This window comes from Xyrauchen texanus, chromosome 35 (genome assembly GCF_025860055.1).
Source record: "Xyrauchen texanus isolate HMW12.3.18 chromosome 35, RBS_HiC_50CHRs, whole genome shotgun sequence".
Taxonomy (NCBI): Eukaryota; Metazoa; Chordata; class Actinopteri; order Cypriniformes; family Catostomidae; genus Xyrauchen; species Xyrauchen texanus.
The window spans coordinates 9,259,248-9,385,625 of record NC_068310.1 but is presented as its reverse complement, the minus strand read 5'-3'; the positions used below and the strand labels follow the sequence as shown (position 1 = coordinate 9,385,625).

Below are 126,378 nucleotides of genomic sequence, written 5' to 3'. Positions count from 1 at the left end.
TTCGTTCGGTCTCTGCACATGATGTTGTGTCATACAATTCCTGGTGCCCACACACCGCTACCCACCGCCAGGTAATAATCTAACAATTAGTAATAATCTGGTTGGATTGACTTTGTATGTAATCACGGCACACGAAATGCTAGTGGTCTAAAGCACATAACTGTTAATCAGAAGGTTGCTGGTTCGATCTCCACAGCCACCACCATTGTGTCCTTGAGCAAGACAGTTAACTCCAGGTTGCTCTGGGGGGATTGTCCCTGTAATAAGGGCTCTGTAAGTCTCTTTGGATAAAAGCGTCTGCCAAATGCATAAATGTAAATGTAAAATAACTTCTTATATTACAAACTTATGTGTTTAAATAAACTGAAATCTTCTCAGTGAAAGCCTACTGAAGGGGATTACAGATTTAAAGCAATTTTAATATTATCTTAAAAAGAATATTGCAGTTAGTACAGTTAACTTGTAATTCACAAATACAGAAGCACATTAACATAAATTAAATTTTTGGGGCAGCTATGCCCATCTAATCTCCTCCAGCCAAATTCCTTTTGAAGACCCTTCTGACATTTTTTTCTGTTCCCTGAAGAACCCAGCTACACCCCATAGCCCCAAAATTCCAGCACGCCTGACAACACCACAGGGCAGCAGCAGGCAAAGGCCTAAAACATCTGCCCAACAGTAAACCTCATGTTAACCTCACACTTTTCACAGATTAAGACAGTTACACTTTGAGAGAAAAAAATAAAATAATTTACTCATCCTCATTTGTTCCAAATCCACAAAAGTAATTTTTCTTAAGGGCATGCTGCACTCTTTTCCATATAATGAAGCCACATCCACATTAATCTGCTTTCATTTGAAAACTCTGTTTTCAGTTTCCTAACACCATTATTTTCCATGCGGTAATGGAGCTGTTCAAGTCAGACTGATCTCACAGTGAAATCTAAAACTGAATATTGACTTTTCTTTATCTAAAATTTCAGTCTGTGCTTACCGAAATGCAAAACACTGCCCCCAGTGTTGTTGGGCATATGGCCACATGTGACCATATTCTGGTTGAAACGTCCTCAGAGGGGTGCCAAATGCAAGTTGTGAAGTAAGTTGTTTTTAGCTGTACAGGCTGTAGTACAGTGAAGAGGAATGCATATTTCATTAACTGTACCCCCAACACAAACCTAAACCAAACCATCAATTGAGAAAAACTATTTAATGTTTGAGGGAAAAAATCCAACCTCCGAATCAAATCAAATTTGATTACTTCCTGGTTTCAACGCAGTGTCTGAATCTGGGTCTCACACGCTGCTAATGCAATGTGCTTCTGGTCACACCACTAGGGAAGTTAAACATGCTGGAGCTGATGCAAACATGTCTGAGAGGAGATGGTGCTTACAGTGAGTCGGCATAACAGGAACTCTCAGAAACAACTTGCCGACTTGTATTCATGTTGCTCAGGTTGTAGACCAAAAACACAGAAGAAAATATAAACAAATTGAGCAATGGGTTCCCACTGAATTTTCCTATGGGTTTTTTTTTTTTTTTTTATAGTTTTGGATAATTACTTATTTTCTACTATTTTCTACAACATATACACAGTCAAATATACCCCAAACATGAATTTTTTTAAAAAGGATGTTGTTAACAAGATAAGGACTACAACAGGCTTCCGATTCGTCAGGCACATACACGCACATGCTTGTGGTAGTTGTAGTCCTTATTTAGCAAGTCGTTAGCAACATTCATTATTTAAAGGGTTAGTTCATCCAAAAATTCTCTCATAATTTACTCACACTCATGCCATCCCAGTGTATGACTTTATTCTGCTGAATATAAATTAAGATTTTTAGAAGAATATCTCAACTCTGTAGGTCTAAACAATGCAATTGAATGGTGACCAGGAATCAGAAGGTCCAAAAAGGACCTATAGGCAGCATAAAAGTAATCCATAAGACTCCAGTGATTTAATCCATGTCTTCAGAAGCGACATGATAGGTGTGGGTGAGAAACATGTCAATATTTGTACTTTTTTACTATAAAACTCCACATTTGAACAGCCTTGACCAGTAGATGGCTGAATGTGAAACTGAAAGTCACTTCCACACCAGGATGATAAAGTGAAAGTGAAAGTGTAGCTGTACAGTTAAAAAAATATGTCTGTTTCTCACCCACACCTAACACATTGCTTCAGATTTTGCTGGATTTAACCACTTGAATTGTGTGGATTACTTTAATGCTGCCTTTATGTCTCTTTTGGAGCTTCAAATATATGGTCACCATTTATTTGCATTGTAAGGAACTACAGAGCTGAAATATTCATCTAAAAATCTTTGTTTGTGTTTTGCAGAAGAAAGAATGTCATGCACATCTGGGATGGCATGAGGGAGAGTAAACGATGAGAATTATATGAATTATACCTTTAAAAACACTGTAGCTTTATAATTTATGTTTGAGGTATGACTGTGTGTAGTTTATTTTGTGGAACAAAATGTCCAATAGCTTCAAGTTATGTTTACCACAAGCCTTATTTTACTCATATAGTTAAAACCCCCATTAAAAACCCCATAGAAAATTCCAGAGGGAACCCATAGCAAATTAGCCTTGTTCACATACAAATTTAAGTCACAGCTGAAAAGCTCTATGGAGAGCGTTTTCGAAATGCTCCACTTACAGTGGAGGAAAACATGTTGTGTTTCCATGTTTTATGGGGACTTTCCATAGACATAATGGTTTTTATACTGTACAAACTTTATATTCTATCCCCTAAACCTAACCCTACCCCTAAACCTAACCCTTACAGAAAACATTCTGCATTTTTACATTTTCAAAAAACATAATTTAGTATGATTTATAAGCTGTTTTCCTCATGGGGACCGACAAAATGTCCCCACAAGGTCAAAAATTTCGGGTTTTACTATCCTTATGGGGACATTTGGTCCCCACAAAGTGATAAATACACGCTCACACACACACACACACACACACACACACACACACACACACAGATGTATGATATATTTTAAAATAAGGGAAGTCAGAAACTCATAATTAAGTGATAATAAAAAGTGACATGAAAGTGACATGAAACTATTTTTTGCAAATAATTTTCCACTCTTGCTTGTTTAAGGGTTACACCACATTCTCCTAGTCCCTTAAATGGCATAAGGAAACAGTGTTCAAGTTTACATGACATATCAGAATGCCACATTCTGCAAAAACCCTGGAATAACATTTTCGTCAATGCTGTATGTGGAAAGGAGTGTCCAGAATGTTCAGCAAAAATGCACTTTTGGTGTTTCACAGACGAAGGGGAAAAAATTCATAGGGATCTTTAATTATATGGGGTTGAGTAAATAATCACAAAAATTTCCTTTTGGGTGAACAATTCCTTTAATATTATAATAAAATTATCCAGCTTGCAGAGGAACCTGCAAGTTTTTGAAGCATGAACTGGAATTATATGTTAATTAGGTAATCATAAGATGGATCAGATCTTGTTGACAATGTGCAAAAAAATTGTGAGACTAATGGAGACAGAGGTCCTTGCCCCTGACCTGACCCAAAAACCTCCATCTGGCTCCTCACAAGGCATCTGGGAATCTTCTCCTCTTTTCTTGAGTGACATTGACAAGCAGTTTCCGTAACACTCAAGCTTAATCTGCAGATAATTGCTATCTCTCCAAAACTAACACAGCAACACCTCACAGCCAGCTATAATGGATTGTGCAAGTTTACAAAGAGGGAAACTATCTCTTTTTCTCCCTCTCATTCTCTGGGCTGAAGTTGTAGTCAATTGTAGTGTGAAGCTTGTGTCTCAGGGTGAGTGTTTGCATTGTTGAGCCAAAGAATCAGGTTATAAGGCCACAGAAAGGGGAGTTTGAGACTATCGGAAGGGAGGGGGGCACCCTTCTACAGGTGATGAGGATTAGCTGAAGCCAGAGGCCCCTTCGAAACCAAATACAGATCTGTCAGTCTAATCCCCACAAATAGAAAACAGAGCTCCCTCAGCTCTCCCCTCTCTCTGGCACATAACATACCCCACCACATCTGCCCTTTGCCAAACACTGCTTGCCCTCTTCCTGTTAATGGGACCCTAGAGAAGCATCCCTAAGGGGGAAGTGACTGATTGGCCCTGGCAGGAATGGAGTGCTCTGCTCAACCTCACAGAGTGATGAGATAAAGGATGTGGGAGGGCATTTTCATTAGCGATGAGGACTGTCCAGCCCCTCTCCAGAGTCTTGGGCTATGTTCGGAACAGAGTAATAGAGGACTCAGGAGACCTAATACATTTGCTCATATACAACCGAGCCCACAGCAAGGAATACCTTATAACACAATCCAATGTACTCGACTTGACCTTCCATTCCAGTATGATGAATGAATGTATTAACTCTATCAGTTGCAATTTTAAACTCACATTTGATCAAATATCTTATTTGACAAATTAATTGGTTAGACTGCTGAGGGGCTGCTGTCAAAAATCAAACATGGTACTACTGTAAATAAGGTCTGTTGTGTATTGTTTCATTACTATTTTTAAAGCATAGGCAGTTTACTGTGTAAACTTGACCGACTTCAGTAAGTTAATATTCCCAGCCTGATCTAAGTATTTTAATCTGTATGTAACATTGAATCGTATATTTTTTGTGTGATTGGATAAAAGCTGAAACGTATGTGGACATATGGACAGCATGTAAAATTATTCCAAATGTATCTCAATGTGAATCGGCCCACTGGGAAATTTCCCGGTATGCCAGGTTACCAATCCAGCCCTGGTAGGGATGATAGGGACATGTCCCTGTCAACTTTCAGAAAATCGAAAATGTCCCGACTAGCATTTGGGTAATTTTATCACATAGAAAATAATTTAACTATAAAAATGCAATGAAATGACTATTAAACATTCTCAGTGTCATTATTCATGTGTAATTATTGTCAGACGTCTTCTGAAGTGGCTCATAAAAGGTGTTGTCACATGGCACCTGTTACTTTTCTCAGCGCTGTTCAGGATGTACCAATCGCAGTCATTTGTGATTACTGTGTAAAGGCCTTTTTAATCATTCTCTGGGGATTACACTGGAAGATTTCCAGTTGTATTTTAGGGCCAATCCATTAAACTAATAGATTTGGGGGCCTGGGTAGCTCAGCGAGTATTGACACCGATTACCACCCCTGGAGTCGTGAGTTTGAATCCAGGGTGTGCTGAGTGACTCCAGCCAGGTCTCCTAAGCAACCAAATTGGGTCGGTTGATAGGGAGGGTATTGTCACATGGGGTAACCTCCTTGTGGTCGAGATTAGTGGTTCTCAATCTCAATAAGGTGTGTGGTAAATTGTGCATGGATAGCAGAGTGTAGCATGAGTCTCCACATGCTGTGAGTCTCCGCTGTGTCATGCACAATGAGCCACGTGATAAAATGCACGGATTGACAGTCTCAGAAGCGGAGATAACTGAGACTTGTCCTCCCCACCCGGATTGAGGTGAGTAACCGTGCCACCACGAGGACCTACTAAGTAGTGGGAATTGGGCATTCCAAATTGGGGAGAAAAGGGGATAAAAAAAAAAACACCCAAACTTATAGATTTAAACAAGCTTTGTATGCGGCCCAATGGAAAACTGCTTTTGCAGGCGTTAAGCACCCTCGCGAGGAAGACACCTTAGAATTTTAGGGACTGTGCCAGGTAAGGGGGTGGATTAGAGGTGCAGGATTTTAAAATGCTTGTATAACTACACAGACAAATGATTGTCATTCCAAATAAAGGATTTAGTGGTGCCCCACGTTTTTCTGTTGTGTTTCTTTTATATCTTACAAAAGATAGATGGGAACTCCTTCTTCTATCATCCCAGGGTGATACCTCGGTTGAGAAAATGTCAAGAGTACATGTCTGCAAATTCTAGACAAACTGTGACTACTTTGAAGATGCTAAAATATAACACAGTTTTGATTATTTTGGATTTTGTTTAGTCATAATATTATTCTCATAGTTCCATTTATGTTTTTCCATAGTTTTGATGACTTATTCTATTATTCTAAAACGTAAAGTGTAAGGTGTATGTAAACTACTGACGTATACCGTTGAAGTCAGGAGTTTACATACACTTTTTTAACCACTCCACAGATTTCAACTTAGCAAACTACAGTTTTGGCAAGTCGTTTAGTTATTTGTGCATGACATAAGTCATTTTTCCAACAATTGTTTACAGACAGATTGTTTCACATTTAATTGACTATATCACAATTCCAGTGGGTCAGAAGTTTACATACACTAAGTTTACTTTTAAGCAGCTTGAAAAATTTCAGAAAATGATGTCAAGCCTTTAGGCAATTAGCCAATTGGAGGTGTACATGTGAATGTATTTTAAGGCCTACCTTCAAACTCAGTGCCTCTTTTTTTGACATCATAGTAAAATCAAAAGAAAGCCAAGAAAATTGTGGATCTTCACAAGTCTGTTTCATCCTTGGGAGAAATTTCCAAAGACCTGAAGTTACCACGTTCATTTTTACAAACAATATAACTGAATTATAAAAACCATGGGACCATGCAGCCATCACATTGCTCGGGAAGGAGATGCATTCTGTCTCCTAGAAATGAACATAGTTTGGTACAAAAGTGCAAATCAATCCCAGAACAACAGCAAAGGACCTTGTGAAGATGCTGGAGGAAACAGGTAGACAAGTATCTATATCCACAGTAAAACAAGTCCTATATCGACATAACATGAAAGGGTGCTCAGCAAGGAAGAAGCCACTGCTCCAAAACCACCATAAAAAAGCCAGACTAAAATTTGCAAGTGCACATGGGGACAAAGGTCTTTTTGGAGAAATGTCATCTGGTCTGATGAAACAGAAATTGAGCTGTTTGGCCATAATTACCATCATTATGTTTGGAGGAAAAAGGGTGAGGCTTGCAATCTGAAAAACCCCATCCCAACCGTGAAGCATGGGGATTGCAGCTTCATGTTGTGGGGGTGCTTTGTTGAAGGATGGACTGTTGAACTTCACAAAATAGATGGCATCATGACGAAGGAAAATTCTGTGGATATATTGAAGCAATATCTCAAGACATCAGCCAGGAAGTTAAAGCTTGGTCACAAATGGGACTTCCAAATGTAAAATTACCAAAGTTGTGACAAAACGGCTTAAGGACAACAAAGTGGAGTGGCCATCACAAAGCCCTGACCTCAATTTGATAAGACAATTTGTGGGCAGAACTGAAAAAGAATGTACGAGCAAGGAGGCCTTCAATCCTGACTCAGTTACACCAGTTCTGTCTGGAGGTATGTTTCAAGTTTCAGTAACTTATTGTGAGAAGCTTGTGGAAGGCTACCCAAAACATTTGACCAAAGTTAAACAATTTAAAGGCAATGCTACCACATACTAACAATGTGTATGTAAACTATTGTCACACTGGGAATGTGATGAAAGAAATAAAAGCTGAAATAAAAAATGATCTCTACTATTATTCTGACATTTCACATTCTTAAAAATAAAATTGTGATCCAAACTGACCTAATACAGGAAAAGTTTTCTATGATTAAATGTCAGGAATTGTGAAAAACGGAGTTTAAATGTATTTGGCCAAGGTGTATGTAAACTTCTGACTTCAACTTTATGTATATATTGTGCCTATAGATGCTATACTTCCTTGCATTCTTAATATCAACATTTATAAAAAGAATTCCTCCTTGCAATATGTCCCTACCAGCTTTCATACAAAACCTCATAGCATAAATACATGTTAAGTTCTGAGAGAAATTTCAGATCAGAGAGCTAATGCAAGAACATACAAACAAATGAGAGAAAACAAGAATCTCTCAACTCTTTCAAACAGCTGTTTGAGTGGCCATCTTGCACAAATATGTAAAACACATTGCAGAAATGCAATACTAAACTCCTTTCTTTGCCTCTAAGATACCCAACAGAAAGAGATCTAGAGCAGATATTTCTCCTTTTTTTTCTTACCCTTTTTCACAGCTGTGCCTCATATGTTCGTGCGGCCTCTCACAGTGTCAGCTTTGCTATCACTCAGCCCCACCTGGCTGCCAGTGTTTTAACAGCCTGCCATGATGCAGAGTTCAAGCACACAGGGCGTCCCGAAAATGTAGACAGGACGCAACGAGTGTAGGAATGAGCGCCTCCACCTCCATGCCCCAGTTGACCCTTCCCTAATCTTCACTGCTTCATTTGAGTGTCAGCTTACTCTGAAAAAGTTTTACTGTATCCTTCACAGGGCTGTCCCACTGTTTCCCATGCCGTAGCCTTCAAAAAGCCGTCCCCCGCCTTGAACCAGACAACATGCGAAATAAATATTACCCTGACCCATGTCTCCAGTTCTTGGTGCCAGATTCAAACGGAGAGAGTGAAAAGAGAAAACAAGGGAGTGAAGCTTTTGAAGACTTTTGAGTCTGAGGTGGTGTGGAATGCATAAGAAAGTGTCAATTGTTTTAGACTAGCACATCTTTTGATTTCAGTCCAGCCTGCAGGAGCTGGGATGTTTGTGACTAAGCAGACACGTTTAAGAGACAGTGGAGAAAGAATAAAGAATGATAGTTATATGTCTCACTATATATATATATATACACATAAATTATAATAAGTGCCCAACATAGATGGGAGCTCCTTCAATACTGTTTAAAAAGCATCCCAGGGTGATATCTCAAGAAGTGGGTTGAGAAAATGTCAAAAGTACAGTTCTGCAAATTCTAGGCAAAGGATGACTACTTTGAAGATGTCCGGTAGCCCTGGTTGTGACAACAGTTTTTATTGGAGTTTGTTTAGTCGCAACATAATTTCCATAGTTCTATTTATGTTATTCCATAGTTCTGATGACTTTACTATTATTCTAAAATGTGAAAAAAATCATTATATATATAGTACAGAATTCCGTACAGTTACAGTTTTACTGTTGTGAGTCTTTTTGACTGGTTCTTAAAAGCTAATTCATACATTAATCAGACTACACATGTCACACTCAGTTTACATGCACAGTTATAATCGAGGTACATTGAGATTCTGCGTGGCCAAGCTACAATCTTTGTTTGTCTGTCCAAGTATATATGACACGATGCATATCGACATTGAATATTTGAAGGAAGGTTGTCAAATACACCAGGTTAAATATACTTTGCACGTCATCTCTATGCTTCGGAGCACACCCAAAACTACATGACCAATAGAGGACAACAGGGCCCACCCACTATTTCAGACATATTTTTACCATAATTGTTTTTTAAAAGAGTTCTAAGCCATGAAATAAGCCAACCAGCTACAAGCTGATTCACAACATTTCAAAGTTTTGTCTTCAAACAAATCGACTGTGTACTCTAATTAAAAACAATGGAAAAATATTAAACAATCAAAGTTGTTAAATATATATAGAAGTTAAAAAATTCAAGATATTTACACACATTTATAAGTAGTTTGAGAGAATAGGGAAACCCACTTGATTCACTGTGTGTCATGGGAGTGGGCGGAAACTGCAGCGCTCTTTTGCCACCGTTTCTTTCATATTATCTAGGTTGATTAGTTTGACTTCGCAAAAATCTGACTTAAATGCTTACACAACATTTGAAAATGATGACTTATTGTTTTAAGCCTGTAAGATTGTATAATACATAACATAGACAACTGTGGTCCCAATCGTCCCAATCAGTGAACGTCAGCATTGCCGAATAGAAGCAAAATGGTGAGATTTGCCCAGAGGAACGTATTTGAATTGGGTCAGAGAGAGGAGCGGACTGTCTCACCTAGCCTTCATAATACCAGTCACACTATTCAAATGCGATTCTAAATTTCAGACACTGCCAGAAATAAAGATCATCGCAAAGGCTATTAATCGGCCATCGGTGAGCATGTCACACTAAACATTGGCGCTGGCTCTGGGACGGTCGAGGCTACTGGCGCTGGCTCTGGGACGGTCGAGGCAACTGGCACTGGCTCTGGGATGGTCGAGGCAACTGACGCTGGCTCTGGGACGGTCGAGGCAACTGGCACTGGCTCTGGGATGGTCGAGGCAACTGTCGCTGGCTCTGGGACGGTCGAGGCTACAGGCGTTGTCTTACTGACGTTCAAGGCTTCAGGCACTGGCTCACTGACGTTCGAGGCTACAGGCACTGGCTCACTGATGTTCGAGGCTACAGGTGCTGGCTCACTGACGTTCAGGGCTGCAGGCATTGGCTTGTTGGCCATGGTATGCATGAGCTCTGGTTTGCTGGACACAGAGGGCAGAGCCACGGGAGGTTCTGGGGATGGAGCCGTGGAAGGCGGAGGCTGGGGAGCAGAAGCCTTCCCTCTTCTCCTCCTCCTCCGGGCGGGCGAGGTTGACAACGCTGTCGTGGGCTCAGGCTCACTGACCGTGGATGGCGTGGGCTCTGGCTCGCTGACCGTGGCTGGCGTGGGCCCTGGCTCGCTGACCGTGGCAGGCGTTGGCTCTGGCTCACTGAGCCGACAACGGGGAATCATGACAATGTCAAGCAAAGAGGCACTGAGTTTAAAGGTAGGTCTTTAAATAAATCCACAGGCACACCTCCAATTCAGTACACCCATATCAGAAGCTAATTGTCTAATTGTCTAAAAGCTTGACATAATTTTCTGAAATTTTCCAAGCTGCTTAAAGGTACAGTTAACTTAGTGTATGTAAACTTCTGATCCGCTGGAATTCTGATATAGTCAATTAAAAGTGAAACAATCTGTCTATAAACAATTGTTGGAAAAATGACTCATGTCACGCATAAAGTAGATGTCCTAAACAAATTGACAAAACTGTTGTTTGCTAATATTTAATCTGTGGAGTGGTTAAAAAATGTGTTTGAATGACTTCACCCTAAGTGTATGTAAACTTCTGACTTCAACTGTATACTGTATATAGGTTTGGTCTTGGTGAACTAGATCTACATACAATTCCCTTTTAAGCAAATGTAGACAGGTGTTGCTGGAGAGGAGGAGGATTTCAGAGAAGAAAAAAAAACTCCTTTTGGTGCACTGCAGTGAAACTGGCTTATCTGCAAACAACTGTGCAATTTAAATGTTAAACAAACAGAAAGTATTCAAGTTGACTGGCTAACGGGTTACATGTTCAAAGAAACTATCAGCTTGTGTCATGTAAAGATTCATGACTGAACTTTTAATAATTTAGTCAACTCAAAACAAGTATTGTATTGATTGCGTAAGCATTTGTTTCCACTAATCCTCAAATTGCCTTTTAAGTCCATGCATAAACATTAATGCATTGTTGTGTGCTCTTCCCATCTCCATTGCGTAAATGCCTGGCTTTTGTGTCTATTCCTTACTAATAAAAGTTTATTTTCATTAGGGTGAGTGAGGGTGTGAGAGAGAGAGAGAGAGAGAGAGAGAGAGAGAGAGAGAGATTGTGCTCTAAAGAGAGTCACTGGGAGATCTCAGGGTGCTGTTCTGCTCAACTTCCCCTGGTCAAAAGCCTCTCAGTGTGGCTATCAAGGCTGGCAAATCAGCCAGTGCCCGCTGTTTACTGTTCCGGTCACAAGGGCAACCAGAGCTGGAACAAAGGGGGGTCTGTTCCTATTGTCCTGCCCCAGAATGACAACCCCTCTGTTGGGCAGAGTGTGGAACTTGGGGGCCCTGGTTCCTACCTACAGGGACAGTTTTACATAAAACCATGTCACTCCCTTTTAAGTCCCCAATCAATGCAGAACAGCAGCCGTTCACTGATCCTATCGGAGGGGGCCTGAAAACAGTGTTACATGGTACAGACTACTTCTAAAAGTTATAAAGAATATTCAGTGCATGCGAACGCACTGTTAATGGATGGATTAACATCAGTTTATTTTCCTTGGACATCAAACAAGTTAGGATATTCTTAAATGAGAAATTATCACAATAAGGAGCAAAAAGCAAAGTGTGGCTTCCTCTATATTCATCATCCCAAATTCTAAATCAAAACAGCTGGAAATCTGGGACTGCTGTTTCACATATGGGACTGGCCCATTCCCCTGGTGCTCAATCCACATTAATGGGTATAGCTGACACCTGTGTTCCAGGCAAAGCTTTTTACTGAAATAACATGTATTTGTTCTATGAAAAAAGATGATTATACAGATAGTCTGGGGGTTAGATGTTACAAGGTAACAAATCAAAGGCCCAGGTGAGATTCAGAAGAGTCACAATAAACTGGAGTGTTTAAGAGGTGCTGAACTGTAATGAGCATGTAGGATTAGACTCATACAACAGCTGTCCACCATCTGATTCCCTACATCTGGCTAGTTCAGTAATTTATACCCAAAAGAAAGAAAAATCACAACAGAGGACTCTGTAGTATATTCATTGTTTCTGTTTTAAGATTTATCAAAAGTCAACAGAATATGAAATGTGAAATGTTGCTTTATATTAAATTCTTCCAAGAGCTATTTTAATCTATACATTAAACGTATAGCTATATAATCGCACAGTCAGTTTGTCATCAACTGTCATTTTTTTTCTATTTTATTTCTCCTAAAGGATTTTAGGACACAACATATATGGGTGTTTCTTCAACTTAGGGCAATTTCATGTCTGTACACCCTAAAGTTGTCATTACTTAAAATATCAAATTGTCTTAATTTAGTATCACTTGAAATGTAAAGATCTGGGCTCATAACTCAAAATATTGAAATTATTTATCTTAAAAATCAATAGTCTTAAAAAAAATTCATATTCATAGTACAAATTTTAGACTATTAGAAATACCCACTATTCACTGCACTTGAATTATTTAATTATGTTTCCTTGGTCAGGGGGAACATCTTGGGTTACTTAACTATAACCCCTGTTCCCTGATAATAGCGGATCGAGATGCTGTGGTGATGTAGCGCTTTGGGAACATCTTTAGGAGTGACCAGCTATGAATATGTGTGCAACACATCAATGAAATTGACTAGAATTTATAGCCTCTGCTGGTGACAATCGTCAGGTATTTTGTCTGAAGAGCAGTCCTGGGGCATCCTCAGTGCGGCAATGAAGTGCAGCATCTCGTTCCACTTTTATCAGGGAACAGAGATTACAGTTAAGTAACCCGAGGCGTTCCCTATCAAAAAGCTACACTTTTATGCTGTGCTGATTTAGCGCTTTGGGAATGAGAATACCCACGCCGCCGCACTTTGGGTGTCCGGACCCCTTACGGTTGTGTAGTTGTGCTCACAAGAGCGCGAGAGGTCTCAGACATGAGCTTGTGATGTTGGTTCAAGGACGTAGGAGCCAAACTATAGAATCTTATAAATGTATGCGGAAAGGACCAGCCCACCGCATTACAAACATGTTGCAGTGGACACCTCTGGCCAAGCTTTAGAGGAATGACCCCTCTGGTAGAATGAGCCCTGATACCTACTGGCGAAGCTTGACCACACGCCTCATAGGCCAGGGCAATAGCATTCCTCACCCAGTGTGACATAGTTTGCTTGGTGGTGGCCGCCCCTTTGTTATGGCCCCTATGACAAACAAATAATTGCCCTGACTTACGCCACTGGCTAGTGTGGTGAACATAAGTCTGAAGGGCACGGACTGGACACAGTCTGTGAAATCTTTCCTGCTCCGCCGTTGTAAAAGGGTGCAGTATTGCTTTAGCCATTCCTGGGACAAAATCTAAGCAGGTGGCAAGACAGGCAGAGCCTGCAGATTCCCAATTCTTTTTAGAGAAGTAATCGCCATAAGAAAAACCATTTTGAGAGTCAGAAGTTTATCAGACGCTGACTCTAGAGGTTCAAAGGGGGTCTCAACCAGACCCTCAAGGACTATTGTTAAGTCCCATGAAGGGATCCTGGTCCTAGCAGGAGGTCTCAAACACATGGCTCCATGAACGAAGCGAGCGAGCAGGGGATGTTAGCCCAACGGCTTCCCGTCAATCAAGGCGTAGCAAGCCGAGAGAGCGGCCACATAAACCCTGAGAGTGGCAGGGCATGTGCCTGCTAATAATTTTTCCTGCAGAAAGTCCAGAACTGAAGCAATCTGGAAGTTAACTGGATCTGCATTATGTGAACTGCACCATTTTTCAAAGACCCCATTCATTGGCATAACTTCTTCTAGTAGAAGGAGCCCTAGCACTTAGAATGGTCTTGATAACTTCAGGTGAAAGCCCAGTGTCCCTCAGTTGGTACCATTCAGGGGCCAAACATGAAGGTTCCACAGCTCGGGCTGGGGATGAAATATTGTCCCCTGTGCCTGAGACAGAAGGTCCCTCCTGACCGGAATCGCCCAAGGCGAGCTGTCGAGTAGAGACATTATCTCCGAGAACCATACCCTGTTCGGCCAACGTGGTGCTATCAGATAGAGGCAGGACCCTTGCTGGCGAACTCTGGCCAAGACTCCCGGGAGCAGAGAAACCGGAGGAAACGCATACAGGCACATTCTGGGCCATGTATGTGCCATCGCGTCCAGACCCATGGGGGGCTGGGTGACTCAGAGAGAAGTAGAGGGGACATTGTCTGTTGGGAGGGGAAGAGGTCCACTTCTGCTCTGTGAAATCTCAACCAGATTTGTTCCACTACCTCGGGGTGGAGTTTCCACTCCCCCGTCAGTATTTTCTGTCTGAACAGTAAATCTGCTCCCACATTCAGTCATACAGGGATATAAACTGCCCTGATTGACAGGAGCTTGCACTGGGTCCAAAGGAGAATCTGCCATGCCAGTCTGTTTAGCTGGCGTGAACGTAGTTCTCCTTGATGGTTTATGTATGAGACTACCGCTGTGTTGTCCACCCACACCAAGACATGGCAGCCTCTGGAGGAAGTATTTCAGGGCCAGAAATACAGCCGTCAACTCAAGACAGTTGATGTAACAATCGAGCTGACGACCCTCCCATTCCCCTTGAGCTGGACGACCACTTAAGACCACTCCCCAGCCTGTCAGGGAGGAGTCTGTCATTAGCAACCTGCGATGGCAAGACGCACTTGTGAGGAACCGGGTCTGAACCACATAGAAAGGGTACTTAGCATGTGGCGTGTAACCATTATCAGCCTTAGGGGACTGGCCCTTGGATGAAATCCCCTGGCTTTGAGCCACAACTGAAACGGTCTCATGTGCAGAAGGCCCAAAGGGATCACCGAGGACGCAGATGCCATTAGACCTAGTATTCGTTGATACTGACGAACAGTGCAACCTTGGCCTAGCCTGACTTTGCTCAGGGTGTTCTGAATGGACACTATTGTAGCGGGAGACAATTGTGCCCGCATTGTGATCGAATTCCATACGATGCCCAGATAGGTAGTTTTCTGAGTGGGAGAGAGGACGCTTTTCTTGGAGTTGAGCCTAAACCCCAGAGAAACCAGATGAGCTAAGACGATATCCCTGTGCTGTAATGCCAGTTCTTGTGACTGTGCTAGTATCAGCCAGTCATCTATGTAATTCAGAATGCGGATGCGCCGGAGTCGCAAAGGAGCCCGTGCTGTATCCATGCATTCCATGAATGTGTGGGGTGATAAGGCTAGACCGAATGGAAGAACCTGATATTGGAAAGCTTCGCCCCTGAAAGCGAACCTCAGGAACTTCCTGTGTTGTGGCAGACTTTCTATATGAAAGTGCGCATCATGAGATCGATCGTGACTAACCAATCGTGATGTTGGATTTGAGACATGACTGTCTTGACGGTTAGCATCTTGAACTTGAACGCCCTCTGAGCGATTCAAGCCTTGAAGGTCTAAAATCGGACGCAACCCTCCATCCTTCTTGAGGCCCAGGATGTATCACTGTAGTAACCTGACTCTCTCTCTGGAAGGGGAACATGTTCTATGGCCCCTTTGACCAAGAGATTTGCAGTTCTTCCCACAGTAGACATGCTTGTTCCGGTTTCACGGTAGTGGGAACCATGCCGTTGAAACACGGAGGACGGCGAACATATTAAATTCTGAAGTCTTTTTCTAATGTTCTTAGGGCCCTCATAGAAACACCACGCTGCCAGGTTCTATGAGATGGTTTTTGCCCTTTTTTAAAAAAAATCAGACACTTCCTGTTGAGGGGATGTCGAGTGTCACACATCCTGGGCTACGGCAGGAAGCAACGGAACACCCAACATTTAGCTGGAAACCGCTAACTCACGAAAAGCCAGAGGCAGCGGGAATGGAGCGGTTTCGTGGGGGTAACGGGAGGGTATAGGTGGATGTTTCACAAAACCCGTCCCAAGGGGGGCTACCCCCAAGACTGGGCGCAAGACCTTCAGGGCTTTCTCTTCTTAGAGATGATGGTCCAGAGGTCTTGCTTTGGGGGCTGCTGAGGGCGACGAGCTGGTCCCCAGTCTCTGTTTTTGAGCCTCCCTTCTAAAAGGCAGCACCAGCCTGACCTGCTGCCTGATAAGCTTTTCCCACAAGCGTGGAGGTGGTCCTGTCTGGCTTTGTGGGGAGAGTGGGTCTCTTAAGAGATGATGTCGAGCCAGGCAAGAGATAACCCGCAAGTGTCTATTCTACCGGCGGCATCGTGGAACACCCTCGTGTCTCAGCACCCACAATAGTCAAATATGTTGACATCGAGGGCACAAAGACACAGGAAGTATAAGGATTCCTCCATGAACGAGGAAGCTCGTTATGGAGGTCATCGAAGAAAGGAAGGGACTGATATAGCGTTATTTTTATTTTCTTATTTTATTTATTTACTTTTTTTGGCCACCAGACAGAAATCTGTCTTCTAGTTTAGAGCGTTTGGGGGTCTCTTGTTCGAGTAGCCAGTCTAACTGTAGCCTGGCCACAGCCCGAGTAACCACCTTGAGTAATTCCTCAGCCACTTTGTTATTGTGTGTGGAATGTTCAGAGGTGGGTAGCTCAAAGTCCGCAGACTCAAGAGGTTCAGCATCCCCCTCGTGAACCGAAGAGGCGCCAAAGCGCGCTTCAGGCTAACAAGAAGACCAGCTGGATCTGGGGAGAGAGCAAGCGATAGGGACGGACCTGTCTCTCACTCCTCAACCAGACCCATGCGAGAGCCCCACGATCAAAGAGTGGGCGCTGGCTCTTGAGTAAGCGAGATGAGTGTGAAGCATTTTGACTGAAACAGATCGCAATGCTCGCACCCGCCCCGCCCTAACGTAAGAGCAGCATGCTCTTCCCCCGAACACATAAAACACACACTGCTTGCTTTGCTTCACACTCATTCTTAGAAAGGAGAAAAGGTTTTCTGCACACTGCCTAACAAATTCTAACTCCTAACAGAGGAAAATCAAGTTCTGACAGCTTGAGAAGCACAACACACACAGAGTGGTCTGAAGACAAAAGACCTGACGATGCACCTGTGACGCATCTATTTATAGCCCTGCTACAGGTGAATCCTGATAATGTCACCAGCAGAGGCTATACATTCTAGTCAATTTCATTGACGTGTTGCACACATATTTACAGCTGGTCACTCCTTAGATGTTCCCAAAGTGATAAATTAGCGCAGCATCAAAGTGTAGCTTTTTGATAGGGAACATATGGGGGCATTTAAAAAGTAGTTATTTAGAATTCATAGAGGTTTTAGCTTTTTTGTTATTTATGTTGTTTTGTTGCAAATAGTTGTTTTGCGTGTTGTCACCAAGATTGATCAGCATCTCACTTGGTTAAGTTGGACCCTGTTAACACTATATCAGTTTGTCTTGTATGTGCAAGTGAAGTACAGGTATATCTATTTCTGTGGAGAATTAAACTGACCAAGAGTCAGTAATCATCTTAATTTTACACTGTACAATTGTTTGATTTAAAATCGAAGAAATTCAATTAAAATTATTAAGAACAGTAGCAAATCTGAGTTAGGTCTACTTGCATTTAATTAATTCAACTTATATAGGTATGTTTATTCTGTTTGACACCAAGTTAATTGAACTTAAATTCTCAAGTTTTGGGAGATTCAAACAAATTACTGAACAAATTATTGCAGTGAATTTAGGGTTTTCAGTGTAGGGGTTGATTTAAAAAAAAATTACTAACATATTTCATCTTTTGTTTCTCTTCTTTTTGTTATATGAAAATCACATTAAACTGACTTTGAAAGTTTTTTACCAGGCTTTTGTCATTTATTTAGGGATTTTTTTCAAAACCATTTATGTTTAGATTTGACTTGCTTGTTTTAGCCTTGTCTCAGATAACACTGTTAACATTAAACTATGAAAATCCATTAAAAAATTTTTTAAATTATTATTATTATAAAACTACAATAATCTACACAAAGAGTGAAATAAACATAAACCATAAAAAGAAAAGTAGAAAATTCAGTATGTATGACTGTCCCATAGTTGTGGCATAATTTCCAACACATCAAACACTTTTGCCCCTAATAAAGTTTTTTTTTCTAAAACTTTACAAACAATATAAACTTTTTTTTTTTAAAGTCAACAAAAGTGTCAGCGACGACTATGCTTGAGATGAAATTTTAGACAAGTGATGATTGAAGAAAATAGAAAAATAAAGGTAAATATCACTTAAGAGCAGAATTACTGGGTGCAATTTCCAAACAAACTGTAATTATGCCAAATTATGCAAATAGTGTGAAATAATTTAATTGTGTGAATTTAGAATACATTAAATGTTAGCTATGAAATTAGCCAGAAAGAAGTTGGCCTTTATATATATAAAAAAAAGATTAAAAAAAAAAAAAAAAAAGTCATTTCCATCAGTGTCATTTTTTTCTTTTGGAGATGTGCTGGAAATTGCACTGTGATGAGAATCTTCTCTGAGTTTGCTGTCTGAACAAAATACACTGCTGTACATTGTTAGCAGACAGAAAAAAAAAACAGTGATATTGTTTCAATGATACTTTAGAAGTCCACAGAGCAAAAGAAGTTAAAGTAACACCCATAAATAAACGTAATATAACATAACTGAGAGCTTCGTTAAGTAAGCATCCTGAGCAATGAAAGAGCACCATCTAAGCAAACTATATTTACCTCTGGACATCTAATCTGTCTGATTTTTAATTTTTAATTTTTTTATTGACACCAGTCAAGTCTGTTTTACAAGATCTGTTTCCATTTTTTAGAATAAGATCAAGCAGTATAGACATGTGTCTTTGTAAGTCATGTTCCCTCCTTGCTTCTCAGAGATTCCGATTGTAATCTGTATACCCTCAGGTAAGATCTCTATCTAATAACAACAGTATAATTCACTCTCCTTGACATGTTGTAGCCTAATATGGTTTTTACTCAGCCAAACGCATTTCAGAGCAATGTTGTTGCTGCAGGTGGATTTCTGAAAACGGGAATCCAGACCCATCATTAGTGACAATCATCTGCTGAGATAACCCGACGCCTCCGCCGTTATCAGTCGCCTTCTCATACCTCCCACTCTGTTCGAGCGCTTTGTTAGCGGAGTTTACGCGTCTGCGCTTCGCTCCTCCCTCCTCTTCTGTACTCGGAACACGCATCGGTCTCTGCAGGTTGCGCGCTCCAGAAAAACGCATGGGATTGGTTTAAAACAGACGCAACAAGTTACAAGTAAGACCATGTCTCTTTTAAAGAGAGAAAGTTCTCTGGTTGCCGAAATGCGGGAATAAAATAACTGACCAGCGATAACGTTTCAATCAGAGTGTCACCTATTTGGATTGGCTCATTTATTTCTCTGAGACTCCGTGCGCAAAACTGAATCATGGTTTCGTTGCTGGATTTAAGTGCTCTTGTTCTGCTGCTCGTATGGGGATACTGCGTCCTGGCAGACATGGTCTTTACGAATTTTACACTTGATAACGAGGTCCACTCTAGTTTCATCCACCGGCGCTTAAAGAGCCAGGAGCGACGGGAGATGCAGCGGGAGATCCTGTCCATCCTCGGGTTACCGCACCGGCCGCGGCCGCACATCCACGGCAAACACAACGCCGCGCCGATGTTCATGCTGGATCTGTACAATGCCATGTCCACTGAGGGAGACGAGGAGGGCTTCTCGTACCCGTACAAACCCGTTTTCACCACTCAGGGACCGCCAATCGCGACGCTACAGGACAACAACTTCTTGAACGACGCGGACATGGTCATGAGTTTCGTTAATTTAGGTAAGATCCCAGCGCACAACCCCGCGAGCGCACACTGACACACTTGTCCTTCTTAAATGTGAAATAGGCTATCATGACGTGAACTGCTTATCTTTTTGACCATGAATTGAAATAAAAGCACTTTTAGATACAACTTGTTGGCATTTAAACCAATTAACGAGATGGTTCCTCTTTTGCCTCTTCATGTTTTGGGCATTGACAGGAAAGACCAGGGCACAGAAGTGAGATAATAACATGGCTGAGTGAATAATAACAGGCCACAGAATGGGGATTTTTATCCACCCAGAGAGTCCTAGATATTTTATTTGTTCCTGGGCCAAATATCTTGCATAGTTCTCAACTACATTGTTTGTTTGATATTGTTAAGCCACTTATCTGCGCAAAGCCGTAACCTTGGCGTGATTTCCAAGCCACTAATGCCAGTGAACACAAACCTATATTTGCAATGTGTGTTTTTGGGCAGTGATAATAAAGCGCTGTCGCATTCCCAAGCGTCTGCTGTCTCATGGCCAGCTGGATCCTCCGCTTATGTTCAGGGGCTCGTGGTTGGCTGCAGGAATGATATCAGCTGACAGAGGCACAAGTGTTTTGCTAAGTGCAAAGTAGGCTGTCTCATGACTCGTTTGCTCAACTGTATAGCGAAGAAGATTATGGGACAGTTCACGCAGTGCTGCGTTCAAAAGCTGCCAGACAGAGGACCCAATAATGTACTTTGGTAATTGTAGTTTCTGCCTAAATGTATTGTTAAGTTATTGCTGCTAACACAGTAATATTTAAAAAAAAATAAAAAATAATTACTACTAATAATAATAATGAATGTATTAATTATTGTGACTTTTAGAATCTTCCTTTCTTTATTATTATTATTATTATTATTAATGGCTAATATTAAAGGAATAGTTTACCTCAAAATGAAAATACTCATCATTTACTTAACAAAGATTTTTAGAAAAATATCTCAGCTCTGTAGGTCCATACAATGTAAGTGAATGGTGACCAGAACTTTAAAGTTCCATAAAGCACATACATGCAGCATAAAAAAATCCATACTACTCCAGTGGTTTAATCCATATCTTCAGAAGTGATATGATAGGTGTGAGTGAGAAACAGATTCATAATTAAGTCCTTTTTTTTAGTGTTTAATTACCAAGAGTCACATTTTTTAGACTCCTTTTCAAGAAAAAAATAACTTTTAAAAGCACATCTCGAGACACCTGCATTCTAATATGTTTTGTGCAGGGGAAAATATTTTGCACAAGCCTGCATTCAGTCTGGCTGCCCCCTACCCTTTTTAAAAGTTTAATGTTGAAAGTTCGAGTGGCCATCTTTAAAATGCAACAAAATTACATGACAGCGCAACACCACAACCAAATGTTGGATGAGTACTTAGAACAACAATTAAAAAACAACACAGATAAAATGAATCAAATTATCTTGTGTGGACATTGTCATGTTCACTGTTGTCTTTTGTTTTTGTGCTTTTATGTTGAAGTTTAGTTTAGTTCCTGTTTCCTGTTTGGTTTTTGTAGTCCTTTTGTAGTTTATTTTTATGATTGGTTTTCCCCTGATTATTTCTCCTTCCCTGATTGTTTTCCCCAGGTGTCCCTCATTCCCTTGTTTGTTCCTTTCTGCATTTAAACCCTGGTTCTTTGTTCAGTCATTGTCGATCGTTAATGTTAATGTTAATGTTAATGTTAATGTTACCGTTAATGTTACCTTTGCCCTCCGTGGATGTTTCCCCAACCTGTGTTCTGGATGTTTTTTCGTGTTTATGTTTTGTTCTCCCTTCATGGATGTTTTGTTTGTACCAGTCATTAGTCTTGATTATTTTTTCAATAAAGCTGCACCTAGATCCCCACTCCTCGTCTGCCTTTTCCTGCGTTCGTAACATTTAAGTTGCTAAATGACATCGAACTTTACCTCCAAAGAGTGACATCGATGACATTGCCTAACTTGGCTTGGCTGAATGTTTCATAAGCACCTGGCTTGTCTTATCAGTGAGTCTGTTAGTTTCCTCATTAAATTGTCATCATCTGCACGCAAGCACAACACTGCCATGCAAATTGTGATTTATTGCTTGATAAGAGCAGTTATGTTGTTAAGGGTGTGATTTGTATTGCTGTTTATTGGCAAAATGGGTCCATGGGTGGATGCAATGGTTGAGCGATTATCGGAATTATTTTTAAGGTATATAAAAGCCATGTTAGATAATAGTTTAAATGTGGTTAGACTGTTTATAAACCCCAGTTATTAGTTTGGTGATTACGATTAATTGATTTATGTAAGGATGTTACCAGAAATTTTAGTTTGGGGCAGACCAAATTAAAGTTAAAAAAATGTGTCATTGAAAAACCCTAATTGATACCCATATATTCCTCAATACTACGGCCCTGGATTTATGGTATTTCTGTGTATGCTACATTCAATGTTGAAGGCATCACAACGCCAGAGGCTATAATACAGTTTTTATTATTGTGTTATAAAACATCTTTATTTCCATCAATTTAATTTGTTATTCTGCTGAAAGAGTGACAGAGATTTTACAAACTTCCAGAGTTTGAAAAATGAATATGCGTGTGTGTGTGAGTGTGTTTGTGTGTACTTGAGTGTATGACTACAGGGTGGGAGGTGACAGTGTTTCATATTCTGCAATGTGTAATTATCCAGAGGACTGCTGTATTCTGCCTATTTTGGACATGCACTGACACAGATGGATTTGACCACAAAGGCTTGCAGAATCAAGGGCCTCTCTCTCTCTCTCTCTCTCTCTCTCTGTCTCTCTCTCTCTCTCTCTTTCTGCTTAGCTTTTTCTCTCTTCCTGAGGAGAGACACCAGCTTTAAATCAAACAACCTGCTGTAGCCTGCTCTATTCAACCAAACCCCCTCTGCTGAATCTGCCAGAGAACACCTTTTATTTTAAAAACAAAGTCAACAGAGACTTTGCCCTTTAGATTGCTAAATAAAGAATGTGCAGATATGTACGTTTCATTTATTTTTCATCAGTTACATAGTTGTTCATTTAGACAATTGTTTTAATCGGTTGCACAGGTTGACTTCCAAATCAGATATCATTATAGCTTGTGGGCAAGTTTTACTCTACATGTGAGCGATATCAAAATATTAATATATTACAGCTGAGGATAACTACAAAAAAAATTATGTTAACTATAGAAATGTATTAAGATATTATTGCTATATGACTTCTCGCCCTGGAAAACACTATTTAAAAATTCCCTCATAGTTCCAGGTTTTCCATGCCTGTGGGAACCCTGTAAATAGCAATGTTTCAGTCTAATATTTTCTTCAGGTAACTTTCTGAAAGAAAGGAAAGACAACATGCATTAATTGAATGCATCTTGCTCATGTGCCCTTATATCAGATTATCCATGTCATGGCTGGGCTAAAACAAATGTTTGTCTCTCTGATTTCACTTCAATGCCTAAAACTCGTTCTATCAATCTTATTGAATCTTTCGAAAACATAAGGATTCATTCGCTGCCATTTGGGGAAAGAGTCAAGTCAAGTCAAGTCATTTTTATTTGAATAGCGCTTTTCACAACACACGTATTTTCAAAGCAGCTTTACAGAAAATCATGCATTAGCAGAAAATGAAACTGTAATATCTATAAAGTCTTAGAGTCATCATTGTGTGTGATTAAATGTAAATTGTGTATAAAGGTATCCCATGTCTTATGGTTGGAGTTGGCATCAGTTCATCCTCTGAAGTCCATCGTAATAGATTGAAGTGATGTCTGGCTGGCACCGGCTGCATTTAGTCATCATCACTCAGAGACACATGGCAGTGGAGGCTGACACCAAGCAGGAATGGAGTTGGATCTGGCCAGCTCTGGTATCCTAGGGATATGAATCCCGCGTTTGACACAGGAAACAAATAGAATAATATTAACGCTGATGCCATAACATTTTTTGCAGAGTTATAGATCATGATAAATGTTTTTGGTTCTGGCAGACCAAACCAAAGCAGCCTAATTGTGAGTTGATGGATAAATTAGATGTAATCCTGGCTAAATAGATGAGTCTTAAACTACATTTAAACTGAGTGAGTGTGTCTGTGTCCCAAACAGTGTTACAGAGACTATATTCCATAGTTTAGGTGCCAAATAGGAAAGGATCTACCTCCTTTTGTGGATTTTGATATTCTAGGAACTATGAACAGGCCAGAATTGTACGATTGTAATGAACATGATGGAATATAGCATGGTAGAAGGTCACTTAAGTACTGTGGAGCTAGTCCATTCAAAGATTTGTACATACAGTAGTTAATATGATCATATTACTTGGTTCTAGTCAGCACTCTGGCTGCTGCATTTTGAACCAATTGAAATGTATTTATGGAACTTGCAGGACATCCTCTTAGTAATACAATAGAGTAATCTAGTCTTGAGGTTATGAAAACATTAATTCGTTTTTCGGCATCAGCAATAGAGAGCATGTGTTGTAACTTAGCAGTATTTCTGAGGTGGAAGAATGCTGTTCTACAAACATTGGTAATTTGATTTTAAATTGACAGATTGTATCAAATATACCAGCACTAAGATCTAAAAGCACTATAAGAGAAATGCAGCCGCTATCAGATGATAAGAGCAAGTCATTTGTAACTCTGATAAATGCTGTCTCTGTATGGGATGGGGCCTAAATCCTGACTGAAATTGTTAATATATACTATTTCTTATATACTAAAGCCCTGCAGAGGATAGTGAGGACAGCTGAGAAGATCATCGGGGTCTCTCTTCCCTCCATCAAAGACATTTACAAAAAACACTGTATCCGCAAAGCAACCAGCATTGTGAACAACCCCACACACCCCTCACACAAACTCTTTACCCTCCTGCCTTCTGGCAAGAGGTACCGAAGCATTCGGGCCGTCACGGCCAGACTGTGTAACAGCTTCTTCCCCCAAGCCATCAGACTCCTCAATACTCAGAGACTGGTTTGACACACAAACACACACACACACACACACACACACACACACACACACACACACACACACACACACACACACACACACACACACACACACACACACACACACGTTGGTCTACCTATCATTATGAGGACTTTCCATAGACATAATGACTTTTATACTGTATAATCTATAGATTCTATCCTCTAAACCTAACCTTACCCCTAAACCTAACCCTCACAGAAAACCTTCTGCATTTTTACATTTTCAATAAAACATTGTTTAGTATGATTTTTTAGCGATTTGAATTATGGGGACACTAGAAATGTCCTCATAAATCACATTTATAGCATAATACCCTTGTAATTACTAATTTGTAACTTACAAAATTGTCCTCAGTAAATCACAAAACACGACACACGCACACACACACACACACACACACACACACACACACACACACACACACACACACACACACACACACACACACACACACTTGTTGTGTTTCCATGTTTTATGGGGACTTTCCATAGACATAATGGTTTTTATACTGTACAAACTTTATATTCTATCCCCTAAACTTAACTCTACCCCTAAACCTAACCCTCACAGAAAACGTTCTGCATTTTTACCTTTTCAAAAAACATAATTTTGTATGATTTATAAGCTGTTTTCCTCATGGGGACCGACAAAATGTCCCCACAAGGTCAAAAAGTTCGGGTTTTACTATCCTTATGGGGACATTTGGTCCCCACAAAGTGATAAATACACGCTCACACACACACACACACACACACACACACACACACACACACACACACACACACACACACACACACACACACACGTGTCTGAGTTGCACTGTCTGCTACCTCAATAACTGCTATGTGCATAGAACACTATCTCATAGTATGTTATGTTTAAGTTTTTAGAAACTGTCATCTTTTTGCACTACTGTGTACTGGTCGGTGCTGCACTGTCTATTGTCCTGTTCATTGTCAAAAATTTCTTGTACTGAACTTTTTGCACGTTTGCACGTGCACTTTATATAGGTATATAGGTATATATATATGTATTTTATATAGGTATTTTATTTAGTTGTGTACTCTCATGTGGTTCTATGTTTGTCCTATGTTTGTCCTATGTTGTTTTATGTAGCACCATGGTCCTGGAGGAACGTTGTCTCGTTTCGCTGTGTACTGTACTAACTGTATATGGTTGAAACGACAATAAAAACCACTTGACTTGACTTCTGTGTAGAAATGAACATAGTGTGTTTCTTCAAGCGTGTCTTTTTGACTAACTGAATTAGTCACTCGAGACGTCTTACATGTCACCCGCCTGTTGCGGGTAGATGAGCAAAATTACTCATGCATGAAATACATTTGAACGAGGAGTTTGTAAACTGGATTGAGCCTCGGGTGCTCTATCACAACCTCGGAGCAAATAAAAAATAACGAACATTCATAAAATCACTCGTAGAAAATGCTCTTAACATCTAAGATCAACAGTTATTGGGAAACGAGGCCCAGAACTCTATGAATGTGCATATCTTGAAGAAGCGCTTTCAACAGAGCTCACTACACACACATCAAATTAGACGTGCATCTGCAGCTGTTCTTTCTTCTGTTCTTCAAAATATAATCACGTTTCGTCAAACACACATCTTTGTGTCTAATTTCTTGTAATATATCACTCCGAGAAGTCTTACAGGTCGCCTTCCACAGTGGCTGGTACATCAGCAAAATACTGAAAAATCCACATTTGGCGGGTGTTAATTTCAAACCTTGTTCACCAGGAGTAGCTATATGAAAAATTCGGAAAGAAAGGAAATCAAAACTGTCATTGACTTCAAGCTTTGCAATTGCACCCACACTTTCTGTTGGAAAATTATCTCTAGAAAGCATTAAACGTTCATGTGTTCGTGTAAATGGAATTAGATGGGCAAGGAGGAGGCGAGAACTGGCTTGACAATATAAATAATAGTTTAATAAGAAACTTAAACAAAAGACACAAACACACACATGATGGACATGCCCGTAAACTATCTCTCTCTCTCTCTCTCTCTCGCACCATCTTCCGCAGTCGGCCTTTATCCCTCTCGGAGGCTTGATTAGCCTGATAAGTGTCGAATTTGTTTTTAAAACATTTATGTAAAATATGTATAGAAGTTCATCTTTTCAGAGCAAAAATAAATATTTATAAAAAAAATGAACCTCTATTTATTTTTGTACAGTGGCTTGACTCAACTTGGCTTGAAACTCATCAGGACTTCACTTGACTTGCTTGAGGTGAGTCACTGACTTTATTTGTCTGCACTGCACTTGAGACTTGACTCGAGACTTGATGGTTAAGACTTAAGACTTACTTGTGACTTGAAAATGTGTGACTTGCTCCCACGTCTAGATTCAACAAGTAATGTGACTTAATAATTTACTCATAAGCCATAGTGGCTTCGCCAGTGGCTACAATTTCATGCTATGGAAAGGTTACTCTGTTTTAAATTTTTAACATAGATTAAATTCAACTTTGATAAAAACTGACTAAACAATCAGCGTTTTTGAATGAAAGCACCCCCTAAAGTACCTAGCTTAAAATAGACTTCCAAGGTACTGTAATGTCACTTCCATATCTAATGAACTATAATACTATAGATTCTAGTTAGCTTTCAAGAACATTTTCTTTTAAATTGAGTTATGAGATGAAAAAATGAAAAATAAATGCTCCAAAGATCAGTCATGAAACTCTTCAGTGCACAAGCTTATATGTCTGTCTAACATGTAATCTGTGTGCCAATAGGCTCATATAGTCTATGGCCCAAACTCATTTGTCTAACATTTAAATTGCCTCGTTATTTTCAGGCATGCCGGTTTCACTGCAATGCACTATGAACTTTTTTCTCTGAGAGCCTCCTCCTCCCCAGCCCTACAGGTCTAGTTTTGCTTCAGGGGGTTGTATGTATGTCTACATGTGCATCAGCTGCATTCTTTTTTATGTAAATATCATGACTCATCTGGTCCATCAGATAAACCATAACCAAACCAGCGCTAACCAGCTTTATGTTGGTCCATGCTGGTCTTCTAAGCATTGTGCCTCCATATACTGCCTGTAAGGGTGGCATTTATCAGCCTTCAAACACAGCCAGTGCATTTAGATGAAGCAGCTGAAGTGTTTTTTTTTTATGAATGATGTGGAGAAAGTTTACCTCTTACACCTCCCATTTTATTCATTTGCACTCTTTCCTTCTGAATGAAGCTGGGTGGCATTCACCCCCTCTAAAATATTATGACAACAGTTCTGGGTCTGATTTCACAGATATTCATCTAAAGTGCAGTGGGGAGGTCTGCTGAATGACAGGCTCTAAAGAAGCTTTGTTAGACATGGCTGGACCCTTTTTATTCTTACAAAAGTTTCATAAGCCTGAGGCCCAATTTACGACAGATATGTGGGTGTCTCGCTGCTCCAAGAGTATTACTCTTTTTGTATATACAGTGAAGTGCATTTCAGTTCCAACGCACAGGTGTGACTCACTCAAATTGTTTGTAGTAGCACTGGAGGCAAAGGCTTTGTACTTGGATAGCTTTCAGTGTTTTATAGAGCCAGCTGTTTCTGAGGTATGCAACTTGAACGTTTTTAAATAATGTTCTGTCTATTGTGGTGTCAGTCGAGTTCCAAAGAAGGCCTGTGCTGTGTTAAATTTATTGATAATAGTGATGTTTCTAAGTGCTGCATGTAGAAGGGGTGGGACTCTGATTTCTTTGGACCCCAGGGCATAGGACATTTTGTCTCTGAGTCACCTTAGTAAAAATCCCAGCTGTGTAAATATCTTACGGCATGTATGTAAAATGTAAATGCAACACGCTGCACGCAACACGAGTCAATGCTGCGGAGGGCGTGTGAACACTCCAGGGAGCTAGAACATGCTTTTCATAGTGTGAAATGCCGAATGATAGGATTCATTCGGAAAAGAGTATGCTAGACGGTCATCTACCATTCAGCTAAAATCATATAAAGAAGTTAAAGAGATAGTTTTACAAAAAATGAAAGGATTTTTTAGCATGGCAATCGTGAAAAGAAGATCAGATATTAATAAGGTCTTTAATTGAGTCTGTCACACCACTTTGCTGCTCATTCTTTTCAATCAAGTGTTACATTTTTTGGTTGTCCACATCCAAGCATATCAGGACACAATACAGGTATGTCAAAAGGGAGAACTATAATTCTTACCAACACAATATTCTCTCTCTCACTTCTGAGGATTCTGTCTGTCTTTTCACCTTATGTGGAAGCTGAGCTGCTGAAATCCAGGGGAATGATGGCATCAGAGATGAAGATTGTGCAGGAAATGGGTGGGAGAGAATATAAGGAGGGGGTTCTGATTGGAAATATGGGACAGCGTGAAAGAGGGACCTGCTGTGTCATACCTATTCCATACTTTTCTCTTGGTTTCCCTGCATATTCTAGGATAAATGGCAAACAGGCCAAGGCATACTTCCTAAGTTGTGACAGCCCATATTCTCGGCTTCAATTCAAGTGTGACTGAATGTGCAAACACTTTATTTTTTTTATAAGTGGTCACTGGACAACCAGCACTTTATTGTAATTACACAACATATAGAATATAAAGCATTGAGCTCTGTTCCAAAACCTAATGAGCTACCTCATTGTCTACTGCCTAAATATCGAAGGCAGCTTCCTAAATGATTTGCGATCACCTCACAATGGCACAATATTAAAATATAACCGTCACAACGGCATGATATTATAATAAGCAAGGAAAAGCATAGCACACACAAATATTGCTAAAAATATATATTTTTTCCCCATAATGAATGTAATATATAGTGGAGACCGGGGCTACTTGTCACACTGAGAACTTGTCGCAATTGCTATATCTCAGTAATGATGAGATTTGTTGTTAAAGTCCAGTTGTACAAATTTCTTTCAAATAATTTTTGTGAAGTCAAACCTCCAAAGTAAATTTTCACTAACGTCACGTTTTTTTATAGCTCTTGGTTAAAAATAATCCAACTGCACTGGTTAGGTTCAACTGTATTATGAAGGCAGATTTTTAATGAGTTTTAATGGTGTCACATGCATTTTAAATGTCAGAAATGCATACAATTGATACATTTCAATTAGGGCTGTTGATTAAATGTGTTAATGTAGTACGATTAATTATATTACAAAAAACAACACTTTAAAAAATGAATGCAATAAATCATGCCCCCTGACATGCACCTAAATTCAGAATGAATGTACGGATTTTCCGAGAAGGGTATAGCTGCAGACATTGCTCCAAAAAAGGGCGGTCACTACAAACCACCATTGAAGAAATAGGGAGCCTCCTACCTAACCCTTTCTCTAACCTTAAAGCTACACTATTTCACTTTTAGCCCTCTAGTGGTTAAAAAATAAAACCAGAAGAATTTGTTTTTGGTAATGATGCAAGTTGTGCTTCGGCTCTGCTCCTCTGCATGGATGGTTCGAGGCACCGGTGTACACATGGATACAGGACATCTTATCAGAGCGAATGGACAAATAAATAATGAAAGAAAGGAAAAGACGGATACCTGACAGCATGTCATCTGAGCAGGTAAGTGCCATATATTATGCTGTTGTTTTGAATCATTGGAAACATTGATGTTTTGAAATTAAGTGACGTTACAAAAGTTAGGCAACGTTCAATTACATTAGACACAACAATTGCTAGTCTGATAAGATTAAAAGTTGTAAAGTTTTTATAACTGCAGGATATTCTAGCCAAATAGACCAAGGTAGTAACTAATTTATAGATTGTCATTGTTACCATCCAGTGGTCAACATCATTTCAAGACTCACATGTCCTTGGCAAGCCTAGGACTAAAGGATTTAATGGCGATGGTGCGAATGATGCATGTATGCAATTTCCTGTGAAATTAATAACATTTTGTTATTTTTTAAGAAAAAAGTTACATAGTGTAGCTTTAACTGTGAGTGGAAGTAATGCCTCATTTTGGAGCGTGAACAACCCTCTTTTGGAGTAACCTTACCCCCTTTGGAGTAACACTGCCCTCTTTTGGGGATTCCGCCCCAATTTGGAGATCTCTGGCCAAGCTATACCTACTTGGATTTTCGTACCATATGAGCAATTCAAGCTTGAAGCACATCTGTTTTTATGAGCCGTGTCAATAGGTGGCAGCGCACCTCAACCAAACTCACAAGCAGCACAGACACAGCCACAGAATGAGAACCAATAACCAACAGGTGAGCAAAGCACAACAGAATAGGAATCTTGAGACATGATGTACAATGTTTCCACTACTTTTAACTTGACACAGCATCCTAAAAATGATGGTCAAGAACGCATATGCTACTTTGAGAATTGACTAATTAATGCAAAACAGTTTGCTGTCAACTGTAGGCTTGTTCAATAATATGAAGACAAAACAAAGAATATATTGATTTCTTAAGCCACATCTGTAACAATAATGCAATTTACTTCAAACTCCATTCCATTGTAACATGCCAAACTTACCCCATATCGTGTGACAACATGCTCCTTGTTTAAGGCTGGTTTAAGAGGTTTACAGTCCTCGCTTCAGAGTACTCCTATTATGCCTTTGAATTTTTTTTCTAGGTAGGCAGCTCACAGTTGCTTTTGCCTGTAGTGTCTCAAAAGCAATTTAACAGTTTATTCAGTCAAGAAAAAGATTGGATCTAATGAGACTCTCATCCATAATGAATTACACTACCTCTCTCTGTTAGCGCTCAGACTTCCACCAGTTTGAGAAGAAGATGGAGAGGGGTGAAATGCTTACCTGCGCTCAAACACTTTCCACACATTGCTCGACCCATGCTTAGAGTTCCATTGGGTGAGGACAATACCTTCCACGAGAAAGAGACATCATTACCCCATCCACTTTTATGGGGCTGTTTTCCATCTCTCAACCTTGCTAATTCGTTTTTGAGCATGTTAGTCACAGCTTGCTCTCATGCAATCCTCTGGTGATTATGCAAGTGGAACAACGACAGATAAAGAAAGAGAGGGAGAGAGACATAAGTACCACACTTGTGCTGGGGATTCATAGCTATTAAGCCTCTAATTGATCCCTGCTCGTGTAATAGTTCACAGTTACATCAGTTTCTGGTGGAATGGCCTCGTAAACACAAACACAGCTCCTGGCACCATGAGCCACAAATCTGAACACTGTGAGTAAAGGTGAATGCATTCACATGTTTTGGCATTAATACTTAGCAGATGTTTAGAGAAAAAGAACAAACAAATATCACTTATAGGTTTTAGGGGGATAGTTCATCCGAAAATGAAACTTCTCTCATCATTTACTCACTCTCATGCCATCAGATGTGTAGGACTTTTTTTATTCTGCTGGTCACAAATGAAGATTTTCAGAAAATATGTAAACTCTGTAGGGCCATACAATGCAAGTGATGAACTGGTTGAACTATTCCTTTAAAGGCATCCAAAAATGTCACCTACTCCCTCCCGCTGCTCGAATCAAGCATGCTTTTTCAATTAGTTTGTTTTTTAACCCAAAAGAAGTTTTCAAGAAACACATGAAGTAGCCCATAAAACTCGTAGTGTGGAATGAAGAACATATTTTCTCTGAAAATCGGCACTGACTACTTCAACAAACATTAAAGTGCCAGTCACCATTCACTTCTATTGAATAGAAAATAGAATCTGACATTCTGCTAGACTATGGTTCTCAATCTGTAGTACCACTGAAGGTACACACAACACATTCAATTTACAACACTAATAAAAGAATATCTTTATTTTATCAATATTTCTTTATGTTGGCTTGTTGAAGATTCTAACACTAATTCTAACCAAAATTTCAACACTAACTCCTCCTGGAGCTTTCAAGCTAATCAAAAATCTAAAACTTGTTTGAACTTTCAAACAAGGCTTTGCCAAGCCAACATAAAAGTTTGTCTACCTAATTACAGTAGTTTAAATTGGTATTAAAATGTTTCCATTATTTTATTTAAATGTATTATTTATATGCAATTATAATATAGCTTAATTGAATGTAAGGCACATCTAAGAATGTAATGTTGCTTGGGGTGACAACACCGGTTGCAACAGCTCAAGGACGGCTCTGCTTGTGACCAAACGTAATGACATCATGACACAAGAAACAATGAGGTTTGGTTTTATTGATATGTATTGGGCTCTGTATACATTAGTTTGGCAGATGATTTGATTTAATTTGAGAGTGACTTAAATTGTGGTCTATTCATCATTCAGAATAATCATATGCCCCCAGAAGACTCTGAATGTGACGTAAGAGTCGGATGGACTATTTTTATGACATTTTTAAGCTTTAACGTGAGTCATAATCAACTTCTTTTCTATGGAAATCAGTTGTCAGATGAAAAATAAAAAAATTATATATATATCTACCTTGTGTTCTGCAGAACAAAGAATGCCATATGAGTTTGGAATGACATGAGGGCAAGTAAATGATTTTTGGGTGAACTCTTCTTTTAATCAATATATGACATTATATTGCTTCGTCATTAAGGTTCCCTTAAATAGATGTCAATTTGCTCAATGCTTAAAAAATAGAAAGAATATTGTTGTGACACTTTGATGTTCTGTACTTGACTGTTTTGATCAATGGTTGTAATTGGCCTGAAAAATTTGAGAAACACTGTTAGATGTGTTAGGTAAGCTGTTCTTGTAACCATTTGTTGTGAGTTTTTGTGTTGCGGCCTCCTGAGGTTGGTGAAACCAGAAGTGTGTCTGTGTTTGTGTGTGACCCCTATTTCAGCAAACTTCTCATTAGAACATAAATTCTCTTGGGTCACACAGTAACAATGGGCAATCCTCATGGAAGTTGCCCTCCACACACACACACACACACACACATGCACACACGCACACACACACCCCTGTCCTGGGAGACTCAGGCTCATTTCTGGCAGTCGGTTTGTAAGGTTTTATAGCGTAAATTAGGCCAGGTAATAAGACTCTTTTTGGGGAAGCATGGCGTAATAGGTAATTTGTTTGGTTTAGCAATGTGTTAAAAAGCGTCTGACTCACAATGCACATTCACAAATGGAAACATCACACCATTTTTTTGCTGCATTTTACACAGTATGTTTGAGTCCTGGAAGAATAAAGTTGTATTAGCCTAATGATTTGCCATGGACTAGTAAAAATCCCTGTCATGGAAAATGACACCCTATTTCTGCATTACTAGTTTGGACTCTAGTTGCTCATTTGTTAAATTATTCATTGTTTGCAAAAGATGTAGGTGTACGAGAGTGCTTTGCCTGTTTAACTACATTACTTAGGGTACACTTCAAGAATCTCATTGGTCTCATAGAAACACATTATTATACTTACATTTTTGCATGGCTCATTGTATGTATCGATGCAGTTTCCTAATGAAATGAACACTAGAGGTGCTACAGCAACAACACTATTCACTTTCACACAAATTAGGGGTAAAATGGCAGATTATCAGTTCATAAACACTTACTTTTTGTCCTGTTTACAACACATCAAAACACTTTTACTATAGGACATGACTTGTAAATCTATACATTTTAACATTAGCATTAGATAAGCAACTACATTTACAAGCTTGTTCAAGTGCAATAGAATTTCACGGTAGCTCAACTGATAAGGCGTTGCACTTGCGATGCAATGGACTGGGATGTGAGCCCAGAAGAACATGCAACCCTGCTATGAAGACCAACTTAACCAGCATGCAATACCCCTGCTGATCTTGGCTGGTTTATGCTGGTCTAGCTGGTGGACCAGCATAACCATGCTATTCACTAGCTAGATTTTAGCTAAAAAAAATCAACCTACTGTTTCCAATTGCTATATGCCATGTCTTTTTCAGCAGCTCCAATCTTGAGGAAAAAGTTAAGATTCAATTCTTACAGTATCATATTCAGTTCAATATTTGCATTTGCGTCCATCACTAAGGTTCCTATAGACCAGCAGGGTACCCAATGGGGTACGCAAGTAGATGCCAGGGGGGTACATGAAAATAACTGGATTTTGCTTACTTAAAATAAAATGAATAGGGATCAGGGCTGGGTAAAAATATTGATTTCATAATTTATTCGCAATCTTCATTTGAATGATCTTGATATCTAATTGTTAAATTCAAAGATTGACCTTTTAATACATGATGTTTAGCATTGAGATACTTTCACTATATGTCGAGGAAAACTTTGGTTTGACTTGTCTTGTTCAATGTGTTCAAAGACGAGATTCATGCAATCCATTTGTCAGTAGGCCCTTTCACACATGCAACCAGGTAAATTACAGGACAATCATTGGGTTGCCTTTACTGATAAATGTACCAGATGTGCTGTTCACACATACCATCAATATGGAAATGTATAGGTAATGATACAACTTCTCATTAAGGTAAATTCCCAGAGCAAAATTTACACAAATTTGCAAAAAGGTCATGCTCAAACATGACCTCAAACCTGAAAAATGCAGTACATTGTCTGGAAATGGCTGGATGTGTGAAAGGGGCTGTTGATAATGTCTCTTTTAATACCCTTTCTGCAGCATTCTGAGATGATATTCTTCTCATCACAATTGTGCAGAACGGTTATCTGAGTTACTGGATGTTTTTTGATTGTGGCACCATTCTGAGTAAACTCTAGAGACTGTTGTGTGTGAAAATCCCAGGAGATCAGCAGTTACAGAAATAATCAAACCAGCCCATCTGGCACTAACAATTATCCATGCGATTATCTAATCAGCCAATCACTTGTCAGTGTGCAGTGCTAAAATGGAAAACATCCAGTGAGCAGCAGTTCTCTGGACGGAAATGCCTTGTTGATGAGAGAGGTCAACAGAGAATGGCCAGACTGGTTCGAACTGACAAAGTCTACTGTAACTCAGATAACCAATTTTGGTGAGAAGACTATAATCTCAGAATGCTATTCTGAGATGTTGGTTGGCACTGTTTTGGTGGCACGAAGGGGACCTATACAATATTAGGTAGGTGGTTTTAATGTTGTGGCTGACCTGTGTGAATATATATGTATATATATATATATATATATATATATATATATATATATATATATATATATATATATATATATATAGTGTGTAGTAGAAATACATTCCCAGACATACAGTACTTCATCCACTATGTTGGCATTGTGTTCATTGTCATTGATGTTTAACATACTAACAACAACCAAGAAAACAATATAATGGTTGTAAAACAAGTACAAATTAACCACAAGGAAGAACTTTCTTGGTTCCTATAACACTTTTGAAAAGTACCCCCAGCTCAAAACCATCCTGAGATCACCCAGATCAAAAGTGAAGTTTAAGCTGCAGCTTTTCAATGCAGCTTACATATCTGTGCAGCTTTATGGATGCGAGTCTTGGGCGCTCACTGAGGCACTGGAGCCCAAACTCGACATCTTCACCAGAAAGTGTTATCGGATCACGCTGGGCATCAATCAAGCTGAAGCTCATATGACTAATAAATAACTTTACAAGAAAACTGGCCAAATTACAATCAGTTCAACTATTAGATCGAGACAGCTGCAGTTTATTGAACACTGTCTACGAATGAACGAGTGCGAACCGGCGAACATCTATGCCTTTTACAAGTTGGAAGTAACATCGATCCCACGTGGTAGACAGCGCTTTTCATATCGAGAAAAAGTGTACAAAGATCTTAAACACTTAGGCCTGGAATTGGAAAAAGAACATCTAATTCAAGAGGTCACCAGATTGGCAGAGGATAAAAAGTTGTGGAAGAGTATTGTCGTGCCTAACAAGCCCGCCCGATGATGACCCCCCCAGCTAACAGCACTCTTCCGTTTCTTCCTGTCAACTGTCATTGTTAAGTGCTGCAACATTAAACAGTTTCTGCACTCCTCTGTCCCTTTCCTTTGCTTTCAGCATGTTTCTTGTTCCTTTCTTCTCTGTGCCTCTTGTGTATCTTTGCTCCATCCTCTGCTTTCTCTCTTTCGTCTCTTTCTCTGGCACTGTGAAAAGGCCTCCCAAGCATTCCTGCGCTCAGCATGCTGCCCTTGGGAGATTGCCAGAGGTTAATACAGATGTTTCTGTGCATCTGCAGGCCAAAGCAGCTGTGCGGGGAACATTATCTGCTCAAAGTCAGAAAACACACACACACACACACACACACACACACATACGCACTAGCACACGCGTGCACACACACACATGCACGCACGTACACACACACGCACGCACGCATGCACACACACACACACACACACACACACTCACTTGAAGAACTCACACTGGCCAGCTAAGGTCTAGACATGTCAGTTCCTTTTGTAGAGAAGGTTTAGTGGTTGTTGATGTGATTGATGCAGATGAGACAGATTACCTCTTATTAGGAAGATACAATTTCTCAATTGGCCTGCTTTCCACAGAATGAAAAGGAAGTTTTTTTTACCGAATATGTTACTTTTCTACCCCATGGAAATCATGAAACCTCTCCATTCCCGCCGCCTTCAGTGTTTTGGCAGGTAGTTTGCAACACCGGAGCAGCAAGGACTTCACAGACTGTGTCCAGTCTGTGCCCTTTAGACTTATGTCCACCGTACTAGCCAGTGTCATAAGTCAGGGCAACTATTCGTTTGCCATGGGATCCGCAACCGGGGGGCGGCCACCTCCAAGCAGACTATGTCGCATTGGGTGAGGGATGTTATTGCCCTGGCCTACGAGGCGCTGTCAAGCTTCACCAGTAGGTTTCAGGGCTCACTCCACCAGAGGGGTCGCCTCCTCTAAAGCCTTGGCTAGAGGGGTCCCTCTGCAGCAAGTTTGTGATGCGGCAGGCTGGTCCTCTCCGCACACATTCATCAAATTTTATAATTTGGATGTTCATGCCACTCCGGGCTCTTATATCCTTGAGTCGACATCTCAAGCTCATGTCTGAGACCTCTCGCGTTCTTGTGAGCACACTTCACAACCGTAGGGGTCCGGACAGCCTCAGTGCGGCGGCGTTGGTATTCTCGTTCCCAAAGCACGTTTCTCAGCGCAGCATCCTAGTGAAGCTTTTTGTAAAGGGAACGTCTCGGGTTACGTAGTGTAACCCTAGTTCCATGAAAAAGCGGAACGAGATGCTGCGCTTCTTTGTCGCATTGGGATGTCCCAGGACTGCTCTTCAGAAAAAAATATATCTGACGACACTCTGGTGACACATCTATTTATAGCCTGGCCACAGGTGCATCCAATGATCTCACCAGCCGAGGCTATAAATGTTACACACATATTCACAGCTGGTCACAATGTAGGATTGTTCCCAAAGCGCTTTTCTCAGGGCAGCATCTTGTTCCGCTTTTTTCAGGGAACAAGGGTTACACTACGTAACCCGAGACGTTTTCTTAAATGAGAGAACATGATCGTGTACACCCCATGCTCAGCTGTAGGCCTCTGCTAACCTGCTAGTTAATGTTATTGTGTTGAAATAGTTTTGCTAATCAGCTGTGGGTCCAATTTTATTTAGAATTGTTTAGAATTATGCAGTGTTTGTCATTCTTCTTACTATCATGAATAGTGATCAAGTGTGGAGATGGATTTAGTTTTACAAACAGTGATCCATGATAGTGCTTGGCTAACTTGCTATGTAATGTTATGGTTTGGTAATAGTTTCCTATTCAGCTGTGGGCCAGCTTTTACCAAAAACTGTGTAACAAAATTATATAATTACAAGCTGTAATGTTACGGCCGCTATCCATGGTAGTCCACGGCTAACTTGCTCACTAACCGGGAGTAAGCCTCTGTTTTCCGTACTAATCTCTGCTGAAAAAAGTTCGGCTACACCCATTCCAGCAAAAGATGACTAACTCAGATGCACTACGTGTCTTTTACTTGAAGCTTTTTTATATTCACAATAATCAACACTGTACTTGTAAGAAAGCTACAAAAGTAAAGGTCCTGCTCAAGTCGTGCTTGCGAAGGTGGTTTGGGTCGATCAGCTTGTTCTTCCAAATTTTCATTATCTGACTCGGACACAAACTGGTATGGCAAAAACCGATGCCTCTGTTAAAGTAGTTACAGTAGTGTTTACAGCTATTAATGAAGCCTGACACTCAGTTATGGTATGGGGCATTACATTTCCGACATGCGGTTGACCAATCACAACAGATGGGGCCAGCTGACCAATCAGAGCAGACTGGGCTTTTCGGAAAGGGGTCTTTAAAGAGACAGGAGCTAAATCAGAGCGTTTGAGCAGAGGATGAAAATAGGTTTAGCAGAAATGCACAATATGAGATTTTTTTTTTTTTTTAACATTAAAGCATGTAAACCTATTCTAGTAGACCCCCAAATTAAAATCATGAACCTGTAAATTAGCATAATATGAGTCGCAGGCTGTGTTGGCACAGGGCCATCCGTATACAGCCTCAGAAGGCAGCATTTTCCAGTTTTCAGGCGCAGCCATAGACAATTGCGAGCAACAAACAGAGACTTCAGGCCCGTCCAAACTCCCTATTGTGCCCCCCACTCTTCTAAGGAGGAAGGATGAATATAAGGTACTTTTCAAATTGTTCTGAGACCTGTTTCCTTAAGAGTTCCATTCATTCAGATTAAGCCATTAACTAGGATGCAGCCCATGTGTGTGTGTGTGTGTGTGTGAGAGAGAGAGTAGGTGAGAGAGAGAGAGAGAGAGAGAGAGAGAGAGAGGGGAGAGGGAGCATGAAGGTGCTTTCCAAAAATATTAATATAAGTTATTTCAGATACTTTAGAAAATCTTATATTGAAGTCACTGGGATGTGTTGAAACCAGTGACATGCACAGACTTTAGCAGAATCAGGAGCAGAAGGATGAAAAAGGGCACTGATTTTCAGTGTTGGAGAAACAACAGTACTCATAATTTAAAGTAGTTATACAGTCAAGCTACTTATTTGAAAAAGTAGTTAGCTACAATACAAGCTACTTTCAAAAAGTAGCTAGCTACTTTGAAGCTACTTAATTAAGCAACACTGTATGTTTTTACAATGCTATTATCAAACCAATAATAATAATTGAAATAATTTATAAAAAAAAATATATTAATTAAAAACATTAAATATATTGAATTGATTAATAAAGGCCATAAAATACTTGATTAATAAAAGCCATAAAATAAAATAAAATACAACAACATAAAATAAAAACAGAAAAGGTCAGATGACATATATATAATAAAAATATATATAATTTTTTACTACACACTTTTCAGTCCCCCTGCTGTGGCCAGGTGTAGCCAAACAGATCTCATGACAAGTCATTCATAATTAATGATTTGGCTATTTTGTACGGTCTCGCACGATGTTATTGGCATACACTCGTATGACTTCACGTGTAAATTCCGGGATGTGTAATGTGGAAGTAAATGAGAGTTCCTCGCACGAGGCGTTGAGGACATAGTTATTAATATTATGCCCTTACCCAAACAACTTATCTAAACATTACCAATCAGTAGAGTGTGTAAACATGATAGGACGCTGTTGTGTGTGACAGAAGCAAGTATCTTTCACATATTAGATGAAACGATGTCCAGCAACGTCATTGGCTGTAGTAGAAGTCGTAAGAATTCAAACGATTGCAGTCGCACGATATCATACGAATTAACCAAGTTTAGAAACGTTGAACGAATCCTGACGTTATGACAAACTCTCTATGGGTTGACGTTTTGTGCTTGTCACATTGTATTTAGAATAGATAATATGTAAATAGAGACACAGGGCTTGTTTCTTCCCTCACCTGTGTACTTTTTCGTTTTATTTTCTTACCTTTTTTGCCATTGACCAAGTGCCAGCTTTACAGGTCACCTACAAATGTTGTGCTTCAAATATCTGATGGACTGAGTTGTAAAATTTCTATTAAGGTGATTTTCTATTCTATTTACAGCGCGCGGAGAGTGAGGTAGGCGGGAGAGAGAGAATGTGTAAAAATAATTATTTTCAAAGAGTGCATGCTCTGCCACTCTTAGCCAGATCACATAAGGACACGTATACGTGTGAAAACTGATGTGCACATCAAAAACACAGAATGTATGATAGTCCTAATTGTTTAGAGCACATCAATATGAAGACAAAGCCTAATCCAGGTTATTTAAAGGATGAAATCATGGCCGGCGCTTCTTTCAGGTCCACAAAAAGAGGACATGTCTGGGGAAAAAGAGGACATATGGTCACCCTATAATAGATAGAAAGAGAAGAAATGCTAGAAATAATACATGCCATAATTTGCCATGCCACATTTCTTTTACCAGTAATATTATGTATTTAACATAAACATCATAGCTAATTAAATGCTAAGAAATAGTTATGCATGATAGGAATTATTTCTCTCGCTGCTCCCAATAATGCGCAGAAAATGAGAAACATCTCGGGTTACTTAACTGTAAACCCTGTTCCCTGAAAAGCAGAACGAGATGCTGCGCTGATTTAGCGCTTTGGGAACGTCTTTTAGGAGTGACCAGCTGTGAATATGTGTGCAACACGTCAATGAAATTGACAGGAATTTAAAGCCTCTGCTGGTGACATCATCAGGATGCGCCGGTACCAGGGGCTATAAATAGATGCGCCACAGGTGTATCGTCAGATATTTTTGTCTGAAGAGCAGTCCTGGGGCATCCTCAGTGCGGCAATGAAGCACAGCATCTCGTTCCACTTTTTCAGGGAAGAGGGGTTACAGTTAAGTAATCCGAGACGTTCCCTTAGCGCTTTGGGAACGAGAATACCCATGCCGCCGCACTGCGAATGTCTGTAGTTGCCCTTACGGTTGTGTAGTTCTGCTCACAAGAGCGCGAGAGGTCTCAGACATGAGCTTGTGATGTTGACTCAGGACATAAGAGCCCGGAGTGGCATAAACATCCAAAATATAGAATCTTATGAATGTGTGCGGAGAGGACCAGCCTGCCGCATTACAAACATAATGCAGAGGGACACCTCTAGCCAAAGCTTTAGAGGAGGAGAGCCCTCTGGTAGAGTGAGCCCTGATCCCTACTGGCGAAGCTTGCCAGGGCTTGCGCGCCTCGTAGGCCAGGGCAATATCATCCCTCACCCAATGCGACATTGTTTGCTTGGTGGCGGCCGCCCCCTTGTTATGGCCCCCATGACAAACTAATAGTTGCCCTGACTTACGCCACTGGCTAGTGTGGTGGACGTAAGCCTTGACTGGACACAGTCTGTGAAGTCTTTCCTGATCCAGCTTTGTAAACAGCAGGGAACAGAAGGCTTCAAGAGTGACCAGATGTATGGCTGAGAAAGGAACCTTAGGCAGGTAGTCAGGATGAGGGTGCAATATAGCTTTAGCCATTCCTGGGGCAAAATCTAAGCAGGATGGCAAGACAGGTAGAGCCTGCAGATCCCCAATTATTGTTAGAGAAATATTCGCCATAAGAAAAACCATCTTGTGAGTCAGAAGTTTATCAGTCGCTAACTCTAGAGGTTCAAAGGGGGTCTTAACCAGACCCTCAATGACTATTGCTAAGTCCCATGAAGGGATCCTGGTCCACGAACGAAGCGAGCGAGCAGAGGATGTTTCCCCAATGGCATCCCGTCAATCAAGGCATGGCAAGCTGATAGAGCGGCCACATAAACCCTGAGAGTGGCGAGGCATGTGCCTGCTGATACTTTTTTTGGCAGAAAGTCCAGAACTGAAGCAATCTGGCAGTTTACTGGATCTGCATTATGTGCAATGCACCATCTTTCAAAGACACACCATTTATTGGCATAACTTCTTCTAGTAGAGGGAGCCATAGTGCTCAGAATAGACTCTATGACTTCAGGTGAAAGCCCAGTGTCCCTCAGTTGGTACCCTTCAGGGGCCAAACATGAAGGTTCCACAGCTCGGGCCGGGGATGAAATATCTTCCCCTGCACCTGAGACAGATTCCCTCCTGTCCGGAATCACCCAAGGCAAGCCGTCGAGTAGAGACATTTTCTCTTTGAACCATACCCTGTTTGGCCAACACAGCGCCATCAGTAAGAGACTGGGCCCTTGCTGGCGAACTCTGGCCAGGACTCCCGGGAGCAGAGAAAACTGGAGGAAAGGATGCATTCTGGGTGCTGGGTGACCCATAGAGAAGTAGAGGGGACATTGCGCTGTCTGTGAGGCGAAGTAGTCAACTTCCGCTCTGTAAAATCTCAACCAGATTTGTTTCACTACCTCGGGGTGGAGTTTCCACTCTCCATCGATATTTTCTCTCTGGACTGTAAATCTGCTCCCCATTCAGGAATCCAGGGATATAAGCTGCTCTGATTAACAGGAGCTTGCCCTGGGCCCAAAAGAGAATCTACCATGCTATTCTATTCAGCTGGCGTGAACGTAGACCTCCTTGATGGTTTATGTAAGAGGCTACCGCTGTGTTGTCCACACGCACCAAGACATGGCAGCCTCTGCAGGAAGTTTTTCAGGGCCAGAAATACAGCCGTCAACACTAGACAGTTGATGTAACAATCAAGCTGATGACCCTCCCATTCCCCTTGAGCTGGACGACCACTTAATACCGCTCCCCAACCTTGCAGTGCAACCTTGGCCTAGCCTGACATTGCTCAGGGTGTTTTGAATTGTCTCGATTCAAGCAGGAGACAATTGTGCCTGCATCATGATCGAATTCCATATGACCCCAGATAGGTAGTTTCCTGAGTGGGAGAGAGAACGCCTTTCCTGACGTTGAGTCTCAATCCCAGAGAAACCAGATGAGCAAAGATGATATCCCTGTGCTGTAATGCCAGTTCTTGTGACTGTGCTAATATCAGTCAGTCCTCAAAATAATTCAGAATGCAGATGCCCTGGAGTCGCAAAGGAGCCAGTGCTGCATCCATGCACTTCGTGAATGTGCAGGGTGATAAGGCTAGGCCGAATGGAAGAACCCGATATTGGAAAACCTCTCCCCCGAAAGCGAACTTCAGGAACTTCCTTTGTTGTGGCAGACTTTCTATATGAATGTATTCGTCCATGAGATCGATTGTGACCAACCAATCCTGATGTTGGATTTGACACGACCGTCTTGACGTTAGCATCTTGAACTTGAACGCCTTATCTAAGTGATTCAAGCCTCAAAGGTCTAAAATCGGATGAAACCCCCCCATCCTTCTTGGGAACCAGGAAGAATTTGCTGTCTATCTGGAAGGGGAACATGTTCTATGGCCCCTTTGACCAAGAGATTTTGCAGTTCTTTCCATAGTAGACATGCTTGTTCGGTTTCAAGTAGTGGGAACCACGCTGTTGAAATGCGGAGGACGGTGAATTCTGAGGCACTAAGGTGTTCTTCGAGATCATGCGAGGGACCGGTTGGATCTGGAGAGAGAGAGCGATTGATAGGGACGAACCCGTCTCTCGCTCCTCAGCCAGATCCATACGTGAGCCGCACAACGAAATGGTGGGGGCTGGCTCTTGGAAATAAGTAAGACGAGTGCACAGCATCTTCACTGTGCTCACACCCACCTCACTCTAACTCAAGAGCAGCATGCTCTTCCCCCAAACAAACAATACAAAACTGGTGTGTGTCTGATTCAGCCATATGGCGTAAACAGGGAAACACACACTGTTTGTTTTGTTTATCGCTCATTTTCTCTTTGTCTTTCACACTTAAGTCATAGAAGAAAGAAGTAAAAGAATAAAACGATTTCTGTACTCTGCCAAACAAATCTAACTCCTATCAGAGGAAAGTAGAAAATTTGACAGGCTTGTGAAGCACAACACACACAGAATGGTCTGAAGACAAAAGACCTGACGATGCACCTGTGGCACATCTATTTATAGCCCCTGGTACCGGCACATCCTTATTATGTCACCAGCAGAGGCTATACATTTCTGTCAATTTCATTGACGTGTTGCACAAATATTTACAGCTGGTCACCCCTAAAAGATATTCCCATCCATCCATCCATCCATCCATCGTCAACCACTTATCCTGTGTACAGGGTCACGGGGAAAGATATTCCCAATCCGCTAAATCAGCTCAGCATCAAAGTGAAGCTTTTGATAGGGAACTAAATAAAACTATTCAGAACAGAAAATAAATCCATCAAAAGGCAATAACTCATTGAAATGTATTATTAAAAATAAAGGTATATATGTTGTTGTCTTGTCTATTAATAACAACGTGTCTGAAACCTTCTTGGTGTTCTTTTATCATTTTCAGATTTTCCCGACTCTGCACATTTTGTAAAAGTAAACAAACTGTGGTTGGTCGCTTTACATAACCATCAGACAGATTCTTCTTATCCAAAAGAGCCGAAATAAGTTGCCAGAAGATGGCGGTAATGCACTATTTTTGTTTGTGATCTGTTGTTACAAAAGAAGAAGAAAGACGCTGATGCAGCAGTGTTGCCAACTTAGAGACTTTGTCGCTAGATTTAATGACTTTTTTCTAAATAAGTGCCTAGAGTCAAATCTTGCGACTTTTGGGACAAACCTTACCTACTTTCCGTAGAAGAGTCGCCAGTACTGCCACACGAGCACAAGGTCTTGCTTTCCCACTGCAGGCACCCCTCTCTCTGTGTGCAGAGGAGCAGCACATTCAGTTGACCGCACGGCAGCTGACTCAGACGTGAATGAGCTGCGCATGTGCAAACAGAGTTGCCAAGGACAAATCAGTAATCTGTATTGTATACTTCTCCTTTGTTTTAATTTAAACAATTTAATTTGACCATTATTTTTCTTTCTTATCACTCACTGTTACCCAGCTGGAGAAGAAAAAATAAGATATTCTGTCACTTCTAACTTTCTTTCCGAGGGATAATTTTACATGTAAATATAGCCGAAATTACAGCACAGCTGGTGTCTTTAGCTTATGTTATAAAATCAGGCTTTTAGCAGTGCAGCAGCTTGGAAATTTCTTGGAAGTGACTACTGGTTAACATGTAGTCTAAATGGGTGGCGTTTCAGTCACAATTTCATACTCGTTCCGTTGTCTGACAACAGAAACAGAACATATATTTAAATGAGAACAGCTTTATTGGGAATTGGCAGTATTCTATAAAAGCCGTATTGATATTCTATCACTGAAAGTGATGCGACCACTCCCATTATAATAAATAAATCTGTCCACACTACAGGTGTGTGGTGTCGGAAATGTGGTAGAAATCGAGTATTATTATTATAGTTCATAATTATTATTATGAACTTTCAACACATTACATGAAGTGGATTTTTTATGTGACATGTTATAATGGCACTTCGATGTCCCTTGAAGGGCACTCCTGTGGAAGGGGATGCCATTTGAAAGCTCTTTCAAAACAAAAGTGAGAAAATTAATCTTTTTGAATCTCTCCACAAATCTGTTAGCGAAGGGCACATTTATAGAGTACACTTCAAGGGCTCTGCACATCAGAGTGAATAGGGCGTAGGGAAGATCACTTGCAATTGGAATCCGCCCCTTGATCTGCTGTAGTGTGCACTGTTAAAGGCACCTCTGCTTAATTTGATATAATACCCCCGCGATTCATATAGAAATCTCATGATAACACATTATTACTGTTATTGTGATATTATTATGAGATTTAAAAAAAATTATTTGAACCTTTGTCACACAATCAAACTGGTGTGATCATTCCAGAGTGATCCCTTGGGCGTATGATCACACCGGTGTGATTAGAAAATTTTTGTCTGACTTCATCAACTTGCAACTTTTAAAATTCAAATCTGCTTTTGTGCTGCAAATCTGCCACTGCCACAAAGATTGACTGGCTAACTGTTTGTTATTTATATGTCTAAAACAGCTGCTCGAACTTTTCAACCACAGGACATGTTTATTTTATTTTACATGCATTCAAACAAACAGAAGAATACAAGTTTACTGTTGATATCCACACACTGTGCATAGCAGCGGATGCCCCCCAACCTCCAAGCCCTTGACGCTGAGGATGAAGATGTCTCAGCCACTGCTCCTTTGCCTGCACACACAACACCAAGGGAGGTGGAGGAGGTAAGCTCTTCCTGCTGGAGGGCTACCAGCAATTTTGCCCCTCCTGGACTTTTATCCTGCAAAGTCGGGAGTTCAGACCCTTCCTGCATGCAGGAAACAAACCACTACACTTCAGAGCAGCTGGAGAAAATGCCACCTGGAGTGAAACGAAAGCTGGCAAAGTGGGTTCTGACTAATATCAATGAAATGTACTCATTTTTTGTGGCCTTTGTCCTTATGGGAATTGTGAAAAAGAACTTCCTCTGTGACTACTGGAGCACATTTTTTGAGTCCTTGTTCTCTCAAGACCGCTTCCTCCTCCTCCGTTGCCTGCACTTTAACAGCAGTGCTAGTGCCAGTGTCAGTAATCCCCTGCATAAAATAAGAAAAACATTTACAGCCATCACTTCCTCATTCGTAACATCTTTGTGCCATTCAATGATCGCTGTGTAGATGAGTCTCTAATGAAGTGGAAGGGCAGGCTGACTCACCGGTTACACGCAGGACATGAATGTCTACACAGAATCCACCACTGAAATTATGAGGGGCTTGGGAAACCTCTCAAATGGTGAATGTCTGGTGGATCCGATATAAATAATCATGTCTGTCAAATACTCACTGTGCATGTCACGCACACACACCAAAAAAGTGAAATCTGTTTCTTTTTGCAGGTATAAACTGTTGAATGCCAGCCTTCTACTTTGTCAATGATACATCCATGGAAAGTTTTTTTATGGAACAAAAACATGTTGAAAGGAGTGTTATTCACTTGTAAGTTGTAAATGTCCTGAGTCTGCATGATGTGAAGTGCTATGTTAATTGGCTCTGCTTTATGAGGCATAATGAATGACATATTGAATAATGATTACATTATTTATTACTGTTATGGTTAAACAAAAAACACAAATTTCACAGATGATAGTAATTCTAAATAAGAACTACTTACACATTTCATAATAAATACGTGAACAAACAATATACATATAATAATATTTACTAAGCAGTATGAAAAAAACATGACCTATTAACTATAAAGAACATTTAAACAACCTTTTATAGTTTCAAGAATGTTTGAGTGTATGGTACTCCTCAAAGCATGGAGTAACACACAAGGGAGTGTTACACGGCACACACATGTATTTTGTAATGTGCCTCTCCTTTGAATTCTGTGTGCTGGAGAGACAGACCTTGCAGTGCCGCCTGGTCCTTCTGCCCTGGAAAGTGGTTTGAGGAACTTCAAAGGGGAAATACCTGGCTGTCAGACTCAGGGGATTGTCTGAGGCAGGACAGCCCCCCCCCCACTGCACTGATACCATGGTGAACTCCTCAATCAGCCCTCTAATCAGGTTGATCTTGAATTGCAGAGAATCAGTGACATGTCCTAATGTGAGAAAGGATACTGTTATACCAGTCCCACATTCTCCCAGCATTGTTACGGGGCCTGTGGTACTGTGGGGGCAAATAGGATGAGAATGACCATGATCATTTGTAAAATGACCAAAGATAAAGCAGAATAGTAAAGTAGTAAGGTACTCACCAAGTACATGAGAGCTCTGCAACACTCCCTTTTGTGTTAGCCCATGTTTTTGTGGAGTACCACTTCTGGAAGCCTTATTAAGACTGCAAAAGAAAATGCAGTATTATTATTTATTTGTATTATTTACTTACATCATATTTTATTGTTATTGATCAATTTCATTTAAAATATGTCATATTGAATTTACTGAAATCGTTTATGAAATGTCTTTACCATTATTTTAATAATACTGAATTCACATACAGTATGTCTCTAAAAGAGCAATGCTATATGATTATAACACTGAATTCACATATTTCTCTAACAAAGCAACACTGATGATATTTTACACCACACAGGATGTTTCTCTTCATGTTGAAACATATGAGAAGCTAATCGTGATTAAAGACGTGTTTGGCTTCATTGCTGCAATATTATGTTCAATAATATTATCAATACCAATGCAATCCTACCATTACTTCAGGTGAAAAATATATTCTATTAAAAAAATCCTAAAACATCTCGGGTTACATGTGTAACTTGTTCCCTGAAAAAAGCGGAACGAGATGCTGCGCTTTGCTAAGCGCTTTGGGAACAATCCTGTATTGTGACCAGCTGTGAATATGTGTGTAACACGTCAATGAACATTGACCGGAATTTATAGCCTCGGCTGGTGAGATCATTGGATGCACCTGTGGCCAGGCTATAAATAGACGCGTCACGAGCGTGTCGTCAGATATTTTTTCTGAAGAGCAGTCCTGGAACGTCCCAGTGCGGCAAAGAGGCGCAGCATCTCGTTCTGCTTTTTTCAGGGAACAAGGGTTACACATGTAACCCGAGACGTTCCCTTTACAAAAAGCTTCACTATGATGCTGCGCTTTGCTAAGCGCTTTGGGAACGCAATACCCACGCCGCCACACTGGGGCTGTCTGGACCCCTACGGTTGTGAAGTGTGCTCACAAGAACGCGAGAGGTCTCAGACATGAGCTTGAGATGTTGACTCAAGGACGTAAGAGCCCGGAGTAGCATAAACATCTAAACCATAAAATTTGATGAATGTGTTTGGAGAGGACCAGCCTGCCGTATCACAAACTTGTTCAGACATGAGCTTGAGATGTCGACTCAAGGACGTAAGAGCCCGGAGTAGCATAAACATCTAACCCATAAAATACTATGAATGTGTGCGGAGAGGACCAGCCTGCCACATCACAAACCTGCTGCAGAGGGACCCTCTAGCCAAGGCTTTAGAGGAGGCGACCCCTCTGTTGGAGTGAGCCCTGACACCTACGGGCGAAGCTTGACCATTCGCCTCATAGGCCAGGGCATTAGCATCCCTCACCCAATGTGACATAGTCTGCTTGGTAGCGGCTACCCCCCTGTTGTGGCCCCCATAGCAGACAAATAATACCATACCTGACTTATGCCACTGGCTAGTGCGGTGGACATAAGTCTGAAGGGCATGGACTGGGCAGAGTCCGTGAAGTCTTTCCTGCTCCAGCGTTAAAAACGGCTGGGAGCAGAAGGCTTCCAGAGTGACAGGATGTAGTGTCGAAAAAGGCACCTTAGGAAGGTAGTCAGGATGAGGATGCAGAATAGCTTTGGCCATACCTGGGGCAAATTCTAAACAGGTCGGCAAAACAGACAGAGCCTGTAGATCCCCAATCCTCTTAAGAGAGGTAATCGCCATAAGAAAGACCATCTTGAGAGTCAGAAGTCTGTCAGACTCTAGAGGTTCAAAGGGGGTCTCAACCAGACCCTCTAGGACTATTGCTAAGTCCCATGAAGGAGTTCTGGTCCTAACAGGAGGCCTCCCGCGAGTAGAGGATGCCTCCCCAAAGGCACCCTGTCCATCGAAATGGTGGCCACATAAACCCTGAGAATAGCAGGGCATATGCCTGCTGACAGTTTTTCCTGCAGAAAGTCCAGAACTGAAACAATTTGGCAGTTAATTGGATCTGCACTATGTGAACTGCACCACGTTTCGAAGAAACCCCATTTAGTGGTGTAGATTCTTCTGGTAGAGGGAGCCCTAGCACTAAGAATGGTCTCGATAACCTCAGGTGACAGCCCTGTGTCCCTCAGTTGGTACCCTTCAGTCTTTATGAGGGGGAGCATGACTCGTCACTCGTCAGGGCGGGACTGGTTGGCCGACGGCCCCGCCCCCTGAGTGCGGCGAGGAAAATTGCCCGAAGGCTTCCTCGTGGCTTTTCGCCTCCTGGAATCTGGAGATAAACGTATTCATGGCGTCTCCGAAGAGACCGAAAGCGAAACCGGGGCATCGAGTCCTTATCCTTGATGCCCGAAAGGTTAAGCCATAAATGCCTCTCCGTGCTGACTAAAGCTGACATAGACCGACCAATGGCACGGGCTGTCTGCTTGGTTGCACGGAGAGATAAATCTGTGGCCCGATGAAGTTCAGAAAAGGCTTCTTCGTCGAGCGTTGCACTCAGGTCTTTCAGTAGGTCAGTCTGTTATGCCTGTAACACGGCCATGGTGTGCAGCGCAGCACCAGCCTGACCTGCCGCTTGATAAGCCCTCCCCACTAGCATGGAGGTAGTCCTGCATGGCTTAGTGGGGAGAGCCGGTTTCTTGAGTGATGATGCCAAACCCGGTGAGAGATAGCCCGCAAGCATTTCTTCGACCGGCGGCATCATTGAATACCCCCGTGTTTCAGCACCCACGATAGTCCCTTTTTTTATTTTTTATTATTATATATAAATTGTTTTTGGCCACCAGACAGATAGTTTGGATGGGGGTCTCTTGTTCACGTGGCCAGTCTAGCTGTAGTCTGGCCACAGCCCGAGTAACCACCTCGAGTAATTTCTCAGCCTCTTTATTATTATGCGTGAAATTCAGCGCCCCCCTCGTGAAATGAAGAGGCGCAGAGGTGCGCTTCATGCTTATGAGAAGGATCAGCTGGATCTGACGCGTGTCCCTGACAGTCATAGAATGTTGACAGGGAATATATATATAGAAAGAGGGTAAGGAGAAAAGGTTCACTTCGCACTGCCTAACAAATTATAAATCCTAGCAGAGGAAAGAAAGTTTCTGACAGGCTTGTGAGACACACAGCACAGTATGCTCTGAAGAAAATGGATCTGACGACAAGCATCTATTTATAGCCTGGCCACAGGTGCATCCAATGATCTCACCAGGCTATAAATTCCGGTCAATGTTCATTGACATGTTACACACATATTCACTGCTGGTCACAATACAGGATTGTTCCCAAAGCGCTAAGCAAAGCGCAGCATCATAGTGAAGCTTTTTGTAAAGGGAACAATAGTTTTTTATCAAAGTGAGCATGACTGAACACAGCAAAATAAACAGTAATGAACGCTGCAATGTGCTGAGCAGAGCATTACCAAATACATTACAAAGGCAGTGAAAGGGCCATTGAAGTGTACGGCAAAACTAATGTCATAACGATTTGTATATGTAGGACAAACATCTTTAAGTCATGCATCTATTATAGTCTATGCATGTTTTTTGGAGGTTTTGATATGAAAATGAAGCTTAACATTTACTCCCCAATGTTTAACCCTCCCGTGTGCTTCAGCTATAAAACCCCACAAACCAGCGAAATGCAAGGCTCAAGTAAAGTGAAAATAATGGCAACATAAACTGTTGATTAATATGTATATTATAACTTATAGATATTTTTAATTTTCTGAGGTTTTAAATTGAAAATAGAGCTAAACATGTCCTAGTTTATTCACCTACACTTCGCCAGCTGCAAAATGTCACGTGACTGCAAAATGCCTTGTGATTGGCTTGTTATGGGTACATGTTGTTACATTTAATTTCAAGCACATACAAAACTCATTCCAGGGGGTGACGGTCAGACAAATGGAATGTACGTGCTAAAGATTAACTATTTAAAGTTAATTATTAAAAATTCTCCCCTTTTTCTGGATGACCAAAAGGCCACCTTTAGATTTGTGAGCAAAAGTAGAAGGGGCTTGCTGCCCCCTTTCTGTGCACGTCACAGGTTGACACCAATGCTCTGTTTGTTTCTTGCAAATCTCTATGTGTGTGTGTGTGTGTGTGTAGGTGTGTCACTGTGTGTGGGTAAGAGCAAATACAAGAGGGTCGTTCTTATGCTAATTAATTAGTCAGTGTCTTTGTTTTAGATCATTATTGTGCTGTGGTACCCTGTACTTAGAAATACCAGAAATAATATCGTAATGTACACCACATGAGATTTTTGACTTTCAGAAAAAACTAAAAATGACTTGAAACACATTGAAAACATGTTCACCATTGAAAAGGTGCATTCAAGTAATTGTTTTGTGTGAAATGCATTTGTTATGTAATTTTGAATAATTTAATAGATCTCGATAAAAAAAAAATTACGCCATTGACACATACTTTGAGCCAAAAGAAAGCCATTAATGCTGAGCAACAACTGCAAGCAACCAATGTTTATGAGGACCAGGGGGGTATTCCAGAAAGCAAGATTAACTTCCATCCATCCATCCATCCATCTTCAACCGCTTATCCGAAGTCGGGTCGCGGGGGCAGCTGCTCCAGCAGGGGGCCCCAAACTTCCCTATCCAGAGCCACATTAACCAGCTCTGACTGGGCGACCCCGAGGCGTTCCCAGGCCAGTGTGGAGATGTAATCTCTCCACCTAGTCCTGGGTCTTCCCCGAGGCCTCCTCCCAGCTGGACGTGCCTGAAACACCTCCCTAGGGAGGCGGCCAGGGGGCATCCTTACCAGATGCCCAAACCACCTCAACTGACTCCTTTCAACGCAAAGGAGCAGCGGCTCTACTCCGAGCTCCTCACGGATGACTGAGCTCCTCACCCTATCTCTAAGGGAGAAGCCCGCCACCCTTCTGAGGAAGCCCATTTCGGCCGCTTGTACTCGCGACCTAGTTCTTTCGGTCATGACCCAACCTTCATGACCATAGGTGAGGGTAGGAACAAAAATTGACCGGTAGATCGAGAGCTTTGCCTTTCGGCTCAGCTCCCTTTTCGTGACAACGGTGCGATAGAGCGAGTGCAATACCGCCCCTGCTGCCCCGACTCTCCGGCCAACCTCCCGCTCCATTGTCCCCTCACTCGTGAACAAGACCCCGAGGTACTTGAACTCCTTCACTTGGGGCAAAACCTCATTCCCTACCTGGAGTACGCTTTACTTTACTTAAGATTAACTTACTTGACATAAACCCAGAACTCACGGTTGATTAACCACAAACTTGCTTACTCTCGGTTATTGGTTCCAGAATCCCAGTTCTGGGTTAGTTCACTCAACCGTGAGTTTAAATTTAGAGTTTGTGCGCATTCAAAGTGAACTCAAAAGCATTCTCTGCAAATCCCCGAATCCACGAGTCACCATGGAAAAAGATGCCAAGAAGAAATGCGTGCCATATTTCAGTGATGCATAATGAAGTTTTAATGGCTAGAGATGACCATTAATTCATCTTCACTCATAATAGCAATATGAGCTGCTTTGGTTTAGGACTGGGAGTTTGCTTTAAGGAGAGTATACTGAATTAATGCATGAAATTTTCAACTTTAAAGTTTTACCGTACTTTTCAAAGCTTAATTCAACATTAATATATTAGACACCTCTAGCCTACATTAATGTTTAATAGGTCAACCGTTATGTTGTTTGTGTACACAGAACTTAATAATAATAATAAGGTTTTACAGCTATAGGTTTCCTATTTTTATTTTAAGATTCATTTTACTGGTATTTACCATAGAATGCAAATTTTATTTTTACTGCATGTCATGTGAACTATATGAACAGTACTTATTTTATTTTTAATACCATTTGATGTACCCAGTTTAACATTGGGGTTTCTGAAAACTTTCTTTGAATTAGCATATTTTTCATAGATTTAATTTAAAATTATTATTCATGTGCATTATAAGATTAAGATCTGCTGTAACAGAGGTGGAGAATAATGGGAGGCACGCCATTGTTGTGCTATTGAAACTTTTTGGATGTCTTGCCTTTTGAAAGGCAATGGCTGTGCATTCTCATATAGAGGGTCCATCTACCTCTAGCAACATGGTACTGAATGAAATGATGTTGTTTTAATTGAAGATCATGTATCTGATTGTACATTATAAATGTTCTTGATCTCAACATTAGTAGCATAAAGTAACTCATCTTTTCCTAGTTGTAATGGAAGTCCAATTGAAATAGGTAAAATCCAAACGGTCCCTATTGAAAGGCAAAATAAAATTGTAATTTAGAGATGGACCATATACAGCTTCTAATGAAGTAGAGGAGGCTGAGTAACAGAAAGATACATCTTTTCATTTAATCACTTGACCACCATCTAAAGGATGACTCTAAATGACAGTATGTCTCATTTATATTTTCAGATAATAAAGAGAGTACAATGAACAAATCTGGAAATGTGTGAATTTATATGTACAGTACATTCATTAAAATGATAAGGAATAACATCTCTAACCTCTATGCTATATCTGTGGTCCATGAAATTATCACATAATATCTAGTTAGTGAATAATGATAATGGGTGATTAATTGCTTAAGCTTTTAATTGGAAGACATTACCTGCATATTGATACTATGGAATATTATTTTAGAAATAAAATTAATATTAATTGACTGATGGAACTGTAAATAGAATATGGGTGCTATAATAATTGTATTCTATGAAATTTAGAGTATAACATTATTTCTATCGGGAAGACACGCAGGCTTGAGTGAAGTTTAAGATGCCATTTTTTGATAAATGTAAAACAGAAAGTAATGTCTCTCTCTTTGGCGTAGACCGAGGGAGTTGTGCCCGGAACCGTCATATCCTGCCGGAGATAGGAGGCAGGGGCGAGGAGCCTACCCCCGTGCGGGACAGGGCTCAGCTGGTGGTGGTGGGGTTGCGGAGGTTGCCTGTGTTTTAGCACACTGAAACAGCAATGTGATAGATTGTGAGCAGACTTATAAAGCAATGGCTTACATGCGATTGGCTAGGAATTACCCCGCTAATGAAGTGGTGATGTACAGCTGCTAGTCTTCCCGCTAGAACTACGCTGCACTTCCATTTATTGGAAATGCTCAATATAAATGCATAAAGCACTGTCTTTACAGTGAAGAGTCTAGAGGCCTGTCCAATGCGCTAAAAAATATTACAGAATTTAAAACTTCCCATTAAAAGAAAAATCACAATGTACATAATTTGTTCACTTCTAAATGCAAATCTGTTGTGTGCGAGACTGGATATACTGCCATAAAGAAGATTTGTGAGTGTAAGGATTCAAGAATGCATGGGCAAGGAGGAAGCTGCGACCGGTTTGACACAACATGTAGACATTTATTTACACACACACACACTTTTCACTGTTATAAACATCGTCGGCTTTTCATTCAATACATAAACACAAACACACACAGGTCCGTGTGTCTCTCTCTTTTGTCTGCCACTGTGTTCTCTTCTTAACCCTTTCCCCGCCAGCGTTTTAAAAAAAAGTTGCCAGCCACCGCCAGGGTTTTTGACGATTTTCGCTAAATTTTAATGGCCCGCAGAATATTTTCTTCCATGAATATATGAAGATGCTATATATCACAATAAAGATCTGAGCCTCTGCTTTTAGGCAAAAAAAACGATTTTATTTTATCTTCATTTGTTCTTTTTTTATTGTGACTTGAACAGAGGTAGGTTTTGTCAAAAAACAACATTTCAGACAAAAAGCTGAGAAAAAGGCATGTTTATGTCTGATATTTTGAGCTTCTCAATACTCCACTTCTTCATGTTTGAGACGATCGCAGTCTGTTTCTTTGATCAAAGAGTTGTGTACTCTTTCAAAACATGCGGAGGGGTCTTCCTTACCGTATAACACCTAAAACACGGAAACCCGGAAAATTCCGTGTTTGGCGGGGAAGCGTTTTTTCATAAAACACGGAAAATTCCGTGTTTGGCGGGGAAAAAGTTAAATACTCTCACTGCCCCTCACTGAAACACGAGACCTGTGTGGCAGACAGGTGGAACTCATTCACCACTTATCTTCCCGGCCTCACTCTGTCCAGACACAGCTTGGCCCAGCCCTGCTCACCACACACCCCCATCGCCAAATTCAGGCCAGGGAATTCTCCAGGCTGTGAACGCCCCATCCTCATTCCTAGGGAGAGAGCACTGGCTTGTCAGGATGTTCTCCGGGTCTGACCCGCATGTGCCTGGGAGTGGGAACAGGACGAGGGAGAGGAGGGGGGTTGGGGGGATTAGAGAGAGAAGAAAGCAGAGAGAGGAGAGAGAGACAGGCTCGCCGGCCCCAGACACGCTGTCGACTGGCCCTCAGTCACTCCTCCGACCCTGGCAGATGGCAACGGCTCCTCCGCTTCCTGGCGGAAGGCAGCAGTTCCTCTGGCTCCTGGCAGGCAGCAGTGACTCCTCCATCCGCTGGTGGACAGCAGCGGCTCTTCCAATTCCTGACAGACAGTAGTGGTGAGGACTCCACAACAGCACATCCTTCCTCCTTCCTGGGTTTCAGCACCAGTGTAAGGATTAAAGCAATACATGGGCAGGGCGGAAGCTGGGAACATCATCGGCTTTTATGTTCAATACCTAAACACACACAGGTCCGTGCATCTCTCCCTCGTCTGTCTCCTCTCCTTAAATACTCATGCTGTCTCTCACTGGAACACGAGATTGGTGTGGCAGACAGGTGGAACTTATTCACCACTTAGCTTCCCGGCCTCGCTCTGCCCAGACGCCGCTCAGCCCCATACTGCTCGCCACAGTAATGTATAGTAAAGATTGCAGTTTAGCTTAACATCACTTTAAAAGTATAATTATGCACATAATCTGAACTTCCACACGGTTATTGGAACCGAAAGTTGAGGTTATCTACTTACTCTAAATAAACTTACCCTGGTAAGTCACTTAACCGGCTTTCTGGAATACCCCCCTGAAACGTGTGTTAAATTAGTCTGAAAAATGAACATGGCAAATGACTTTATTTAGGAAATGCTTATACCACAGGCAGGCTTCAAGCTAAATGGGATTCTTTCATTAATTCACTTAAGAGTTTCTGGAACTAATTAAACTAAATAAACAACATTGCAACAGTACAATTCAAACAGACTTTAATGTGCGTGTGAGAGATTTTTGTGAATACTGCATGTTGCAACACAAATCGTTGTTTGTTTTCCGTGTATGTGAATAACCTACAAACAAATGTTGTGCATTTGTTAACTCGTAAACTCATGTGTGCCACATGTGTATGTGTTGGTGTGCAAATGGGAATGGGAAAGCAAGCACAGCCAGGATGCAGAAGGTGGGGAAGAGGCTACAAACAACCTTGTTCATGTGCTCAAAACACTATAGGCCCATTTTGTTGCTCTCCCTACAGGGGTGCCCTTACCACTCTAGTAAAACAAGAAAATCAAAGCGAACCCCAATAAACACTGCAAAATGGTGAATAAAACAAAGAATAAGACTAATCCACAGGCTCTCCATCACATCCATCATTTCTCTTGAGTAATGAAAGTGCAACTTCTGAGCAAATTAGCACAGTTCCTCCTTTCCAGTGCGAGTTTGTCATTTAGAAGCTTTGATTGATTAGAAGAGGTATGTGAACAATAAAGTTTCCAATGATGAGAAGAATGCAAAGTTGTAAAAGAGGGAAAACGGGAGCAATGGAATATAAACATTGAGCTTGTGTTAGAGTTAGGTATTGTCAAATACTGTGATAGACTAGGGTGTGAAAATAAGAGGATTGAGTGAAGCTGAGAAAGAAAGATTTTTTTAGGGTCTCCTGCTGAGCAGAGGAAGAACACAGGTTGAGCCTGTGGGGTGTGAAGGTAGCTGACTGGCATGTGTGCTAATGCGTTGTGTCACTGCGGCCTCTCCTCTCATCCTCCCTCAGAGGTGCCTAACCACTGAGATGTGTCACACATTGACAAGCACCAGCTCCATCTGCTTCAAATCCCACAATGCCTTGTTTGAGTAAACTTGGCTGTATGTGACGTTAATGAATGCAAGAGTCAACTATTCTGGATGCTGATGTAAATACTGAGCATCAGAGCGGGCTTAAAGGAATAGTTCACCCAAAAATTGTAATTCTCTTATCATTTACTCATCCCAGATGTGTATGACTTCCTTTCTTCTGTAGAACACATTAGAAGATTTTTATAAAAATATCATACAGCACCATACAATGCAAGTGAATGGTGATTAGACCTTTGCAGCTCCTAAAATCACATAAAGTAATAAAAAAACAAACATAAAAGTAATCCATATTACTCCAGTGTTTAAATCTGTCTTCATATGCAATATAATAGGCGTGGGTGAGAAACAGAACAAAATTTTAGTCCTTTTGTGTCCAACATTTACTTTCAGATGTGAAAGTGAAACTAAACAGACACCACATGTGACTTTCAGATGTAAAACTGAAAGTGAAAGTGGAAATTTAGAGTAAAAAAAGGAATTACATTTGTATCTGTTTCTCACCCGCACCTATTATATCAGTTAAGATGATATGAATTTAACCACTGGAGTCTTATGAATTACTTCTATATTTCCTTTGTGGGATTTTTGGAGCTACAAATGTCTGATCTCCATTCACTTGCATTGTATGGACCTACAGAGATGAGATATTCTTCTAAAAATCTTTTTTTGTGTTCTGCTGAAAAAAGAAAGTCATCTGGGATGGCATAAGGGTGAGTAAATTATGAAAGCACTTTAATTTTTAAAGGAATATTCCTGATTCAATTCAAGTTAAGCTCAATTGACAGCATTTGTGCCATAATGTTGATTACCACAAAAATGTATTTAGACTCATTCCTCTAGACTCAAAAAAGTGGTAATAGTAAGGCAATTACTATGGCCCGGTCGTGGTCTTAGGACGACATGGGTGTCTGCTGGACAGAACTCCAGGCAGGTGTTGCTGACAGAGAACGCTTGCAGGTTCCCAACCCTCTTGATGGAAGCGAGCGCGATCAGGAGGGCCGTCTTCAAGGAGAGGGTGGTTGGGGCGGAGCTGCCTGTTGTTTGGAAGCAGCAGGAGGAGAATGGCCTCCATCTGTTTCTTCACTTGGCTTGCAGGGCGGAGGCGGCCTGTCAAGCTGTGCTGTAGGCTTTTGCAGTCAGTGATGACATCATCTTACAGGCTTTGGAGGGGAGCAGGCGGCGTTCTCAGGACACAGGTGGATCGCAACCGCTCAATCCACCTGGGGACCTCCGAGTGCCCATGGGGAACAAAGGAACCGGGGGGTTGCTGACGACGGCCTGGGCAAGCATGTCGGCCATCTGGCCGTCAGCCTCAGACTGGGCATGCAGTCCCGAAGGCGGCAGTCCAGTTGAGTATTACGCGTCAGACGCTCTCCGATGCAGTGGCGAACTCATCATCCAGCTCGGGGGGCTTGAGGGAGTAAGCAGACTGTCTGTGAGGCGAACCACTCTCACCTCGAGCTTGGATGGAAGTCAATGAGAGTGCCGGGAGGCAAGTGGTTGGTGGGGATCTGCCATCCCCAAATCGCCTCCATCGCCAGCCAGGTCGTCCTCAATCCCGTGGGAAGAAGGAGTGACACGGGGGTGGCTGGAGTGGCGTTCCTCCTTAAGAAGGACAGCCACGACCGCAACGTTGCCATGGTAAGGTTCTTGCAGTGAGAACACGAACCATCCACAAATGCTGAGTAGGTGTGATCGCTGCCCAGACACGCAGCGTCTGTGACCATCAGGAGTGGAGCGAAATCGACCGCATCCAGGAACTACACAGGGGCGGATCTTTATAAAGACATGTCCTGAAAAGGATGTTCAATTACAGCTGTGTATTTGCTCTTCAGAGAAAATAAACTCTTTTACAGAAAATTCTCTCTTTTTAAAAGCGCTGTCGAAGCGCCAAGGGGAAGGAGAAGGTGAAAGCCGCTGATATGCGCTGTAGATCCAACAGCATACGCTCTACAGAGGTGAGTGGAAAAGTAAATGATTTCAGCTCACTGTTCGCACAACTGCTCAGCTCCGAAGAATAAATCTGAATGGACAGACGCATGATTCCCTTTTTTTATAACTCTATGTCTGGGGGAGGGACATGCAAATTCTGTCTGCAAATTTCTCATTGGCCTTTTCTCAAGTTCAGAGGTAACCGAGGCCTTCAAAGAAATCCCCTAGTGTCGCTTCATTCGACACAACTTCGAAGTGAGTGAAACACCCCATACATATTTTAGTGCATTATAAAAGTAACAGTGAGCAATTTTAGCCATAGCATAGGTTTAAAAGCACAAACTTTGCTATGAGTGAACTGACTTTGAAATTTTAGGCTTTTATGCAATATAATGTCACTGAACTATTTCATGTGTAGGTTGTACTGTCTGTAAGTAAAGAGTGACCTCATCTCTGTGGTTCTTCTGAGTGTGTAACAAGAGAAGCGGCGCTGAGTTTATTTTTCTATGAGTTGGTGGTGTGTTTCCAATTAGAGGTCACGTTCATCAAGTAATGGGTTTGTACACATACACTCGCACACACACATGGTGTATGATGAATTGGTGCATTTTGGTCTCACTGTATTGATGTGGTTCAGTGAAGGAACAAGATGGTGATTTAAATAGTAATTTAGTACAGCAGATCACAGTAAAATTGTATTTGTAACCCAAGGAAATCTACAAAGGAACAATTTTTAGCACTGAACAATTTTATTACAGTGGCTGCAAAAAGTATTTGGATACTTAAGCCACACTTCCAAAAGTATGAATGTCATTGCAATTGATAATATTAAACTAAGTGGCATTTATTTTAAAGAAAGATAGCACAAGCACACTTTTCAAGCATGCAATTTCCCTGCTAGATGGATGGATCTACAGAGCTCCAGGTGGGCAACAGGTTCAGCAGCCTGGGGTTACGATCATTACTTCTCTCTTCCTGTTTGTGTGTGTGGGTGTGTATTGGGATGCAGAGGAATCCCTCTGTGTGTGCAGTGAACAGCACACACAGGGTGGAAACGAGGAAACGGGCAGCTGTTCATATGCTTGTGGATTGAGTTTCCCTAGCTGCCCATATAATCGCTTTTTCTCTCAGTAATATTTATTGTACACAGGTAGGGCAACCATGCCGTTGGCCACTCGTTTCCTCCCAGAGGAAGTCATAAATGTGCACGCTTGAGTTTAACTGCACCAAGCTCCTCTGCTAATTACTGCCATATATATGTAGAAGAAGAGAGAGAGAAGAAGAAAGAGATGGAAACCATGTGATGATAAAACACACAGTGAATAGGTGATGTTTGAAAGCTGCAGCCAGCATGATAAAGTTAGATTGTTTAAATGGGTTTTGTTCTGGTCACAATCCAGAAACAGCATTAACAAACCAGTTTCTTATCCTTAACCTGGCTAAAAGAATGTGAACCCAGTTCATCCAATCCACATAAAAAGCACATTCATTCATCCAAATAAGAAGAAGAAAGCCATTTAAAAAATTTGAAGCTTTTAATCCATGTACTTGGTGCTCAATTTACCACCATTCAAATGCATCCGAATGCAAGAGACTAGAAAACAAGCTCATGCAAAGTAATTTTGAACTCGGCTGCATACAAAAGTTCAAGTTTTGCGGACTCTGACCTGTGAATGTGACGATGAAACGTGTGAACAATCGGTGATCGAAACATCACACATATACACACAATACAAAGAATGCATATTTCAAAGCAGCATGTTTTATTGTTGCAGGAAAGTGTGTTGATATTTTAAATGTAATAAAATTTGTTATTTGTGATGTATTATTTACTTACACCACAAACCATTGTATGATAAAACCTAGTGTGACTGCTCCTTCAGACAAAATACATAGAGTGCATTGTTTACTGATGGTCTGATGCTAATAGCACACAAAACTGAACAATACTTGTGAAATCTCAAGATCTAATTAGTTGAGCCAATTTTTTGAAAGATATTCAGAGTTCTGTGTGAGTTTTGTTTGAGGCACTTATCATCCATCTATCAAGACATGACAAAAAAGCACCATAAAAGTATTTCAAACAGCTCATGCTACTTTCAAAGACCTCCGAAGTCAGATGATCCCATGTTGTCTGTCCTGTGTTTTCTGTTTCACTCAGCACTTCACACTCCATGTCACGTTCCTTGTGGTCCGGCCCGTGTTTTCACCAGTCCCTGTCTAAAAGAACTACACTTCCCATCTTTCCTTGCCCTCACCACCTACCAGCACTCACTCATTGTTTTCACTTTCTTATCGTTTAGTTCCATCACTTCGTGTATTTAAACCCTGTTTATTTCTCCATTCCCCTGTTGGTCTTTGATGTATGTGGACACCTGTTATTCGTGCTCTCGTTCTTTAGTCACTTCCCGTTGAACCATTTGTATGCCCTCCGTGTTCTGTTAACCCTTTGTATGCCCTCCGTGTTTTGTTTTACCTTTTCCAATCATGGATGTTTTCTTTGTTCGTGTTTTTTGTTAGTCAATAAAGCTTCCGCTGCGAGTAGATCCTTGTCCCATGTCTGCCTTCACCTGCAATCGTGACAGAAAGACAGACCGAATAATGGATCTAGCAGCGGTTTTCATCGAACTGGCCCGGGCAAATTTTACCGTCCGTGAGTACTCACGACTCTTCTCCACGGTCGCCGTCCACACCGGGTTCGACGACGACGCCCTGAAGACCATCTACCAGGTCGGGTTACCATCATCCCGGTGGAGAGAGGCGCCGGAACCCGGAGAGCACCCGTGGAGGGAGTACGTGAGTCTTGTTCTGAGGAAACTCGCGGCTGACGAACCACCCCTCGAGATTCCGGCTTTAGAGCCTAAGCCCATGCCTACCCAGATCGACGAGCCAGCGCTGCCAACTTAGTCCGCCCGGAGGAGGAAGAGAAGACGGCTTCCGCCTCCCGGTCCACGCCTGCCCCGGTCTGCGAGCCATTAGCCCCCGATGTCCCTGAGCCAGCGCCTGTAGCCTCGACCGTCCCTGAGCCAGCGCCTGTAGCCTCGACCGTCCTTGAGCCAGTGCCTGTAGCCTCGGCCGTCCCTGAGCCAGCGCCAGCGGCCGTCCCTGAGCCAGCGGCCATGACCGTCCAAGAGCCAGCGCCCCTCGAGCCTTCTAGGGCTCCTCCTCCCGAGCCTCCCAGGGCTCCACCTCTCAAGTCTCTCGAGGCTCCCAGGGCTCCGCCCCTCAAGCCTCTCGAGCCTTCCAGGGCTCCACCTCTCGAGCCTCCCAGGGCTCTGCTCTTCAAGTCACTCGAGCCTTCCAGGGCTCCAGCTCTCAAGCCTCTCGAGCCTTCCAGGGCTCAGCCTCTCAAGCCTCTCGAGCCTTCCAGGGCTCCGCCTCTCGAGCCTTCCAGGGCTCCACCTCTCGAGCCTCCCAGGGCTCCGCTCTTCAAGGCACTCAAGTCTTCCAGGGCTCTGCCTCTCAAGCCTCTCGAGCCTTCCAGGGCTCTGCCTCTCAAGCCTCTCGAGCCTTCCAGGGCTCCGCCTCTCAAGCCTCTTGAGCCTTCCAGGGCTCCGCCTCTCAAGCCTCTTGAGCCTTCCAGGGCTCCGCCTCTCAAGCCTCTCGAGCCTTCCAGGGCTCCGCCTCTCAAGCCTCTCGAGCCTTCCAGGGCTCTGCCTCTCGAGCTTCTCGAGCCTTCCAGGACTCCGCCTCTCGAGCCTTCCAGGGCTCCACCTCTTGAGCCTCCCAGGGCTCCGCTCTTCAAGTCACTCAAGTCTTCCAGGGCTCTGCCTCTCAAGCCTCTCGAGCCTTCCAGGGCTCTGCCTCTCAAGTCACTCGAGTCTTCCAGGGCTCCGCCTCTCGAGCTTCCCGAGCCACCCAGGGCTCTGCCTCTCGAGCTTCACGAGCCTTCCAGGACTCCGCGTCTCGAGCCCCTTGAGCCACCCAGGGCTCCGCCCCCCGAGCCTTCCAGGGCTCCGCCCCCCGAGCCTTCCAGGGCTCCGCCTCCCGAGCCCCCTACGGCTCTTCTCCCCGAGCCTCCTTCGGCTCCGCCTCCAGAGCCCCCTACGGCTCTGCTCCCAGAGACCCCAGAGCCTTCTAGGGCTCCGCCTCCCGAGCCTCCTACGGCTCTGCCCCAGAGACTCCAGAGCCTACCAGGTCTTCACCTCGGAAACCTCCCACGGCGCCACCTCCCTCGGCTCCGCCTCCAGAGCCTTCCAGGTCTCCGCCCCTAAAGCCTCCTACGGCTCCACCTCCTGAGCCTTTCTCGGCTCCGCCTCCTGAGCCTTCCTCGGCTCCACCTCCTGAGCCTTCCTCGGCCCGGCCTCCGGGGCCTCCCTCGGCTCCATCTCCTGAGCCTCCCTCGGCTCCACCTCCAGAGCCTTCCAGGCCTCCGCCTCTAGAGCCTCCTACGGCACCACCTCCATCGGCTCTGCCTCCAGAGCCTTCCATGACTCCGCCTTTAAAGCCTCCTACGGCACCACCTCCATCGGCTCTGCCTCCAGAGCCTTCCAGGACTCCGCCTTTAAAGCCTCCTACGGCGCCACCTCCCTCGGCTCTGCCTCCAGAGCCTTCCAGGGCTTCGCCTCCTACGGCGCCACCTTCCTCGGCTCCGCCTCCCGAGCCTTCCTCGGCTCCGCCTCCCGAGCCTCCCACGGCTCCGCCTCATGAGCCCCCAAACCTTCCTCGGCTCCGCCTCCTGAGCCTTCCTTGGCTCCGCCTCCTGAGCCTCCCTCTGCTCTGCCTCTTGAGCCTCCCACGGCTCCGCCCCCTGATCCTCCAGAGCTTTCCATGGTTCTGCCTCCCTTCGCTCTGCCTCCAGAGCCTCCCTCAGCTTCGTCTCCAGAGCCCCTCTCAGCTCCGCCTCCGGGACCTGTCCCTGTCCTGAGGCTGCCTCCCAGGCCTCCTGGACCTGTCCCTGTCCGATGGCCGCCTCTTGCCCTCTGTGCTTCCCGGACTTCCTGTCTGCCCCGTGTGCTCCCCTTGGACTGCCCTCTTGCCCTCTGTGCCCCCCGGACTTCCTGTCTGCCCCGTGTGCTCCCCTTGGACTGGCTCCTTGCCCTTGTGCCTCCTTGGTTTGTCTCTGTATCCCTTGTGCCCCCTTTGGTCTGTCTGTTTGCCCCTTATGTACCTTCTTTGTCTGCTAGGACCCCCTTCACTTCTTGGATTATTTTGTTTGTTTTCTTTTGGATCGTCTAGGATCCGATCCTTTTGAGGGGGGGTTATGTCACGATCCCTCGTTGTCTGTCCCGTGTTTTCTGTTTCACTCAGCACTTCACACTCCATGTCACGTTCCTTGTGGTCCGGCCCGTGTTTTCACCAGTCCCTGTCTAAAAGAACTACACTTCCCATCTTTCCTTGCCCTCACCACCTGCCAGCACTCACTCATTGTTTTCACCTGCTTATCGTTTAGTTCCATCACTTTGTGTATTTAAACCCTGTTTATTTCTCCATTCCCCTGTCGGCCTTTGATGTATGTGGACACCTGTTATTCGTGCTCTCTTTCTTTAGTCACTTCCCGTTGAACCATTTGTATGCCTTCCGTGTTCTGTTAACCCTTTGTATGCCCTCCGTGTTTTGTTTTACCTTTTCCCATCGTGGATGTTTTCTTTGTTCGTGTTTTTTGTTATTCAATAAAGCTTCCGCTGCGAGTAGATCCTTGTCCCTTGTCTGCCTTCACCTGCAATCGTGACAATTGTAATGAGAGAGTGGGATTTGAGTTACAGCAGATGGGGATGCTTTTCACTGCATAAAAGACTTACATTTTGATCCGTTCCTCACACAAAGCCATCACAGAGCATCAGAAGTTCTGGAATTTTTTGAGGTGCTGTTGGGACATTCTAAAAATTCCCTTTGTGTCCCAATGGCAACCGAAACAATGAGCAAATAAGCAATGAATAAATTAAGCAATGAGTATATGATGGCATAATTTTTTACTCATATAATTTAAAAAGGTAGCCTTGGGTAAAGTATTGAAATCCTCAGAAATTATTTGAACATGACATCAGAGTGATATTTAAAATATGGACAAAGGCTAACATTTGGGTGGTGCATGCAAAAAGTCGCTAAAGGGATGTATCGTTATGAGAGTGCTTTGCCATGAGCAGAACAGTCTATTCCGCTTTGTTTTCTGTTTGTGAAATAATTAATCCATCCATCCATCCATCCATCTATCCATCTTTGACCGCTTATCCGGGACCGGGTCACGGTGGCAGCAGACTAAGCAAAGTAACCCATACACCCTTTTCCCGGCCACTTCCTCCAGCTCAGCCTGGGGGATCCCGAGGCATTCCCAGGCCAGCCAAGAGATATAATCATTCCAGCGTGTTCAGTGTTGGGGAGTAATGCATGTTAATACATGTAACAGGATTACGTATTTAAAATAAAAAATATAAGTAACTGCATTCCACTACAGTTACAATATAAATAATTGGTAATTAGAATACAGTTACATTAAAAAAATATTTTGATTACTGAAGAGATTATTTTGCATTTTATTGTCTATTGCTTCATTTAATATTTAGTCCTTTTCATTTATCCATATAAATGGATAACTATAAATTACCCAAAGTCATTTAACAGAGGTGAAACACTTTCTTAAGATGTGTTACATTCATACTGCCCTACAAAGGCAAAACACCGTAACATCATGTTTGGTCAAAAATGAGTTAATGTCATTTTTGGGGTATTCAAGACCTCCTTTATCATGTGAATAAATATCGTGAGTCAATTTGATTGTTTTAACGAGAAATTAAAGGGCTATGACAACCGTAACATCCAAAACCATACGAGAAACCACAGCAGAACGCCGTAACAGTTGTTACGGCTCTTAGCCTTTGTTCCGGCACGCTTAAGTTGAGTTAAGGTGTTCTGACTTTGTTTCGCCTGGCATCAAGAGAGATGTTACGGTGCCGCTGTGATGTTACTGTACTCTGGCTTTGTCATACTGTCAAAGATTACCGCTCTTTTATTGTCACCAAACCGCGTAACATACACACGACACATCTTTGAAATAAAGTGTATACTGCCGACTGCTTGTTTGTATTATTACTCTGTGATAGCGATGTGATAGGGCGATGGTTCAGATCTGTCAATGTCAGTGACAGCCCGGAGCTTGCTAAATTTAATCTGTGTCACGTAATTAACACTAACGTTGACGCTGACACTCGCCTCACATCAGATGCTGAAAACCAAATATTAAATACAGAGGCATCCTACCTTTCCATGCAATCCGATATAATCCATAGAAGATAATCCATAGCAATGCACGTCATCTGGTGTATCCACAACAATCCATACGTGTTTGAGCCATATTTCCTTCTTGCAGGTGTTCACGTCAGATTTTACAGCTAGTTATCGCTAACGTCCGTACAAAGTAGGATAACCTAAATAGTAAAAGTAATTCCAACTTTTTTTCGGCATACTCTATCTATATTATCTCAGAATTAAAAAGTAGTAATCCAAGTCGAGTTCGTTGACTGAGCATCTTGAGCAGTTTGGTGGCCCTTAACCCTTAACCCTTTAACTGTCACCCCTCCCCCTTTTTTTGCATAGACATGAAAATCACTATCCAAACTTAAATGGTTGTATTTCAAGAATGCTTTGTCATATATACCTATGGACAAGTTGTGTTCCAAATTTTAGGTTGATATCTCAAAAAATGAGCTTTCAGTAAGATTTTATTTGGGCGCAGTAAAAAACTTGGAATGAGCAGTCTCTAATCTCTAATGTATTGGTCCAATGTTTAATTAATTATTACTCTATATCTTGCATTTAAATACATATACCTTTGTATTCAATTATAATTAAATTATCTTTATTGTGAAAATATTTATTGTATTTATTCATACTGTACATACTGTACTGCAAAGTAACTTATCTGTTATACTGTTTAACTGTGTTAGTGTTGCCGCACTATCCTGATCATTATAGCACTAAATAGGAACAACCAAAGGTCTTCTATATAATTTAAAACAAATACCATGATGACTAGACCTTGGTTAGGTGTTCTTATAATGGATGTAAGTATGGTGAACAGCAAGTAAATATTGATTATATGTCAGTTACTGCCTTATGCCTTTGCATGACTCCTGATTTTTGGCACATGATACAAAGGCAGAGTACCATAACTGCCAAACAAGGGTCAAAGGTCAATTTTGAGCTCAAGATTTTTTGCATACAAACATTTCTTCAGTATAGCAACTAGTTGTGAAATTTTGGGAGTCCTACCTATAATACTTTTGTCTGGACAAAACAGAAACTTTTAAAGTCATTTTTCTCAGTTTCACACTCTAGTGAGTTAAGGTCTTTTGCTTTTGCAGGGCAGCATACGAGCAGACAGAGAAGTAAGTTTGGAGCAGAAGAAATAGAAATCAACCTTGTGCAAACTGTTAGCTTTACGCTAAACTAAAATGCTATTTCTAGCTATTTTACATGCACATGTTCCAGGAACGATCATATTTTTTTTATCAAGAAAATTCACGTTGGATCATAATTTCTTTTTTCTAGTATGACCTTTGATATTAGGGCAAAAATCATATTCTTGATAATAATTTTTGAAATGTTTTCCTGTAAAAATATCAAAAAATCCTTAAAACAAGATCAATTTGATTTATCTTGTGTTAGAAACAACACTGCATAAGATAGTTAGATTTTTTAGAGAGTGTATTTTACATGTGTATTTTGTCTTGCTGTACAGGCAAGGAGTTTTTATAGTCAAAACAAGTGAAAAAACCTTCCAGTGCTGAAGTAATCCAAAGTAGTTAGAATACGTTATTGACCTTGAGTAATCTAATGGAATACATTACAAATTACATTTTACAGCATGTAATCTGTACTGGAATACATTTCAAAAGTAACCCTCCCAATCCTGAGCATGTTCTGGGTCTTCCCCGGGCCTCCTCCCAGTTGGACATGCCCGAAACACCTCTGCGGGAAGGTGTCCAGGAGGAATCTTAATTAGATGCACAAACCACCTCAATTGGCTCCTTTCAATGTGGGGGAGCAGCGGTTCTACTCCGAGCGCCTCTCGGATGTCAGAGCTTTGCACCCTATCACCCTACGGTGAGTCCTGACACCTTACGAAGAAAGCTAATTTCGGCCCCTTGTATTTGTGATCATATTCTTTCACTACCCAAAGCTCATGACATGAGGGTTGGAATGCACACCGACTGGTAAATTGAGAGCTTTGCCTTCAGGCTCAGCTCCTTCACCACCACGGTCCAGTACAGCAACCAAATTATTGCAGACGCTGCTCTGATCCGCCTGTCAATCTCACACTCCAACTTTCCCTCATTCGTGAACAAGATCCTGAGATACTTGAACTCCTCCACTTGGGGCAGCTGCTCTCTCCCAACCTGAAGAGAGCAATCCACCCTTTTCCGGCAGTGAAATAATTGGTAGTCATTATTACTTGTGAACAGAGAGAAAATCTGATCTCAAAGTGTACACACATTATCCACTCTTCTTTTGGTGTGTTCTGTGCAACCGTTCACTTCTGAGCCTACTGTGCCATAATCCAAGCGTGGGGGACTTATTCCACATTGTTATGTCATTAAAGTCAGATCAAAGAAAACAAAATGGGTTCCATAACTGTGCTTGGTTGCTTTAAATGTCAGTTAGACGGTAATCTGGATCACACTTATGCTGCCTTCCTTTCAACTTGGAAAGTGAGAATTTTCAGCTTACATCTAGGAAAAGAGCAATGGAACAGCACTTGCACTAGGACTTCCAACTTGGACCCTCATGTGGAAATCTTCAATACTTCGAGATGAAGGAAACGTGTTGGCACCCAGAGATATAATGGTTAACATTGACTTTTAATCAAACTAAAAAAAAAATAATAATCCTTGAGTCAAAGTTTCATTACATGATAATTAAACTTGCTTAGGTAATACATCAACGCCAGGTGTGTAAAATAAATTATACTCTCTTTCAACACTGGTACACCTGTAGAACATATGCTAGCATTGCATGTCATTGCTTATTGTCCACAGTTTGGGTGCTAGAAGATGTCTCTGTTGATGAACACCTGCTAATCTAACAGGAACGTTGAGTTTTGTTTCTGTATATGTCATCTGAGCTTTAGGCAATGGAATGCATTTGTGTTTGGAGATCTGAGAGACTTTGAATGGAACGTAGCATTAGTGCAGATGTCAAAATTCTTGATATGCGAGACAATGAGGACCTCTATGCACTCCTAAAAATGTAACAAAATTAACTTTGGCAGATAACTTTTAGCACAGTCCTTCACTTAAGGGAAAATGGACCAAAAAACTGATGACATCATATTTTATTAACTGTACTCCCAACACAAACCCCAAACCTAAACCTAACCATCAGTGGACTAAAAATGGTGAAAATGCAACCTCCAAATCACACTCGTCACTGATTATGCAAACGCATTTCTTTCCATGTTTTAATGTGGGGTGTGAACTCAGGTCTCCCATGCCGCTGATGCAACGTATTTCTGGTCACGCCACAATCGATGGTAAATATACTGAAGCTGATGCAATATACTGATGTTTTAGATGCCGCTTGTTGGTGAGTTGGCATAATGTGGCTGATCCTGAGGTTCCGGAACTCTCGGAAACAACATGTTGACTTCCTGTGTGATCAAGTTGGATGTAAACTAGGCAATTGGCTATTTAAAAAAGTGACAAGTCCTTTGACATGTCCTGCCCAACTTCCTGTTTCAAATGGAAATACGTCTTCAAAGGAAAGACAATTGTGTTAATCTAACCATCTCATGGGGTTTGTAAAAGTTGAAGAACTAATATAAGGAGATACAGAGGACCTTAGTGAAAGAATAGAAAGAGGGATATATACTGCTTCACAGCTGCAAAGCAGTCGATAAAAGTCCTCTTTAATGTGGAAGGTTTGACAGAGCGATTAATAGCTTGTGGAGGGAGGGGGCGGAAGGTGTCGTGGCGGCCCCAAGTGGAAGCGCACCAGCGCTGGGCCACAGGCTTGGAATACAGGATTGATTTGGACTTTTTAGTACTTTATGGATGGCTGACACACGCATACTAGTGTCATCGCTTAAGGCTGTTAAGAGCCTGGAGATGTTATTTATTGGTAACAGTGTGGAACAGAACAACTGCTGCAATTATTCACTTGTACGTGTCCACTTCTGTGTGTCCACGTTTGCAGATGTTTTTTAGAGTAGATTTGCCATGATGATCTGTAGCCACATGCATTTAACAGAATTGTAGTGATATCTTTCTTTAAATTGCCACTTGGTTTAATATTTTGCTATCGAATTCAGGGATATTGATGTTCAATGTCCGAATACTTATAGGGGCCACTGTATTTTGTGTACACATGCATGAAGAATGTCTCTGTGGAGGTCCGTGTGTCGGTGCTCTGGTGTACATTATCAGTAGTGATCGCAAATGTGTGTGTGTGATTGCCTTGAGGAGTCTTTTAAGTACATTCCTGGAGGTATGTTTTAACGGTGTAAGGGTGAGGCAATGACAGCTTGGTGCACGTCATCCATTAAAATCTGTACAGAAATGGAAAAGTACTTAGACTGGGCTGTTTGATCTTCCCTGACAGAGAAACTGAGAAAGAAACAAGAAGAACATGAGAGAAAAAACTCAGACTGTGAATGAGTTGTAAAAATCTCGCTTTGATGCAGAATTAAAAGAAAGTTCCAAGATATAGCAATGACTTCAGAGAGAGAAAGAAAAAAGCAAAAAAAAGAGAGGATGATCATATATATTATTATATATATATACACAAACACACACAAGGTTGGGGAGTAACAGAATACATATAAATTGATTATTTATTTAAAATAAAAAATTTAAGGAACTGTATTCCACTACAGTTACAATTTAAATAATTGCTAATTAGAATACAGTTAAATTTAAAAAGTATTTTGATTACTGAAGAGATTATTTGCATTTTATTGTCATTTGTTTCATTTAATATTTAGACCTTTCTGATGCTGTAGAATCTGTAGAAGCTCTATCACGTCCTTGTGTAGAAGGGTTGCGATTTCCACCCATAGGGTGCTGGCATTCTGGCTGTGCACCGAAGTGGAGCGGATACCGCTGAACCGGGGCGAGCGCCTGGAGAACTTAATCGCATTGCCGAGTTGGATAGTCCTGGACAGCCAGCGCAACGGGTTGGAAAGCGAAAGCCACACGTCCAAGCTCCGAGCGGGGGGCACTAAGGGGACGATGACATTTGACGTACCTGGTGGGGAGCAGGTAGTGTTGCGTCGGTAGGCAAAGTTGTGTCCTCAGGCATGTGTGCTGAGGAAAGACTCAAAGCACTTACCTTGCTCTGCGTACCCGGTAGGGGGCAGGTTAGTGACTGAGGAGGAGGTCCTAGTGAGGTGTCCTCTGGACTTGTCAGAACCGGCTGGCCAAGGGTGTGTATGTGGTACAGTAGTGGATGTGTAGGTGAAAGGTCTACGTCCATTGACTGTAAGAGTTTGATGCCAGGGTGCCGTGAGAACCGCGTTTGTGAACACCGGCTAGGTGAGTCAAGGAGTGAGGAAACTGCTCTTTTGGGTACCACAGCCCAGTCGGGGTGTGGAATAAGGTTTCCCTGCCAGCCCTGCACCAGGGGATGGAGTGGTCTAGAGGCCATCTCTGTAGAGACCATCTCGCTCCCTGAGTCAACCATCTCAGGAATGCCTGGGAGCCTTTTAGGTCCACAAAGGGGTTCGTGAGACGGGGGCATCGGCTTCCTGCAGGGAGCTCTATGCTGGGGCCGAGGGTGACGAGGAGGCTTGATGTGTTGAATGGTCTCTGTCTGTTTTTTTCACTGCTGAAAAATGTTGGGCGAAGTCCTCAGCAGCATCGCCAAATAGGCTGATCTGGGAGACGCGGGCGTTGAGAAAGCAAGTTTGTCAGTATCCCACATCTCGACCAGGTCCAGCCACAGATGTCCTTCCTGGACCACAAGGGTGGCCTTCGCCTGTCAAAGTGCCTGCACTGTGACCTTTGTGGCCCGGAGGGCGAGATCAGTTGCTTAGCACAGTTCCTGCTGCACATCAGGATCAGAACTACCCAAGTGCAGTTTTTTAAGTGCCTTGGCCTTCTGGGTTTGCATGAGGGCTGTGGCATGCAGGGCTTAAGCAGCCCTTCTGGTGGTGCTGTATGCTTTGGATGCCAGGGACGACTTCGTACAGGCCTTGGAGGAGAGTACAGGGCAATCCCACCAGGTGGCCACGTTTTGAAGGTGCAGGCACAATGCAAATGCTTTATCCACTTGGGGGGCCTCCGTGTACCCGTGGACCACCCCGCCGTCAAGGGTAGTGAGAGCGGACGAGCAAGGAAGTTGGTTTTGGGCAGTAAAAGTTGCCCTCCAAAGACTTCGTCAGCTTGTTATGCACTTCCGGGTAGAAAGGAACCTAGGTGGGGGTGCAGCCATGAGCGGCACCCTGACCCGAGGGCCCAATTGTGTAACCGTGAGGGCTGAGAGGTGGACAGGAAGTTCCAGTCCAGCCCAATGCTCTCGGCGGCCCGGGCAAGCATGCTGGACATCTGCGTGTCAGTCTCAGATTGGGCAAGCAGACCCGAAGGTGGCAGCCCAGTCGAGTCCTCAGCATCAGATGCCGCAATGCTCTCCGATGCAGCAGCGATATTTTCATCCAGCTCGGGGGGTCTGAAGGAGACATCGGACAGGCCGTGGTGCACATCTAGCCCGGACGGAAGCAAACAAGCATGCAGGGGGTCGGGTGGGCCACGGGGATTTACCCGGTGAAACCACGGCTGCCGAACTCCCCAAATCGACTCCTTTGCCAGCCGCGTCGGCCTCAATACCGTGGGAAGAAGGCGCGATGTGGGAGCGGCTGGAGTGGCATTTCCTTTAAGGAAGGAAAGCCGTGACCGCAACGTTACCATGGTCATGCTCTCGCAATGAACCATTCATAAACGCTGCCTCAGTGTGATCGCAGCCCATACACTCAAGGCAGCATATTTTGGTCCACAAAGGGGTTCGTGAGACTGGGGCATCGGCTTCCTACAGGGAGCTTTACACTGGGGCCAAGAGCTGGGCCCAGGTTGGGGCGGAGCTGCCTCAGCTTTCGCAGCTGCAGGGGGATGCCCTCGGCTGCACGTTGGGATGACCGTCAAAAGCGGAGAGATATCTACAGCATCCAGGAACTACACAAAGGCGGAAAGGCATCTTGAAAAAGACACGACTTTAAAAAAGAAGTTCAACGCCAATGTGTTTACTCTTTTAGAGGAAATAAACTCTTTTAGAGGTCTATTTGCTTTTTTAGGAAATGCTGTTGAAGCACCCAGGGACGTGGACTGCACTGGCGTGCAGAGAAGGGAGAAAGCCTCTGGTAATACGCCGTAGGATCCAACAGCAATGCTCTTAGTGGTGAGTGGAACAGTAGTGAGTTTCTCAGCTCACTGATCACACAACCGCTTGGCTCCGAAGAAAGAATCTGACTGAACAGATGCACAATCCCCGCCTTTCATAACCATATGTCCTGGGGCAGGACATGCTAATTCTGTTCAGAAATTTTTAATTGGCCTTTTTCATATTCAGAAGTATCCAAGGCTCCTGAAAGAAGCCCTTTGTGTCACTACAATCGACACAACGTCGAGTGAGTGAGTGAGTGACAGAAGGGGAACTGAGTTTAAATGTATTTGGCTAAGGTGTATGTAAACCTCTGACTTCAACTGTATATATACACACACACACACACACACACACACACACACACACACACATGTTGTGTTTCCATGTTTTATGGGGACTTTCCATAGACTTTATATTCTATCCCCTAAACCTAACCCTACCCCTAAACCTAACCCTCACAGAAAACTTTCTGCATTTTTACATTTTCAAAAAACATAATTTAGTATGATTTATAAGCTGTTTTCCTCATGGGGACCGACAAAATGTCCCCACAAGGTCAAACATTTCGGGTTTTACTATCCTTATGGGGACATTTGGTAAACTGAAATGTTTCTCATGATCTTAAAAATCTTTTGATCTGAAGGCATATGCTTAAATGTTTGAAATTAGTTTTGTAGACAAAAATATAATTGTGCCACCATATTAATTTATTTCATTATAAATCTAGAATGTAATTAAAATAAAAACAATTTATTGAAATCGATGACTTGGACTAAATAATAAGCTGCCAATAAGTGCCCAACATAGATGGGGATACTGTTTAAAAAGCATCCCAGGGTGATACCTTAAGAAGTTGGTTGAGAAAATGTCAAGAGTACATGTCTGCAAATTCTAGGTAAAGGGTGACTACTTTGAAGATGCTAAAATATAACAGAGTTTTGATTTATTTTTTGGATTTTAACATAATTCCCATAGTTCCATTTATGTTATTCCATAGATTTTATGTGAAAACAATAATAATAAAGAATGAATAAGTGTTTCAAAACTTTTCACCGGAAGTGTATATAGTGTTCACCATGTAAAGTTTCGTTTAAACACTTAAATTGTTTCCCTGGGGGTTTTCTTTTATTGGTTATAAAAACATGCTTAACTCTACATGCACCTGTTGGAGTCGTGGTCTAGCGGTCAGCACATTGGCAAAATTTTGGGATCCCATTTTTCCCTCTTCTTAACATCTTTCTCGGCTCTATTATAAGAGGAACTTTATTTTCTGAAGAAAATGTGAGTGGTGCTTTCATGTGCAAAACTTACAGCCACTTTTCCAGGGTGTTGTGGTTGTATGCCAGGGCATTGCTGGGTGGTTGCTTGTGTTACTTGACGAAAAGTTAAGAGAGACCAGGAGGCCTATTTTAAGAGCTCTACTGCTAAGCGCTGTACTATACTTTATGTCATACGTGCAGTCAATGGGCATGGCCATGAAGTTTTTCAAGCATGCGCAAGGTGCAAGTGGGTTTGGTGTGCGCACAAAGTGCTAATGGACTGGATGAAGTGCAATTTAATCCTGAGGATCTTCTCTGGTTATTGCACCATCTGCATCCTGTTACATAGCCTAGTCCATTCTCTGTCAAGCACCAGTGATATAAACAAAGACTGCTGTAAAGGTATTAATGTAAAAATACCACCAACATATTAACCATTCAACACACGAGGGGACTGGGTTTTGGACCATTGCTATTATCCTTTCCCGGATGGCTACAAATCCCTCCCCCGCCCACCATTTGGCAAATTAGACCACTCTTCCGTTCTGCTTCTGCCCGCTTACAGGCAGAAACTGAAACAGGAAGCACACACCCTCAGAACGATCCAGTGCTGGTTGGACCAATCAGACTCTATGCTATAAGACTGTTTTGATCACGCGGACTAGGAGATGTTTCCGGTCCGCCTTTGATGACGACTTCGAGGTTTACACTGATAGCGTAACGTGTTTCATCAGAAAGTGCGTAGAGGATGTTGTTCCAACCAAAACAATACAGATCTACCCCAACCAGATACCATGGGTTAACGGTGATGTTCACATGGCAGTTAATGCGCGGACCTCCGCTTTTAATTCAGGGAACATGGAGGAGCATAAACAAGACGGTTATGCCCTCCGTAACTCTATCAGAGCAGCCATACGCCAGTACAGGCACAAAATTGAAGGACAGTTCAACACCACCGAGTCTAGAAGTAAGTGGCAGGGAATTAAAATCATCACGGACTATAAAGGGAATAAAGGGCTTGTTTTGAGGACAATAACACCGCCCTCGCAGAGTGAGCACTCACGGCTGACACTACAGAGGTTGATTCACTTTCCGTCTCTGTTGCAGATTTAAACTGATCCTTCCTATGGGTGAACATCTGTAAAGCCGCTGGTCCAGATGGCTTTCCGGGCCACATCATCAGAGCATGCACGAACCAACTGGCTGGTGTTTTTACAGACATTTTCAACCTGTTCCTTTCCTTGTCTGTATTCCCCACATGCTTCAAAACGTCCACCATTGTCCCCGTACCAAAGCAATCAAAAATCACTTGCTTAAATGACTGGCGTCCTGTTGCTCTGACCCCCATCATCAGCAAATGCTTTGAGAGGCTAATCAGAGATCACATCTGCTCTGTGCTGCCCACCTCTCTGGACCCATTACAGTTTGCCTACCGCAAAAACCGCTATTGCATCTACAATACACACTGCTCTCTCCCACCTGGAAAAAACGAACACATATGTGAGAATGCTGTTTGTAGACTACAGCTCAACATTCAACACCATAGTGCCCTCCAAGCTTGATGTGAATCTCCGGGCTCTGGGCTTAAACAACTCGCTGTGCAGCTGGATCCTGGACTTCCTGTCAGGCAGACGTCAGGTGGTTAGAATGGGCAGCAACATCTCCTTATCACTGACCCTTAACAATGTACACACATGACTGTGTGGCAACACATAGCTCCAATGCCATCATTAAGTTTACTGATGATACGACGGTGGTAGGTCTGATCACTGACAATGATGAAACAGCCTACAGAGAGGAGGTGCACACTCTGACACGCTGGTGTCAGGAGCAAAACCTCTCCCTCATCGTCAGTAAAACCAAGGAGCTTGTAGTGGACTTAAGGAAGAAAGACAGAGAACACAGTCCCATCACCATTAATGGAGCACCGGTGGAGAGAGTCAGCAGCTTCAAGTTCCTCGGTGTCCACATTACTGAGGAACTCACATGGTCCGTCCACACTGAGGCCATTGTGAAGAAGGCTCACCAGCGCCTCTTCTTCCTGAGACGGCTGAAGAAGTTTGGAATGAACAACCACATCCTCACACGGTTCTACACTAGTACTGTAAAGAGCATCCTGACTGGCTGCATCACTGCCTGGTAGGGAATAGCACAGCCCACAACCGCAAAGCCCTGCAAAGGGTGGTGCGAACTGCCAGAAGCTTCCCTCCTTCCAGGACAACTATAACAGGCGGTGTGTGAAAAAAGCTTGGAGGATCATCAGAGACTCCAGCCACCCGAGTCATGGGCTGCTCTCACTGCTACCATCAGGACCCGCACCAGCTGACTACATGACAGCTTCTTTCCCCAAGCAATCAGACTTTTGAACACTTGATCTCTCACGATCGATAATCAGCACTGCACTTTATTAATCTTATAATCTCACACTGGACTGTCAAATATATTCTCCACAATACACCTACTTTATATATATTATTTTTTTTATATACTCTTTATTTAAAATTTTTATTGTTTGTGTATTCTATATTGTGTGTATTGTTTACTGTACATTGTATATTATTATTGTGTTGTGTATGTATGTGTACATTTGATTTGTAAATTGTGTTGTGTACATGTGTTGTTTATTGTAATTGGTATATGTCTCGTCACTGTCATGACTGCTATGTTGCTTGGAACTTTTTGGGGGATTTAATGGGAAAGGAGGAGGTGAGAACCAGCTTCACAATATAAACAACATTTAATGAAATAAAATGACACACACACACAAACACAAACACACACGGGGCGTGCCGGGGGAGGGCGTGCCTTATACGCCCCGTCTGCCGGCAGGTCCCTGCCTTCTTGAATCTGGGATGGGACAGGTGGAGGGAAACAATAATGATTAAAATAGGAGGTACTTCCTGTAACAGTGTAGTACCCACAACAACAAAAAAATACTGTAAAATTTAAAAGAGAGGGAAAAGGCCAAAGGCCAACACCAGCGGGAGTCGGAGAGAGAGAAAAAAAAGTCTTACTTGCCAGTTCTCTGATACGTCATAGCTTGGTCCTTGGTCACTCCTCCACCCTTTGACGGACGACAGCCATGCCTCCCTGGGCGGATCGGAGGCAGTCCTTCCCTGACTTACTTTTTTTGTAAGTAGAACATGCAATACATGGTTCTAATTGTCAATTTTGCTTAAAAAAATTAATTCATTTTTTATAAGACAAAACAATTAAAAAAATATTTCTAAATTAAATTTACACTTCAAACAAAATGAAACTATAATCAAAATAATTAAGCGGTCAAAACATTTTACATAAAGATCTCCCCAAATCCAAACATTTTACCTTCATTTAATACAATTGTAAATAAAAACATAATAATAATTACTGCAAAACGTTATGGGAGTGTCAACAGCTAAATGCTGGAGCAAATCTCCTAAATTATTGTTCTGTATGCACTCAAAAAAATATAGTACCCTATTTTTTATATTTCATAACAAAATTCCATAAAATTAAGTAGTGCAATTTTTAACTACATAAAAGCAGTAAAACTTATAATACTTAGTTTTTTATTTTATTTAATGAAAGATTATTCAATTCAATTTGAAGGAATTATGTTATGAAATTGAAATGCATAAATCTTCAATTATTTTGTTGAGTATGTGTTCGGAATTCAGGAGTCACTCAGGAGTTAATTGTGTTGATTGACAAGTGAGAACCACCACACAGCGTTTCAATCCTGTGATCAAGAAACATGGATGCCACCAGTTTTGACCAAAGACATATTACCTGTCAAACTTTAGTTATCTAGATGTAGCTGTAGATGGAGTCATCAGGGCCAGATTAAAACTCTTTAGTGCTTTAGGCATAAACCCCACTAGGAGAAGACAGACATTTCCAAGCCATGCAAGGCGCTAGCCTGCCATTGGGAGAAACTTGGGGTTCAGTGTCTTGCCCAAGGACACTTGTGGCTCTTGCCCAAGGACACTGCCCCATTCTATTAATAACATCAGTTAATTGAAATCATAGCTTTAATCTGGCTTTGAAACCATATAAGTATTGCATAATAAAAAAGAACCATCCGTCTTACAAAGGCTTTACTTTGGGGGTAGTTGATAGTAGTACTGTATAATTGGGTGTCTCTGTTAGAGCTATCACTTTGTGCCAAGGAGGCACAGGTGACCCTGGTGTTATGACTGCCCTGTGAGGGGGCATCCAGGGGGTTCAATGGAAGGGCAGCTCTGAAAGAGAACAGTGTGTAAACAATTCCAGTCCTCTGAGAAGAGCGGGACAATGAGACACTGAATGCCCCTGCTAATCGTCACTGTAGGGTAACTGGATCCATGTGCTCTCTCTCCCTCTCTATCTCTCTTTCTCTAGCTCTCTCTCTCTCTCTCTCTCTCTCTCTCTCTCTCTCTCTCTCTCTCTCTATATATATATATATATATATATCACTCTCTCTCTCTACTGTACAGTAGGGACTTTGTGCTGTTTGCTGCCATTCTAAAACAGGTATGAAAGGAGGATGATGAAAGGTTGTGGTGGACAGAGATAGGGCAAAGGATGGGTAGAGAAAGAAGAAAAGATTATGAAAGGATCTGGAGGGAGGTAGAGGAGGGGTCAAGTGAAAGTGGAACAAGGGATGGAGAGACATAAGGTAAAACAGAGGCAGACTGATCTCAAAGTGAAATTGGAAACAGTAGGTTGATTTTTCTTTAGCTAAAATCTGTCTGTGCTTACCGAAATTTGAAACACTGCTCCCAGTGGCCAAAGCGTTTAGTGTTGTTGGGCTTATAGGGACATGTGAGCAAAATTTTCAGGTGAAATATCCACATAGGGGCACCAAAACCAAGTTGTGAAGCGAGTTGTTTCTAGCTGTACAGGCTGTAATACAGTAAAGAAGAATGCCTATTTTATAAAGTGAACCTGCCAACCCAAACCTAAACCAAACCATCAGTGCCACAAACAGCCGAACAAACATGTTTGACAGGGGATGGCACTTGTCAGTGAGTCAACATAGTGTCCGATCCTAGGGTACCAGAAATATTGGAAAGAACATGCCTACTTCCCGAGTGATCATGTTTAAAGAGGATAGTTAAAGGTGAGCAGGAAACCCACCAATGGGCTTTAAGTCTTTTTATGATAAGGTCGTAGACAGCTGGGATAAAAACAATGCTAAATGCAAAGAAATAAAATATAATCTTACCATATAATTGTGCACTGTCATTTGGTAAAAGCTTACCAAATTAGGCAGATGCCAACCTAGGGTGTGTTTCCCAAAAGCATCATTAGCCAACTATGTTCGTAGGGAGGGAGAACAATAATAATAGATAGCTTCAAACTGAATTTTCAATATAATTGGTTTAAAAAGTATGTTCCAAATGACTGTTAATTTGGAGCCCCACATCTTTCAGCCCTCAACTGCTCTCACAGTGGATAGTAAAGGTTTTGAAGGGAATACGGCATAGGGATGATCTCTTCTGAACAGAACACGCCTGTTTGAAGATTTCGCATGTGTGTTCTGGCTCGATTGTGCTGGGGGAACTTCGGTGTCTGATGTAGAGGGAAGCACATCTATTGCAGCACAATTAATCTGTCTCATTACATGGTGTACGCGACACGATTTCGTGTCTTCAGCAGCTTTCTCACATTAAACGTCTTTCTTGGGTACATGTAAATGAGCTATTACAGTTAAATTTTCACAGAATGAATACTCCACCCCCTGTGTAATGTTATTTCTCCAACGATGCATCGTACTATGGTGGTAAAGCAGTGAGTTACATCAATGTTCTGGAAATGCAGAGCAGGTGTAGAGTTGCCACCCATCCAGGATTTTCCGGGATTGTCCTGGGTTTTTGCCCATCTGTCCACAGTACATCTTTCTCATTACACGGTGCACGCCGATTTCGTGTCTTCAGCAGCTTTCAGAGAATCGGTTTGTTTGGAGGATTCATGCAGATGAACTGTATTAAAAAAAATATTTGAATTTCACACAGAATATCCTCCGCATCATTTAACATCTTCCTATTTGTTATTTGTTGTTGAATATTTCCTTAAATGATGTGGTTCACCTATATGTTTTTGATTCATTCATTTAAATAATGGCTTATCTGTTCAAATGCTGTGGTGTATATTAAAAATGTTAATGCTTCATTGTAATCAGGCCCTATTGTTATTAACTTGGAATGTGGTTAAATCCCTTTTTAAAGTGTAGCTTCAACTTGAATAGGTTTGATTTCAATAGGTTTAATTTTAAAGGCATTTGTGCACTTTACAGATTTGTTACTGTGTTAGGTCACCACTTGATGTTCAGTGGAAAATCTGCATTGTGAAGCAAAATCATTTGATTGAGAACCACTGAAATAAGACACTCTAAGATATAACTCTTTTTTTTACCCACCTCATTCTCTCAAACTATTCACTGGTACGAGGATTACAGCTGCTCTCTTTGGCTCTGATGTACTAACTGAAGACATAACAAGGACTCTATTGTCTGGGTGTCTGTGTAGCACTCTCAGACTCTCACTGTGATAAAAGACAGAACAAGATCCAAAACAAAGTGAGGTGAGGGTGAGAGAGAGAGAGAGAGAGAGAGAGAGAGAGAGATAGCGAGACTTGTCCTAAACATGGCTTATCAATCTTTGGGAAGTGAGAGTTCAAAACAATATACTGGTTCTTTTATGTCTTGTTACTGTTTATCTTGAATAAACAGTATCTTGAACAGTTATGTATGTGGGCTTCATTCTAGGGTTCAAAATTAGGATTTTTAAGATGAACAGTGCCATTTGCATATGTGAATATGTTAATTTGTATTTCTTAAAGAAATAGTTCACCCAAAAATGAAAATGTGTCATCTTTTATTAACCCTCATGATGTTCTGAACCCAAAAAACATTCCTGCTGTTGTTTAATCAAACAATAAAATTATAGTGACTAGGAGATGTCAAGCTTCAAAAAGTTTTAAAAAGCTCCATTAAAGGGATCATTATGTGAGGAATTAAAATGTCCTTGATCTTTTCACAAATAAGACTTCACTGTACTATAAAATCAACTTACATAATGTCTCGTTCCCACTCACATACATAACCATGACTTTCCCTTTTGTAGGAACTCTATACTGTGTGATGACACTTGAAGAACTATCTACCATCACGCTTTGCGAACAGTAGCTGCCAACTGTCTAAGCCTGTGTGGCAAACATAAAGCTCCGCACAACCAAGCTTAAAAAATATGATTTCATTTCTGTTCCAACAGAGAGAACCTGGAAAGGAGGAGTCAAACTCTCATCCAGATTATAAAATCTGACAAAAGGACAGACCTCTAGCCAAAGCCAATGAGGAAGCTATGCTCCTTATAGAATGAGCCTGAATAGCCAAAGGAAAACCATGTGCCTCATAAGCACTCGAAATTGCATCAACAAACCAATGAGACAGCCTCTGCTTGGAGACGGAACACCTCTGTTGCAGCCACCAAAGCATATAAACAGCTGCTCTGACTTATGCCACTGGCCAGTTCTGTCGACATACAGTAAACCTGCAGAGCCCTAACTGGGCACTGCATATGCAGCCTTTCACTCTCATCTTACTCAAATGGAGGAGGAGAGAAAGACTACAACTTAATAGTCTATGAGCTAAAAGATGTAGAGATAACTTTAGTCAAATACCCTAAACAAGGTCTCAGCACAACCTTTGATAACCCTGACATAAAATCCATACACAAAGATTTGATCAACAGGGTATGCAAATCACCAACCCTCTTAAACTATGCCAATGCAAAAATCAGGGTGTAACACAGTTCAATGGAAAGGAGGAGGCGAGAACTGGCTTGACAATATAAATTATATTTTAATAATAAACGTAAACAAAAAGACAAACACACACAGGTGTCTGGCAGCTGCCCGTAACTCTCTCTCTCACTCTCTCTCTCTCTCTCTCTCTCTCAAACCGTCATCTGAAGTCACCTTTATCCCTCTCAGGCTTGATCAGCCTGATTATGGGCCGGGTGTGCAGACTTATGGCCCGGCCCCGCCCTCCACCCTGCCACATTCCTCCATCATTCTCTCTCAGGACAGGGAGCCCACGGCATGATGTACACCCCCTTTTTCTGGGGACCCCCGACTGCCGGCAGGTTACCCCCGCCTTCCTGGATCTGGGAGGGGACAAGGGGAGGGAAAAACAATAACAATAAAAAAATGCAGTACTTAAACACCGTAACGGTGATATACCAACCAAAAACACAATAATAATATTAAAAAGAGAGGGAAAGGTCAATGCGGAGCGGCAGCGAGAGAGGAGAGAGAACAAAACATTAACTTGCTGGTTGTCTGATGCGCAGTTGCCTGGTCCTCGGCCACTCCTCCACCCTCTAGGGGATGACAGCTGCATCTCCCCGGGCAGATCGGAGGCAGTCCTCTGGCCCATGGTGGTTGGAACGCCTGCAACATTTTCGGTGAATGGGGGGGGTCTCCCCCACCCCTGGCAGCGGTCCTGACGCTCCAGGTGGTTGGCTAGCAGCCCCTCCTCCCCTCGCAGTCGGCGGCCGTCCCTCTGCTCTTAGGCGGCCGGGCTCATCCGTCCCCCAACAGATGGCTGTGGCTGCTCCATTGGGGTGGATTGTAATGGCTAGGACTCTACAACGGCACATCCCTCCTCCTTCCCGGGTTGCGGCACCAGTGTAACACAGTTCATTGGAAAGGAGGAGGTGAGAACCGGCTTGAAAACATAAATAATAGTTTAATAATAAACTTAATTAAAAAGGCAAACACTCACAGGTGTTGGGCAGCTGCTTGTAACTCTCTCTCTCTCTTGAACCGCCATCTCCAGTCGCCTTTATCCCTCTCGGGCTTGATCAGTCTGATTAGGGGCCGGGTGTGCAGAATCACGGCCCAGCCCCGCCCTCCGACTTGTCACACAGGGCAATTTGAAAGAGTCAAAATCGTATCAGAAACTGATGTTTAGAACTCAAACGGAGCTCCCGAGAGCACCTCTAACACCACAGATAAATCCCTTAAAGGGATGTGGACAGGGTGAAAAGGACTAAGCCTGTGCACTCTGCACATAAAAGAGAGACGAGAGGATGTCTACCAATAGAAATGCCATTGAAAAGCATGTGTTCAGCAGTTATAGTGGCAACATAGACTTAAAGTTTTTCCAGGGCATCTTCGGATCCAAAACACTCCTGTAAAAATTCTAACGCTGAACTAATAGGACATTGAACTGGATCTTCATATTGTGCTGAACATAAGGAGACAAAAATATGCCACTTCAGCATATATAGCCTTCTCGTTGATTTGGCCCTAGCATTCAGAATGGTATCAACCACAGCAGGAGATAAAAAATAATTCATCAGAGCACCCTATTGGGGGCCAAACCTATAACCTCCATAAGTCAGGTAAAGAGTGCAAAATGCTGCCCTGCACCTGGGACAACATGTCTGCTCTGACTGGAATTTCCCAAGGCATCCATTCCAGGAGAGAGACCAGAGACAAAAACCATATGTGAGTCCTATTAGTGGTGCCATATGTACGGCACCACTAATAGGATCCAAACCCGATCCTCTCAAACCCTCTGCAGAACTATGTGCAGCAGGTTGCTTGGTGGGAGTGCACAAATATATGTTGTGGCCCACTGATGCGCTACCGCATCAATGCCCAGTGGTGCTGGGGGCTGCTGTTTTTTACGGACACAACATCTCATTCCCTCCATCAGGGAACGGAGGTTACAACAGTTACAGAGACGTTCCCCTTCTGTCACTCACTCAACATTGTGTCGATGTAGTGACACTAGGGGTCCCTATCTAAAAAGCCACAATACTGAACCGTGTTAAATGGACTGCTGTTGCAGTTGCAAGCAAGCTGCTGTTATGTAGTTCCACACATCCCTGAGGGAGGGAAGCAACGTAACTAGCATGGGAGCAGACCGCGCCAACACAATGGTGTTCATGATCCAGTAGGCAAGCCTCTGTTTGGAGACAGCGTTCCCTTTCCGCCCTCCACCAAAGCAGACAAAGAGCTGCTCAGAGTGTGTAAAGCTCTGTAGGTGCGCAAAGCATGCACCGGACACAACTAAGGCTGGGTCTACCTCCTACCGGGGCAGCGCTTGCAGGTTCACTACCTGATCCCTGAACGGGGTCGTAGGAACCTTGGGCACGTCGCCTGGTCGGGGTCTCAGGATGACGTGAGAGTCTGCCGGACTGAAATCCAGGCAAGTGTCACTGACACTGAGCGCTTGCAGGTCCCCAACCCTCTTGATGGAAGTGAGAGCAATCAGGAGGGCCGTCTTCAAGGAGAGGCCCTTTAGTTTGACTGATTCTAGCGGCTCAAACGGGGCTCTCCAAAGGCCCGAGAGGACAAACGGAGAGATCCCATGAGTGGAACAGGCATGGCCGGGGAGGGTTCAGCCTCCGGGTGCCTCTAAGGAACGTGATGATCAGATCGTGCTTCTCAAGATGTTCAGTGAATAATTACTTACATTTCAGCCTATTCCTCACACCCATTTGTTTGGACAACTTTATTGAAACTTTTATGGTGCTTTTGCATTTGAAGCTTGAAAGCTTGATGAGTCCACTTTCTTTGTAATTGTATAAAAAAAAAACTTTAGTTAATTCTACAAAATTTCAGAATGTTTGATTCACAATTTCTTTAATGTAACAAACTTTTAAGATTTTTGTTCTTGTTAAACAGATCTGGAATTTAATATAGCTGTTATAATAAGTCATACGTTTGTGTCAAGATGCACCAAATTGGAATATGCAGCTATGGTGGAGTGGAAGATTTTCAGTGAATTTGTCTTAAATGTCAAAAAGTCAGTTAAAATTCAGTTTCTCACACAAAGCTATCGTAAGGACCTTAAAAGATGTGGAATATAGCGGATGAGTCATATGGACAACTTTTATGGAGCTTTCTTTAACTTTTTGAAGCATGACAGTTCCTGATCACTATACGTTTTCATTAAAACTGGAAGCATGAACATTCTTCAAAATGTCTTTTGTGTTCCATGGAAGGAAAAAACTAAATCATACAGGTTTGGTACAACATGAGAGTGAGTAAATTATGATGATTTTCTTGGCTAAATACTACGTTTAATGTTAAAATCTGTTCTCTTTGCAAAAACATTCAGACTGTTTTCATGATGGTAAAATACAGAATGATCAGCCAGTTTGAAACAAGTCCCAAGCTCACATACTGTAAGAGATGCCAAAGAGTCCAGATTACAGAGGTGGTGAGAGAAATAGTGAAAAAGAGAGCGAGGGAAAAGAAGAACAAGAGACACATAAAGCTGTCTGTGGGACTATGTCTCAATCAGTGGCTCTTGAGAGTTCAAACATCTGTCTAGAAATGTGTTCTGTGTTTATGCATGAAAAACCAGAAGGGACGGCTCGACTTGCCTGCAGGCAACAACAATGCAAATTAAGGTGACATTTGCATTTCTGGTTTAAATGTCACGCTAACCTTTCACACAGTCGAAACATTTTGTTACTGTTTTGAAACTCTGATATTAAACTGATGCCTGTGTATATCACTCTTCTTCTTCCACAGTTGAACATGATAAGGAGTTTTTGCCTATACGGCGCCATCACAGAGAATTCCGATTTGACCTGTCCAAGATTCCAGAAGGTGAGGCTGTGACGGCTGCAGAGTTCCGGATCTACAAGGACTTTGTTCCGGAACGCTTTGAAAACGAGACCTTCTGCATCAGTGTCTACCAGGTGTTGGAAGAACATTCAGACAGGTACACCAGCATTCATAGCACCAGAGTTTATAATTGAATTACCATAGATATAATATTTGTATAATGCTGTTGTATGTTTGATGAACAAGCCAACACAAAACCAGCACCCGCAGAAAGATTTGCAGAAGAATATGTAGATAAAGATCGACATATTCCCTGTCCCTTGTGTGTGCGTTTATTAAATGTTTTTGGTTAATTTGATAATGCTTTCAGCTAATGGGCAACCGATATGTGTCATTAAATAGGCAATATATAGAGCAGTGGTTCTCAACTGGTTTTGCTTCAGGACCCAGATTTTACATTAGACATCAAGTGGCGACCCAACGCAGTACCACAATTGTTTGTATTATTATAGGTGAAATTACCGTGACATCACACAGCAGGCAACTGCGCTTCTGGATTTTTCAAAGCAGTACATTTCTATGGTGGACATAAGCAAAGCTGCGGTTGTAATAGTCTTTTAAGGTACCTATACACAAACGTGTAAAGATAATGTATTGTTTCTAATAATTATTTCTAATATGTCTTTGTATTCATTTTAAATGCAATAAAGTAACTTTAATCTAAATCAGCTGTTAAGCCAACAAATGTGCTGCAGTGTTGGTAAGACAGGGTCCCCTTTGTCCCATTAGATCTTAAATGGGGGGTGCATAGGTATAGCAAAGCCCACCTTAGCACCCCACTAGATCCAGCCCAGGGTTCCTATGGTTATTAAAAACATGCTATTTTAATATCTTAGAAGTTATGAAAATTAAAAAAAGGAATTTTTTCTAAGCACATTTTGTTACAAAATATTTTCTGTTGGATCAATATTGTTCTTGGGTAAAGGAAATCATGTCCTCTTGGGGGCTGTAATACTCTCAACCCCTCTGATACATAAACACTGGACACTTTTGATTTGTGTTTCCTTTCCCTTTATTCCTCTCTGCCGCTATATGAGATAGTGCTCACGCTAACCATCTCAATACAAACTTCACTGCTGCACCACTGTGTTTCCTATTCCGACTGTGGTTATCCGCTCAAAGAATCAGTTGTGCACCCACAGGACTTTTCGTTCACCACATCCTCGGAACCTTCTAGAATATCTCTTTGACTTGCATTGTGAATTTTTTTCAAAAGCATCTGCCTCCTCCTACATGCTGTGCAACTCCTCCAGAGGCCTCTGTTGACTTGACAGGTCTATGGGGATCAACACACCTCATTGTGCTCCCATCAGACAGAGAAAAGAGACAGAACTGGAGGGATAAATTAGGTTGGAATCAGACTGGTATGATAGCTATTGAGTAGAACAGGTGTTTGGATGAAACACTCCACACCTGAACTACTCTGATTCTCTTCAGAGGAGGAATTCACTAAGAATGAATTGCACTCGAAGATAGTGTTGTTTATTTGCACATGCTGTCTGCGTTGTTTTAGCACCCAATAACAGTAACGGTGAAAACACAAATGTGGGATCATGACTTAATTACCAGTGCAAATAGATCCTGGTTACACTGGAATACAGATGGATAGGACAAAAGTAATTAAGTTGTTTAGCGAATGTGCCTCTGAATGTTGTGCTCATATTGCCCAGTAAACTGCTCTGTCTCCATACAGTCTTTTGTTGTGTACTGTGATTCTTTCCTTTTCATTTCTTTCTTACACTCTCTCGCTCTCTTTCTCAAATTCCGCTGTTTGATTTAGTGCAGGGCAGCAGCTCTGTGAGATCAACAGCCATTTATAAAGCCATTATTGTCAATTAAGGAAATTAACTGCTCCCTAGGGCCTTACCATCTGGAGCAAGGACTTTGTTTCTTTCTCCTATTTCTCGGCTTATTTCACTCAATCTTTCCCTCTGTCTAACTTTATCTGTTACCTTCTCTGTCTTTTGCTATAAGCAAGTTTTCTCTCTAACTAATTTTCAGTGCATATGTTCCAGTCAAACTGACTAACGTCTCTGAAAATTTGCTGCATCTTTATAACATAGAACCTGCAGTCCAAATTAACCAGGTGCTACAGCTGGAAACCATAATTTGCTACATGCTATTGCTAGTAGGAGGCAGATGGTGCTATGGGGAGGGAATTTTTCATTCTAGAGAGCATTTATTGGACATAAATGTGCCCCTGAGCACAATATTAGTCATCAACATTTTTGGTCCATTGTCCCAGAATAGAATTTTTTTTTTTTTTTAAATGAGTAGCTGTGGCCCTGCGATGGACTGGCGACCTGTCCAGGGTGTCCCCTGCCTTTCGCCCAATGTTAGCTGGGATAGGCTCCAGCCCCCCGCGACCCTGTACACAGGATAAGCGGTTGACGATGGATGGATGGATGGATGAGTAGCTGTGTGATGTTTAGGAGTAGCCTACGCTAGCATATATATTACTCAAAGGCAAAACAGACATAGGCTAAAAGCCACAAAAATCCAAAAGTTTAGATTTTATAAGGCCTTTGACCATTATACATAGTCTGGTGAACATGGCAGTAGAAATTATTCAAATGTATATCAAATGATGGGGAAGAGTGTTATAGAGTGCAACAGTCAGGTTTCAGAAGTAAAAAATGCAATAATTCTTTCCAATATGTTAATTAATTTTTAAAGCAAATGTATTAACTTTTTAAGACAGACCTACCGTGGAGCTCTGAAGTTGTGAATCCATTGTATATGCTTTTGTTGGAGCTAATATATATTATATATATACCATTTTAACATAATTTTTGAAATCATGTTTAAAAGGGGATTTCCTCATGAAGAACTACATTAGCCTTGATCCTGATGAGAAAAGAATAAGAGAACAATGCACGCCAAACATGCGCTACAGCAACCACCGACTTCCACTGTGAATGATGCAACTGAGTCGGTCTCTTTGTCTTTATATCTGAATATTAAATACTATTTTGTGTGGTAATTGAGGTGATGGCATAGTGGGCTAAAGCACATAACTGTTAATCAGAAGGTCGCTGGTTTGATCCCCACAGCAACCACCATTGTGTCCTTGAGCAAGGCACTTAACTCCAGGTTGCTCCAGGGGACTTGTCCCTGTAATAAATGCACTGTAAGTCACTTTGGATAGAAGCATCTGCCAAATGCATAAATGTAAAATGTAAATTTTGCTTTAGATTAAAGATTGTAATGTTTTGATTCACCTTTGGATCATGGCTTAGAACACTTTATAAAGGACTTCATAAAATCCTTATCATAGTCATCAATGGGAAAAATATTTCTGGAACAAGACAGAAGAAAGTGGGTGGCCACTGGTGTGCTCTGTAACTGAGCTTATACTACATGAAGAACAAGTATACTTTCAGTTGAGCCTTGCAAGTTGACTCAGGTGTCTGGATCACAGCGGTGGAGTAAAACAGTACAGTCCCTGTAAAATATTCCAAAACATGATAATCTGCTGCATCCTCCACAACCTTGCATTCAGAACAACCTGCTCCCAAGATCTTCATAAATTTGATAGGTGTGTTTTGAGCCATTGCCTAACTTTCAGGCAATAATTATTCTAGTTAATTGGGTGCTAAAACAACACAGACAATGTGTGAAAATCAACAATACTTTCAACGTGAAAAATTCTTCTAAATTATCTTTTGTTTCAGGATCTCATCCTTCACAAGTCATTGAGTTTTTTATTTGATGATTTTTGCACCATTCTTTGCATTCAGAGAATTCATTCCTTATAGGTCTGGCCTCCATTGATTTCCATTTTTGTTTTGGTTGACTCCAACTGTTCCTGATTTTGCTCTCTGTTCTTTGTAACTTTTGGGTTGTATGAACTTCAATTCCTTGGTTGGATATGCATGTCAATTTAAATATCTGCCAGAGTTTTCACAAGACACATGCAGCATGTAGTGGACCAGTTACCTTTAAAGGCTTAGTCCCAGCGACACCAAAAGTATGCTGCTTATTGTCAAAGATGTATTTGTTAAGAGTGTTTAGTTGTCAAATCAGATCCTTGGGATACATTATAAATGACATGAGCATGATAACATCAACTGATTCTCATCAGCCATTAAAATGTATTTTGGAGAAAGAGGTGATCAAATGGCAGGGGAAGCATTGGTTTGGGTCTGCAGAGGGGAATGACACACTCCCACATCTTAAGTCTTGTCACATTTACAGATTCTAATCTAACACATTCTCTCCTATGCTGAATCCTATCCTATGAAATACTATCTTAGACCAGCATGACAATTCAGAGGGTTCCAAGCTGGTTTATTCAGATTAGTGCTGGGTTGGTGCCATAACCATGCTGTTCAACAACAAAACTGGAGAAGCTGGTTAAGCAGAATGGTCTTTCTGGAAAGGCTAGCTGATCAAGTCTGATGGGAACACCATAAGAGCATCTCAATCACCCCAACACATGCTTGTGTTCTAACATTATGGTCTTTCTAGCAGGGTCATATCCTCTCTCTGTATTCTTCTCTCTCCATCAGGGATTCAGATCTGTTCCTGTTGGACTCACGAGTGATCTGGGCAGCAGAAGAGGGTTGGTTGGTTTTTGGCATCACAGCCACTAGTAACCATTGGGTTCTGAACCCAGGCAGGAATCTGGGCCTCCAGCTTGCTCTGGAAAGTTTAGATGGTAAGTGGTCACACAAACAGACCAAATGCAATTTCTATGCTCTTGAATGGCACTGCAGAAAGGGGACTCATAGGGTTGTTCTAAACGAAAGTGAGCAACTGAATCCCTCCACGAAGGGCCATTAACAAAGAGTACATACTGTATGATGGTTACTTCAAAGAAGTAATTTTGCCTTTTTTAATAATGTGATCCTGGGTGATGCATCAGCAGTCAATTTAAGATCTTACCTGGAATTTCAGTCTCTTATGCTATCAAGGACTATCAACAGAATATATTCTTTACATATTTACATTTCTGGTTATTTCTATTGTTTTTAACAAACGCCACATAAAATACATTTGAATTGAAGAGTTCCTCCAGAATTAATGCAATTCAACCAATCTCTGGACTATTTGTTGTATCTTACTATTTTGTATAATTTCTGTAATTTTTCTGCATAAACCGTGAATCTTAGTTAATCAGATCACTTTTTTCCATGTTTAATTGTGGCAAAAAAAAAAAAATGCTTGAAAAGCTTGATGCAGAAAAGACCTCTCCAAATGCACAGCCATTCTATCATCTGTACATAAGTTTGCCAACTGTCCCGTATTAGGCGGGACATTCCATTTTGTCTGAAATACGACATCCTTCATGGGATGCCTAGTGTTCTGTATTGCAGTGCCTTGACGCTTAAGGGGCACCCTGTTGTGTTCACTTGTCTAAACCTTTGCGAGATCACAGACGGTGCGCATACTTCACAGCTAGCATTTAGTCTCAGTTGGAGTTGGGGTACACGAGGTCAGACTCTGACTTGAGTCCGAGCCAAGAATCCAATTTTATTGGACTTCGACTTGTCACGGACTTTGATGCATTTTTACTTGGACTTGACTCGGACTTGAGCCTTTCTGACTTGGGATTTTTTTCAGCGTCTGGCCGAGTCCATGGCATTTGTGATGCAATGAAAAACAAACAACCAAAAAAAAAATAATTATGTAACATAGGGTGACAATACGTTCCCTTTTCCCCAGACATGTCCTCTTTTTCAGACCTGAAAAAAGTGTCCGGCCAGGATTTCAAAATTGCCTCTAAATGTCTGGAATTTGGCTTTGTCTTCATATTTATGTGCTCTTTATAGTTAGTACTATCATACATATTGTTTATTTTATACTGCGCATCAGTTTTCACGTTTGTATGTTCTTACATTTGATTACTCTGGCTGAGAGCAGCAGCGTGAGCTCAAAGTACTTATTTAACTCTCTCGCCTGCACGCCGTGCTGTATGTGTGTGCGTGAAAGAGAGTGCCATTCGTCAGACATGCTCTGCCGCTCTCATCCAGAAATATCAATAACGTAAGTACACTTTAAAAAGTACGTTCCCCAACTCTGCAAATTATTAAATAGAACATATGTTTTATCAGACTTGCACTTTCTACGCAAAGTCATTTCTAACTGAAAATGTTGACTATATCGAGTCAAAATAAAATGTAATACTTATCAGGGACATTTAAACTAATATGACGGATGAAATATACCATGATGGAAATTGTACAACTCCATCACATATTTGTAGTTGTTCTGGGGTATTCCAGAAGGGGAAGAACTAGACAAATGTCTACACACAAACCTAGCCAACCACTAATGGAAGTAATGACTTATGTAATGAGAATCAAAGACCAATATTGGGAAGTTATTCCTGGAGCTGATTTGTCTTAATCTGGGTAAGTGGATTATGTGTAAGCAATGTGTACGAGGCAAACATTTATGCTTAGTCTAAAGATTCAACAAAAAGCACCATTAATGGTGTAGTTTAGTGTAAGATTACTCTTGGTCTTGGATTTTCATTAGACATAAAGAATAAGCATCAGAAAAACTAAAGTAGATAAGTCGGTGAGTTTCGTGAGGGGGGTCAACATACAGTAAGGCGTGTTCTTGCATTCAAAATCAGACAGAGTGCATGAAATGGAGCAGAACTATTTAAAAATACTCATGACGTTAGACACTTAAAAAAGATACAACTTCTCAGAAATGTTTTACCATGCAAACATAGACAACACACTGTAAGCACACTTATTAAAGCACTAACACTAAATAAAAAGAAAATATAAAACTATTCAACCTAGTCAGTTGTACAACTAGTTGATCATCATGACCTATCTCTACTAAATAATGCAGAATTGAATATATGTCTTTCGCTCACAGACTTGTTTATCACCAACAACTGCAGGAGTGTGTTTTGTACTGTAGCTATGTAAGTAGGTGTGTGTGTACAGGATGTTACAGTCTTTAACTGTTAAGATGAAAACAGATGCAATGTATTAAGTTGCTCACGGAAATCTGCAAGCTTGTCAAGACATGCTTGCGAAACACTTGCCCTGTCTCCGTAGGCAACTGACATCCCAGCTTTACCTCGGTGTGGAGACAGAGATAGCATTCCTTCCTCTTTGTCAAGAGCACGCACAATAAAGTTCTCCCAGACAATGCGTAGGTGAAAGGAGCCCAGAAATGCACAGAGAAAGAAACTCTAAGATTTGTACTTTCCAATAACAATATGTATTTATTTTATCTCAACTCTAAGTGAGAAAATCAAATAAATATCTTTGGAATTTAATTCTTGATTCTTTGTAATATAAATGTAAATGGACAATTTCTGTTGTCTTGTTTGACACATGTGGTCTGTGCTTTTTGTCTCAGTTCAAAGTTTATTTCCTGAAATCTCTGTCTCTGTTTCCCCCTGCAGGCCAGAGCGTGAATCCATGGGTGGCTGGGCTGGTGGGTCGAAGCGGCTCCCAGAGCAAACAACCCTTCATGGTGGCCTTCTTCAAAGCTACAGAGGTCCACATCCGCAGCATCCGCTCTGCACAGGGTGGCAACAAGCAGCGCAATCCCAACCGCTCGAAAACCGCCAAGGGCCAGGAGGCCCTGCGCGTAGCCAACATTGCAGGTGTGTGTGCATGTGTTTTAAATGTACTGGACACAGAAAAAGTGAAGGCAGGAGTAGTAAGGCAAATTTAAAGGAAGGAATAACAAAAGGGAAAGAAAGATCCCTCACAATAAAATACAGTGGTGGTACTGGGACTGTGATGTATCAAATGGTAATATCATGGCATTGTAATATATAACATGGTGTTGAATAATTTTTACATGGTATTAAAAGGTACTGGGGAGGTACTACCATGATACATGTTCTTCATGGTATTATCATGGTACCATGTCTAAAAAAAACATGGTCCTAGCATATTTTTATCCCCTTCGGTTAGTGATGTTTTCAAGCTATATTAAAAGGGTTATTCTGACATTAAAGGAATAGTTCAACCAAAAATTAAAATTCTCCCTCACCCTCATGCCATCCCAGATGTGTATGACTTTCTTTCTTCTGCAGATGAAGATTTTTAGAAGACTATTTCAGCTCTGTAGGTTCATACAATGCAAGTCAGTGGTGACTAGAACTTTGAAGCTCCAGAAAGCCCATAAAGGCAGTAGAAAAGTAACCGATAAGATTCCAGTGGTTTAATCCATGTCTTCTGAAGCAATCCAGTTGGTTTTGGGTGAGAACTCCTTTTTCATTGTACATCTTGCCATTGAAGTCTCTAGGCAAGATCATGATTTTAAGCTTAATTACTCTTCCTAGTGCTTCCGAGAAGTGCAATCAAGCTTGAAATCATGATTGCCAAGGAGACTGCTGTCAAGATGTGCAGTGAAAAAAAGTGTTATATTTTGGTCTGTTCGTACCTGTTCTTACAATGTTCTTACCCATAACCGATTGGATCGCTTCAGAAGAAAGAGCATTAAACCACTGTAGTCATGTGGATTGCTTTTATGCTGCATCTATGTGCTTTTTGGAGCTTCAAAGTTTTGGTCACCATTTACCTGCATTGTATGGACCTACAGAGCTGAAATATTCTTCTAAAAATCTTCATTTTGTGTTCTGAAGAAGAAAGAAAGTCATACACACCTGGGATGGCCTGAGGGTGAGTAAATGATGAGAGAATTTTCATTTTTGGGTGAATGATTTCTTTAAGGCAAGTATGTTTGTGTGTCCATGTGTTTTCTATTTCTGTCTAATTCTCTGCAGGATAATTTGCATAGAAATAGCATTACAGTTCTATTTGGATATTAAATTAACCTGCTTTAATGCAAAGCATTGGTATGAAGGGGACACTGGACAGCTTCTGTGGCCTATTTCTTATATTGTATCTTATATCGAATGTATGTTAATGAATCTGTAGTGTTCTAAATGAAGGGGTGCCTGCACACAGTTAGTAATTAGCATAAAACACACCCAAACCATCTACAAATAAAGGCTTTCCACCCATCTTTTCGTGAACAGTGATTCATCTCTCTCTCTGCAAGCCTAGACTGCACATGATTGGCTGTATTTTTAAGCAGAACTTAACTCAGATTGAGCAACAACATTTTTATACCTTCAAAATAAGTACAATTTATTGTAGGGTCACTTAGTTGTTCAAAATATTTTGGCTTTCACATTCCATGATTTTAATGCTTCAGGAGTCTGTGATCTTTGCATACATGTGGTTTCAGTTGATTCTAAATTCTGAATAAATTCAAGTGCAAAGACTTTTTGATGAATCAATATATTTTGGCTTGAAGATGCACACAGGTTTCAGACACGAATGTAGGTGTACTGTACGCGTGTGGTATATCTCTTCTGACCTAATAAGCAGAAACTTCTCTCTCTCTAATTTATCATGTAAAGTAAAGACCTATTAAATGTTTTATTGACATAAATAAATGTCTTCTTTCTTCCTCTCTTTGCAGAGAACAGCAGTGCTGATCAGAAGCAGGCCTGTAAGAAACACGAGTTGTATGTTAGTTTTCGGGACCTTGGATGGCAGGTGGGATATTCCTCTATTTTTGACCTTTTTCTCCATCTTAAAGACGCTGTCACATTTACCTTTGCGCAGTGAAATTCTGCTGGCGAAGAAGGCGTGGGTGGATGTTGCGCACATATGAAACTAGCAAAAAACGAATTGTCATGCAGCCTTTTTTTAATGTTGCACTTTATACTCTGGAAGTATGAAGTTAAAATGAAACTCGCCGCTAAACTGACATCCTTGTCTATTGTGAATATTCAGTGTAGCTCTGTGCAAGAGGCACCTCCTACACACAGGTCACTTCAAACCAAACAACTTCTTGTTGGTCAACATAGCAATTCATCTGTCAAATTTCACCGAACTCCATTCAAAATCCACCAGCAGAAGTCTATTGCGTGAAATACACGATTGTGTGGATTCTAATTGAAATTACTGTATTTCGCCCGCAAAATTTTCCAGAGCAAAGGTAAATGTGACTGCGCCTTTAGACCTACATGTATTCTTCTCATCCTTATTTTACTGCTTCTTCAGTCATTTAACCGATTTCCTTCATGTAAAGTACTATCCCCTTCAGGACAGAAACATACTCTATGCAAGATGTGAATGCTTGTCTATGACATTGCAAGTGTGTAATCTCATCATACATACATAAACTTGCATTAAAGGGATTGACACTGACAATGACAGTGACCGATGCAATACATTTGAGCAGATCACTTTGAAATGTGGTCACTACCATTGGGAGTGCAGACAAGATTCACAACCTGAGACAGTTGCATACTGCGTTTAAATAGTAATGCCCAACAGCACAGAGACCTTCAGTGCTAAATAAAGCCAAAATGAACACTCTTTTACTGTAAAACAAACATCAGTACCTAAGGGGGTTATAGAGTACCATCAAATGTCTGCGCCAGCAGACCATGTGTTTTTATCCAGAAAGCTAGCTATAAACTTGCCAACAGTTTAAGTAATTGAAACTAACTAACTTAACAAGATTCTCTTCAAAAAGTTGCCCCATCATGATAGTAGATAATCTCTAATGAAAACTGACTGTAGAAGAACACAGTTTACTCTAATGCTTGCCAAAGTGCCCCTTGTGGCATTGCTGAGAATTGCGCTCTGACACATTTCTGAACTGCACATGAAAATCTAGCTAATATCCTAGTTTCTAATCGGCTTCTAATCGTAGCTGGTTTTACATTGTTTCTTGCTGATCATTTATGGTCATTAGCTGCTCTAGATGGATGATCAGATGGACTACTGGCTACTTTGCTGAAAGAACCAGCTAAAACCAGCCTTAGCTGCTTGGCTGATTTTAGCTAGTCACCCAGCCTGGGCTGCATTTCCCAAAAGCATTGTAAGCCTTAGTAGATCATAGAAACCATTAGTGCTAATGGTCTCTACGATCATCTTAAGCTTTCAATGCTTTTGGGAAATGCAGCCCAGGTCAGTTGATTTTAGAGGGGTCTGGGGCACTGCAGGTTGGGGGATCAGCTAGCCTCCTACTAAAACCAGCTGAGCACCAGATTGGGCAGTTTGGGAGACCATTTTAAACCAGCCATGGCCAGCTAACAACAGCTACAACAAGCCATGTTTATGCTGGTTAGGGTTGGCAGACCATTTAATACCCAAAACGTCTCGAGTTACATGTGTAACCCTTGTTCCCTGAAAAAAGCAGAACGAGATGCGGGGGGAACTCTGTTCAACTCTAGCTGTGAACAGAGCTGAAATAGTGTGTGTAACACGTCAATGAACATTGACCGGAATTTATAGCCTCGGCTGATGTAATCATTAGATGCACCTGCGGCCAGGCTATAAATGGATACGTCACCAGGTGTCATCAGATACTTCTTTTTGAAGAGCAGTCCTGGGACGTCCCAGTGCGGCAAAGCAGCGTAGCATCTCGTTCCGCTTTTTTCAGGGAACAAGGGTTACACATGTAACCCGAGACGTTCCCTTTACAAAAAGCTTCACTACGATGCTGCACTGCTAAGCGCTACGGGGAACGCAATACCCACGCCGCCGCACTTGGGGCTGTCCGGACCCCTACGGTTGTGCAGTGTACTCACAAAACCGCGAGAGGTCTCAGACATGAGCTTGAGATGGCGACTCAAGGGCATAAGAGCCCGGAGTAGCATAAACATCTAAACCATTCTAATTTGATGAATGTGTGCGAAGAGAACCCTATCGCAACACAAACTTGTCATAAAAACTGATGAATGTGAGCGGAGAGGACCAGCCTGCCGCATCAAAAACTTGTTCAGGCAAGAGCTGAGACGTCGACTCAAGGGCATAAGAGCCCGGAGTAGCAAAGCATCTAACCCATAAAGTTCGATGAATGTGTGCGAAGAGAACCCTATCGCAACACAAACTTGTCATAAAAACTGATGAATGTGAGCGGAGAGGATCAGCCTGTCGCATCACAAACTTGTTTAGGCATGGGCTGAGATGTCGACTCAAGGACATAAGAGTCCGGAGTAGCAAAGCATCTAACCCATAAAGTTCGATGAATGTGTGCGAAGAGAACCCTATCGCAACACAAACTTGTCATAAAAACTGATGAATGTGAGCGGAGAGGACCAGCCTGCCGCATCACAAACTTGTTCAGGTATGAGCTGAGATGTCAACTCAAGGGCATAAGAGCCCGGAGTGGCAAAACATCCAAACTATAAAAATCTAATGAATGTGTGCGGAGAGGACAACCTGCCGCATCACAAACTTGCAGCAGAGGGAGACCTCTAGACAAGGTTTTAGAGGAGGAGAGCCCTCTGGTAGAGTGCGCCCTAAAACCTACTGGCGAAGCTTGACCACGTGCCTCGTAGGCCCGGGCAATAATGAGGATGCCTCTTTGAGGGCACCCCGCCCACCAAGCCTTGGCAAACCGCAGTGGCCACATAGAACCTGGCAGTGGCGAGGCAAGTGCCCGCTGACAGTTCTTTCTACAGAAAATCCAGAACTGAAGCAAACTGGCAGTAAGCTGGTTCTGTAATAAGAACTTTAGTAGAAGGAAACGCATGCAGGCGCATTTGTGCTATGTATGCGTTACTATGATCAGCCCCTCCCGAGGCGACTCGGGGAGAAGTAGAGGAGACATTGCGCTATCAACAGAGGCGAAGAGGTCCTCTTCTGCCCTGTAAAATCTACCCAGATCAGTTCCAAGTGGAGGGAGCCCTAGCACTTGAAATGGTCTCGATAATCTCAAGAGAAAACCCTGTGAACCTCATTTGGTACCCTTAGGGGCCAGACATGAAAGGTTTCACAATTCGGGCCAAGGATGAGAAAGTCCTCCCTGTTCGGAATCGGCCAAGGCGAGCCATCAAGGAGAGGAATTAGCTCCGAGAAACATATCCTGTTCGGCCAGCGCAGCGCCATTAATTGGAGGCAAGACCCTTGCTGGTGAACTCTGGGCAACTACTACCTTAGGATGGAGTTCTTAACTCCCCCGTTGGTATTTTCTGTCTGGACCGTAAATCTGACGTGTCAGAAATACAGCTGACAAGAACGTGGGTCTCCTTGATGATTTCAAAGAGGCTACCGCTGTATTGTCCACCCGCACCAAGACATGGCAGCCTCAGGAGGAGGTATTTCAGGGCCAGAAATACAGCCATCAACCCGAGACAGTGACTGTGACAACCGAGCTGACGACCACTTAAGGCCGCTACCCCGTCCGTCAGGGAGGCATCTGTCGTTAGCAGTCTGCGACAACAAGATGCACCTAGAGTGGGACCCAAGGCAGAAAACCGGGGTCTGAACCACATAGAAAGGGAACGAAGCCTGAGGCGCGTAACCCTTTTTAGCCTAGGGGTTTTGGCCCTTGGAAGAAATCCCCTGGCTTTTGGCCACAACAAAAACAGTCTCATGAGCAGAAGGTCCAGATGGATCACCGTGGATGCGGTCGCCCTGAGACCTGGAAATCGTTGATACTGATAACAGTGCAACCTTGACCTAGCCTGACTTTGCTCAGGGTGATCTGAATTGACTCAATCCTAGCGGGAGACAGTTGTGCCCGCATTGTGATTGAACTCCATACGATGCCCCGATAGACAGTGTTCTGAGTGGGAGAGAGGACGCTTTTCTTGGCGTTGAGCCTCAACCCCAGAGAAACAGATGAGCTAAGACGATGTCCCTGTGCTGAACAGCCAGTTCCTGGAACTGCGCTACGATCAGCCAGTCGTCTACATAATTCAGAATGCAGATGCTCCGGAGTCGCAAGGAGCCAGCGCTACATCATGCATTGTGAATGTGCGGGTAAAAAGGGCTAGGCTGAGTGAAAGAACCTGACCCTGGAAGACTTCGCCCCCGGAAGTGAACCTCAGGAACTTTCCATGTTGTGGCAGAACTTCTAAATGAAGTATAGAAGTGCATCATAAGATTGATGGTGACCAGCCAAACGAGTTGTAGGGCTTGAGACACGACCATCTTGACAGGCATCATCTTGGACTTGAACACCCACGGGTAGTTCAAGCTTTAAGATCTAAGCCAGACGCCACCCCTCACCCTCCATGGGAAACAGGAAGTATTTAGTGTAATAACCTAACTCTCTCTCAGGAAGGGGAACACATACCATGGCCCCTTTAACCAGGAGATTGAGTTTTTTTGTTTTTACATAAAAAGAAATCCGGTTCACGGTAGTGAGAACACCGCTGAAACACGGAAAAGCGGGCGAGTGAATTAAATCCTGACGCTCTTATAAGACCCACAGAAAAGAATATATCTGGCAGAAGTTTCCACGCTGCCAGGATCTCTGAGATGGGTATTATATTTTAACACTTCCTGTTGAGGGGTTAGTCGAGTGTTTCGCGCCCTGAATAAAATGCAGGAACAGCTAAAACATCCAATTTTAACGGAAGCCTCTGCAACCCGAAACACCAAGAGGTGGCGGGAATGGAGGGGCTTCGAGGGGGTACCGGGAGGGGTGAAGTGAAGCACGTGCCCTGTCCCGAGGGAGCTACCCCTAATCTAGGCGCAAGACCGTCAGGGTTTTCTCTTACTAGAATTTATAGTCCTGAGGTCTTGCTTCGGGGGCCGGCGAGGGCGGCGAGACTGTCCCCAATCCCTGGGAGGAGGAGCACGACTCACCACGATTTGCTTTTGAGCCTCCCTTCAGTCAGGACCGAGGCGGGTCTGAGGCTTGCTCGTCAAGCGCAGAACCCACACTCAGTTCGTCCAGGAGGTCAGCCTGGTACGCCTGTAAAACAGCATAGTGTGCAGAGCAGCACCAGCCTGACCTGCTGCTTGATAAGGTTGTCCTACAAGGCTTTGAGGGGAGAGAGGGCTTCTTAAGTGACGATGCCGAGCCCGGCAAGAGTTATCCCGCAAGCGTCTCTTCGACCGGCGGCATCACTGAATACTCCCGCCTCAGCACCCACGATAGTCGAATATAATGATGTCGAGGGTATGTGAACATGGGAATATATATATTTATATTTTTGTATATATATTTTTTTATTTTTTTAGGGGTTCTCCATGAGTGAAAAAGCTCTTCATGGAGGTTATCAAAGAAGGGAAGGGACCCATGAGGTGTTCCCTTTCTTAGACTGGAAGATAAAATCTGTCCCCTAATTTGGAGTGTTTGGGGGTCTCTTTTTCACGTGGCCAGTCCAATCTGGCAACCGCACGTGTAACAACATCGAGCAATTCCTCCGTAGATTTTCTATCGCGGATGGAAAGCTCGAAGGCGGGAAGAGAATCGCGATCCACCTCATGATCCGAAGAAGCGTCGGAACGCGCTTCAAGATCATGTGAAGGACCAGCTGGGTTTGGGGAGAAAGTGAGAGAAAGGGAACAACCCGTCTCTTGCTCCTCAGCCAAATCCATGCAAGAGCCCCACGAACAATCTTTTTTTTTTTCGTGAGTGCTGACTCCTGGAAGCAAGCGAGGCAAGCACGACGCACTCTGCCTGTTAAAGCAAATCGCAGTGCTCGCACCCGCCCTGCTGCAACGCGAGAGCAGCGTGCTCTTATCGCCCAAACAAACGGAGCAAAAACTGATGCGTGTCGTCTTCAGCTATAGAGCGAGAAGAGGGGAACACGCACCGTCTGTGGCTTTCAGTCATTCTCTCTTTTTTTCTTTCTTTTTTAGAAAAAAAAAAAAATACTTATATATATATATATATATATATAACATTTTCTAAACAGAAGAGAAAAGAGAACAACGTTCACTGCACACTGCCTAACTGATTCTAACTCCTAACAGAGGAAAGAAAGTTTTGACAGGGTTTGTGAAACACACAGAAACAGAATCGCTCTGAAAAAAAGAGTTTCTGATGACACCTGGTGACGTATCCATTTATAGCCTGGCCGCAGGTGCATCTAATGATTACATCAGCCGAGGCTATAAATTCCGGTCAATGTTCATTGACGTGTTACACACACTATTTCAGCTCGGTTCACAGCTAGAGTTGTTCCCCATAGCGCTTAGCAGCGCAGCATTGTAGTAAAGCTTTTTGTAAAGGGAACAAACCAGATACCATGCATAAAAAGCCATCTAATATTGCATGGTTTGTCTAGCAGGGTTCTTTTCCCTCTTCCACTCTTTCTCCTTCTCTCACAGTTTTCCAATCTATCTCTCATTGTGTTTATGGCTAAAACTATTTCATGACGCTTTGTAGATCAAGCTTCATCCAAATGGGTTGTTCAGTCCATTAGGCTGCATTACATCAGAGACAAGCGACAGCAGAGATAGCAGAGCCTAGTTTCTGTTTGCACACCAATAGACTTGCCACCTGCAGTCTATCTGTCTCTCCTACTGGATCACAGCACATAAACACTCACTCAGAACAGCTGGCCAGAACTCAGATATTCTGGTTTATATTCCCGCCAAATTCCCTTTTGAATCATAACATTTTACACATTCTTTAACACAAGTGTGGAATAGGATTACGGTTTATTGTGATCTTTTTGTTCATGATCTAAGTGACGTGAGATAGGTCAGACGTGCAAAATGCATCATGAAAATGAAGACCATTTGGTTGGGAATGATCTAGCTCAGGGGTTTTGACTAAACATTAACGTTGATTTACAGCTGGGGTGTTGTGACAAGCTAACAGATTTGTGCATTTTCCATCTTTCAGGATTGGATTATAGCTCCTGAGGGTTACGCTGCATATTACTGTATGGGAGAATGCGCATTTCCTCTCAATTCGTATATGAACGCCACAAACCATGCCATTGTACAGACGCTGGTAAGTCTGTCACCACTTATGGAATTAATACTTGATATGTATAGATCTAACCAGGGTCAAAACATTTTTGCCACACCTGCTAATGGTCGGAGAATTGAGAAAATTGAATGGGCAGAACATTTGTTATATTGCAAAATGTACATTATCGGCAAAAATACTTTTTTAATATTGGGAGTGCGGGGATGGGCAACTTTATATTTTGAGTTACTTTTAAAAATTGTGTAATTCTTATCCTCCTTGCCCTTGTTTGTCGTTTTGTCTTTGTGTAAATTACTAAAAATAAAAGTAAAAACCTGTGCCTTTGCATTTTCCTCAGGTTCACTTCATCAACCCAGAGACGGTTCCAAAACCATGCTGCGCTCCTACACAACTCCACGCCATCTCCGTCCTATATTTTGATGACAGCTCGAATGTCATATTGAAGAAATATCGCAACATGGTGGTCAGAGCGTGTGGCTGCCACTAGAGTCCTGTGATATACACACACTCACTCATACACACATTCATTCTCAGTCTCTCACACCGTGTCCTAATCATACGTGATGTCATAATATGACAAGCGATAAAATATATATTTTTCAATGTTAATCTGAGTTCTTAACCAGCCATCTATGTGAAAAGTGACAATTGACTGGACATTTTGTTGATTTCTTGGTTTCTATTTCTGCTGTATTGCAGCTGTTAGCCCCACCCATTGTTATATCTCATTGGTCCAAAAGCCTGCTCCACACACTATTCAATGAAATTATAATTTATTAAATATCAAATATGTCCTGATTGGCTCCAATTGTAATGCATCGCACAGCAGTTTCCTATTCAGACAAATTGCTTGACAATCCCATTATGTCAAACACACACATATGGAAAAACAGCAACACATAAAACATACAGTCACATTTGACTGCTCCTTATTAACATACAAAAAGGAGCACTCAAAAGTCCTTTTAAACCTCTACATATGTAAATCTCAGGCAATTGGCCAATCCCAGGATCTTTTTATCATTGACAATTGGTATTGGCTCTTTGGAATGTGCAAAATGGTCTTATGAGCACAACCATTAATATTTTGAATATGGAAAAACGTGTGAAATTATGTCCAAATATTATGTCTACCTTCTCTCTCTTAGAGACACAAATATGTGTATCCACACATATACATGCTCACATGTACACACTTCTATATACTTGTGCTTTCTACTGTGTAAATAGTTTTTCAATGAAAGAAACAGAAATGTGTATTTATTTTCCATGTCTTCCTTTTTGGAGTAAAAAAAAACAAACAAACAAACCAAAAACATTTCTTTTGGTCTATTTTTTTAATGTGTGTATTTCATGCTTTCTGTTTCACACTAATAAAATAAATAAAAAATTATATATATTTACATTTACATTTATTCATTTGGCAGACGCTTTTATCCAAAGCGACTTACAAAAGAGGAAAAAATAAGCGAATCATCTTAGGGAGACAGTGGTACGAAAAATGCCATACTACAAAGTTTCACTATCATCAGAATAGTATTCAAAACAGATTTAAGAGCAACAAGAATTGTAAATACTTTTTATTTTTTTTAGTGACTGGTTAAGTGCTTTTGGAAAAGATGTGTTTTTAGCCATTTTTTAAAGATAGAGAGTGAGTCAGCTTCACGAACTGAGTTGGGAAGGTCATTCCACCAACGTGGTATGATGAAACTGAAAGTCCGGGAAAGTGTTTTGGTGCCTCTTTGTTTTGGTACGACAAGGCGACGTTCCTTAGCTGACCGCAGGCTTCTGGTGGGAACGTAGCTCTGCATAAATGTTTTTAGGTATGCTGGAGTAGACCCAGTGACTGTTTTGTATGCCAGCATCAGGGCCTTGAATTTAGTACGTGCATGAACCGGCAGCCAGTGGAGAGAAACAAAGAGTGGTGTAACATGTTCTCTCTTAGGTTCATTAAAGACCAGATGTGCTGCTGCATTCTGGATCATTTGGAGAGGTCTAATAGCACATGCAGGAAGGCCTGCAATGAGAGCGTTACAGTAGTCCAGTCTAGTTATGACAAGTGACTGAACAAGCAGTAGTGTGGCATGTACAGAGAGGAAAGGTCTTATCTTCCTGATATTGTAGAGTGTAAATCTACATGATCTTGCAGTCTTTGAGATGTGGTCTGTGAAATTTAGCTCATCATCAATGGTTACCCCTATATTTCTGACCGTTTTGGAAGGTGAAACTGTAGTTGGACTCAGCTGCACGGTGATGTTGTGTTCAACAGCAGGGTTGGCTGGAAAGACAAGGAGTTCGGTCTTGGCTGGGTTGAGTTGCAGGTGGTGTTCCGTTATCCAGGCTGATATGTCTGCCAGACAGGAAGCGATTCGATCTGTCACTGTGGTGTCGTTGTGCTGGAAAGACAAGTAGAGTTGTGTGTCATCAGCGTAGCAGTGGTAAGAGAAACATGTGACTGGATGATGGGTAATAATGACGTTGTGTATATGGAGAAGAGAAGTAGCCCAAGCACTGATCCCTGAGGTACCCCAGTAAGTAAATGATGTGGCTTGGATACCTCCCCTCTCCAGGCTACCTCAAAAGGACCTTTCTGAGAGGTAGGAGTTGAACCAGCCAAGCACAGTTCCGGTGATGCCCAGTTTAGAGAGGGTAGAGAGTAGGATCTGATGGTTGACTGTGTAAAAGGCAGCAGAAAGGTCCAGCAGAATCAGAACGGATGATCTGGATTCAGCTTTCGCCTGTCTCATCGACTCCGTAACAGACAGCAGGGCAGTCTCAGTGGAGTGTCCACTTTTGAAGCCTGACTGATTGTCATCCAGCAGCTTGTTCTGTGAGAGATAGGCAGAGATCTGATTGAAAACTGCCCTTTCAAGCGTTTTTGCCATGAATGGGATGAGAGAGACTGGTCTGTAGTGGTCCACCAGGTTTTTTCAGTAGTTGGGATACACGAGCCTGCTTAAATGTAGTGGGAAAAGTGCCTGCAAGAAGAGATGTGTTAATTATGTGTGTAAGTGCAGGTAGGATGGATGGAGAAATGGCCTGGAGAAGGTGTGATGGAATGGGGTCGAGGGAACAGGTGGTGGGGTGGTTGGAGAGGAGGAGTTTAGAGACCTCAGTGTCAGTTAAAGGAGAGTTGCATACAGGAGGTGGGTGTTTGACAGGGTGTGGTGCTGTGAAAGTATTGCTGATATAAAATTATCCTAAAATTCCTAAATATCCTAAACGAGAGTAAAGGTAAATAAATTTTTTTTATTAAAAGTGGAAATTAAGTGGAAACAGATTTCAACAAAGCAACAGTAAAAAATTTTAATTTGTTCATAAATTGTGAAAATCCATTTTATATTTAACAAGACAATAATGTATATGTATTACAGACATAGATAAAATATTGTTAAAGTAGTAATATATATATATAAAACATTGTAATATCTATCGTTAAAATAATGTATTAATATAATATAATATAAAAATTGTTATTAAAAGTGTCACCTAAAAATTTATTGTGAAATAGTTAAAATTATGTTATATATTATTATAGTATATATTATAATATCATATTATATGTTTTAATTTACAATGATAATAATGCAAAATAATATAATTTAATTTCTTTTTATTTTTGGTCTATTTTTTATGCTTGTATTTTATGCATCCTGCTTCACATTTATTTATCGTGACCAACCAATCGCAATGTTGGATTTGAGACACGACCGTCTTGGCGGTTAGAATCTTGAACTTGAATGCCCTCTGAGCGATTCAAGCCTCGAAGGTCTAAAATCGGACCCAACCCTCCATCCTTCTTGGGAACCAGGAAGTATCACTGTAGTAACCTGACTCTCTCTCTCTGGAAGGGGAACATGTTCTATGGCCCCTTTGACCAAGAGATTTGCAGTTCTTCCCACAGTAGATATGCTTGTTCCGGTTTCAAGGTAGTGGGAACCATGCTCTACTGTTTAATTCTCTACTGTTCTTAGGGCCCTCATAGAAACACCTGGCAGTAGTTTCCACACTGCCAGGTTCTCTGAGATGGGTTTTTGCCCGTTTTGTATTTATTTTTTTCTGACACTTCCTATTGAGGGGATGTCGAGTGTCCCGCGTCCTGGAAGAAGCAACGGAACACCCAACATTTAGCTGGAAACAACAAACTCCCGAAACGCCAGAGGCGGCGGGAATGGAGCAGTTTTGTGGGGGTATCGGGAGAGTATAGATGGATGTTTCACATGATCCATCCCAAGGGGGGCTACCACCACGGCTGGACGCAAGACCGTAATGGCTTTCTCTTCTTGGAGATGACAGTCCTGAAGTCTTGCTTTGGGGGCTGCTGAAGGCGACGAGCCGGTCCCCAGTCTCTGCGAGGGGGGAACGCGATTCGCCATGCTCTGTTTTTGAGCTTCCCTTCTAGAAGGACTGGGGCGGGGCAGGGTGACCGGCGGCCCCTCCCCTTGAGTGTGGCGAGGGAGGAATTGCCCAAAGGCTTCCTCATGGCTTTTCGCCTCATGGAACCTGGTAATATGCGTCACCAAATTGGCCAGAAGGCGAAACCGGGGCATCAAGGGGGAACAATTTGTCCCTGTCTTTGATGCCCGAAAGTTTTAGCCATAAATGTCTTTCTGTGCTGACCAAAGCAGCCATAGACCGGCCAATGGTGCGAGCCATCAGTTTGGTCGTCCGGAGAGACAGATCTGTGGTACGACGAAGCTCGGCGAAAGCCGAGCTAGGGCTAGGCCGAATGGAAGAACCCAATACTGGAAGGCTTCTCTCCTGAAAGTGAACCTCAGGAACTTCCTGTGCTGTGGCGGAATTTCTATATGAAGATATGCATCCATGAGATCGATGGTGACCAGCCAAACGTGATGTTGGGCTTGTGACATGATCGTCTTGATAGTTAGCATCTTGGACTTGAACACCCTGACTGGGCAGTTCAAGCCTTGAAGACCTAAGGTCGGACGCAACACCCCACTCTTCTTGGGAACCAGGAAGTATTCGCTGTAATAACCTGACTCTTTCTTTGGAAGGGGAACATGTTCTATGGCTCCTTAGACCAAGAGATTTCGCAGTTCTTTCCACAGTAGAAATGCCTGGTCTGGTTTACGGTAGTGGGCGAGCAAATTGAATTCTGTAACCATTCTGTACTGTTCTTAGGACCCACATAGAAATACCTGCCAGAAGTTCCCACGCTGCCAGGTTCTCTGAGATGGGTATTCATTTTGACACTTCCTGTTGAGGGGATGTTGAGTGTTCTGTGTCCTGGACTAAGGCAGGAAGCAACGGTACACCGAACTTTTCGTTGGAAGCCTCTAAACTCCCAAAACACCAGAGGTGGCGGGAATGGAGAGGTTTCGTGAAGGTACCGGGAGGGCCAAAGTGGATGATACACGCGCCCCATCCCGAGGGGGGCTACCCCCACAAAAAACCATCAGGGTTTTTCCCTTTTAAAAATAACTTCCCTGAGGTCTTGCTTTGGGGGCTGCTGAGGGCGATGAACCGGAACCCAGTCATTACGAGGGGGAGCATGGTTCGCCACGCTTTGTTTTTGAGCCTCCTGTCTAGACGGACTGGGGCGGGGCTGGGTGGCCGACGGCCCCTCCCCCCGAGTGTGGCGAGGAAGGAATTGCCCTAAGGCTTCCTCATGACTTTTTTTGCCTCCTGGAACCTGGTGATAACTATATTCATAACGTCACCAAATAAACTAGAAGGCGAAACCAGGGCATCGGGAAGGAAAGTTTTTGTCCTTGTCTCTGATGCCTGATAGGTTAAGCCATATGTGTCTCTCCGTGCCGTAAGTATGTCATGCTTTTATGAATCAAACATTACTCATGTGCTAATCAATCGCAATGTAGCTACATTGTCTGGTGAAGTTACTGTGACATGTTTAATATGTATGACTTCAGATGTTTAATTCTTGTAATTGTTATATTGCATATTTAAGCATATTATTTTTACATTTAATAAAATTGCTTTGAGTGTAGTGTCAGAAAACCGATTTAAGTGTAAAATTCATTCAAATATGTACAAAAAGTGTTGTTTATCTTCAGCAAATCAAGTGAAAAAGTGAAAGACACACTATTAGCATAACATAATTGTATTTTATTTATATATATTCTCCAACATTCTTTTGAATGTCCATGTACTAAAATAAAATATTTGATGCCATGAGTGTACCTTCATTTACTATTACTATTATTTTGAACGGCCATGGAAAATGAAGCAATTTAATAACAATTTTACCTGTGCAAGCCTCTTATATTCGGCCAATTGGTGTTTCGAGAAGGCGGGACTTACATAGGGGGATTAAAGCAATGCAAATAGGCGTACACACACAATTAAGTATTATACCAGATTCACATCATAATGCAACTAAAGCCGAATCCCGGACATTTTCGCATATTAAGAAATCCTGGCCGGACGCTTTTTTAAGGTCCGAAAAAGAGTACATGTCCGGGAAAAAGAGAACGTAAGTCACCCTATATAACATGATATAATCATGAAAATAGCACGTTATGACTCCAGTCATGATCACACACTAAGGCAATGTCCAGGTAAACTCAAATTGGGAGATTCATCCACCAGAAGAGCAGTGACAGAACATGTGGCAGTATGGAGAATTCGTACTAGCCCTTTAAAATTTCCATGAACAACTGGAAATCAATTAGACGGAAATTGAGGGAAATTATATAAAATGGGGGAAAAAGCAGGTAAATCGTGAGGGGAACTCATGTTGCGGGATTTTCGTAGTGACCAGGGGTTGGTGGTATGCACTTTTGACCACCAGATGCAATGCGCTTGAGACACAAAGGCGAGCGTAATGTCTATATTCATCTAATCACATTTTGAAATCCTCTAGCCTCAACTCCAAACCCAAGGCTCTCACAGTTTTCTCCCTGCCATTACTAGTCAGTTGTTTGTTACACACACTAACTTTTCTCCTATATAATATATATATATATATATATATATATATATATATATAATAATTTTATTTATTTTCTTGCGTTTCATATGTCATTTTGTGTGAGGAGAGAAACTAACTCTTGAATCTGCTGTTGTGAATTCCAAGGTGGTGAACTGATCCACACAAAAAGGCAGTCTTTCTCAACATCTACATTTCTTTATGTATTTATTTTTGTTGTGGTGTTTTTTTTTTTTCTTGTTATACAATAGCAAAATGTTGAGAGATTGAGAGATTTAAGTTAATTGTCAATATAGTTGTGTACTACTGTACTATTTCTGTTGTTAATTTATTGAACAAATACCTTTACACAAATTAAAGTGCTGTTGAATTAAAACAATTTTTTAGTTTTATTATTAATTTGTGTTTATTTCCCCTCTATGTATTCATGGTTTTTGAGCTGTTCTGGGATAATTTTTTTTTTACAGACTTTGACCTGTCTGGCGCACAAATGATTTAATTCAGTTGTTTATTAATTAAATGATTGATTAAAAAGAATCCGTTGGCCAGACACCATTACAGAAGGTCCTTGGGACAAGTTCCAACTGTGAACTCTGATTTCTATGTGGGAATTTGTTGTTCTTGATTTAAACCAAACACTTTAACTGGACGTGAACACATGAATAGGCTATTTGTTGTTCTTGACTTGAACCTGGAATTGTAGAAAAAAAGTGACCCCACTTGAACTTGAATATTTGAGTTTGTGATTATTTGATGACTGAAAGTATTTGAGAAGTTTGTTGAACTTTTGTACTTGGATCTCTTAACCCTTATGAATTTGTAATTTTTTATGTATTTTTTTTTATTTTGTGGGCTTAACATTTTGAATGTGATTTACACCCAAACCTTTGCTTTTGATTTATGTTCAACTGAAAAAAAAAAAAAAAAGAAAGATTGTAGCCAGGTTTATTTTATTTTGGAATGCGTTCATTATATCTGTGTATTGAAATCGTGAAAACAATATATATTGTATGTGAACATTTTAAACTGAATTTATGGATATTTTACACAACATTTGGGCACATTACATCCACAAACACATATAATATTGAACATGGCCACTTACCCCCAATCCCCACAATCAACAGTTGTGGAAACAGAAGTACCTGATGAAGGCTCCACACCTGTTCTTCATGAAGTTTCCATTTCGCATCCCTATTTTTCTTCATGCCCCTACCCTGTCAACCAACTAATTCCCCTCATAAGGAACGTTTGAAGCCAGGGTTTCTTCCTCTTCCATCCCACACAAAGATCTTAATGGAAAACATTCAACTTCTCTTTAAATCGGAGCTGAGTCAACTCATGACTGAACCTATGGATTACCAATGAGCTTAAGAAATTTAAGGCGACTTTGGTGTCAGAGATGTGTTTCAGGGTCAAGCAGCTACAGTTTCAACAGGACATCACAGTGACTCTATTGAACTATCTACAGCACTTTCATCAGCACCCACCTAAAAATACCTACACACAATTTCAAAATGTACACCCACCCAGCCATCAGCCCACATACAACCAGCATGAATAGTTCAAGCATTGGCCTCTCCCTCTTAAGTTCCATTCCTCCTCCTAAACCTGAAGTGAAATCCATCAGGGAAGATTACCTACCTTCTGACACCCAACTGCTACATAAAATCCACGAGAATAATGTTCAGATAGATGTCATTCAACCAGGTCGAACAAAGGTTCACCATCGGATGCACATCCCCAACACTACCATGCCATCCCAATGAATGGGCATGTAAGAGTCTACCAAACCTACAAGCATCTCAGAGAGATAGCATTCTGGCCAGTAATGTGGACAGACGTTAGGATTTTCAAGAGGTATTTGAAGTGTCAAGCTGAGAAAATACAACTTAAATGCCACCCATTCTCAAGAACAATACTCCGCAAGGCTGAAATCGGCTTCAAAAATTAGGAGTGGAGAAAAGGAAAGAATTCCTGGTCACACAGCCTACAACCCCAGGTGAGAGATCTTCACTATTCATCACCAACCACAGGTTGTCTTCTCAAGGCGGTAAGAGTGTGGCACAGTGAAAATGTGCCCTGTCACTTTAAGGATCCGCCACCAATCCCCTACCTGAGATTATATAAAATGGCCGCTTGTTAAGGTGTGACCGGTGTAGTGGGACAAATTTGTGTGTAGAGTTGGCGAAAGGAGCGAATTTGCCATTGTGTTATACACTATACACACATACACAATGTTTAATTTAATTGATTGTTTGCTTTGATTATTTAATCTACATTTTTAATTATTTTTTAAAATAAATATTGTATAGTATTTGTCATTGGCACTTGTTTTATCTCTGTATTTTTGCTATGACTGACGGCTTTAAAAGAGCTATCCGAGGTTGCATTCTTTTTGACAAAGGTCTATCTATTCTGGCACCCTCAAATTTATTCATAAAGGGAAAAAAGGTGTTTCAATGTATTTATTTGTTAGTAAATTTTGTTCTTTGAATGGTATGAAGCTGGGGGGGCATCCTTGTAATCTTGTTATTTTGTGTTAGAAAGAAGGGCTTAAAATTGTTTAAAGTCTTAACTCTTAAAGTTGACCTTGTACAAATGTCACTACCACACTGGACTCCCCCTCTCACTCCACACTTCACTCTCCGGACTTCTAATAATTTTCACCTGATCCCAATCCACCACTCAATCACATTAACCCTATACATACTCACCACACCACTCCACCCTTGTCTAGTCTCACCAAGGAACACTCAGACTTACCTGCTCTTTCAAAAAATTCTACTTGCGTGAAGCTCCAGTCGATTCCTCAGTATTCCTTGTCTCAGTGATCCCAAGGACTCATCTTATTCCTCTGACTTCCTAGATTGGCACCCCTTCTGCAAACTCCCTGGAAACATGAACTTTGTTATTTTGAAGTTAAGTTACCAATCTCTCCAATAACATTTGACTTGCCTAAAGCTCTTCTTCAATAAAAGCTCCCGCTTTTGGGTTCAACCCTTCGTCTGTGTCTGTGTTGTGTCATGTCGTGACAACAAACTGCTGAAGTTGAACTCTGAATGGATAATTGGGAGTTGTTATCTTCCAGGTATCAAGGTATTATCTTCCTGTTGATATCCTTGGTAATAATTATTCCAATATTTGACTTTTTTAACTATTATTCTAAATAATGATCCTCCCTCTCTCCCTCTCTCTCTCCCTCTCTCGAGAATTTAAATGCAGATCAGAAGCTATAGAAATATTTGACTAATTCTATTACAATAGGAATCTGTTCTGCACTTTGAAGGAACAAGGTAGTTTCATCTGCCAGTTGGCATATTGTTAGCTGGCTACCTAACACATTTAGAAGTTTGAACTCTTTCAAAAATATATTGATAATATTTTACATTGAAATAATAAAAAATATGTGACTTGTTGAAACCCCTTGACGTATACCCTAATTAATTTCAAATCTTTTTGATGTGCCAAATGGAAGTGACGCTGAGCAATTTAAATGATCATACAACATCCCTATAACTTTAGGAAACTATTCTCCAAAACCGTAACTTTCCAGCACCTTCAAAATAAATGTATGCTCTACTGCAGTGGTCGGCAACCTATGTAATCACTGGCATACAAACAACAGCGAGAGAGGAGTAGACTATTTTATTTATTTGAAATTCCAGTTTGCATCTTGATGTACTCCTCCCTCATGATCACACAGCAGTTTTCATCAGCTGAACAGAAGGCTAAACAAAAAGATAAAATGTGACGGGACTGCAGTACACTCAACAGACTCGCACTTCACTTTCGGTTAAAACACACCCACTTTCCTTCTGTCACGGATGACAGCCTACATTCCGTGTTTCATTAGTTTTTTTTGTTTTCAGAACAACACGTAATATAATAAGGAAAACCACAGTGGCTTGGCTCAGCGACGTGGCGGGGAGGACACAACGTCTTGTTCCCTCCATCAGGGAACGGAGGTTACATATGTAACCTAGACGTTCCCCGTCTGTCGCTCACTTCGACGTTGTGTAGAAGAAGTGACACTAGGGGTCCAATTTAAATCACGCCATGCGCTGAGCCATGTTCGTGTACTGCTGACACAGGAGCGGGCAGGTATTTCAAATGCAAATGCGACCAGCTGTGTCAGACTGCACATACCTGCCCCATAAAAGTCGTCAGAATCCTTCTGGTTACCCTAACAGGGGAACACTGGGACGCTTTCCCACCTGGGAACGGGCCGAGCCTCGCCGGGCCTCTTTTCTCTCTATGTTTCTCGCATAGAGCCAAAAAATGGCTGGGGCCCTTACACGCATCGTGGGAAGGTGGTCCTACCCAGTTTCCTATTCTTTCAGGGGGAAAAGACACTGCGGAGACCACACCTGCCCAGGAAGGGGGAGTTAAAGTGGCAAAATACATCACATGGGCCACTCAAGTCGCATGTGGGAAAATGGTGTGGTGGTAGATCCAGCCTCATGGAGGGGGGAGTTGCTACAACACGGCGACTGGAGGGCAGCTGGAACTGCCTAAGGGAGACACGGTCCACTTGTAAGGGGAATGTACCGCGGAAAATACACACATGAGGAGTCCACGCAGAAGTCCCGGCCTGTGGAGCACCTATTTCAGTACAGGGTAGATTTGAGCACCTGCAGTGGATTGGGTCGGTGAATTCCTCCACTGAATTGTGGACCCACAGGGCTAGGGAGGAGTCATCCAGGGATCCGAATGAACGGGATCTCCTGGGAGAGAAAGCGCACAGTTTTACCTCGGCCGAGGGAAAGGGCACTAGGTGCAAGCGATCCGCTCGGTCAGTCCGTCAGGGAACGGAGGTTACATACGCAACCTAGATGTTCCCCGTCTGTCGCTGTCGCAGTGACAACATGAACCATCCACAAACGCTGCCTCGGTGTGATCGCAGCCCAGACACACGAGACAACTGAACAGTCTGAAGCGGAGGCAGTCTACAGCATCCAGGAACTACACAGGGGCAGAAAACCATCTTTAAAAAGACGCGTCCTGAAAAGGACGTTCAACGCCGCTGTGCAAAGCTCTTTTAGTGGAAAATACTCTTTTAAATAAACTCTTTATAAAAGTCTTTTGTGCTGTTGAAGCTACTAATCCTTGATATTTCCAACCCAGATAAAAGATACACACTCCATAAACCATGGTCACACTTAAAATTAAATTAAAAGATTAAAAGAGAAAACATAAAACTAATTCAAAATATAAATTATACCTGGAAATAAAGTTAAGATTTTGCAGGTGTGATTCACTGAAAACTGTTAAAAAGTTGATCGGTTGACTTAATGTACAGGACATGACACCAATGGGTCTTTCTTTGATATCCACCATCTTGTGCAAAAGAACTGACCCTAATCCATAGGGTGAAGCATCACAGGATAAAATCAAGTCTTTTTGGGGATCATAGTTAACTAAAACTTGTGCTGACTGAATCCTTTCTTTAGACTGTCCAGGAGCAGCCTGTTGTTCAACACCACATTTCCATTTAGCATCTATACACAGCAGAATGTGAACAGGAGCTAGGACAGTGGATACATTTGGCAAGAACTTGTTGTAGTAATTTAAAAGTCCAAAGCAGGCCTTCAACCTTGTAACATTGAAAGGTGTGGGTGCATTTTTTATTGCTCTTACCTTCTCTTTCACTGGATGTAAACCTGCAGCATCCACTTTCCACTAAGAACATTTCCTCGTTTTCCATGAATGTACATTTAATTCTCTTCAACAGTAGCCCTGCTTTCTGCAGTCTATTTGTGGTACTCCTGGTTGTTGTGACCAGTGACCAAGTTATCATCCAGGAAAATTGCCACATATGTAATGTCTTGTAGAACCTCCTCGATGGTTCTTTGGAATATATTGGCTGAGATTTGGCTACTCCATGAAATATTTTGTACAATGTAGTCCTAATTCTTTAATCTAGCCTCTGCCTGGCAAATTATGTCCTGATTGTGGCACTACCACTATTGGTAAATATTAAATTTTCTTCTGGTGTCTAACTTTCACCTGTGCTGAGCCATCTTCTGCTAATTCTTGGCCACTGTAGATTTACATTTCAAAGAACATGTCTTCAATTCAGGAACTTTTTCTCTTTCCCATAACTTGAAGTAATTAGACCTATTAATTGCTGTAATACCACATCCTGTATACAATTCAAACTGTGTGCCTATCTCATTAACAGTTAAATGTTATTTTCAATGGAGCTACTTTGGGGATCACATTTTCTTTCAAGCTGTGTATTGTGAACATCTCTTCCTCATCAGAGTCATGTTTTTCCTCTCACATACAAGGTTACCCCTTGTAACTTTGCAGTCTCCCCTGTGGAACTCTTTGATCTACATACCTTGTGTCATATTTTTCCACATTTGTGACATTTTTCCAAAACAAACCTACACTCATCCACTTCTGTAACACGCTTTGCTCTAGTTGGCTTCTTTCCATGATAATATTTTGTGTACTCTCATTGAACTTGAAACCTCTGAATGCTGGGCCTGTAAATCCCTCACATCCTTGTTTGAGGTTTCCATTGCTTGAGCTGCTTTCAGAGCTTTTTCATACATTAACTCTGCTTCTGTCAGTAATCTGCGTTAAATGCTGTCATCATTAATGTCGAAGATCAGTCGTCTCTGAGCATTTTACTCCAATATTTCTCCATAGTTACAGCTCTGAACTAATTTTCTTAGCACAGACACATTTCCCCCATTTTCCTGGATGTGGAGTTGAATTTAAACCACTGCACAATTTCACTGGGCTTTGGATTAAAATGCTCTTTTAGTAAATCCACTAATTCACTAAACGTATTTGCTCCTGATTTAACTTGACTAACAAATTTCTTAGCAGACTTCCGACAGAACTTAAAAAAATTGCTTTTTGTCTTTCTGCACTGGTAATTTCATTTGCATCAAAATTCTCCTCCCAAGACTGGGACTGACTACCAAATGGTGAGATGGTTCCTACCATGATGGCCATATTCTTTTTCTTGTTTCAGTAACTGGTATGGACTTCTCACATAAATAATACACTTTTCTTTCTCCAGCAGTCAAGATTTATTTTCCTCTTCTTGGTTTTATTCTTGTCACCAAATTTAAATTACTTGAGACAAACTTCCAGCAAAGTAGCACAAGCACAAGCAACAGCAGACACATCCACCAGACAGCATGTGGACTCACACTACCTGCCTCTTCCCTGATTTTACAGGCTAAGATAAACTGCACCAGACTATTACCTACTGGCCATAGATATTCACATATAACAGTTCAACAACTGTTTTTTGTGAACAATTTTGGGACTTATCTCTTGCACTGTAGAGTTGCTGCCACTCAGTACACCATCTTCTACCCATTTAGAGAATTGAAAAGTCCTTTATGATGGCAGACTGGTTTTTGGTTTCTGGGTCACAGGGTGGAGGACGGAAGAGAAAGGAAATGAAGATGCACAATTTAAGAAATGAGAAGCACCCATTGTTTCTACCTCTGTCTCCTTTTGTTTAGTGATGATCATATCATCTTCTAGCACTTTTTAGTGACAGCAACGGCGAGTATTGCCACCTTATGGAGTCACTAATTACTGCAAAATAATTTCAGGCACATGCTCAAACTGCCCTTTCAGAGTACGTATATATGGTTCGAAAGAATGTTGTACAAAAATGTCAGAATCAATAACAAACAAGTAAACTCTGGGACACTGTAATTTAAAGACAACTTTGTAAAAATCCAAATAACTTTACAGACCTTTATTGTAAAGGGTTTAAACAATGTTTTCCATGCTTGTTCAATGAACCATAAACAATTAATGAAATAAACGTTAAGACACTATCAGCTTATAGATGGCAGGCAATTAAGGTCACAGTTATAAAAACGTCTAGGTTACGTATGTAACCTCCGTTCCCTGATGGAGGGAACGAGACGTTGTGTCAGAGAAGCGACACTAGGGGTCTCTCTTGAGCACCGATATTCACCTCTGGACTATGAAAAAAGGAAAATGAGAGTTGACAACCAGTATTTGCATGTCCCACCCCCGGACATACGGGTATTTAAGCGGCGCAAATACGGGAGTTCATTCAGGATTTTTCTGAGGAGCCGGAAATGGTCCGGCCACAACAGTGGCTCGGCTCAGCGACGTGGCAGGGGAGACACAACATCTTGTTCCCTCCATCAGGGAACGGAGGTTACATACGTAACCTAGACGTTCCCCTTCTGTCGCTCTCTCCACGTTGTGTCAGAGAAGCGACACTAGGGGTCCACTTATAAAAGCGCCATGCGCTGAGCCGTGTACGTGAACTGCTGATACAGGAGCGAGCAGGTATTCTTACGTGCAGGATGACCAACTGTATCAGGCTGCACGTACCCTTCCCCAATGCCCCATTTAAGCCATCAGGATTCCTTATCGTTACCCTGAAGGGGAACAAGGTGCTGGCCGCCAACCTGGGAACGGGCCAAGCCTGGCCGGGCCTCTTTTCTCTCTATGTTTCTCGCATAGAGCAACTTAGGCCGGGGCCCTTACACGCATTGAGGGAAGGGGTCTTAGCCCTTATCCAGGGCGGAGAAGACCCTGCGGAGGCCACGCCTACCCGAGAGGGGAGGCAAGTTTAAGTGGCAAAACCATCAGAGGCCTGCTTAGGGCCTCTGTGGAAAAGTCGGTGCGGTGGTGGATCCAGCCTATAGAGGGGGGAACATACAGCACGGCAGCCATGACTGCCTAAGGGAACACGGGAGTCAGCTCGCCAGAGGGGACAGAACCGTGGTGTTACACACAGGGGGAGTCCGAAGGAGGCCTTACCTGTGGAGCACCTATACCAGTACAGGGTAGCTTCCGGTACCGCGAGTGGCTTGGGTCAGCGAAGTTCCTCCGCTGAACTGCGACCCACGAGGGCTAGGGAGGAATCGACCAGTGTCCCAAACCTGAGATCTCCTGGGAATGAAGGCGCACTGTTTCCCCTGGTTAGGGGGAAGGGCACCAGGTGCAAGCGATTCACCTGGTCAGCTCGTGGGCGTGCCACCGAGTTCTACAGGCTTGGTACCTGAGAGAACACGGGACGATACTGACTCAACTCGGAGATTGTAGAATCTCGCAAAAGTGTTAGGTGTTGCCCAGCCCGCTGCTCTACAAATGTCTGCTAGGGCAGTGCCCCTAGCCAGTGCACATGAGGACGCAACACTCCTGGTGGAGTGAGCTCAGACCCGCAAGGGGGGGGGGCACGGCCTGGGTGTGATAAGCCAGGAAATGGCGTCGACAACCCAGTGGGCTGAGTCTCTGCTTGGAGACAGTATTCCCTTTCTGCTGTCCCCCAAAGCAGACGAAGAGCTGCTTAGAGCGTCTGGTGCTCTGTGTGCGGTCCAGATAAATACGTAAAGCACGTACTGGACACAGCAGTGAAAGGGCTGGGTCTGCCTCCTCCCGGGGCAGCGCTTGCAGGTTCACTACCTGATCCCTGAAGGGCGTGGTAGGAACCTTGGGCACATAGCCCGGTCGCGGTCTTAGGATCACGAAAGTATCTGCCGGACGCTCGTTGGAGAGACGTGCTGTCATTGGGACTGAGTCTAACTCCAGACCGAGAAAAGAGATGCTCTGGACCGGGGAGAGCTTGCTCTTTTCCCAGTTGACCAGAAACCCCAAACGGCTGAGGTGGCTGAGCACCTGGTCTCTGTGTGCATATAGTAACTCTCGGGAGTGGGCCAGTATGAGCCAGTCATAGAGGTAATTGAGTATGCGTATGCCGGCTTCTCGGAGCGGAGCAAGAGCTGCCTCTGCAACTTTCGTGAAGACGCGAGGGGACAGAGACAGGCCGAAGGGGAGGACTTTGTACTGATACGCCTGGCCGTCGAACGCGAACCTTAGGAAGGGGCGGTGTTGAGGGCGAATTGAGACGTGGAAGTACGCGTCCTTCAGGTCTACCGCTGCGAACCAATCTAGATGCCGGATGCCAGATAGAATTTGTTTCTGGGTGAGCATTTTGAACGGGAGTTTGGACAAGGTCCGATTGAAAACTCGCAGGTCCAAGATCGGTCGTAAGTCACGCCTTTCTTGGGTACAACGAGTAAGGGCTGTAGAAACCCTTCTTCATTTCGGTTGGAGGGACAGGCTCTATTGCGTCCTTTAATAGAAGGGAGGCGATTTCTTCGCGCGGGGAGAGGGCATGTTGGCCGTGTACTGCGGAAAAATGTACACCCACGAAGGGGGACGGAGCGGTCTTACCACCTCCGGAGCTAACGTCTTGGGCTTTGGGTGCGTTGTCTCAGGAGCACCTGGGAGCCTTCCGGGTCCTCGAGGGGGTCCATAAGACAGGGGGCGTGTGCTTCCCGCGGTTTGCTCGACGCTGGGGCTGAGAGCTGGGCCCGGGTTGAGGCGGAGCAGGGGCTTGCCTTCTGGCCGCGGGAGGACGCCCTCGGCGAGCAGACGGGGCATGGGCCGTGGCGGCAGGCTTGCGGCGAGGCATGATGTGAGAGATGGCCTCCGTCTGCTTCTTCACCATGGAGAACTGCTGGGCAAAGTCCTCGACGGTGTCGCTGAAGAGGCCGAACTGAGAGACAGGGGCGTTGAGGAAGCGAGTCTTGTCAGCTTCATGCATCTCGACCATGTTCAGCCACAGTTGACGTTCCTGGACCACTAGCGTGGCCATCGCCTGCCCGAGTGCTTGCGCTGTGACCTTCGTCGCTCTCAGGGCGAGGTCGGTCGTTGAGCGCAGTTCCTGCAGCGTGTCGGGATCAGGGCCACCCCTGTGCATGTCGCGTAGTGCCTTGGCTTGGTGGACCTGCAGGAGAGCCATGGCATGCAGGGCGGAAGCGGTGCGTCCGGTGGCGCTGTAGGCCTTCGCTGTCAGCGAGGAGGTTGCTCTACAGGTCCGGGAAGGGAGTACGGGGCAACCTCGCCAGGTGGTAGGGGTACCGGGGCATAGATGGATCGCAACCGCCCTATCCACCTGGGGAATCGCCTCGTACCCATGGCGCTCTTCGCCATCGAGGGTGGTGAGGGCGGACGAGCCTGTGGCGGACCACAGCCGTGCAAACAGGAGAAAGCCGCTGTTGTGCGCCGTAGAATCCAACAGCATGCAGCAGAGGGATAACAGGAACTCGGTGTGTACACGCAGCAGTTGCAGACACGACCATCGGCTCCGAAGAAATTTTCTGAATGAACTCCCATATTTGCGCCACTTAAATACCCGTATGTCCGGGGGCGGGACATGCAAATACTGGTTGCCAACTCTCATTGGCCTTTTTTCATAGTCCAGAGGTGAATATCGGCGCTCAAGAGAGACCCCTAGTGTCGCTTCTCTGACACAACGTGGAGAGAGCGACAGAAGGGGAACTTAGGACACTAAAAACACCAAAAGAAAGGTGCCCAGAGTGCCAGCTCATATACGTGAGCATGCTGCATGGAGGCATGAGGACTGCAGATGTGGCCAGGGCAATAATTTGCAATGTCCGAACTGTGAGACAGTACTACAGGGATACAGGAAGGACAGCTGATAGTCTTCACAGTGTCAGACCACATGTAACAACACCTGTACAGGATCAGTACATCCGAATATCACACTTGCGGGACAGGTACAGGATGGCAACAACAATTGCCCAAGTTACACCAGGAATACACAATCCCTCTGTCTGTGCTCAGACTGTCTGCAATAGGCTTAGAAATGCTGAACGGAGGGCTTGTAGGCCTGTTGTAAGGCAGGACCTTACTAAACATCACCAGCAACAATGTCGCCTATGGGCACAAACCCACCTTCACCAAACAGGACAGGTAAAAAGTGCTCTTCACTGACGAGTCACGGTTTTGTCTCTCCGGGGTTGATGGTCGGACACGCGTTTATCATTGAAGGAATGAGTGTTACACCAAGGCCTGTACTCTGGAGTGGGATTGATTTGGAGGTGGAGGGTCCGTCATGGTCTGGGGCGGTGTGTCACAGCGTAATCGGACTCAGAAACTCAATGCTGTGCATTTCAGGGAAGACATCATCCTCCCTCATGTGGTGCCCTTCCTGCAGACTCATTATGACATGACCCTCCAGCATTCTGTGTGTGATTTTCTGCAAGACTGCCAAGACTGCTGTTCTGCCATGGCCAGCGAAGAGCCCGGATCTCTGTTGGATCGGAGGGTGAGGGCTAGGGCCATTCCCCCCAGAAATGTCTGGGAACTTGCAAGTGCCTTGGTGGAATAGTGGGGTAACAGCTCACAGCAAGAACAGCCAAATCTGGTGCAGTCCATGAGGAGGAGATGCACCAGATTCTGCCTGTTACTTTTTATTTGATTGATTTGCAGAACGTTTATTAAGTTAAATGCAACCAAAAACCATAAAGGGCAAAATGAATGAGAACTGAGCAAAACAAACAAGAACTAAGTGAAACAAGCAAGGACTCACCAAACAATAAAGACTTCAAATAATGCTAGACAAACGACAGGGAAAACATAAAGACAATATATACACAGAACTATTAACTAAATAGATACACCTGTGCAACATAGACAGAGAACAGGAAAATGAAACACAACTTCAAAATAATAGTCTTTTGAACAAACCTATCAAACTAAGAGTTCACACATAACACCACATATGTTACAGAACTCCCCTCTTAATTGTGGGTCCTGATACTCAAAACAAAGGAATCAGGAAGAGTCCAGATGGGCAAAAAGCAGGAGACCAGGGTATACCAGGGCTGAGCCACTGTGGACTCTGAGAAGGATATTATCAGAGGAAATTATCTTTCCTCTGAAAGAGTCATTTTGAAAATATGAATAATTTAAATAGTCTGCACTTATATAGCACTTTTTTAACCTTAACAGTTTTCAAATCGCTTTACACTATGACTCATTCACCCATGCACACACACACTCACACACCAATGATGGCAGAGCTGCCATTCAAGGTGCTAGCCTGACATTGGGAGCAACTTGGGGTTCAGTGTCTTGCCCAAGGACACTTTGGCATGTGGAGTCATGTGGGCCAGTAATCAAACAGCCCACCCTGCGATTAGTGGCCAACCCGCTCTACCACCAGAGCCACAGCCGCCCCAATTTAATCAGCACAGCAGGAAATTGTTATAAAAATATACAAATTAAAACAAATTTACACTCGCCCTTAAATCACAAAGGATTAAATCATGATGATTTACACAGCACAAGGGATCGCTGTGCAATTATATGCTATACAAATTAAAGACTGCTGCAAGAGCTCAAGAGGACTGCTGGAAACAATTACTTAATGTGATAAAAATATAAAACCGCTGTTATACCAATGCGTTTGTGAATTCATATATGTCCACAACAAGAACACACAGGATTATTAATTTTAAAATCTTAAAAACCTTTATTTATATTAATTTAAATTGAAAGCTTAATATAATTTAATACTATTATAAATAAATATAGGCTATTTAATAATTAAAAGATGAGCACTTGGAATACTGAATGCAATAGTAAGTATGAAATACAAAGACAATTTTGTTTTTTATTTTGTATTTATTTATGGACGTATTTCTGCCTATCTTAAGTTTTATTAATCTTTAGTCCATGAAACAAAGGCGTTTGGGAAACATTCATCCTTTTTATAACCATCATGTACTGTGATTAAACTTTTTATTTAAAATGTTTTTATTAATCCATCTTACTAGCTCTTTTAAGGAAAGCCTAATATTATTGTCACGAACGCCGGTGAAGGCGCCTCCTCAACCGGCCACCGGAGATCTAACGCACCCGAGTGGTACACAGGCAGGATTAACATCAACGGAGCGCAAGGATAATATTCACATACACATATTCACATACACATATTCACATACACATATTCACATACACATATTCACATACACATACACATACACATACACATACACATACACATACACATACACATACACATACACATACACATACACATACACATACACATATTCACATACACATTCAACGACCGACAAAGAATGGAGAAACAACAGGGTTTAAATACACAGGGATAATGAGGACTAAACGACATACAGGTGAGAACAATGACTGAGTGCTGGCAGTGATGAGGGCAGGGAATTATGGGAAGTGTAGTTTATGACAGTTGACAAGTGAAACACAGGGCAAACAACAGGGGATCGTGACAATTATATTTGTGTATATTTTTATAAACATATTATTTTTATGGTGATTAGGTAAATTAATATTATATTTTAAATAAAATAAAAGACTGCTGGATATCTATATTTAGTCTATTTTGTGGACTTCTAAGATTTTTTCCCATAATGTGCTCTTTAAGAGAGATGGGGGAGGAAGAATATTGTGTCAGAGATGTTACTTTACTCACTGCTGATTGGTTCAGTATCTGTTAGCGATTTGTTAACCAGAACTAGCCTCGAAGCAGGTTAACAGTGTAGCATATGTTACTTTGACGATGAACCTTCATGGTACCTTAAACCCAAGGTTGATGCAGACTAAACTGAAACTTACCAGGCTAGCCACTGAAACTGGCTTCATGGTATAGGCTACTGGTTTCTATCATCTAAAAACAAAGTGGTGTCATAAGCTATTGTGAAATATAAATTTCCCTGCCAAAGACAGAAATTGCTTTCAAATTGCGGCCTTGCACAATGTGCAACGATAATAATTATGTAACAAATAAAAATAAAAAAGGTGGAACTGGTTCAGTGCATGAGCTCTCTGATGATGATGAAATGTTTATGCAGATGCATAGCATTCATGTCACACAAAGTATACGTTGGGCTTCACAGCACAGAGTATAAAGCAATTGTAAATAGTTAAAGTAGGTTGGTGTCAGGGATCAATCAAGCTCGTTTCAACCCACCACTCAAAGATCACTCCCCCAGAATACTAAACACACACACCTGGTCATCATTAGTTACTCCATCAACCAGCTCATAAAAACACTCACCGCGATTCCAGTCGTTGTCAAGCCTCCAACAGGAACAGACCGTTTCCTCCCGTATTCTGTGAAACCTGAACACCTGAGTATTCCGCTTCCTTACCTGACTCAGTACTAACCCTTTGCATTGTTGTTCTGCCATCTCCAGATCTCCCATCCGATTCCTGAAAGCCCATGTTTGATATCTGTCCAAGTTGCTCCGACCAGTCCAAGAAGAAAGAATGGATTAACGAACTGAGACTGAGTATTTTGCCACTATTGAAGTTATCTGGATTACCTGTTGTTCTCCGTACATCCAGCGATCTTCACTAAATCTGCACCTGAAAATTCACTTACCTCTGCCTCCTGGTCTCTATCCTGACAGTTGGAATATTAACATTTATATTGGTTGATGATATTTATTACATGGCTCTCTGGAATCCCTGATTGTGTTCAATGGTGAATGATCAGTGGTCAATGGTGCTATCCAGCAGTCTGATATTGCTCAGTAACAACCGCCCATCTAGATTTCTAGAAAGATAATAAAATAATTTCAACTCAAATCAATGTTTCATGTGTATTTATGTATTTTGGTAAGTGCCAAGTAGTCTTGTAATAAGATGCATAATGAGCAGTCTTCAGAATAAACACCAGCAGAACTCTTATGCAAACCAGGGGTGGATTT

The 126,378-nt window shown here is 42.3% G+C and overlaps 1 protein-coding gene across 1 annotated transcript; it reads left to right on the top strand.

The window, feature by feature from the left end:
* The first annotated feature begins 19,313 nt into the window (after positions 1-19,313).
* Positions 19,314-105,269, top strand: LOC127628731 (bone morphogenetic protein 7-like). Its single transcript, XM_052105569.1, has 7 exons — positions 19,314-19,938; positions 87,214-87,406; positions 91,821-91,969; positions 94,685-94,888; positions 96,724-96,800; positions 103,852-103,962; positions 104,279-105,269. The coding sequence occupies exons 1-7, from the start codon at positions 19,539-19,541 to the stop codon at positions 104,426-104,428; spliced, it is 1,284 nt and encodes a 427-aa protein (XP_051961529.1). The 5' UTR covers positions 19,314-19,538; the 3' UTR covers positions 104,429-105,269.
* Positions 105,270-126,378: the final 21,109 nt, after the last annotated feature.

What these genes read in the sequence shown, in the direction of transcription:
- LOC127628731 (XM_052105569.1), top strand. Translation starts at nt 19,539, where the DNA reads ATGGTTTCGTTGCTGGATTTAAGTGCTCTTGTTCTGCTGCTCGTATGG. An exon ending in GCGCGTAGCCAACATTGCAG is followed by an intron (nt 94,889 to 96,723) that starts GTGTGTGTGCAT and finishes CTCTCTTTGCAG; the next exon opens with AGAACAGCAGTGCTGATCAG. An exon ending in TTCGGGACCTTGGATGGCAG is followed by an intron (nt 96,801 to 103,851) that starts GTGGGATATTCC and finishes TCCATCTTTCAG; the next exon opens with GATTGGATTATAGCTCCTGA.